Consider the following 144,179-nt stretch of genomic DNA (forward strand, 5'->3'; position numbering starts at 1 on the left):
AGATGGTGCAGTGAAGATTCCAAGATGGTGTGAGATTAAAATGAAGTGCTAAATAAAGCCTTATTCACCATGTTTATTTCTGCCCTTCCTCCTTTTTCCTACATGACATCATTGAAAATCGAGGGCGACATTTCAAAGGCCTAGTATTCGGAAGACAGTATGTTCAAGATGAAATAGCAAACAATGGGAATGTTGATTTTACAAGGATTTATTGTGGCCTTTGCATAACACTCAGAGACAGAGGTGGTTCTCCTGAGGGTCATCTTCTGTCTCCTGCTTCCTTCCCTAAATACGGTGCCTGTTTGAAATGATCCTCTGTTTCCCTCCCACTTCCCTGCACAGCATAGCCTACTCTTACGTCTCTGACTGCTCTAGTAGTGTCAAATGGGACGGAGAGACATTTCTCTCCTGTCTTCATTCTAGTGCAGCACACCAGTCACAAGACATCTTGGGGCAATAGAGATCACTTTGCATCATGAGTTTATTCTGATTTTGATGCTGCTGTATTTGCTGCATTATTTATCTTGGCTGTGAGTCCTGGTAGACCGACAACTTGCCTTGCAGGCCTCTTCCCACCTAGCCTGGGAGGGCAAGGCCCTGACTGACTCCAGCTGCAAATTGGGTCCTCCCTCTAGAGAGGGCACGCGTTGCGGTGGGTCCCGGCAACCAGGTCTAGGTGTTGGGGCAGGGACAATTGGAGCAGCCACAACACCCTATTGGGTGGCCCATCGGATGGGTGCAATTGGGCTGTGGGCATGCCAATCAAAAGAGTCAGATGGCCACCACTATTTAAGCGCTGCACGTTCCATAGAGAGCCTTCTTCTCCGGCACAGTGCACCAGAACAGACCTGTCGGTACCGTCCGCTGCCAGCCTGAGAGGACTCTGCAATCCTTTTTGGAAAGCCTTGGAATCGTTTTAAGTTTTATTCTTATTACTTTATTTAAGTTTTATTTGTTACCCTTTGTCCAATGTCCATTTTTTAGCTGTTTTATTCCTTAATCCTCCCTCCCCTTCTTCCCCTGCCCCCCTTTACCTTCACACACACACCCCAATTTACTACCTATTAGGGTTTAAAGGGGGAGGAAAGCTTACTCACCGCTACTTGGCTACTGAAAGGCTTTTTGTTGGCATAGCTCTTGGCATGTTCCCCTTACTTTATAGTGGGGGGTGCGGGGGCATTACTTTTTAGCGTTGCGATCCAGCCCCCCCCTTCCTGGATTTTGCTTTGAAGCAAAGTGACTTCATAGCTTTAGCGGTTTTGCATAATATCCATTGCACTCCCCGTTTTATTTACCAGCTTTGCATATTGAGCTCTGGGAGCAGCGTCGCTAATCCAGGCGCGTGCTGTTCTTCCCCTGTTTTGTTTCTGAGGGTTTTTAACCCAAGGGGAGTGAGGAGGCTAATAGCCCAGTCACTATTGGGGGATTGGGAAGTAGGGGTAGGTTTACAAACTTATTTAGATAAGCTTTTTTTAAAAAAAACACCACCACCTTTTTAAACAAATAACAGAGAAGTGCAGCTATCAATAATGTGGAACGTTTGGTTTTCCTATGCTTGGTCACTGTAACCTTGATGGTTTGTTGCAACTGAGTAATTGAATTTAACTCCATTGGAAAGCATTGGGCTTGAGGTGATATAGTTCTGCCTGTGGTTTTCATACCTGTGGCCCATTCACATTTGCAGATCTTCAAGTGATGGACATGCATCACTTGAACACAACGGATGTGCTCATTTATCTCCATCAAGCCTGTACATGTTTGTCAATGAGGAGAATGTGGCTTGCTCCTTTTTGACTCTTCAGATAATGCATGTTTTACAGTACTCCAAATGTCTGCACTCAATAAAACATTGGACAAAACCGAAACAAAAAAACCCTGATGTGACCTTTAAAAAGGTAAAGGTAAAGGGACCCCTGACCATTAGGTCCAGTCGTGACCGACTCTGGGGTTGCGCGCTCATCTCGCGTTATTGGCCGAGGGAGCCAGCGTACAGCTTCCAGGTCATGTGGCCGGCATGACAAAGCCGCTTCTGGCGAACCAGAGCAGCACACGGAAACGCCGTTTACCTTCCCGCTGTAGCGGTTCCTATTTATCTACTTGCATTTTGACGTGCTTTTGAACTGCTAGGTTGGCAGGAACTGGGACCGAGCAATGGGAGCTCACCCCGTCACAGGGATTCGAACCGCCGACCTTCTGATCAGCAAGCCCTAGGCTCAGTGGTTTAACCCACAGCACCACCTGGGTCCCTTACTAGCCTTTACTAGTGACCTTCACTAGCCCTAAATTGTGTGCATGTCCATTGAAACTTCTACTTAACCATGTAAGTGCATTTTTCTGACCCTTTTCTAGTTAGATTAGTGATTTCAGTAGTATAAAGGGGGTGGGAGGGATTCTGGTTAACAGGAAGCAGGCATTGGAGGCCTCCTGATGAAGGACGTGCCAAGGAGCCAACAGCTCTGAAGATCACCATGTTGTATTAACCATTGCTTACCCATATAATGAAACTTTATTCAAACTCAAGCAGTGGCTTCCAGCTTGCTTCTGTAAGTGCCCAAAATGGCTGAAAGTCTCTTTTCTTGCTTAGCTACTTTAGCATAAAATAGCTAATTAACATTGTCAGCAGAAGATTAGTTGTTAGGCACTTACAGGATGACAGCCTTAATCCCCATTTTATCGCTAAATGAGAAAGCCTCTGTATCCAAAATGTGTTTATTTCTTGGAAGCAGCCGCACATATATACATACTTGCTGACAAGTACAAAGTGGGAGAAGCAAAGTGCATTCTGGGTAAACGTGTGGTGATGAGGAAACCAAGCACCTCATTAGTATGCACTTGCTTTTTGTGAGCAGCAGCTAGAGAAATGGAATGCTCAACTTTAAGCTAATTTGCCCTGCTCAGTTCAGTGGGACCAAATCAACATAAACCAAAGTGTTCTCCTATAAGAAGAAGGTTGTGGATGGTCAGGTGTCCTATTTTTGCAAAGGACGGTCCTTTATTTGAAGGATACCAGACTTAGCAGGCACATCGGTCACCTGCCCACAACCTTCCCTGCTAAAGTGAGATATACTTCTATCAAAATACATACCGGTGGTTTCTAAATTTGCAGCCATGCATATGCATTAGTACATGCAAATCTGTGTCATCCTTCCTTCTCTTTGGGGGTAATGTGTAAGATTCTATCCACCTACATATTTGAAACATTTCTTCTCCCCCTGCAAGTCAAGGGAAACCTCAGTTCAATTGGATCAGGTCTGCAATATTCCTTCCTCTCCACAAAACCCACCCAGTTAGTGGTGTGGGATTTAAACCAACTGCCACCTTGTTTCCAAGCTCAATTCAAAGTGCTGGTATGAATCCTAGTCGGAGGTTGGGGGACCTGCTAGAGCAGATTTTAGGGGTGGGCAAGGAGAGAGGAGTGAAACCCTCACTCACTTATGTTGGATATACAACCTCTTTGAGTTTTTGATTATTATTTTTAAGGAACTATCTAACTTTTTCTGTGCTTTGGCAGAATTGAAAGGAACCTGTGTGTTTGTTAGCTCTTTCTGGGGGAATGAAGCCTGCCAAAATTGAGAACAATAGCCTCAGTGGTTTTCCAGCTGCCAGGGAGACACCCTCTGCTCCTTACCCTGGCATCTCCAGGTAGATTCCTGCCTCAGATCCCGGAGAGCTGCTGCCAGTCAGTGCAGACAATATTAAGATGGGCCAATGGTCTGATTCATTATAAGACAGCTTCCTATGTTTCTACGTATAGGCAAAACTTGTGTGTCTGAACCTTGTGAGACAATCCTGTCTGAACCCCCCCCCCCAAATTCCTTGGACTAGGTTCGTTTATTTATTATTTATTTTTAAAACCTATTTTCCACCAATATTTTAGGAGAAATTCAAGGCAGTTGACGGTAAATAAATGTCAGTAATTTCTCTCTCTCTCTCTCTCTCTCTCTCTCTCTCTCTCTCTCTCTCTCTCTCTCTCAATGTAAACTGGGCATGTTCCTTCGTCTCCAATGTTCAACAAAACAGCTTGTTCAACATTTGTTCAACCGCTTGTTCAACAATGTTCAACAAAACCGCTTGACCGATAGCATTGAAACAGGTGGTGCTGTGGGTTAAACCAGAGAGCCTAGGGCTTGCTGATCAGAAGGTCGGCAGTTCGAATCCCTGCAACGGGGTGAGCTCCCGTTGCTCGGTCCCAGCTCCTGCCAACCTAGCAGTTCGAAAGCACCTCAAAGTGCAAGTAGATAAATAGGGACCACTACAGCAGGAAGGTAAACAGCGTTTCCGTGTGCTGCTCTGGTTCGCCAGAAGCGGCTTTGTCATGCTGGCCACGTGACCTGGAAGCTATACGCCGGCTCCCTCGGCCAATAATGCGAGATGAGCGCGCAACCCCAGAGTCGGTCACGACTGGACCTAATGGTCAGGGGTCCCTTTACCTTTACCTTTTAAGACCCCAATGCTCAGTGCTATTCAGTATGGCAAATGTTCCTTTAACTGGAAAAGCTTTAAGGTCAAATTTTATCCTCCCTCCACAAAAACTCCTATTAAGGGTGGTATGTGGCTTTGAAACTGTTGGAGCGAGCAATGGTACTGCCATTTCCTTGAAAACTTAAGCGTCTGCAAAATGCCATTAAGAGAGAAATTTTAAATTGGACACTCAATTAGTTAGTGATGTGGTGTAAGCACTTTTGGTGCTGGGAAGGGAAGGGAAAATAGGCTGCCATTTGCCTCTCTCTCTTCCACTTTCCCCTTTGCACTTAGGAAGGACAGTCTAATTACAATGGTCAGAGTGGGTGCCCTCTGCTCTCCTGTATGGCACAGATTGCCGTAAGTCTCACTGCAAAGGAAATACCTGGCAGCTTAAAAAGCAGAGCTTTTCCAACTGGAACTTTTAACAGTATGGCTTATCTTCCCTTTCAAATTCTTGCTCTGGCATTGCTTCATTTAAGATTGTGCTTGTAACTGGGAAGTAAAGGCTTCTTGCTGTCTGAGAGATAGTGCAGAAGAAAGACTCCCTGGACACCAAACGCTACATATCAAGTTGCCTCATCCTGAGTCAGTCTAGTTCCATTTGTTGTGAATGGCAACTGCACTCCAAGGTCTTTCGCAGCCCAAAGAGCCCAGACTCCTTCAGATGGAGATGCAGAGACGGTGCGCAGAACTTTCTGCAAGCAAAGGATGTGCTACACTGGGGGTGCCAAGAGGATTTTCTGGGCCCAGTGCCATGTATATAGACTGGACCCTTCAGCCTACATGCAAAAGGGGATACAGTTTTGCATTAAATGGGCATATGTTGTGCCCCCTTGTACACATGGTTTGGAGGGCCAAAAAATAAATCGGTGGCTGTAATAAAATATACAGTGGTACCTCTGGTTACGAACTTAATTCATTCTGGAGGTCCGTTCTTAACCTGAGGTACCACTTTAGCTAATGGGGCCTCCTACTGCCGCCACACTGCCAGCACACGATTTCTGTTCACATCCTGAGGTAAAGTTCTTAACTCAAGGTACTACTTCCGGGTTAGCGGAGTCCGTAACCCGAAGTGTTTGTAACCCGAGGTGTTTGTAACCTGAGGTACCACTGTATGGCAGACAGAATGTGAACAGATGAAGCTTTCCCCATAAATGTATGCTATACTAGGAAATGTTTACCCTGTTGAATTTCTGCCTCACACACAGCTGCTAAAGGCACAAGAACTCTATTTTGCCCGATGCCAAAGCTAAATCAAAACAACCCTGTGGCTGCTTACCTGGGACTGGAGTAATAAGCTCCATTGAGCACAAGAAGAATTACTTTTAAGCTGACATTACATTACACTGCACTGTAACTGAACTATACAGTTACGTCTTAATGAGTGGCCCAATATCTTATTCAAGTTGGCACCCCTGCAGCCAGGGTGCAGAATGCAGAGAGAATGTAATTTGCAACTTGCAGAAGTCTATCACTAAATGCCAATTGATTCTAATACCTTGGGATCATGTTGTATGTAGGCTTTTCCCTGATGCCTACCCCAGAGCATCAAAATTTATCTATGGAAAATGCTAACCCCCATTGGACTATTGCACCGCAGCTTCTGTTACAGGCGTGGACTGCTAATCTTTGCTTATTCAGGGAAAGTCCCATCCTGTTTGGTACACTTGACTAGACTCCCATGAAATATTATTTCCTCTTTCTCTCATAACTTGATTGTAAACACACACACACACACACACACACACACACACACACGGAAAATCTTGGGCAGCTGCCTTTTCTGCTTTTTAAAAAGAATACTATTAACAATAGCTTAAAACAATAAGGAGCTGGTAAGAAGGGCTTTTGCAAATATCATATTAAAGGGAGAAATGCACTCAGTGGGGTCTGTAATGAAAACAAACACAATCAGGAACCTTTGCAAGGAACAAGGCGTCGTTTTCCAGCTTTGCTACAATAATTGCATGTATGCCTCTTAAAATGTGATGAGGTTTTTCTTTTTAAAAAATTTCAGAACTTTCCAGTGCAAAACTGCCGAAATCAGGTGGTGAAGAATTATGCCATTCACTTGCTATGATTTCTTTCCAGTACTGTAGTTATTTTAGAAATATTTATTAGCCATGTTTCTCCACATTCTCATCATTAGAAATGTACGTCTCCAGAAAACAAGAACAGTTGGATTCTGGAAATATTTCAAAAACCTCCCAACACCAACAGCTGCCAACCAGCCTTGTAGAAAACTCTAAAGCACTTGGAAAACATGGACAACAGGATGAACGAAAACTCTGCTGAAGGCAAGATAGTTTTGACATTAAGCTTCAGTGGGTATGCGTTCCTTTAAATCCTGTTGCTTTTCATTATGCACTTTGAAAGCATCGTTAATTCTGAAGATCTAATCTGAGGTCGATTAGCTCACCTATTGTGCATCTTACTCATCGGAGAGAGAGAAGAAATCACTTTCAGACCTACAGAAGTTTCACCGATGTGCAGCTGTTTGTGAAGCTCTTAGAGAGTTTCCTGGGTCAGTGGCAAACCTTTGACTTGCTGGATCATTCTGCTTCTGGGACTTCAAATGCTACAGGCTATTTGTCAGGCATCCCCAAACTGCGGCCCTCCAGATGTTTTGGCCTACAACTCCCATGATCCCTAGCTAACAGGACCAGTGGTTGGGGAAGATGGGAATTGTAGTCCAAAACATCTGGAGGGCCGAAGTTTGGGGATGCCTGTTCTTTGTAATACAGTGGTACCTCAGGTTAAGAACTTAATTCATTCTGGAGGTCCATTCTTAACCTGAAACTGTTCTTAACCTGAGGTACCACTTTAGCTAATGGGGGCCTCCCGCTGCCGCTGCGCCGCCGCCGAGCGATTTCTGTTCTCATCCTGAAGCAAAGTTCTTAACCCGAGGTACTATTTCTGGGTTAGCGGAGTCTGTAACCTGAAGCGTTTGTAACCTGAAGCATCTGTAACTCGAGTTACCACTGTAGTATCTTACTTCAGCTTGGCACCTTCACATCCTGCATGATAATGCCAGGAGTCTGAAGCGCTGTGGGAGGAGGATATGACAGTGTGGCCCAGAAATAACTCACTGTGCAGCCGCTCCCACACTCCTAAAGAAGCCTTTCATTTGAGCACAGGGTATATGAGGGGAAAGGCTGTCTCGAGGCAAATCTTTAAAAATGTAATATAAACACTGACAACTGGGAAACACTGGCCTGCGAGCGCTCCAGTTGGAGAACAGCCTTTACCAAAGGTGTCATGGGCTTTGAAGAAACTCAAACTCAGGACGCAAGGGAGAAACATGATAAGAAGAAGGCACGCCTGGAAAATCCACACCGTGATCAACTCCCGCCTGGAAACCAATGTCCCCACTGTCAGCGCCGTCTTAAGCGCTCCTGGCGCTGTGGTGTGCCGGATCCCTCCGGCACCCGCCGGATCCCTCCGGCCCCCACCCGCCCCGTTCTGGCGCCCTACCACCCCGTTTCCCAGCACCAAAAGGCGCAGCTGTGCGGCGGACCGGTCGGCCAGCGGGTGGGCGCAGCTCGCGGCGCCCTCCTGGCGGGCCGGCACCATGGTGTCCTGCGCCACCCAGCCTGCACGTTGGGCCAGCCCTGCCCACTGTGGAAAGACATGTGGATCCAGAATTGGCCTCCACAGTCACTTACGGACCCATTGTTAAAACCGTGTTTATGGAAGACAATCTTACTCGGCTACGAGTGATCGCCGAAGAAGAAGAAGAAGAAGAGGGGACTGGCAAGGTTAGGTCAGTCCACAGTAATTGTGTTTAAACACACTGTTGGAGATATTTGCATCACTTACCTCTTATACTCTCCAACATTTCTCCAATGAAAATAGGAACATCCTATTATTATTATTATTATTATTATTATTATTATTATTATTATTATACCCTGACCATCTGTCTGGGTTGCCCCAGCCACTCTGGACGGCTTCCAACAGTTATAAAAGCATAATGAAACATTAAACATTAAAAAAGCCTTCCCTTTACAGGGTTGCCTTCAGATGTCTTCTGAAGGTTGTATAGCTACTTATCTCCTTTGCTCGGGGGTCGCGTAACTCCATGGCTTCCAATATTTCTCCACTGAAAAAGGGATGTTGTAAGGAAAAGCAGGACCTTGCAAGATCAAATCAGAAACTGGGACGGCTTCTGTAAATCCGGGACTGTCCCTGCAAAATAGGGACACTTGGACGGTCTGACCTCTTGGCCTAGATAAATTTTTGCTTCAGCATTTGGTAGCTTAAAATTGTGGGCAGGAGCCAAAGATTTCTTTATGACTTCAAGCATGGATCCAGAGGCTCCGTGTGACGAGAGGAAGGCCCCATGAATATGCCTGCAACCCATAGTGTCTGTGTTTAGCCATCTGTGCTAACCTTCTGCTGACCTACTTAGCTGTTTAGGTGAAGAATGCTGGCCTGGCCAAATGGATGCTTGCCACCAGAGGAGGTTCTGTCATACGTTCCACCCAAATTCTTGAGGAGGAAATGTTTCTTCTTTAAAGCACTAACACTGGTGCCATTCAGTCTGATAACAGAACACATAGTAAAATATAGCCAAAACAATAGAGCAAAATCTACACCCAGAAAATATTAAATTTGGGTAGAGGGCATAGCTGCCAAGTCTCCCGTTTTCCCCAGGAAATCCCCATTTTTCCAGCTGTTCCTAGCTGAAAAAACAGGTTTTTTTGTTTTTCCCCGGTTTATTCTGGCGCGACGGCCATTTTGGAACTGGGCGGAGCATGCTCAGAAGCGACTTTTGATGCTGCTCTGCCCAGTTCCAAAATGGCTGCAGTGCGACTTCTGGCACAGCGGCCATTTTGGAACTGAGCAAAGCAGCATCAAAAGTCACTTCTGAGCATGCTCCGCCCAGTTCCAAAATGGCGGCAGCGCTACTTCCGGTCTGCTATTTCCACCCAGTCCCTTATTTCTCTGACAGCAACTTGGCAGGTATGGTAGAGGGGGAGAAATTATAGCACTGGTTAGTCATGGGATGATATGCTGATCTGAATTTGATGTCACTAGAAAAACAGAAATAGAAAAATATATATAGTGTTGTAACTACAGGTGCAGAGTTCAAGCACCACCTTTGGCAGCTGTTCTGGGGTCTCTGTGGGCATATATGAGAATTGCCATCTGTCTCCTAGTTGTCAGACACACTGCACCCCAGAGATGGGGGAGAAGTAGCTGGAGGAGGAGGAGGAGGAATAGGAGGAGGAGGGGGGGGGCTCCATGACCTGGAAATGTTGGTGGTTGGACAGCTTGGGGGCCCCTGTCCCAGAAGCTCCATCAGTGTTAGGATTGAGCTGTAAGCAGCAGTCAGAGATGAACTGGATGCCAGGAGCCAGGAGCTGCAATAAGGGATCAAAGTTGAGGGATGGAGCTGGAAGTTGGGGACCAAAGCTCAAGGCAGGAGGCAGAAGTCAGGACCAAAGAACAACCAAAGGATACATGAAGACAGCAAAGCTCATCCATATTTAACTTTACCTTGCATTTCTAGGCACAGGTCAGGGCTTTCCAGGTCTGTGTCTAAACACTTTTTCTTAGCCCCAGCACTTTCCTCGCAAAAGCTCGCTCTTTACCCCTGAAAACAATTCCACTGTGAACTGACCTTTGCTCCGATTCAGCGTGAAAGCAACAAAAAAAGTGCTCAGAGACCAGGAAAGTGAGGACCTGTGGGGCAAAAGGTAGGTGTGGATAAGCCCCTGTTGCCAAGTGAGGATTGGCTGGAATAGGAAGTCCTAGCTCAGTTGGTTAGAGCTTGGTGCTGATAATGCCAAGGTTGCAGGTTTGATCCGCATATGGGACAGCTGCAGATTCCTGCATTGTGGGGGGGGGTTGGACTAGATGATCCTCAGGGTCCCTTCAGACTCTATGATTTTTCTACTCCTTTTTTACAGGATGATTCAATGGCCAGCCTCTGTGGCCACTAGCCAGTGTTAGTAAGTGGGCAGAGAGTATGTCATCACCCAGCTGGATACTGCAGTTTGGTGGCTCAGTACATGGGGATGCTGCACACAGAATCTGAGGCCATCAGTTCACGTACCAGCAGCTCCTGACTTTCATTCTGCTGCTCTGCTTCATTGGGACAGGATCCTCTGTGTTGTGGTACAGGATCCCCCTTAGATTCTGCATGCTGCACCTCCCTTGGGCCCTATGGCTGACTAAGTCCCCCTAGTCAGCCATCTCCCACCCCAGTCCAGGGCACAGGTTGCAGCCTTGAAGGGATCCTGTCACCTTGATTCCTAACTATGCACAAGGATCAGTGGGAACACCCCCCGCCCCCCGGGTTAAGGCTAATTTCTTGGCCTTCGCTTTGGCTTGTTCATGGGCTATAATTTGTTCTCTCAGGGTCCTCCTGACTCCTTCTCAGGCCTCCACGTAGGGGACCTGATAGCTTGCCATGTGGGCATCAACCAGGTGGCGCCACAAAAGCTGGAGCACACAGAAGCTGCAGGGAACCTCCCACCGTCACTTTGGAATGAATGGTCCCCAAAGTGATCTAGCTGATGACCCTGTGGCACTGCCCCAATGCAAAAGGATATGTTGTCCAGCCAGTTCTACAGTTGAGCCAGGGCCATGGTGACCATCGATGGTACAGACCATTGCCTGGTCCTAATGCAAATTCAGAAGTCTACCTGAATCAAGCAAAGGAAGGGTGGCTGCCATGATCCCACCACGAGTGTGTGCATAATGGAGATCTCCAGTTCAAGGACAGAGGCGAGGCTTTAATACAAATGTTCCAGATTGTTGTTGTTTATCACCAACTCACCTGCATCTTTCATGTAATGTTTTTAAAGACAATTATAACATTGAGATGGAGGACTAAAAACAACAACAACCAAATTAGCTTTAAAGGGGGAGGGGTACCCCAACTTGTCAAGCAGTTTCAGTCTGGCCAGATGGCAACACTGCTTGTGGCTGCTGTGTTTGAGTCACTGCAAATGTTACAAATCCGCAGATGAAAAATACTTCCAGTCGGAAAATCAGCATGCAGATTGCATGTAGACAGCTGCACATGACCCTCATGTGTGCACTGCTATGCACATCATTCTGCTGTGTGCACGCTTTGTAGGAATGCATGCATCCCAGATGCTTGCTTGTTTGTTTAGTGCATTTTTATCCTAGTTTTATGCCAAGGCATCCAAGACAGTTTACAGTTCAAAACTGTGCAAATTATTCTCGAGGTGGCTTCTGGAGTTGAAGACATGTTTCTGTGGCCTGAGCTTTCTGGCCTCTGCCTTCCCACATGGGTCTCAAGTGGTCCCAGGTAAGGTGGAGAGGGGCCATTGATCTGTTTTCTCAGGAGCCTTTGCACACAGGTTGCTGTCCTGTAGCCCTAGAGAAGGAGTGGGACTGCTCCAATAGTTCTCTTGAGCTTTTTATGTTCCCTTCCAGAGGTGATGAGTTCATAGAATCATTGAATTGTAGAGTTAGAAGGGAGCGCAAGGGTCATCTCATCCAGCCATCTGCATGCAGGAATCCATTGTCCACAACCCATGAGTCTCATGCTCTGCTGACTAAACTATCCCAGCTTAGCTATTATATGATCCTTGAGTTGTCCTTCTTTTCTCAACCAGCTTTGGAAAACAGGCTTTGCACATTAGGCACTATCTCAAGCACTAATGTTATGTCGGATGTTTGAATGTTTAAAGTAGCGACAAGGGTGCTCTGTTCAAGTAATCTGCGTCTTCCTACAAAAGATTATAGGAATTGTCTTCTTGAACAGTGAAGCCTGGGGTGTTGGGTTTGTTTGTTTGTTGTTTTTGGCTGTCTTTGAAGCAGCCCAGACTATCTGAAACTGCAAACTGAGACAATCTTTTGCCAGCTGTTACCAAGACAGCATGCTGTTTGACAGGCAACTCCTTGGAAAATTTGATAAAATAGGCCAAACCTTTTCCCCCAACTAAAAAGGGAGGTGGTTGGAACACTTCTGTATGCTTGGCAAATCATTTGTGTGGGATCAGGTGGGACATGAATTTGAAGGAAATGCTGCTGGGATATGCCTTGGAAACTGCTCTGTGCTTTGAAAGGATTCTTGACTTCAATTGGGAACCTTACAAGGTTCTCTTTGCTGTCCATTCTGACTGGTCATCTTTGGGATAATGAGGTGGCTTCCCTGTAGTTTTTTTTGTGTGTGTGTGGAGAAAAAAGGACAACCAAAGATAGTCCTCTTGTCCATATCACTTTCAGAAATGCTCACTCATAGATCCATCTCACGAAAGCTAGGAGATAAATAAGCTTCAATCCCCACATTAGTCTGGGAGGTATGGATCAGTTCAGTACATATTTTAATTTACAAAGATTAGATTTCTCAGGCATCCCCAGTGGCAGTTGACTGAGCAGACTGTGGTTAGTTTGCTGCTTCTAACTTTTGCAAATACAGCAGTATAAACAGTGCCTTACAATGGATTATGAAGGTTGCACGGCCCCCCCCCCATCTCTGCTGAGTGGTAGCAAAATTCCAGGGGGTTCCAAGTATTCACCCAGGGTTGTGTTTCTGTTGGGAAACCAATGTACTGTGGAGACTAGTGTCTTTAAGAAATATGGTTTATAGTACACATATTTACACCTAGGTCTACTTTGGAGAGAGTTCACAGCATTCACATATCAGGAGGAGTCTTGTCCTTCATAGTAGACCAGCATTGCATTCCCAGACATCTCCCTGCTTGATGTCAACCAGTCTGCCAAGATGGTTCTGACCTTCACAGCAGCTCATGGTATCCTTCATCTTCTTCCCCAAACTCTAAAGTTCAAAAGGACACACTTTCCCACATCTTGTCCCCCCACCCCAAGCAGCACCTTGGCAATCTCCCCCCCCCCCCCGCTGGCGGAACAAAATATGCAGTTGAAAATGGATGTGGTTGCTGAGAGACATGTAACAGCTGTTGGACACCCACAGCTGACTTCCCAGTGAACATTTGCATCTGTGGTCTTTCGATATGATGGGTGCTCTCTGCTATACTCCTGGCATATCAGAAACCCTCCGTGCAGATTCATGAAGAGGGCAGCCATGTTTGAATCATGTTCTGTGGTCCCTGGATGCCACAGTAGATTGTGATTAATCCTCTGAGCTGATAATATAGCAATGTGACATGTCCGCAGAGGGTTTGGGTAACACCCAAAGTTTCCCTGCAGCACTTCCATTACAAAAATAAAAATGCAAGCAGCACAGATACTTGCAGAATAACTATTTTACAAATTAGTTATAAAATAACTATTTTGGAATATGTGCCAGGAAGCAAATGCCCCCCTCTCAATGTGTGCTTGGCACCCAAACACTGTGGTTTGGTATTTTAAGGTTGTAACCCTATGCAGTGACAATGGGTACAAGTAATTAATTTTTTTACGTAAGTGGCAGAATTTGACTTAAGATTCCTGAAATAGATATCGCAGAGAGAAAATATAGCTGCTGCAAAAGCTGTGCAAAGATGATTCAGTGGAAATGCTGTTTATATCATTGCCTCTGATGTTTCCTGCTGAATAACAGGCAATAAATTATCAAATGACAAACACAAGCGATATATCTCTTTTCAGATTATGCTAGCTAGGCAAGGTGTATTCCTCTCCTCCCCTTAAAGAACAAAAGAAGTGTGTATGCAGTTTTAGAAAAATGATCTCACACTATAACATATATATGTTGAAAAACAGCAATTATGTTTCATGATTCTTTTAAATTGCACAGTAATTTTCAAATACAATTACCATTTAAAACGAGCAGTTGAAAGGATAATTGCATCTCATTATGTAAGTGGGGCTATTCAGATGAACGTTGTGTATGTTGAGACAGACACAATGAGGTGAAGTTCTGGTGATGATGTGATACGGCACACAAAACCATGATTACCAGTCTCTTGTGGAAAGGAAAAAGGTTCTAAAAATGAAGGTCTATTGACAATAGAATGGGAGCTACTGAACCTGAAGGATATAAAAAGATGAAACAATGGCACAAGAGGGAAAGTTTCAGAAGAGTACTTCTCAGACTCCTTTTCTCTTTGCAGCATCCAAGCAATTTTCTGATGTGCGGCTCTACAGGTCTGAAGGACCAAATGTGAGAATGTCCCTCAGCCCTTTGGGTGGTGAGCTTGACTGAGAGATGCTGCTGCAATTTGACATTTCCAGTTGAAGTCAGTAACTCGAGTGCCTCCTAATACTCGTCTTCAAGGTTATTTTAATAAGACTCGGAGAGGAAATCAACTCACACCCACTCATGAGCCCCCAAACCACTTCCCTTCTTTAGCCTAACTTACTTGGTTGCTATTGCCTGGTGACAGCCAGCAGAAAGGACAGAGGTCTCTCTCTCTCTCTCTCTCTCTCTCTCTCTCTCTCTCTCTCTCTCTCTCTCTCTCTCTCTCTCTCTCTCTCCCTCTTTCTTCTCTCATGTCTTGAAGCACTGCTGTGGCAGCTACTCAAGTGCCTGTAATTCTGGGTAACATGGATGAAGACTTGCAGGGAAGTTGGACTAAGGAATTGGACCCGATCTTACTCCCCATGACTTGAGTCACGACAAGGTTTGGCTCAACCACGGTATCGGGCTATTTCATGAAATAGCTCTGTTTTGCCAGATCCATTTCCAAAGTCAACTGGGGGGGGGTGAGTTCTCAGTATCTCTAGTTCTTCAAATGAAAACAACATTTTAAAACCATGCAGAAAAGCATCTTGGAAATGTAACATGAAGTTTACGGCGTCATATACAATCAAAGAAAATACGCTCAAAATGATGTACCGGTGGTACCTCACGCCTTCCAAATTATCTAAAATGTATCAAAGTATAGCAGGTGTATGTTGGAGGTGTGGGGACGCAAGAGGAGACATGATACATATGTGGTGGGGCTGCCGTAAGATAAAAGATTTTTGGAACAAAATTTACGAGGAAATGAAAAAGATGTTTAAAATCACTTTTGTAAAAACAAAACAAAAACCAGAGGCATTTCTCCTCGGAATTTTGGGAAAAGATCTTCCAGTAAATTATAGAGAGATCTTCCTATATGCTACGGCAGCAGCCCGCTTGCTAATAGCCGCCAACTGGAAAGGGGATAAAACCCCCACAGTTGGAGAATGGCAAATTAAGCTGTTAGAATTTCTGGAAATGGCTCAACTAACAGATAATCGAAGGGGAAAATCGAAACAGTCTTTTGTGGAAAAGTGGGGAAAATTCAGGAAATACTTGCAAGAAAATGACAAAACGACGGAATCTTCATGACAGACTTGGAATGATTGGTTTACAACAAAGAATTAGATAATTGGGCATGATTGGCTTTAATATGTACAAAAGAAATAATAGGAATTTGGTGAGTAAGGTTAGTACATAGGAAATTTTAAGGAGACACACGGCGGAGGGTGATGGGAAGTCAACGGTATTGATGCGATTAGTCATATACAGTGGAACCTCGGTTTATGAACACCTCGGTTTATGAATTTTCGGTTTACGAACGCTGCGGACCCATCTGGAACGGATTAATTCACTTTCCATTACTTTCAATGGGAAAGCTTGCTTCAGTTTATGAACGCTTCAGTTTATGAACAGACTTCCGGAAGCAATTACACCCATGCTTCGGGTTACGTACGCTTCAGGTTGAGTACTCCGCGGACCCGTCTGGAATGGATTAATCCACTTTCCATTACTTTCAATAGGAAAGTTCACTTCAGTTTATGAATGCTTCAGTTTAAGTACTCCGCGGACCGTCTGGAACAGATTAATCCACTTTCCATTACTTTCAATGGGAAAGTTCGCTTCAGTTTATGAATGCTTCAGTTTATGAATGCTTCAGTTTATGAACAGACTTCCAGAACAAATTGTGTTCATAAACCGAGGTACCACTGTATCATATATGGTACAGATTTATGTGGGTTTTTTTGTAGAGTATGAAGAGGTCAAAACGACCTTTTTTCCAATGGATTTAGGGTCAACAACAAATGAAGAAGGAAATAAGAGACAAGAACTTGTTAAATCTGCAAAGTATAATGATTTTATTTTGTAACTGTGATGGAATAACTGTATAATTGTAGAATTTCACAATGACTCAATAAAGTATAAAAAGAAAAGAAAAGAAAAGCATCTTGTTTAAAAGTTCTTTCCTGTGCCTAGAAAGCATTGGGTCCGAGCAGTTTTCCTCTCGCCTATACTTTCTAGGCACAGGCCCAAGTGGTTTTCCCTTTGCCCCACTCCTTTTCCAGGGACAACCCGCTCTTTAGTGCTCAGTTGGAGCAAATGTCAATCCAGAAAAATCCTGGATTGCCATTAGCTCCAACTGAGCGCTAAAGAGCGGTTTTCCCTGGGGGGAGGAAGTGTGGATGAACCCTTAGAGCCCTCTGTGACAGGTCAACCCAATGCCATATCTCTCTCTCTCTCTCTCTCTCTCTCTCTCTCTCTCTCTCTCTCTCTCTCTCTCTGACTCCCCAGAGGGGTGTGTGTGGATTGGGGCCTGCATCCTCCTTTGCCTTTTCCCCGTGGTCTTAGATATAGAGGAGGGAGAGTTTGAGCACTGGTGTTTTCCACCCTGTCTCTGGTTATTTCTGGGCACCTGAAGAGAAGCAGGGAATCCTCCTCAGCCTCTGACTGGCTGACTTTAAATGCCCCTCTACACGCTTGGCAAGTGCTTCACCCTCCTCCTTGGCCTGCATGACACCTAGGGCTCAAACCATGGGAGGTGGTGCCCTTGTGGTCGGGCAGGGGAGAAGCCCCTCCCAGAGCCAGCTCAGCTCAGCCACCTCCAGCTGAGGCATAACAGGGGTCGACTTGGCTCTTTCAGATTTCAGCGGTGCCCTGTGTGAGGCCAAAATTTGGGGTGAGTGGCAATCTACATCAGAAACAAGGGGAGAATAAGGATCTGCATTGCTTCCTATATGCCAAGAGGCTGCTGCAGAGGCAGCAGATCCAGCCTCCAAGGAGCTTGGCAATGCATTTCTTGGAGGCTAGATCTGCTGTCCTGTGGATCCTGCCACCCAAGGCGGTCGCCTCACCTTGTTTCATAGCTAGGCTGACCCTGCTTAGCAGCTTCATGACTGAGGTCAGTTTGCGGTGGACTTGCAACTTATTCGATTAAATTACTTCCCTTACTATACAGAACAGGCCTGTGATTCTGAGGCTAAAGTACCGTATTTTTCGCTCCATAAGATGCTCCTTTTCCCTCCTAAAAAGTAAGGGGAAATGTCTGTGAGTCTTATGGAGCGAATGCGTGGTCCCTGGAGCTGAATTGCCCTGGGGCTAAAAGCAGATCGTGCTTTTTTTTTTTTTAAAGAAAGAGTTAAAGGCTAACAAGAGGGAAAGAGAGTATTGAAAGGACCCACTCAGCAGCTGATTGCAAGAGATCGGGGAAGGAGATAAGGGAGTTAGCTCCCTTCCTGGCCCCACCCAGACCCCTTGCCCAGGCCTAAATTGTTATTGCAGAGAGAGGCTGCTTGTCTCCCCAGCGACATGTGACTGGCTGATTAGCTTATCTGTCTGGAAACTGTAGAAATGGGTCCCTTTCCTTTCCTAGAGAAGCTGCAGAACAGGATTTTTTCCCTTTGCAAGGTAAGCTCAACAACTTTGAGCTGATCCTCAAAAATGGAGCATCCCCCCTTTGCACAATTGTGAGCTGACCCCCATGGGGCTTTTACCATTTGCAAAAAAAAGCTGCACAACTTTGAGCCGATCCTCAAAAAAATGGAGCTTTCCCCCTTTGCAAAAGAAGCTTCCTCAAATATTTTATTGGGGGGGGGGCAAAGGCACCTAGGCCTCTAGGAGCTGGCTGCTATGCCTAGGACAATTCAACAAAGCAAAAAAAAAATTCTTGTTTTCCTACTCTAAAAACTAGGTGTGTCCTATGGTCAGGTACGTCCAATGGAGTGAAAAATACGGTAGTAAAAACCATGAACAAATATCTTGCAGTTTAAATAGTCTTGTTGTTGCTGTTCACTTCCAATTCAATCAAGCAGTAGAGTGAAGTGCTTTGAAACACTGGAATTAACCCGCCTGACTGTTTTGACTTAGAAGCGCTCTCCACAATCCTGCTTTTTCAGATCGAGTTACAGCCGAGGGCATTTCTTCTGAAATTGTTACATCCCAAACAATGCTTGAAGTCAACTCAGCACAACTGTGGAAGCAATGCCATAAAATGATTATATTGAGCAGTTGGTGAAAGTGTCTGAAAACATCGTTCATACCATTCAGGTTCTCAAATGTGGAATGCTGGGCAGTTGTTCTAAGATGGCTGTCACTGCATCTCTACATGCCCTAGAAGTTGCTATTCCCTATCTTTGCACCATTAACAACAACAAAACACAGCAACTACATGAAAATATAGCTTCATGCAACAACCACAATAGCATCAACCGCCATTACGTAGGCCTTCCACTAGTCATGGCATAGTGACTCAGTAACTGCTCGGGGAAAGCACTTGTCCCCCTGTGATTATGGCTGCATACTTGTTTTAATTTTTTTTTAGCGTGTAACATATCTGGCTCTAATTATCCTTAATACAGGGAATCCCTGTCAGAGAACCACTGTATCCACAATGAAGAGAAAGATAGGCAGTACAGTAGCTGTATCTCTTTGTGATATGTCTTATTTGCCTTCATTGCTGTTTAGTAGCATTGGCTGTGGCAAGTCACATGGTTTTGCCAACAGGGTCATAGTGTGTGTTGGGATGATGTCCATGTCTGAACAAAGAACTAGAGAACAGAAGGTTGGCTAATTGCCAAATTGCACCAAAACAACGCAAACACTTGACAATGATTTTCAATAATCACTTCAGCAGTGTTGAATCTTGATGCAGTTTTGATGTTCTGAGAAAATATTTTCTAAAATATGTGTAATAGAAACTTTTTCAGAAATTCAAACTTTGGAGAATATGACAACTCTGCTTAAAGCTATTGCTTTTTTATCTGTCATTGCAGTTTGAAAAAACAACCAGTCCACTTGTAATGTTATGTTATAACATGAAGTGCAGTATTTATGGTGATTCCAAAGCTAGATTGCTGCTGGAAAATTTCCTCTTTTTTTACCCAGCCCCCTAGAAAAGGCCACTTTACACAATTTTCTTTGAATATTCTCCATCATCTTGTTGTTGATGATGGCTGCCATTGTAGCAGCGGGTGCTACAATAGCAATAATGACGCAACCATGATGACAAGATGAAATTGCGGGAGGCGACTTCCAAATGAGGCGGGAGCTCCCTTTTATTAAGAATTTGTCACAAAGTTAATGATTAACAGGCAGCACAACCTTCATCCAATGACAGCTGGACAACTCCAAGAGAGGTGGTGTTCCTGGGTATGTCACATCCTGCCAACACCCTAAAACTCCGCCATAGAGGAAGTGCCTGGTCCTCACATACTCCTCAGACCTCTCCCTGTCACATGCCTACTCCTTAAACATCCCCCTCCTCTCCATCTTGTGACTTTTTGTGTTTTTCCAGAACGTTACCACCTTTCCATTGTTCTCTCTCTGACTTGGGCATGACCCCTCTGGTTCTGTCCTGCTTCCCTTGCTCAAACCCATTTCTTCCAGTTCTGACAAGTCCCACTCAGCTATCCCTGGATCTGTCATGACCTCCTGCCCTGCTATGTCCCTTCAACCTCTTTCCAGAAACCTGTACTTTTATATTAATGTATTGCATGGCCTGCCAGTGCAATACTATTAATTATGCTTTTGTGTGGTTTGCCAACACGATCCTAAAATCATTCCTACATGCCATGCCATGCCATGCCTCCCCACCCCCAACACACACACTCACACCCCCCACCCCCCAACACACACACTCACACTGCCCTGGAACAAAGCTGGGGGCATTGTAAATGATAGCTGAGATACCCAAACCGTGCAATATCCAATGTGCTTGTTCCATTAGTGCAAGGATTTCTGCTTCCACAGTGGAACTTTAGAAATCTGCTCTCGGGGGTTAGGGGAACCTCTGGAACAGATTTAGAGGATACACAGTGTAGGAAGGAGAGAAGTTCCTTTGTGGAAGCAGAAACTTTTATAACAAGGGGACAGCACAACAACCATTTATATAAAGTATCCCATCACAGTCCACATACTGTTATCCATTGTGGCGCCCAAATTATTCATCTTGCTTAGCTTATATGTGTTTAACACTGTAACACTAGTATGTTGTTTCAGTAAAAATTGATTCACATTCATGATATTCAATGAATTGCTCAAGTTCTCATGCAGTGAAGAGAGCTGAATCTCAGGCTTCTGAATCTGTGCTAATTAGCCAAATTGAATCCATAAGATGTTGTTTGTCTATACTACGAAGCAATTTTTTTGCATGGTAGAGGAGAGGCAGGTGGTTATAACTGTGTGTAAGAGTAGTGACAGGAGAAAGACTGGAGCAGGCTTTGGAGTGAGGGGTTCAGAATTTTGGCTGTGCTGTGCTCCATAAGGGGCACTTCCCTTTGCCCATAAGGGGAGCTTCCCTTCTAAAATGAGTGTGTCCTGTGATGACAAAATCTCAACAGGCTCCCTCTCTAGAATGCCAACAACAGTCTTCTTCTATCTAAATGGGTTCCAACCCGTTTAGTTGTTGTGAAGTCTATCTTGCCGAGATTGAGGTGAAAACAAGCTCAGCACACAGCTATTTTAAGAAGCATGTCAGAATCCTGAATTGTTTTCCAAATGTTCTCAAAACACCATCAGTATGGTTTGCAAAAGAAAAAGAAAAAAAGATTCAAAGACGTAAATCCACAAGATAAAGACTTTTGCCAAACCGCCATTAATTAGTCTGTGGTCCTTGATGACTGCTCCTGAAGAGTTTGTTTTAGAATTGCCGACGTCAAAACTGTTCCATGGCAAGGCTGCCCAGTGTACTTTGAAGTAATTATGATGGTGTCCTTCACACTGTTGACGTGACTCCTTTTCCTTGGCAACTGATTGAATATATTATAACTTTGGGGGAGATTATATGATGCCGTTTTCTGAAAGAAGTCTCTGGGACACATCTTGGATTCCAAAGCCAGAAGGAAGGTACATTCTGTGTCAACAGTTAACTTCAGGGGAAATTGTAATGTTTGAGGTAGATTGAAGCAGAATTACTGCAACAAAGTTAAAAGTGGAAAACAGATGCCATAAGCTACAGACTAACACAGGGATAAACACATTGTAGGTCCAGGCACAATCAAGCCATGGGCAGTGGGAGCAAGGCATGCTGAAATTGCAATAAACACAGGACACCCACTTGGGATTTTAATAGGTCAAAACCTTTTTGATTACAGATGTCAGAAGACATGGTATTGAACTACCCCAGTGCATGATACTGTGGCCACAGACCCACACTTTCATGTGTGACACACCTGAAAATGAGACTACCCTAAAAAGCTTGGTCTCATATTTTAACCTGAAGATGGTGCCCAGAACTTTCTTTATGCCTTTGAGGAGATCATACGTAATTGGCATCCTGGCATCTGGGGCTAGATGGGGATGCGTAGACCAGCTCTCCAGTAGCCTGCGCACGTCAAAGTAATCGCAGGAGTTGGGGAAGCAGAGGAATTTACTAAAGAAGGTGATTGCTGAGCTGCAGGCCAGGACATGGTATTGGCAGCTCACCCCCTTTCCTTAAGAGACATGAGGTACTGCAGAGAATTCTCCTCCCATGCATGAAGGGAGTATGGGCTCACCCCAGCCCGAGACCTAAAGGCTTCAAAACGCTAACCCGGAAGTAGTTGGGTTAAGAACTTTGCCCCAGGATGAGAACAGAAATCGTGCGTTGACAGCGCAGCGGCAGCAGGAGGCCCTGTTAGCTAAAGTGGTACCTCAGGTTAAGAACGGTTTCAGGTTAAGAACGGACCTCCGGAACAAATTAAGTTCGTAACCAGAGGTACCCCTGTACCCCCAGCATCAAAGTGTGCTTTTGAGTGCCCACAGGAAAGGGCTCTGGCCCCCCAGGTGTCAGAGCTCAAGAGCGATCTTCCTGCAATTGAGACAGCATCTACTATGCTGCTATCAAACCCTGAAACAAAACTGGCTGAAAAGGAGTGTTAACCAGCGACACTGGAGCACAGATGCCCTCAAGCACAGGACCCAATTGGACTGGGTCAACTGCTTGGCAAGAACCCTCACCACCACTTGACGGATTCACTGGCCTGGGGTGATTTATTGTTTTGTTGCTGACCTATACCTGACTCCAGGCCTGACAGTGGTTGAAAGATAACTCTGGCAGGATGGAAGTGTCCCCACCCCATCCCAGCCACACCCTGGCTGGAAGACCACCCCACACCACTGTAGCCATGCCAGACCACAACTGCCACTCCCCTCCATCAGTGTGATGCAGCAGCAGCAGCAAATAGAAAAAAGCAAAAAGCTAACACTATTCTAGGCTGCATCAACAGAAGTATAGCATCCAGATCAAGGGATGTAATAGTCCCACTCTATTCTGCCTTGATCAGACCACACCTAGAATACTGTGTCTAGTTCTGTGCGCCACAATTGAAGGATGTTGAAAAGCTGGAACGTGTGCAGAGGAGGGTGACCAAGATGGTCAATGATCTGGAAACCATGCCTTATGAGGAGTCGGTAAAGGAACTGGGTATATTTAGCCTGGAAAAGAGGAGACTGAGAGGAGATATGATAGCCATCTTCAAATATGTGTCCTGCTGTTGAGGAAAGGACACAAACCAGTGACTTCAAGTTACAAGAAAGGTGATTTCAACTAAGAATCAGGAAAAACTTTCTGGCAGTAAGAGCTGTTTGACAGTGGAATGGACTCTCTTGAGAGGTTGGGCACTCTCCTTCCTTGGAGGTTTTTAAGCAGACGTTGGATGGCCATCTGTCATGGATGCTTCAGTTGAGATTCCTGTATTTGTAGGGGGTTGAACTAGATGGACTTTGGGGGTCCCTTCCAACCCTTCTATGATTCCAGCTGGTGATAAGCAACCATACTTTTTTACTCTTTTTGGCAAGGTTATCTGAAAAACAATAAAAGCATCTCAAAAAGGAAGAATTCTGCATTGTGTTAAAAACAAAAAAATCCCTGAAAATAGAAAATTGGAACATCACATAGAAGACTAGAACACACCATCATACATACATAAGATCTTTCAAAAAATGAGATTCCCTCTCCTGGTCTACAGTGGTCCCACTCTGCCATGTTGGGACTTGTTCTGCCATGTGGAGATCCAGCCTTTGCTGGACTGTGGTGAGAGTGAATTAATTCAGGTCATCCAACTAAGCCTGAAGTGCAGTTTAGCAATTAGCTTATGATGATGGTCCTGAACACAGCAGTTGAAATGCAGGCCAGATGTGTTCCTGTGAGAGAGTGCCTTGTCTCCCCACCCCTCACAGTGCTTCAGAACAAGAACTAGGTCAATATCCATTGCTATTCAACACAAGTAAGAAAAGGCATTCAGCTTGTAATTGTCTTTGCAAGTAAGATTGCCAACAGTTCCACAGCAAAGTGCAATAGGATCAAAAATTAAATACGAAAAGAGAATACACTAAAAAAGCTTTTATATAACATTTATCCCAAGGCTAAGTGGCAATTTTTGTATACCAAAGTGAACAATGGAAACCAACATTCAATAGAAGTTACTGAAAACGGAACAAAATGTTTTTCAGCCCAGAAAGAAGCTAGACTCCATTCAAAATAGGAAGTAGGAAGTACAAAACCTGGGAGGACAAACGTGGGAGGAAGCAATTTATCCCGTAAGATCTTTTTTAGTTAGTTTAGTCCAATGAGCAGACAACTGGCAGTCCTGGGCTCAAGTCCCAACTTTTTCATGTATTCATGTGTGCATACTGTAACCACATGAAATATGGTGTTGGGCAACTCCCTCTTGAACAAAAGCTGAGCTTTTGCCCTGTAAAGCATGAAATGCAATTGTCTGATCCACCAGGGAAAATATCAGCATGGCTTCCATACCCATTTTTGCTTTATGAACCAGGCACATAGCTTGGACATTTCCATTGCAGGGTGTTGATGGAGTTTCATAGAATATCATAGAATTGGAAAAGGGCCACCAACACAGTCATGAGGGAGGCTCAGGGGCATAGGAAGGGAGGGGTGATGGGGGCGCTCTGCCCCGGGCAGCGCAATCCCGAGGGCGCCATGGCGGCTGCCCCCCATCCGTGCTGGGCACCCTGCCCTCGCAGGCAGTGGTCCCCGCCCCCAGAACATGGTCCCCGCCCCTAAGGCTGGCGCACCATGCCCCCAGAACGCGTGCCAGCCACGCCCCCGCCTGCTCTCTGCCCCCGGTGCCGGAGCATGAAGCTCCGCCACTGGGGAGGCTATCCTTCCCTGCTTTCAGAACCAATAGAAGCCATATCTTAACATGAAGAGCAGGTTTCATACTTCTAGGCTAGACATTGGAGATACTGTGCTCTGATAGTTTTGATCCTGCCTGGTGTGTTTATTTCAGAAAGTGGAACTGGGGGGCTCCTGTTCCATCTCATGAAATTTATGGGGAAAAGCAAATTTTCTGCTTAGTGTCAGTCAAAGGGATGGAATTGTAGACACAGAAGTAGATATAGATAGATGATAGATAGATAGATAGATGATAGATAGATAGATAGATGATAGATAGATGATAGATAGATAGATGATAGATAGATGATAGGTAGATAGGTACAATGTGCTAGTTTTGATGGCCTAAATTCACATTCACCAGAAATTCAGTTTCTCATTACCCTATTCTAAAGGCAGATCGCCATATTTGTTGGTGTTTTTCAAAAAATAAAATAAAATTGGACTTTCAATTGCAATGAGAACAGAGAATATATGGTTAACGCGTGTTGCTGATGATGCCAAGGTTGCAGGTTTGATCCTCACGTGGGACAGCTGCGTATTCCTGCATTGCCGGGGGTTGGGCTTGATGATCCTCAAGGTCCCTTCCAGCTCCACAATTCTATGATAAGGTCAACATCACCCTCCTCCTGTAACAAAACATGGGAGCCCGAGCATTAGCACTGTGTACAAGGAACTCTTACATCAAGGAGAGGCAAAATTAAGTACAAATACAAGAATATGAGCAGGATCTTGATAGAAGACCAGGAGAAGATTGAAGCCAAATTGCCCTGGCAGTTTCCGACACATGTTCTTATCTGTGTGATTCAGAGGTGTGCACTGTGCCGGATTTACGTACAGTGGTACCTCGACTTATGAATGACTCGACTTACAAATGTTTTGAGTTACGAACAGAGTTCCGTCCGCCATTTTGGATGCGGTTTAGATAGGAATTTTTCGACTTATGATTTTTTAAATAAAAAATTCCCCATTGGCTTCAACTTATGAATTTTTCGACTTACGAAGGTCCGTTCGGAACGGATTAAATTCGTAAGTTGAGGTACCACTGTTTAAGCTAAACAAGCTATAGCTTAGGGCCCCACTCTCTTGGGGGCCCTCAAAAAAATTAAAGGAAAAAAACCTGGATATACATTTCCAAAATATAAGATAAAAAACAAATAAAATGAGACCTACATACAGCAACAGTGTTTTGTGTTGTGTAGGCTCCTATGATGTAAGTCATGGGCCCCGCCTGCTAGCCTGCTCCCTAAAATATCACTATCATTATTAATATACTTCTTAATTGTATGTTCTTATTGAGGGTCACTACAATGGACCCTCGGGTTACGTTACCTTCGGGTAACGTAACTTTTGGGTTGTGAACATGGCAAACCCGGAAGTGTATACTTCTGGGTTTCGCCACGTGCACATGTGCAGAAGCGCTCTATCACACCGCGCGCATACACAGAGGCGGCACCTCTAGATGCAGACTTTGGGGGGTATGTACGGACCCCTGGAATGAATTAAGTTCATATTCAGAGGGTCCACTGTATTAATATACTTCTTCTTCATTGTATTTCAGTTCAAAATTACTTTCATAACTACATATTTTGTTATGTGCAAATGGCTTTAGATACCTGTTAGGTCCATAAATTACCATATAGCATATATTCAACACAAAAAAACAGCGACAATTTGTTGTTGACAAAGGACAGCTGGACATATAAAGGGTCCCATTATTGAGGCTTAGGGCCTCATCAAACCTAAATCCGGCCCTGGGTATGCAAAATTAAATCCCACCATATCACACTAAAAGACTGTGGCTGCTCTTTACTCTGCAGCAACGTAAGTTGTGACAAGCCTTCAAATCTAGATGGGACTGTTCACTTTTCTAGTATTTGCAATCTGCAAGAGTATCTACACATTTTATAGGAGAAAATGTTTTCTGTAGATTTCACATGGACATTCAGCATCTAAGAATGCCAGTTTTGTTAATTATTCTTTACTGAGTCTCCTGACTAATTACACAGAATGGAACCAGTTTCATTGGTCCCACAGAATGATGAGACTAGTGTTAACATCCTGACATCATTTTTATTTATTGTGAATACTGATGAAATACGATTGACTTCAGAATAAACAAAATTTGCTGGCACCATGGTAGAAAAACAGCACATCCCGAGTTCCAGACACAATGGTCTCTCTTTTTAGATCACATGTGATTTTAGGTGCCTTTGCATGGCTACCAAAGAAAACAGTGTAGTAAAAACAACAACACAAAAAACACAACTCTAATGACATCTGACAAGTTGTTAGCCTAGTTGCTTTGGATAATCACTCAACTAAACAAATATGCATTATGAAGCTGCACAGACATAGGATTTCTTATTAGTGGGGAAATTTCCTTCCATATTTTCTGTTATGAGATGTCTTTGACGTCAGTTTTAGCTATAAAGAGATTTTGGTGCTTTTTTAAAAGGCATTGCTTTGAATAAACATGTGCAAAAACAATTAGAAGCTACTGCGGCAGTTATGGTACTTTAGCTACACACACACACACACACACACACACACTCAGAGAGAGTGAGAGAAATGATTTCTTTTAGTGGCTGTTATTTGTCTGTCTTTTTTTTCAGATTCGCCAGGGGCACAATATAATACAAAGCCCCCCAGGTTTTCCAATTACCAATCACCATATGACATCAGGTATGGGCGAGTAAAAATGAAGCTCAGTCAGGCCAAAAGGAGCATTTGAAGTACCAGTAATTTGGTCAGGGGGACTTCACAAGCTTCCGAAGAACCTGTGATCAGCTGCTGGTTGGGACTTGAAAGCAGAGCACAAGGCTTGCAAAGAGCCCGGCACTGCGCTTTGAAGCCTTGCTGATTAGGTGATAGTGAGCACTTCAGAGCACCACATCACCTGATGTTACTGGGACATCAGTTGCTTGGCAAGTGGTCATGCCCCCCACAGTTGGGCCCATGTAGGGATAGGGGAGATACGGATCTGGTCCACCACTCAGATCCAGTTCCTCACCTCTTGATCTACCAGGAAGTGAGCACCAATTGCAGCAGTTGAAAAGGCAGCATGCTTTAAAAGTGCCAGTGATTACAAAAACAAAACAAAACAACTTTCAGCTGAGCTATATCTTTACTTGCACCATCTTCTCAAGATGATTGGGGGGGGGCAACCTGTTTCTGATTTGCTCTTTGATCTCTAATTGAAGTTCCAAGCCATTCTGTATTAAATGAAGCTCTGTGTTTCCATTCACATTATAGGGAGTTTTAAGCTTAAAAACAGCTATATTTTCCCCCCTGTTGGCAGAAGCAGATAAAATTTGCAGGCATATGGCTTCATCCGGAGTAGATTAAATCTGCCACATTGCAGGTCCAGGAGCTTTTGTGGGGTAAGTAAAAAACAACAACAACACTTTCCTCTGCATTGCATATTGACAATATCTTTATTAGGCCAGCTAACACTTTCCTGTTCCTATTAGTTTCATATTTTCAGGGTGAGGGGGTAGGGGTTTATCTCTTGCTCTTTCTTCCCTTAAAATAATTTGGAAGTGGCCAAGTGTTGTGTGTATTTTTTCTGGAACATCTTTGAAAAACATTTGCAGCTCCAGCCCAGATTTCAGTCCTTGCTGTGCCAGGAGGGGACATAAACCAATAGGCATTACAAAATGAAGCTGTGATTACCCTGTTTCTCATATTTTAAGACATACCCATAAAATAAGCCATAGCAGGATTTTAAGCATTCAAGGAATATAAGCCATACCCCGAAAATAAGACATAGTGATAGGCGCAGCAGCAATGCCGGCCGCGGCAGGAGGAAAAAAATAATACATCCCTTGAAAATAAGCCATAGTGTGTTTTTTGAGGAAAAAATAAATATAAGACGTGTCTTATAATATGAGAAACACGGTAATACAGCCAGCAGAGTACCGGGACATTTATTTTTTCAAGCAGAACAGCAAACAATTTTTTTTAAAAAAGGTTGAGTAAGGCTTTTAACTTTTTTTTTAACTTCACTGCTCTGGTTGAACAAAATCATCCCAAGCTTTTCAGTGCCCCGCAAGCAGCATTTAGACAGCCTCACTTCATACAAAGCCCAGGGGCTTAGAACAGAGTAACACAGAGACATAGGGGAGAGAAGGATGTTTATTCGGCTTTACGCCCATCATAAAACACAACAAAATAAATCAAATAAAACAGCGGACTCGTTCAAGCCACAATAATATAACACAATTCACAGCTCACAAGGACAAATATTAACAATTAAAAAGAAAAGTTTAAGAATATGATTAAAAATTTAGGCACTACGCTAAAATCAATATCTGATGTCATTATAGAAAATTCTTATAACTATAAATTATCTGCTAACATTCCATTCCGTCTCTTGTACGAGAGGACAGCTGTTAGGAATTTAGCAACCTGTAGAGTAATATAAGGATCCACATCTTGAAGAACCCAGGCAAGCTGTAGGTCAACTGGTCTGTCAGCCATAGGCTGGATTATGGAATTTAGTATACTAGCACGAGCCGAACTGTACATAAGGCAGATAAACATAACATGATGTAGAGATTCAGATGTTTTAATTTCACAAGCACACATTGAAGAGACTTGGCCCTTAGTAAATCTATGTCTCAGCACGTTTGTTGGAAAAACATTAAACCTTTAATGAAGGCATATCGGTGAGACGCGGCCGTAAGGGATGTTAAATAGGACAGAGCACGGTAGATAGGGGTTATGCCGAAATTTAATGGCGAGCATACTCCACCACCAGCTAAGAAATTTTGGTATAGCTCCGCATCATCCAGCCTTTGATTTATACACCTTTTTGCCGCATTTAGATCCAGTTTGAGCAATTCAGTGGGCGAGATCTCATAGGACAGCAATTTGGCATGGATTTTTCCTGACCACAAATTTGCGAAGTCATCCCGCCACATGCATTGAATGAGATAGTGGTTCGGGAGTTTATGCCATAGGGATATCCAATAAATCAAAACTCGCCTCCATAAAACTAACTCCACTGAGGGGATCTTCATTTCTAAGCGAATAGCCGCATAGGGGAAAAAACAACCTGAGATAATAGTGAACAGAAAACTGGGGAGTTCGGAAAAAACAGTGACAGAGCAGCACAAGGCTTTGTGGAGCTCTTGAACTTTTGCAGGATGCTTTGCTGACATCATGGTTTGACTCTGAAGGGATAAAAACCAACCTGATTTGCCTTATATTTTTTTGCCCCAGCACAGAGCAGCTACACACCCCTTGCATTTACAATCACTTCCAGTCTGAAGCACATTGGCTGCAGAAGCAGCCTAATCAATCTCTTGTAGAACAGCTTTGGTTTCACATACAAGAGGTCCCAGAATCAGATTAAAAGGTAAAGGGACCCCTGACCATTAGGTCCAGTCGTGACCGACTCTGGGGTTGCGGCGCTCATCTCGCTTTATTGGCTGAGGGAGCCGGCATACAACTTCCAGGTCATTTGGCCAGCATGGCAAAGCCGCTTCTGGCAAACCAGAGCAGCACACGGAAACACTGTTTACCTTCCCGCCGGAGCAGTACTTATTTATCTACTTGCACTTTGACGTGCTTTCGAACTGCTAGTTTGGCAGGAGCTGGGACCAAGCAAAGGGCAAAAAGGAATGTTCACTTTTGTTTTGCTTGATTGGAGAAGTTGGGTTGTTTTGCCTTGTTTACATCTCCACAGCTTTAACTCCCAGCAACTATAACTGTGACCTCCTAGTTTTCTTACATCACTACCTTTGGGACAATTGCACATTGCTTTTGGTAAGTTGGGTTTATCTCACAAAACAACAGAGCACACTACTGTTTTCTTGTTGCTATAGACTTCTGAAAGGAGGGGTGCACATGTAAGAGAACATAGAGAGAGCCCCCCCCCCGAAAAAGTGTCCTCGTGTGTTGAAACTGATATTATAATAACTGGCTTTCTCCAGAAAGTTATGGAGCCCCTCACACTAAATAGCATAGTCTCTCCAACCCCACCCCACCTCTCTCACTGCAAAGGAAGAATCCAAAGGAAGAATGCATTTTCCATGGGTAATAATACAGAAAGCTTTAGCAACCATTCTAGCTTATTCACCAGCAGCAATTAGCACAACAAAGAAATGGTTGGTGACTTGCCAGCAGCAAAACAATATGCTCAGGGAAAAGAAAAGAACCTCACCACCAAAAAATAAAATAGAATAGAATCTTAATCAAGAAGGGAAGCAGGAAGTTCTCCAGTTTCAAATACACTTCAAAACCAGTTGCATGTCAAAAGGCAATGTCACTGCCACAAAGTCCTGCCACACAGGATAGATAGACCCTTGGCCTGTTAGGCTAGTCACGAGGGTAACCAGGTACATTATCGTTATGGCAATTAGATCAGAGATGCTAAATGCAGGTGTCTCTTTTTAGACCCAAAATGTTTTTAACTGAGCCAGAGCCAAGGTGCCTCAGAAGACACTTATCTGTGAAAAAGATCTGATCCGCACCAGCACCACTCTTTGGATTCTGGAGATTCAGGTTGATAATTTTCAAAATCTTTTACTCATCCTCATTGTTTTTCAGGTCAGGGCAGAGTGGTGTCACAGGTGTTAATCATGTTTTCCAGAAAGATAGAAAAGTGGTTTTCATATGAGACTTCCCATTGTGTGTGAGATTATGCATCAATTATCTTGAAAGGCCTTCCTCTTATGACAGCAACACACCTCATGACAAGTCATTTCTAAATGATTTTCAGTCATGTGATTAATTTCCTGGATTCCGACAATCATTTTTTTCAGCACAACCCTATGCATCTATACTCAGAAGTAAGTGTTCAATGGGACTTACTTCAAGGTAACTGGGCATAGGATTGCAACCTTGAAAGTGTGGTTCTGTACCTGTCAACTCAAAAATTAACACTGCAGAGTTTAATGACACCTTCTCTCAGGTAAGTGTGCATAGGAATGCAGTTTTAATCTTGCAGTCATTGTGGGATACCCTCACTGGTGGGCACGGAGATTTACAATATTTGGGACTCAGTTAGAAACAAAAGAAAAAGTGTTTTATATGCGTTTTATATGTGACACCAGATAGTGCTGTGGAGTTCGGTTTTGGCAAACTCGATTTCTCATTATAAAGGTTACAATGCATTTTTCTGAAGTGCTCTTTTGATGTGTCTAGATGCACCATTCCATACTGCTTTGGTTTGCAAGCCGTGTTTAGGCATTCAGAAGTGGGAAAGTCCTGGAGTCATCTTTACATCTTTCACTGTACAAGTGGGAGCTCAACCTACCAGCACATTCTGACACGCAGCCTTCACACCTTCAAAATATGCCGTGTTTCTATGAAAATAAGCCATACCCTGAAAATAAGCCATAGTGATAGGCATACTTAATATAAAAAAAGAAGACATCCCCTGAAAATAAGCCACCGTGTTTTTTTTTGAGGAAAAATAAATATAAGACAGTGTCTTATTTTTGGAGAAACACGGTACACATCCTGAATGCCTGAAAAGGGTTTTATTCTTTGTGACAAGTATCAGATCTCATAGTCCAAAAAGTGGGCTGCACCAGTCAACGAGCAAAAATGAATGGCAAACAACATACCCTCTTGCATTTATCCGATGAAAATAGGGACATCCTCAGGAAAAGCAGGACATTCTGGGATCAAATCAGAAACCGGGACACCTTCTGTAAATCTGGGACTGTCAGCATCAACTCTGTGTGTGGGCAAAATAATAAGATACCCTATTTTTCGCTCCATAAGACGCACTTTTTTTCCTCCTAAAAAGTAAGAGGGCTTGTCTGTGTGTCTTATGGAGTGAATGCATGGTCCCGGGAGCCAGATTGCCCAGGGGCAAAAAGCAGATTGTGCTTTTTTTTTTAAGGAAGAACTAAAGGCTAACAAGAGGGAAACAGGGAGTTGAAAGGAACCCGCTCAGCAGCTGATTGCAAGAGATGGGGAGGGAGATAAGGGGTGCTAGCTCCCTTCCAGGCCCCGCCCCCTTGCCCAGGCCTCCATTGTCGAATGTTCTGCAGAGAGAGGCTGCAGCGACATGTGACTGGCTGATTAGATTATCTGTTTGGAAACTGTAGAAATAGCTCCCTTTCCTTTCCTAAAGAAAATGCAGAACTGTGAGTTGAACCCCACAAAACAGGGTTTTTTTTTCCTTTGCAAGGTAAGCTCAGCAACTTTGAGCTGATCCTCAAAAAATGGAGCTTTCCCCCTTTGCAAAAAAGCTGCACAACTGTGAGCTGATCCCCCCCAAACGGGGCTTTTCCCATTTGCAAAAGAAGCTGCAAGAAGCTGCACAACTTTGAGCTGATCCCAAAAAAACAGGGCTTTCCCCCATTCCTCCTCTAAAAATTAGGTGCATCTTTTGGTCAGGTGCGTCTTATGGAGTGAAAAATATGGTAATCAGGCTCGTTTTGGCGTCTTTTTCTCACCCCAAATGGAAACACGCCTCCCAGTGTCAGCTAAGAGCTACCCAGGGTAGACCCATTGAAATTAATGGACATGTCAGTCATGTTTATTAATTGTAATAGGTCTGCTCTGAGTAGGACTCAGAACCCATAATTTCCAAATCATAGTATGGCCCATTCATGTATATTGGCTTAAGTTTAACACAGTAGGAGAAATAAGGACACCGCTTCCATTTATCCATGTCTAAATGGCATGGATAAATAAATGACCAACTGAAAGAATTATAAGGGGAATTTTACTCCCTGGATTTGAGAAAGAATAAATGGAAAAGTTACCCAGTAACAAGGATTTAAAAGGAAATATATAATTCTGTCACTTATTAATCTAAATGTTATTTAATAACATTACAATGAAAAAGACAACTCATTGATGGGTGTGGTGACTGGGGCTGCCTTAGAGGTAATGGATGTGAATAACTCCCAAAGTCATTGTAATCCTCATTTCAACAAAAGCGTCATTCTACGCAAGCCTTAAACCATATCTATGACTCATTTTTTGAAAGCTGAATATCCACTGTGTTAGTAACTGATTTACCCTGAAATGCACCCAAGTAGTGAGCACTGAGCAAGGCTTTTCTCCAGAATTTGTCTTTGAGCTGGATGTTAAACAGACCAAAGAGATGCAGGGGGAGCAGGGGGGGGGAGCAATCTTGAACCTGCAGTTTATAACAGTTCCAAAGTGGAATGGCTTAGCATGCAATCCTGTGCACATTTATTTTAAAAAGGATCCAGGGTTTTTTGAAAGCAGCAGTGCTGAAGTCATCTGCTGGAAGACCAGAGTAATTGATGGATCCTGCTCGCTCTGACAAACAAATATGGTAATACTGAGGCTTCCATGACAATTTAGCACTGAGGAGGTCAGAGAACTGGGGGGGGGAGAGATGTTTGGAAGCATCTTTTCCTGGATGTGGGTTCCTACTGCACACTAGCATTTTAAATGGAAGACTGGCAAGATTATTGCATTTCTAATTAAAAATGAAACACTGCATTTTAGTGGCCGGATCTTTAATTTAAACTCGAAGGTTTTTCAAATTAAACCCATGCAGTCAGAAGCAAGTACCACTCAACTCAATAAAGCTTACTGCCAGGAAACTGTTCAAACAAAGAATTTCAGTCATGGCACATGGCAAACCAGGGATATGAACTCAGGTTTCCCCAGCTCAAGTCTAACATGTTTGCCACTACATCATCCTTTGCCATCTGCCCAGCTCACTATTCCACAGCTGTCCACAGATGCCAATTAACTGGGCATTGTGCTTTGTAATGCTGCTCTTTGGACTCACTTGGAAGTGTGGCTATGGGGACACTTCCGTCTCCAATTACACTATGGCTTAAATCTGTTACAACCTGCAATTCAGCGGGCTTTTACATCATGTCAGACTCTCCACCACAGAGAGCCAGTGTGGTGTAGTGGTTAAGAGTGGTAGACTCCTAATCTGGGGAACCGGGTTCGTGTCTCCGCTCCTCCACACGCAGCTCTTGGGTGACCTTGGGCTAGTCACACTTCTTTGAAGTCTCTCAGCCCCACTCACCTCACAGAGTGTTTGTTGTGGGTGAGGAAGGGAAAGGAGAATGTTAGCTGCTTGGAGACTCCTTCGGGTAGTGATAAAGCGGGATATCAAATCCAAACTCTTCTTCTTCTTCTTCTTCTTCTTCTCCCTCACACACATTTTGCTTCCACCAACCAAATGCGGACATGGAAAGGACACAAGATGTTGGGCAAGAGACTGGCAAATAGAGCTCTGCCCACTTCTCCATCCATGGTGTAAACACCTGGAGAAAAATGCCTGCTTGGAGCTTCTGTCTCACTGTTCCAAAAACTGCTAACCTACTGTTTCTTCACATAAACACACAAACACATTAGGGAACAGTCTCTCTCTGTGTGTCCTCCTTCAGATATCAAGAGAACTTATTCTAATGTACGCAATTGTATCACTGGGGAAACACCAGCCAAACATCAAGGGGCTATTACAAGCAATTTCCTGGCAAACAAGCCAACAAGCAGCCCATATATTTTCAAATTTCAAGTTTATCGCTACCAGTAAGCAATTTAATTTAGCTTTAAAGAAGTCTTCCTCTCATGGATCTGAGAAAAAAAGTAAGTCGGGGTAAAGGGTTCGATGTATTGGGAGCCCCCAAGAGCTGCTGAAAATGGCTTTTGCCTTTTCCTCCTCCATCAAAATGCATGCTAATGCTCTATGTTGTGATGTCATGACTCATGACATCGTGCATTTCCCTGCTTCTGCCAGCCAGCAGCAGCAAACATTGATGCAGAGCAGATATGAAGGAATGTGCACCCTGTTGTCTCGGGGCAACTTGACGTATGGTGTGTGTGGCAATGAGTCCTGCGATGTTGTGCCATTGTGGGAGGGAAGGAATCCTGTGTGGAGGCAGGTTCCTGCATGTTATGAAGAAGACACTTGCTGGTGCAACCATGAGGCATTCTAATTCCAACAAGGAGGGCCAGGCAGGGCGGCCCATGTGCTATGACAATGGGTAAGCCATCCCTATTCTTGATGGAAGGGGAAATCTCAGAGGGTTTGGAAGTGGGGCCGAGGTGCAGAGACTAGGCTTTGTTCTCCCTGTCTCTCCTGGTCTGAGGTCATAGCTGTCATCTTTTGGGGCAATGTCTCTTCTCTCCTTTATCCTATTATATAGGGTAATATGAGAATTCAAGAAAGGGATGCTATTTTTGGTCACAATCTCCCTATCTCCTGCAAAATCTCTTGTTCTGCCTCAGTTTAGTGGAAAGAGAGCAGGACGATAAGTAGAACAAAGAAGCCACTTTGCACAAGGTATCTGTCTGATTGCAGATGCAGATCAAACCACAATCATTGCATATTTATAGGAATATAATACAGAAAATGTGTAGCAGCAGACTAAAGAAAATTAGCAGATAAGAACATACTTCTCAGATGAGTCCACGGGTTGTTGTTTTTTTTTTACAGCTGCATTGTTCCTTGTGATGAGGAATAATTTGGCAGTGAAGTGGGAGCTTAATTGAAGGATATTTTTACCTGTTCTATATATATTTGTATGAGCCAGAAGGAAAAGACTGGTGGACGAGAACAAAACAGAGAACATTAAATGAAATGTTCTCTTGTATCAGTGTCTTCAGAAATAGGCAATTTCCGAGAATGCATCTATTACAACTGCAGATTACTTTGTAAAAATAGCCCCCAGACCCACAGATAACATCTAACAAAAATACTCTCAGATGGCCCTGCAAGACACTCCATTCTTTGCAAAATGCCATTTGGTGCGAAATGGAAAACTTGTGCACATGCCACCACACTTTCTAAATTACAGCATACAGTATTGCCAAAGCTATATCTACTTTCCAGGTTGGTTTAAACTGGAATTCTTGCAAGTAGGGTTGGAGCAGGAATCCGCTGGTGGGGGGAGCATTTGTGTGTGTGACCTTTTAATGTAAAGAACTGCAGAGATGTGTATTTGGAATATTTAAGTACCAAGGTGAGAATCGGTAGCTCCTTCTTGTGCTTGGCTGAAAACTTACGAGCACTAATTCTTCCAGGTCTGATTTCAATTTAGAGATGCGTCAGTGGCCTAAGGCTGCAATTACAGCCCATCCGTGGGTTATTGTTCTGAGGGAGAGAGGCAAGGCACGGCGAGTCGTATCAGGGCCGGGATTTCTTTACTCCTTGCCCAGCAATTTCAGCTGCAGCCACAGCTGTGCTTTTCGAAAAGCAAATCTGCCACTGCCATGGTGGGAGGGAGGAGAGGGTGCCCACCATTCCAATTTCATGCCTCGCTGGTTAGACATGGCAGGAATAAATGAGCAGAGGCATTACCTTTCCTCCTGGCCTCTCCAGTAGCCAGTAACTTGAGTCAATCTGTGAAATTCAGCTCCCACCTCAGCCCTTGGGATGGCTGCCTCTAAGGATTCCAAGGTCTAAGACCCAAAAAGAATCTGGTAGTAGAACCTCACTAAGCACTTCAATTATGGGAATCAGCAATAGGTACAGGAGCACCTCAGATTGGCAGGTGGCAGTATACCATAGCTGCCAAGTCTCCCGTTTCCCCCGGGAAATCCCCGTTTTTCCAGCTGTTCCTAGCTGAAAAAACGGATTTTTTTTGTTTTTCCCCGGTTTATTCTGGCGCGGCGGCCATTGTGGAACTGGGCAGAGCATGCTCAGAAGCGACATTTGATGCTGCTCTGCCCAGTTCCAAAATGGCTGCAGTGCGACTTCTGGCACGACGGCCATTTTGGAACTGGGCAAAGCAGCATCAAAAGTCACTTCTGAGCATGCTCCGCCCAGTTCCAAAATGGCGGCAGCGCTACTTCCGGTCTGCTATTTCCGGCCGGTCCCTTATTTCTCTGACAGCAACTTGGCAGGTATGCAGTATACCCCTTTGTACAGCTGCTGGTCGTTTGAAAGGCACTTGCATAGCAGCGAGTCCTGATTCACTGCAGCCCTTGTCCTTCACAATGCATAACCAAACATTTAGAAGGAAAAAAGCTTATCTTTTCAGTGGCTGACAGCATCAAAATTCAAAACATGAAGCATTTTCTGATCTTTGGTATTTGAGCAATTAAGGGTATTTCCCAAACTCAGCAGCTAACAATAAATAAATAGACACAAAACATGCTGAGGTGAAAATGTCGATCCTTGATATGATAGCCATGTTCAAATATATAAAAGGATGTCATATGGAAGAGAGTGAAAGGTTGCTTTCTGCTGCTCCAGAGAAGCAGACACGGAGCAATGGATTCAAGCTACAAGAAAGAAGATTCCACCTAAACATTAGGAAGAACTTCCTGACAGTAAGAGCTCTTCGGCAGTGGAATTCGCTACCAAGGAGTGTGGTGGAGTCTCCTTTGGAGGTCTTTAAGCAGAGGCTTTACAGGCATATGTCAAGAATGCTTTGATGGTGTTTCCTGCTTGGCAGGGGGTTGGACTGGATGGCCCTTGTGGTCTCTTCCAACTCTATGATTCTATGATTCTATGATATCAGCATCATACTGGAGCATTACATAACAAATGACATATTGCCGCGCACAGTTCAGTGGAAGAAACATCAGTATCAGTTCAGGGTCTGAAACCAACAGGTTTCAGAGCATAATGAGATCCCTGTTGGATCTTGCCCAAAGGTTCATCTAGACTGGTTATGGTTGGCAGTCTAGATAAAAATAGCAGCATTAAATAGACCTTTAAAAAGGGAGTGTGACTAACATAACAATGTAGTGGGTGTCTGAGCTAATCATCGTGATCCCAATATCTCTTTCTGGTCAGTCACTGCCAATTCAGACACAGTGGTTGTATATATGAAGTCAAGAGTTTTGCCACGGTGTGAATCACTGTACAAAGTGAAAATCACTCCTTTAAATTCATCACCTCATTTGTAAATAGCAAACTGTGGGTAACCTTTGGGGATATTTCAGAGGATACTAATAATCCATTAAGCCTGGTTTATTTTTTATTTTTTTTAAAGACAATTTATTTAATTTTCCAATTAAACACATTAAACAAAAACAAAACATTCAACCACACACACAACAACACATAATAAACACAAAATTTCCTCTTTTTAGCATCTAATCAATTATTACAATTTACTTTGCTCTTCCGAGCTTTGACTTCCCTCCTTCCCCCCATTCGGTTTTCTTATCCACTCCTATCTCGCAGTTCCTGTATTCCTTCTACTTAAAGTCAATTCGTAGGATTTATTTCAGTCCTGCAAGTGTCTTTAAACTTCTACAGTTCTCCTCCATATAGTCCACAAATTTACTCCAGTCCTTTTGGAACCTTGATTCTCCCTGGTTTCGGATCCTGCTAGTCAGTCTTGCTAATTCCTCATAGTCCATCATTTTCGTCTGCCACTCTTCAATCGTCGGTAACTCCTGAGTTTTCCATTTTGGGGCTAACAAAGTCCTAGCCGCGGTTGTCGCATTAAGCCTGATTTAAATGGAGCAGGTTAATAGTCATGGGGTTGCTCCTGGATCAAGTTTTAAATGTTTCTGCAATAGGTAGTGGTGGCAGAGCTCTCCTTGGCAGCACCATTTTTTACCCTGAATGCCCTGAATGTCGCATCATTCTGGGGGATTCTAGGAGAAAACAGATCAGCCACAAAAAAAAGACCACTGCTGCGACTATCTGTGGCAGTGGAGCTAAAATGACCTAAAAACCACAAAACAACATACTACCACCACCAGAAGCAGCTACAAGGCACAGGCAGTTGAATAATTCCATGCTACCTTAAATCCCCCCCCCCCCCGGAAAAATTATCACATGAAAATTTTCAGCTCAGAACCATGTGCAACAAACCTTTAGGGTAGCCATGTGTCATACTTTACAGAGGACATTCCTCTGTTTGAATGATTTGTCGATTTGAAGGCATCTCCTACTGAAAGAGCGCCGTCCAGTCCATGTGCCCTTTAAAGATGAAGAACCATAAGAAGGGAGAGGAGAGGGCTTGTACTTGGCGAGGAGACAGCAGTGAGGAGGCACCCAGCTCACCTGCTCACAGCACCCTCCCTCTTCAAATTTACATTGTTACACATACAATATAAATAAGTGCATGCAGATTTTATGCAAGCCTGCATCCTTTTGACTTTTATTTGATTGCTGGACTTGATTTGCCACTTTACTGTCCTTTCACCTATTGCTGAAAGAGCCTTCTTCTGGATCACCCCAAAGACTGATGTATCCTTCCTACCACGGCCAAACGTTGCCTAGAGGATGCCCCAAACTGGTACCCGAGTGCCACAGCCCTCTCCTGCCTGTTCTTTGCAAGCTATGCATATTCAGAGGTATGACTAGCAGCCACAGACAACCTTATCCTCTGTGAATTAGTCCAAACTACTGTTAAAACACTAAGAAGCCAGTGATTCAAAGGGACTGGATCTATGAGCCAAGAGCTTGTCCCCAGGGGCATCTGTGACAGACCTGCTTTCATTCGCTTTGAATTGGGAGGAAGAGGCGCCTGCTTGCCAAAGCCCTGCTCCTCCCACCCCTTGCAAAATGAGTGCAATGCTCCTCAGGGCCAGATAAAACTCCGTTGGAGGCTGCATCTGGTCTAATAGTTGCCCATCTCTAAAGCAGGGAACCTTAAGAGTTTTGAACTTTCAACTTCTGTACACACCAGTGAGTAATTCAACTTACCGCTTGCAGCTTCGTAAGAGCAAAGCCAACAGACGAACCTTTCATAACTATGTTCAGATTGTAGGCTTATTGCTCTGAAAGCCTTATGCTCAGTGCAACTTCATTGAAAGGAAAGGTGATGGTATCATCATCATCATCATCAAAAGTGATTTTGTTTTTGTAAAATTCCATGCTCTGACCAAGCAGAAGTGTATTGGAGTACGCCCCAGGCACAGGGATAGGCCAGCAGATTCATAAAAGGCATGGGTGTGTTGGCCAATGACTAATTTGGCTTTACTGATCCATGGCAATTTCTAGGCCAACTGTGCGGAAAGACTGGTCTCTCCAATGCTGTCATGCAGTAGCTTCGCTGAAGACACATCTAGAGTCCTAGGTTACAAATGCCCCCAACCCATTTGGGTTGCGACAGTCACTTCACTACATGCTTCACCACACACCTGCTGCTGACGTGTGGAAACATGGTGGCCAGGCATGGTTAATCGGACAGGCAGGGCAGCGTCAGGGATTGATGTGGTTGGTAACAACGGAAGCCTCTCCTCCCTAGCCAAGAGCCCCCTTGTCCCCGTTCCATGTTCACTTGCTCAAGCTTTCTCGCTGGCTCATAGGGGGTAAGCAAGTGGGTGATGGTGGCGAGAGCAAAGAGGAACAGCTGCCACCACCTTCTGGCTTGCTCACTCACCTGTCAGCTTTCTTCCCAGCAACAATGGTCATGCGAAGAAGCAGCAAGAGCTGCTGGCAACAAAGTCTGTGGGCAAAGCATCAGCCTGGGCAAATGACAGCTCAACCTCCTACACCTGTGCTATGCCAAGGCTGATTTCTGTAAATACATAGACTCTGCAGAGTCTATGCAGAGGAATGATTAGTACAAAAAAAAGTCCATGCAGAGAATAGTCTTGGGGTGGCTGAGCCATGCTGTTGTCGCAATCAATGAGGCAACGCCACCCTAGGCGTAAGGAAATAGTGGCTCTCTGAGCTTCTGGATATTTGCAGGAACCTGCTGTACAATGGCTCAATTGTTCATACTTACTCATTAGTGTTTGAATTTTAACTAGTGCTGTGAGAGTTTAAAGGTGACCTAACAATAAGTTGAAAATCAATGAAGAATCCTCTAGCAACTTTGCTTAAAGACCTTACAGCATACACATTTCTAGTATATTCAAGTTACAGAGAGTGTCAGTAACATGACCTTAGTCCTCAATGACGTGGTAAACCTCTGCCTGGACTGTAGCTTTTAAGACTTCCGGTGTGGGCTAGGTTCAGTGGATGTTCTTTCACCTATATGCATTTAGCTAGTAAGGCAGAGCTAGAATTGAACCCTTCTGCATGACATGTTATTTTTCTGTGTGGATAGATTTGTTTTTATTTTTATATTGTATGGAGAAGCATTCATTCATGTGCATAGCACATGGTACAGACAGTTACAGTTCTCCCACCATCCGTGAGACCCACAACAAAGTATATGCTTACCATATCAGAAATTATAGAGATTTTACTTTCTTGGGTTCCATGATCACTGCAGATGGTGACAGCAGTCACAAAATTAAAAGATGCCTGCTTCTTGGGAGAAAAGCAATGACAAACCTAGACAGCATCTTAAAAAGCAGAGACATCACCTTGCCGACAAAGGTCCGTATAGTTAAAACTATGGTTTTCCCAGTAGTGATGTATGGAAGTGAGAGCTAGTCGTCGAAGAATTGATGCTTTTGAATTGTGGTGCTGAAGAAGACTCTTGAGCAGGCATCCCCAAACTGCGGCCCTCCAGATGTTTTGGTCTATAACTCCCATGATCCTTAGCTAACAGGACCAGTGGTGGATGAGCTCTCAACTGGATAATGACAGTATGTGATATTTACTAGAGCAATTTCAAGAGCTGACGAAGGATGTACAGGAATATAGAAGACAGACACAGAGGTTTTCAATCAGGCAAAGACAAAAGACTCAAACAAGATTTGGCTTTGGGGGGGGGGGTAAGAAGAAGAAAAATGGAAAAAGAAATTGGGGACAGAGATGGGAACAACTGAAGGAGAGGTGGAGAGTGTGGGGTGTTTTGGAGTGGGCAAGAGATGGAGTGGGGTGAAAGATAAAGGACGTTTCTAACAAGGGATGGATTAAATGGTTTGAAAATGGATTGTTATAAGGAGCTGGTCGGGGTTTACAGGGGATTGCCAACCAGGGGAGGGAGGGGGGTAATAATAAAAAATTCTATGGGCAAGAGATAAAGCTTGAGGTTACTAGATTCAATAATTGGGAGTATTTTTTAGGGAACTTATAAGCTAAGGGGTTTTTATAGATAGAATATTTTTCTTTTTGGTTTTAAAGGAATTTTATAAGATATAAAATTAGATGATTATGTGAAGGTCAAGATAGTAATAAATAGAAGATTTTGTTAATTGGAGAAGATTGCTGAAGCTGGGATTAAAATGGACTCGGGAAGGGATGGACGGGGAAGTCGATGATGTGTGATGAATATCTAGATAAGATTGAAATTCTTTTCTTTTTTTCTTTTTTTCCTTTGTTTTTTGTCTTTTGTCTTCGTCTTTTTTCTTGTTTGCTGTGTTGCTTTTTCAAGCAATGTTTTTTTCGTTTTTTTCCCTTTTTTGTGCTGTATGTAAGAAAAAAATTGTGTTATGAGGGTATGATGAATGTATTAAATTGGAATCATAGAATCATAGAGTTGGAAGAGACCACAAGGGCCATCCAGTCCAACCCCCTGCTGAGCAGGAAACACCATCAAAGCATTCTTGACATATGCCTGTCAAGCCTCTGCTTAAAGACCTCCAAAGAAAGAGACTCCACCACACTCCTTGGTAGCAAATTCCACTGCCAAACAGCTCTTACTGTCAGGAAGTTCTTCCTAATGTTTAGGTGGAATCTTCTTTCTTGTAGCTTGAATCCATTGCTCCGTGTCCTCTTCTCTGGAGCAGCAGAAAACAACCTTTCACCCTCTTCCATATGACATCCTTTTTGTATATTTGAACATGGCTATCATGCCAAGGATCGACATTTTCACCTCAGCATGTTTTGTGTCTATTTATTTATTGTTAGCTGCTGAGTTTGGGAAATACCCTTAATTGCTCAAATACCAACGATCAGAAAATGCTTCATGTTTTGAATTTTGAAAACAACCTTTCTCCCTCCTCTATATGACATCCTTTTATATATTTGAACATGGCTATCATATCACCCCTTAACCTTCTCTTCTCCAGGCTAAACATACCCAGCTCCCTAAGCCGTTCCTCATAAGGCATCGTTTCCAGGCCTTTGACCATTTTGGTTGCCCTCTTCTGGACACGTTCCAGCTTGTCAGTATCCTTCTTGAACTGTGGTGCCCAGAACTGGACACAGTACTCCAGGTGAGGTCTGACCAGAGGGTCAGTGCTACTATTATTTCCCTTGATCTAGATGCTATACTCCTATTGATGCAGCCCAGAATTGCATTGGCTTTGTTAGCTGCTGCATCACACTGCTGACTCATGTCAAGTTTGTGGTCTACCAAGACTCCTAGATCCTTTTCACATGTACTGCTCTCAAGCCAGGTGTCTCCCATCCTGTATTTGTGCCTTTCATTTTTTTTGCCCAAGTGTAGTACTTTACATTTCTCCTTGTTAAAATTCATCTTGTTTGCTTTGGCCCAGTTGTCTAATCTGTTAACGTCATTTTGATGTGTGATCCTGTCCTCTGGGGTATTAGCCACCCCTCCCAATTTGGTGTCATCTGCAAACTTGCTCAGGATGCCCTCAAGCCCATCATCCAAGTCATTGATAAAGATGTTGAATAAGACTGGGCCCAAGACAGAACCCTGTGGCACCCCACTAGTCACTACTCTCCAGGATGAGGAGGAGCCATTGATGAGCACCCTTTGGGTTCGGTCAGTCAGCCAGTTACAAATCCACTGAATGGTAGCATTGTCTAGCCCACATTTTACCAGCTTCTTTACAAGAATATCATGGGGCACCTTGTCAAAGGCCTTGCTGAAATCAAGATAGGCTACATCCACAGTGTTCCCTTCATCTACCAGGCTTGTAATTCTGTCAACAAATGAGATCAGATTAGTCTGACATGACTTATTTTTCAGAAACCCATGCTGACTTTTAGTGATCACAGCGTTTCTTTCTAGGTGCTCACAGACCGTTTGCTTAATGATCTGCTCTAGAATCTTTCCTGGTATTGATGTCAGGCTGACTGGGCGGTAATTGTTTGGGTCCTCTCTTTCCCCCTTTTTGAAAATAGGGACAACATTTGCCCTCCTCCAGTCTGCTGGAACTTCGCCTGTTCTCCAGGAATTCTCAAAGATTATTGCCAGTGGTTCTGAAATCACCTCTGCCAGTTCTTTTAATACTCTTGGATTTAGTTCATCTGGCCCTGGAGACTTGAATACATCTCAACTAGCCAAGTATTCTTTTACTACCTCCTTACTTATTCTGGGCTGTGTTTCCCCTGCTGAATCATCTGCTCCATATTCTTCAGGTCGGGCATTGTTTTCTTTTTTGGAGAAGACTGAGGCAAAGAAGGCATTGAGGAGTTCTGCCCTTTCTCTATCCCCTGTTCGCATTTCACCATCTTCTCCTCTAAGTGACCCCACTGTTTCCTTGTTCTTCCTTTTGCTACGGACATACCCATAAAAAGCCCTTTTTGTTGCTTTTAACCTCTCTAGCAACCCTGAGTTCATTCTGTGCTTTAGCTTTTCTGACTTTGTCTCTACACGTGCTGGCTATTTGTTTGAATTCCTCTCTGGTGATTTCCCCATTTTCCCATGTTTTGTACATATCCCTTTTAAATCTTAATTCAGTTAAAAGTGCTTTAGATAGCCACCCTGGCTTCTTTAGGTACCTTCCATGTTTCCATCTCATTGGTATTGCCTGAAGTTGTGCTTTTAATATCTCCCTTTTAACAAACTCCCAACCATCATGAACTCCCTTCCCTTTTAGTATTTCTGTCCATGGGATCTCAACCAGCATTTCCCTAAGTTTTCTGAAGTCGGCTTTCTTAAAGTCTAGGATTTGAGTCTTGGTATGCTTGATTGGTCCTTTCCACTGTATAATAAACTCCAGAAGAGCATGGTCACTCCCACCTCATGATCCTGCCACTTCTACCCCACTAACTAGGTCATCACTATTGGTTAAGACCAGATCTAAAATGGCTGATCCTCTTGTTGCTTCTCCCACTTTCTGGACAATGAAGGGGAATTGACCTCCTCCTAAGGGATGTCCCCTGTCTCCTGCTTGGTGCAGACAGTGCGCTCTGCTGCATCCAAGGAAGGCTCCAGCTCTTTAATTCCCTGGAGCGTAGATACATGGGCCTGAAGCTGCTGGACCTCGCCTTCCAGTAGGGCAACCTTGTCTTCTAGTAGGGCAACTAACTTGCAATTGCTGCAGGTGTAGCTGCCTACATCCTTTGGCAAGAACACAAACATTGCACAGGAATTGCAGGTGACTACAGTTGTTCCCTCGCCCTCCATCTTGAAAAGCTTGAAGTCAGGGGGGAATGAAGATGAGGCCTAGCCCCCCCAATAAATGTGTGAGACTTGCTACCCTAAATCTAAAAGATGGGTCAAACTGCGCACGGCTAACGGCGCGCACTGCTGCACTCGAAACACTGACTAGCTCCGTCCACAGCTAGTCAACTGACTCACCAGAAGCCCCACCCCTCACTTCCAAGGTCACCTACAGGTCACCAGCCAGAAACATACACACACACACAAAATAATCCAAGAGGCAGAAGCTAGAGTGTCTCCCAAGCTCAGCTCCCCTCGTGGTCCCTCCTCAGTCGCTGCACTCCAAACACTGCAATAAAAATTATTTTATTTTTTTTAAAAAGGAACCTCAGAGCTCGAGGATTCCTCGCCGAACAGTGCTGGCGGTAGACCGGAAGTGACATGGACCACTTATAAATGCCATCTCCAACTCCTCGAAAGATTCCATCAACTGTGTGTCTGAAAATTTTTACACATCACTTGGGAAGACAGGCAAACTAATATCAGTGTACTGGAAGAAGCAAAGATCACCAGTGTTGAAGCAATGATTCTTCAACATCAACTTTGTTGGACTGGTCACATTGTGCGGATGCCTGATTACCGTCTTCCAAAGCAACTACTCTATTCCGAACTTAAAAATGGAAAGCGTCATGCTGGTGGTCCAACAAAAGAGGTTTAAAGACTGTCTCAAGGCAAATCTTAAAAAAATTGTAGTATAAACACTGACAACTGGGAAACACTGGCCCGTGAGTGCCTTAACCAAAGGTGTCATGGGCTTTGAAGACACTCGAACTCAGGATGCAAGGGAGAAACGTGCTAAGAGGAAGGCATGCTTAGCAAATCTGCACTGTGATCAACTCCCACCTGGAAACCAATGTCCCTACTGTGGAAGGATGTGTGGATCCAGAATTGGCCTCCACAGTCACTTACATTGTTAAAATCGTGTTTATGGAAGACAATCTTACTCGGCTACGAGTGATCGCCAAAGAAGAAGAAGAATGTATTTATTCTGCCCATACATCAGGAAGAACTTTCTGACAGTAAAAGCTATTTGACAATAGAACAGACTCTCTTGGAAGGTGGTGGACTCTCCATCCTTGGGGGGTTTTAAGCAGAGGGTGGATGGCCATCTGTCCTAGATGCTTTAGTTGAGATTCCTGCATTGCAGGGGGCTGGACTAGACGACCCTCAGGTTCCCTTCCAACTCTACAATTCTATAATGTGGGAACTTTCAAGAGTACAGAAATTCAATCCGAGAGTCACACCTCTTTCATACATTATGGTATCTTTTACAAATCATCTGTGTTTTGCAATTCAAATGCAAGCTTTACTGTTCTTGAGTCTGAGCTTTATTGTTCAATTCTTCATGCCCTCAAGTTTGCCAGAATGATAAAGCTTTTCACATTTGTTAGCACTGTTCTTAGTATTATCTGCTTACATTGTTTCCATAGCAGGTTCATCTATAAGATAAACAGAGAAAGATGTTTGCTCCTGTGATCATTATACAGTATATGCTCTACGTGGGCCAGTGATTAATGCAGAGTATGATATCTCTACTTCCTAATCAACCCTAAGTCAGGAGAAATATTCAGATAGAGACAACTTAACCTTGTTTCTGAGGTCATCCTGTTCCTTTCTCTAGTGGAAAGACAGAATACAGCTGTTAAGTATGGAAGGCTTGGAGGCACAGTTTCCTACAGAAAACAAAGTATGTTAACACAAACTCAGAAGACAGCAACTGAAATTAACAACAAGACATGTCTCAGTGTCTCCAGCCTCTAGCACAGGGGTTCCCAACAAAATTTTCTCGAGGACCCCTCATCGAGTCGCTATTGTGACAAGGACCCCCATTAATTCCTAATCCTAAATCTAATTCCTAATCTAATTTTTCCAGTAAGCTTAACACTGATCTTGGAAGGGTTAGGTTGAAGGGACGCCGACGATTTAGGTTCAATGGACACTGACAAGATCGGTTCGAGAGTCACTGACTTACTTGCTTGAACATCAAATGCATTATCTTCCTCTTCATCTGTAGGCCTTTGTCGTTTTAACAAACCACTTTTTAACCAACGGTCCATTTTTAACTACGCGAACTGTAGCTTCCACGAAAAACAACGCTTTGTTTACAAACACTACTGTTTTTCAAAGAGGCAGCGCGCGCCAGGGAGGAGGGAGGGGAATGGAGAAGACAGGGTACCTGCGCAGTAGCACACAAATGAAGCCGACGCACGCAAAGCATCTTGGGGAGGTGAGCATTAGTAGAATGCGCGCGCTGCCTCTTTGCAAAACAGTAGTGTTTGTAAAGCGCCACCTAACGGCATACAGCAGAACTACTGCCTCTATCTAATTCTAGTTTTGCGCTAGACTCTGCTCATGCAGGAAGCGGCCAAAACAAAAAATCTGTTATCATACGAAATATATTTAATATATTTTTTATTCTAATAGCATCTTGCGGACCCCTCTGGCATAGCTCGCAGACCCCTGGGGGTCCCCGGACCACCTGTTGGGAACCACTGCTCTAGCACCAGCCCAACTCACAAATACAACTTTCAGATGCAGAGCCCTCCTTGCCCTATTCCTCTTAGGATGATGTGATATTCAGCCAGGTGAGGTGGGAAAAGGCTGGCCCATTTGTCTCTATGGCAACCTCCTTGGACTTACAATTCGCAGTACTTAACTGGTTAGCCAAAGCCATTACCTTAACAAAGGAACTGGTTTTGCTCTCTGACCTTCTGGATATTGTTTCTCACTCCCCAGACTCATAACAATATAATTTAAAACATTAGTTTTGCATTATGCGTATGAGCCTTGACCCCATTATCTCCCCACTTCTCTCTGCTTTGGCTACAAATCATTTGCTTCTATTTTTGCTAGTCACTGGGTGTCACTGCTAGTCACAGGACAAACTGTGGTCAGTTAACTAAGGATTTGCCCAAACCAACGGAGTTTGAACCATGGTTAATTGTCTTGGCTTGTTTGTAAAGATCAACTATGGTGAATGCTGTTATAGAAAATTATAAGGGGGTTGCAGAACACCATTACTAATGAACAGAGAGGGGTGACTGAACCTGACAGCTGCAGTTACCCAGAATCCCTCGCAACACCACCTTCTTCGCCTCTGCTCCACTCCAGAGACCCGCACCCACTCCAGACTCAACCCTGCCTTAAGGAAGGCTTAAGGATCAGCATATGCACACATTTCCACATGACTAGCAACTTGGGAGCCATAATTCCCTGTCAATGGTATCTCATTCACAATGGAAGACTCCTCTGAACAAAAGACAGTGATCAACTTATGAAAATGTTAATTTCTCTTTGTGTTTAGGAATTCACACCTGGGAGGGGTGATAGGAGGACTAGGAGAGGTGTCAAAAGTGCTCAGATTTCTACCTTGAACCCTCCTTTTTTGTGAGGTATTGATTACATAGCTGTGATGTAGGAATGATGTATTGGGGGTGTTTCTGGGTGATGGGAAAACTGATAAAAGTGGAGGTTCTCTTTTGTTCTGGGTTCCTTCCTTGTTCTCCTGCGTGAGGGGAAGGACCCTGTTGCAACAGTAAATAAAGGCTTTGCTTCTCAAACTTGTCTGGTTGGCCTCTGTTATATATTCTCCGACCGATGGAGAACCCAATAAGGCTCTTGTGTACCCCATAAGGGAATAAGAGCAGATTTTTGCTGAGAACAATGCTAACCACAGTTTCTGATTCAGAAGTAATGACAAACTGTAGTTAGTTGAAAACAGAAGCACACGCTTCCATCTCTTCCTTGTGACTGCACTGGTTATACTGCTCTGCTTATTGGTTTCAGTTGTGTTCTCTATCTATGCAGCAAATATAGAAGCCAGTTTGTTTGCCTGCATTTATTCTGCACTTACTACATTGAGTTGAGCAGGGTTAGGTGCTTCTTGCTGATGATATAGAAAAAATAGGCGTGGTTGGCTTTTGCTGCCCCAAGGGACCAAGTTCTCTAAATCCATGATCAGTCAGAGATGAATGGATGGAGGCAGGATGCAGTGAAAGCAATACAGATCTTTCTTTTTCTGTTGCAACAGAGTTCCCTCTCCTCCTAGCAAGGAGGCGAGAGAGACCCGGAACCAAGAAGAAACATATCTTTTAAGGGTTTGCATTTTGGCATAGAGATGGACATCCCCTCTACAAGCAGTCAGAAATTACATTACACATAAGGTGGGGTTACTGTGGCTCAGGCAGGCCAAAGTGTGATGTTCCTGAGGATTTAGCAAGTTTTACATAGTTCCAGGCACAGTTTACACAAAACATTAATGTTTAATAAGACAACTGGGATGTTCGTAAGACATCCCTCAATGCAGAGCCTCTGGGCAAACAATGACAATTAATACAAAGGAGGTTCATATATATATGGAAGAGGAATTCCTTCAGGAACTTCTCCTGATTGCTATCTGCCTACCTGTTCTCAGGCAAAGGAGATTAAGGAGGCAGAGGAAATATTTAGAGCCTTTGGGAGAATCAAGATGGCTTTGGACTGCTCTCCTGTAATATTTTAGACATGCGGTTTATATACTGTACTTATGGTATGTGTGTTTACCCTGTGCGATTATCGACATTTATTCTATATTTGAGACCTTAGAATTCCTATGAAAAGGTGCATTATGAACTTACCATTCAGAAAGTTTTCCTGCAAGTTTATCAAGCAGTTTTGCACATTCACAAAATGAAGTCTTTTATGCAATAAATTACAAAATTTTCTTTGACTTGAACAACAAAGTTGCAGGTAGGTAACCATGGTGGTCTGACGCAGTCAAAACAAAATAAGAAAATCCTTCCAGTAGCACATTAGAGACCAACTAAGTTTGTCACTGGTATGAGCTTTCTTTATCTGAAGAAGTGTGCATGCACACGAAAGCTCATACCTATGACAAACTTAGTTGGTCTCTAAGGTGCTACTGGAAGGATTTTTTTATTTTGTTTTTAACAAGAAAGTTATGCAGAGTTTTCTCAGCCCCACTCACTCTCCCTGGTTGCACTGTAATGTGCTTTCTAAACCTGGCTGTTGTTGCTTTGGCATTGGTTATCATGATACAATATTAAAGCTGTTTTTTTGTTTTGTTTTTTTAAGAAAACAAGGTTCACCCCAGTTTTTAACAGTTACAGCATGAACTCTTTTTGTTTTACACCTTTTGGTATCCCCTTGTTCACTCTATCATTAACATCCTGTTTTCTTGTGAAACAAAATATATGTCACTCATAGTTCGTACAATGTTTTCGGTTAACTTGACCTTGACGTACCCCATTGTGTAAGTTAACACTCTCTCTGCATGGAGGAGGAACCCACGATGGGGAAAGTAACTGCCTTTCACTTCCCCTGGCCTGGTCCCCACATGCTCTCCACCAGTGACCGGGAGGTGGTGATGGTGGGACTGAATGCACCACCCCTCATCCCAAATATGCCCCATTTTTAAATATGGCAGCTACAGGGGTGGATTGGAGGGGTCAGAAGCAGGTGGAAGGTCAAAAGCAAGCATGGGTCTCAATCCAAGGCAGCAGCCAGGTAAAGAAAGCAGAGATAGACAGATAAAAGGAGAGATAAGGAGAGATAGACAGATAAAACTGGTTTGGCTGCAAGAGCTGTCAAGCAGCTGCTGTGCCCCAATGAGCTTGGAGAGTCAGCAAATATTATTCAGACTAGTGTCATTCAGCCCGTTCAGTAAACGGGCGCTAGCCGGGCGGGAACGGAGGGGAAGCCCTGGGACCGTGCAGGCATCGCCTCCGCCGAGCGCCTGAGGCCCACCGGCCCCTCCTTTGCCTCCTCCCGCTGTCCCGAGTGGTGACGGCCTCCTCCACCTCCCTTCTCCTCCTCACCTGAGGAGAAGGAAGAGGCCTCTGCTGCCGCCTCCCGCAGGTAAGCACGCCGCCCCTCGCTCTCCCACCTCGCCGCCCCCGCCCCCGCGTCACTCCGCCGCAGCTCCCACTCTCGCCCCACTCGCCGGCGAGCGCCTGAGGCCAGGGCAGTCTCGAGCAAGTCGGCCGCCCTGGCGCTGAGGGGCGGAGATCGCTCTGGTGCCCCCGCCCTCGCAGGGCGCAGCACGGTTTTCGCCTACCAGCCCGGCACCCTGGCTCACCGTGCCACTGGGGGTCTACCTAGAGCTGGCCCTGCCTGAGGCCCACCGGCCCCTCCTTCGCCTCCTCTCGCTGTCCCGAGTGACAACGGCCTCCTCCACCTCCCTGCTGCGGCAGAGTGACGTGGGGCGGCGAGGCGGGAAAGCGAGGGGCGGCGCACTTACCTAAGGCGCGCTGCGGGAGGCGGCAGCAGAGGCTTCTTCCTTCTCCTCAGGAGAAGGGAGGTGGAGGAGGCCGTCGCCACTCGGGACAGGGGAGGAGGCGGAGGAGGGGCCGGTCTCTGTGCTCCAAGTCTCTGCGTCCAATCCCTGTGTCTGTGGGGCACATGCGCAGTAGCGCGGACACAGGGACACAGGGACTGGATGCAGAGACACAGGGACTTTATTATATAGGATTGTAAGGTCATCTGATAAAAACTTTGCAAACAGTTTTGATTGTTTTTAACAAAATAAGTCGCTTAAGCAAACACGAGTGTGAACGGCTATTGTAGAGTAGCGTGAATGCCTTACCAAGGAAATTAAAATTGCAGAGCTTCTTGGCACATCTCAGTTTAGGTATATACCTGCAACTCTCTGTTAAAGAGTATTCTGCATGACAAATCCAGCTTTACCCCACATAATATGCATATCAGCCTTCCACAGCACTTTAGGGCTTGCTAGTCAAAGCCAACCGAAAGAAATATTCACTTGAATACTTCTGTTTGAAACCAGTGGTTTTTGAAGTAAATACAATAAATCATATATCAAGTCATTATGCCCATTCCTAACCATTTAATAAATGGCAGTGAGGTAAATGACGTGTGTGTGTGTGTGTTTAACATTTCCGCAGCCACTTTTCTATCAAAAAAGACGCTCAAAGACAAAATAGATTTTTAAAACAGAAAGAAACTGTTACAACCAATTACTAACCGTAACATAAAGCATTATACTAAAATAGGTATAATCAGCAATTAAAAGCAAGACTCAAATAATCTGTGCTTGATGAAATCATAAATAGAAAAAACTTTACCTACCAATTGGAAACAGGAAAGGGAAGTTTCTTTTCAGGTCTCTTGGCAGGAAATTCCAAAATATAAGCACTCCTTCCCCCAACTTTCCTGTACTACTTAAGATATGGCATTAATTATGAGTTCTGTGTTCCCTTTTGGTAACCAAAGTTCAAATCAGAGCTCAATCAGTAAGCCTAAAAAGAAACTTAAGTTTATATGCCCATTACTATATTTTCCCCTCCCTCCCAATCTTAGTTGTTTTTTAGAGTATTGATTGATTGATTTTTCAAGTATACAAATTATTCAGCAAACCAATAGAAACCTCTAAAACAGTTTTAATTATGGCATGAAAAAATTATAAAGAAAGAGACTTCCAAAGTCCCTAAATGTTTTATTATGTCCAATGCATCACAGAATTAAATTCTTTGGAAGGAAAGTTTTGGGTTTTTTTTTTTAAGGAAAAGTAGGATAAACTGAAGAAGGGTTAGATGAATTCAGAAAAATGAAATGTGGATTTGATTGATTAAGTCCCATTTGTTTTGATTATAAGCTATAGAAAACAATGGACTACAGTACTTGTTTTAGAGAAAAGGAATGGGATAATTATGCTTATATTTACTTCTGCAATACAGTTTGGGATATATATAATATATTGGAAAGCAGCTTGAAATAAAATAAACTGCGGGTCCTTGTTCCCAGATCTGTGGCTCTAGGATGGCTTGTGAAGTAGACCAGGGCTCTAGAAATACCCTGCTTTTAACAGAACAACCTGGCTGCCCATTATTGGGGTGGAGGGGTGGTATAGTGTTATATTTTCTTTGCTTAATCCAGCAAGTCTCCTGTGCTATTAAAGATTGCTAGCATTTGTCCTATGAGATCGTGCTTAATAAATAAAAAGTGGCTGCTAGCAGGAAACGACGAGGAGGGAGGAACAGAAAACAGAGAAGGAAAGTATCAATTACCAGTGTCCCTAGCGTGACATTTAAACAATAAAAGGGGTGGAGTGGTTGGCCCAAATTTTCATCCTCTGCATACCATGCCAGACATCATTTGTGGTATTCAATCCACTGCTTTCTTTATGCTTGATCCGTTTTGCATTGTTTCTGAGTTACAGTCTCTGTATAACACCCTCCCTGGAACTTTTTTCGTGCTATAAAAGCTCTGTTTGTTTCCCTTGGAATGTTAGTGCTTTGCAAGAACCTTCAAATCCCCATCAAAATAGGTGAAATTTACCTTGTGTTATTATCTTTGCCCATGCCATGGACCATTCCAGACTCCTAACAGCACATCCGTGCTAGTAATATGCTGTCTCTGATGGGGTTCTCTGTGGGCTCTAGGGAGGGACATGCAGAACTCCTTGAGAAATCCCACTGGCTGAGAAATCTCTGGGAAGTTTCCTTCAAGCATGAACCTCCAAATGCCCTTTGAAATTTCACTTCAGGAAATGATTCAGTGGCATTCCTTGTAGGTAAGAGGACTAGACATCCTTCCTGCAAATCCATGATCAACATGTCTTACTCCAGAAATGTTTAACTCTTATTAGGAAGCCAAGGCAAAGTTTCTTTCAGCACTTGCCCAATTGGAAAATCGCTGCAGCTGTGCCCCCACTCTCACCCAGCCATCCTTTCTTACTGGAAAACTCAGAACTACTCTTATCCTGCTTGCTTCTGCTCAGCAAACTGGTTGTTTTCTTTAAATGCCTAGCTTGTGTGCACGTGTAGCTGTCTGACGTTGGCTTTATATTGGTCTTTCTTGTAGTGCCATAATTTCTTCACTCTAACCAGCACAAAAATGAGGGCTACCTGTTTTATTTCTTTTTCTTTTGGAGTCTGACTGGCACTTGCTTGGGAAATGCTAGAGTTCTCCTGTGATGACTTTATGGAGAACCATTTTCTTGGTAGAATCTTGGTAGACCACAAACTTGACATGAGTCAACAGTGTGATGCAGCAGCTAAAAAGGCCAATGCAATTCTGGGCTGCATCAATAGGAGTATAGCATCTAGATCAAGGGAACTAGTTACAGGTAGGTAGCCATGTTGGTCTGACGTAGTCAAAACAAAAATTAAAAAAATCCTTCCAGTAGCACCTTAGAGACCAACTAAGTTTGTCATACGTATGAGCTTTTGTGTGTCACACGAAAGCTCATACCTATGACAAACTTAGTTGGTCTCTAAGGTGCTACTGGAAGGATTTTTTTTATTTTTGTTTAGATCAAGGGAAGTAATAGTACCACTGTATTCTGCTCTGGTCAGACCTCACCTGGAGTACTGTGTCCAGTTCTGGGCACCACAGTTCAAAAAGGATACTGACAAGCTGGAACGTGTCCAGAGGAGGGCAAACAAAATGGTCAAAGGCCTGGAAACAATGCCTTATGAGGAACGGCTTAGGGAGCTGGGTATGTTTAGCCTGGAGAAGAGAAGGTTAAGGGGTGATATGATAGCCATGTTCAAATATATAAAAGGATGTCATATGGAAGAGGGTGAAAGGTTGTTTTCTGCTGCTCTAGAGAAGCTGACACGGAGCAATGGATTCAAACTACAAGAAAGAAGATTCCACCTAAACATTAGGAAGAACTTCCTGACAGTAAGAGCTCTTTGGCAGTGGAATTTGCTGCCAAGGAGTGTGGTGGAGTCTCCTTCTTTGGAGGTCTTTAAGCAGAGGCTTGACAGGCATATGTCAAGAATGCTTTGATGGTGTTTCCTGCTTGGCAGGGGGTTGGACTGGATGGCCCTTGTGGTCTCTTCCAACTCTATGATTCTATGATTTTCACAAAAAGCTCGGGAAAGGTGCCATAATAGAAGGAACAGTTCAAAACCAACTTTAGGTCACTCTTTGTAAAGAGTGCTCCTGTTTATATAAACACTAGGTTGCTCACAATGATCAAGGGTTCAACAACCCATATTTTGGCTGGTAGAGCACCTCAATCTTATGTGCATGTATTTAATTACTCCCATGTAACTGTGCATAAGGTTGCTTTTCTTTGTTGTCGTCTTATACTCTGTCTAGGTTGGAAATGAAAAAGCAACTCTTGTGTCCCCCTCCACACCTCTCTGTCTGGACCTCAGCACGAACTGCGGCTGCCTCTGCAAGGACGTATCTCCCTATTTGCTCTGGCGGCACAAATGGCCTCTTTGTGAAGACAGCCACAAATGCTGGAGACCAGGGGGACTGGTGGCAGGGAGACAGCTTTGTGGCATCTGCTCTTTCTTTCCCCCTAGAAAAAAAGTGCATGGCAGGTAGAGATTGTGATATGATGCCCTGATGCACCAGTCCCATTGAATTCTGTGGGATTTACTTCCAAGTAAACCTGCATAGGACCAGACTTCAACCAAGTCTCTGCCTCCATCTCCTCTTCCTAGGCTGGAATATGCTCTTTTCATAGTGTGGTTTCACACCCATAAGCACAATGCAACGTAAGAATGCTGCTTTCCCAGTCATGTGTTTCAAAGGACGTCACATAATGCAAATCAAGAATCATCTGGGTCACCGTGCATGACTACACTTCAGCATTAAGCAACTGTTTCCCAGTTAGCAACGCCCAGACTGAAATGCAGGTATGCTAATGTCATTTAATGAATCACTGAAGAGTTGATCCGTACAACATATATTTATTTACCTTAGCAGTGAGCCACTGGCTGACGACTGGATTGACGGAAGGATGCAATAAATTCCCACATAATACTAAAATGTGTGTGATAACACATGAGTGACACATTCCTGCTATGACAAACATCCATGACAAGCCTAGAAGGAGCTGAAAGCAGAGGAAAGTTTTCTGAAAGTCGCTTTGATCTTTCACCCTCAAGCGACCATCTTGCAATTCTTTTGGCGTTTTGCCTGGATCATACAGCTAGCAATGTGAAGTCACTAATGCAAGCAGAAATGAGCAAGCTGGGCTTGGCAAGCTTACAAGAGCCTGGTGCCCTGGTATCTGTGAACTGAGAGAAGAGGTGCAGTTTAGCAGGAGGGAAAACAGGCCAGGCATTATACCGCATTCGTTACGAATGTTTGCATGGAAATGTGCTCCAAGGAAATTGAAAATAAAACATTAAGACGGAAAGGAAATAGTTCTCATCAGAATATTTCACTGGAAAATGAGGAGGGAGGGAGGGAGCACTATCTTTCTAACCTATCTGTTTGGAAATATCTCAAGAACTTGTACATAGGATGCCATGAATTTCTGGGTGTATTCTTTGTTCTGGCAGCTTAAGGATGTTGTTGACAAGGAGCGTATGAGGAAAGCCAACCTGGTTCTGTCCAGATATTACAGACTACAATTCCCATCATGCTTGACCATTGGCCCTGCTGGCAAAACAGCTTGTACCCTAAAACATCTGGAAGCCACCTGTGTTTGTTACCTCTGGGGAATACAAATATAATGAATAAATAAATGATGTGCTAATCAGTATGTGCAGGAATTGGGCAAAGCCGACGCCTCCCCCTCCTCCTTTCAATACTCGTTGTACTATTGGTACCAAGGCCCAGCCGATTCTCTACATCCTCAAGCCTGCAATATAGGCTGGCAGGGACCAACGTGGAACTGAGCCTCGAGAGAGTATTGGTTTAAGATTAGTTGCAAAGTGAAGCCATTTCTGCATCAATTAAATTGTTGTACTGTCTTTGAGAGCAGCTTTGGCGGGGCTTCTCTGCGCCGAGCACAGCAGGGAGATGGGTGTTCCCTGCCGTCTGCTCCTGCGCATTAAGTGACTGGTGCCATTCATTTGCTTCAGAGTCAAACCAGAACCTGCCTATATTTATTAGCGTGGGACGGAAGTTAGCTTCCTAGGCTAAAAGGAGCATATATTGGAGTGGCCCCTCTCCTGCCTGCTCCTGTTAGCATGAGAAGTTCACCATCACTCTCACTACAGCTAAACATTTACTTGCATGAGAATAATCACATGAAGATCTGGTTGGACCACAGTGGGGATTTGGTTACGGTTAGAAGCACAGGCCACATTCTCTCTGTGTGTGTTCTGTCCCTGCCGCCCCTGCCCAATCTAATTTTGAAAATTGGAATGCACACCATTACATTTAAAGCACCATGGTTGGCATGGATATATGTTTTACGGAAAAATTCAAATGCATAAAAGATTCACAAACCATCTGGTAAGGAAAGCATTGCTGGAAGTCTGGGACCGTACCAAAGATAAAATTATAGATAAGATACCGGGCTGGGTATCCCCAATAGAAGCCAACGCCACGCTGAAAGTTAACAAGAAAGAAAAATGGCCAACCTATAGAGAGGTGATAGATGGTGATGCTAGGTTAAAGGAATATGAAGTACTCAAAACATTAGGAATAAGCTGGCTAGAATTTTTTCAATTAAAAGCGACGTATGAGAAGGATATTAAATGTAAAGGAGTTGTAACTGCAATAACCAAATTTGAAAGAGAAATACTTCTAAATGATGAAAAAACAATAGCAAAAATGTATAGATTATTGGGAGATACAGAGGCAGAAGAAAATGTGAAAGGAAAATGGATGTTAAAATGGGAAAAAGATTTGGGATACGAAATTACATTTGATAAATGGAAAAAAATTATGACTAAAAATATAAAATTCACCGCCAGTCTTATATTAAGGGAGAACTATATGAAGATGCATCACAGATGGTACATGGTACCCAGCAAATTGGCGATAATCAATAACTCCTGCAGCAATAAATGCTGAAGATGCAGCAATGCAGTGGGCAGCTTTTTTCATGTATGGTGGACCTGCCCTATAATCAAGAATTTTGGGGAATTAATTCACGAAGAGGTTAAAAAATTATTAAAAACATCTTTCCCCAAAAAGGCAGAAATGTACCTACTAGGTATTCAGAACAACGAGATTGCCAATGAAAAGGTGAATATATTTATGTATGCCTCATCAGCAGCCAGAATATTAATTGCGGGTAAATGGAAAAGTACAAACATCCCATCAAAGGGAGAATGGATTAACAAATTGTGTGAGTATTTGGAGCTAGCTAAATTGACAGATGTAATACACCACAAATCAAAAAATTTAGTGAGAAATCAGTGGAAATACCTAAACGATTATTTGGGGAAACAAGGTTTGGGATCAAAAACCTGGCTATGTTTGGATTAACCTTGCCGAAAAAGAAAAACGAAAGAAAATAAAGAAAGATATAGGGAAAAATTGTTCCAAAACAAGAGTATAATAGAAAAAGACAGACAAGCTGGAAAAATGGTAAATTATTTACTGTACGATGAAGCGGTGGGAGTCATGTTTTTTTTTTCTTGTAGAATTCTCTGTTTTCTTCACTTTTCTTTTTTTTTGTTCTCTCTTTTCTTCTTTACTTCTTTTTTCTTTTCTTTTTTCTTAATTTTTGTCTTTTCTTTCATTATCTTCTGCGTTTTAGTTTATGTTCTGTGATATATATTTCTGTATATATGATCTGTTAGCTTTTTTTATATGTGATGTATGGGCAAACTGTTCATATGTACTTTTAATCGTAACATTCAATAAAGATTTAAAAAAAAATAAAGCACCACACAAATAATCCTGAGAACTATAGTTTGCCCCCCACAGAGCTACAGTTCCCAGCATCCATAACTGCATTTCCCATGGTTCTTTGGGGGTGGGGCAGCAGAAACATGCTTTAGATATATGCTGTGTTTGCAGCCTTTCTTGCTGTGCTTTGGTGAGTATTTGCAGTATTTCATTGCACTATTTAATGTTGTTAGTACTTCCTTGTATTTGTTATTACAGAATCACACTCTTCCCAAAGTGTAAGACATGTGAGAACATGTGTCAGCTTGCAGCATTGCAATGATGACAAGTAGCAGAAGGAGAGGTGGAGTTTCTGGGTCATGTAAAAGGCAAAGAGAAATCTGAAGTTGGGGGCGCCCTGTGAAGTCCAGTTAGCACCAGTTTTCCCACTAAGGTTCAGTTCCCACCATCTTTCTTGATCCAGTACCAGCAACTGAGCAGATGTCAGTCAGGGAAGAGCGTTCATGGGCTGGCAGTAGCAATGCTCCTGGAGTGTGTGGACAGGCACATTGCTGGGTGCTTAAAAGATTCAGGTCATGGTCCAGTCCCATAAGAAACAAATCTGCATAACATTTGAATGTACTAATTTATATGTAGGGACCCAGGTGGCGCTGTGGGCTAAACCACTGAGCCTAGGGCTTGCTGATCAGAAGGTCGGCGGTTCGAATCCCTGTGATGGGGTGAGCTCCCGTTGCTTGGCCCCAGCTCCTGCCAACCTAGCAGTTCGAAAGCACATCAAAATGCAAGTAGATAAATAGGAACCGCTATAGCGAGCGGGAAGGTAAACAGTGTTTCCATGTGCTGCTCTGGTTTGCCAGAAGCGGTTTTGTCATGCTGGCCACATGACCTGGAAGCTATACGCCGGCTCCCTTGGCCAATAATGCGAGATGAGCGTGCAACCCCAGAGTCGGTCACGACTGGACCTAATGGTCAGGGGTCCCTTTACCTTTAATTTATATGTGTCGGTGCATGTGTTGCTATTCCCCCACCTACTAGAACAGAAGAGTCTCTAAAACCAAAAGAACAACCATAATATTCAGACCACAAAACGACTGAAACATCTCCCTACCTCCCCCCTCCCACTTCAGGTGGTTATGTATATTAGCTCACTTACTCCAAAGCACAGTAACCCAGCCCTGCTCTGTTAGGTGGGCCTCCTGTTCATTCTGCAGAATGAGGCGTCGTCTTGTAGCCTTGCGCTGGTGGCACCATGAGATAGAGGTGCAATCACACTAAAGATGAAATTGTGTGCATAGGGATGGGCTTTGTCCAAATTTCTCATTTTTCAATTTTTTCAATGAGTTCTTCACATTTCTGCAACCATTTGCATTTTTTAAATAAAAAAACCCCAGACGTTGTGACTATTAATCAGTATTTTCCTGTGATTTTCTCCCAATAAACAATTTTTTGCATAGCAATTTCCCTGGCTAATACAATGCATTTTGCATGTTATTTTCACCAATTTATGCATTTTTATGGAGATTTTAATATATGCATTTTTGAGTGAAAAACTGTAAAGTGTGAGGGTTTTTTCATTTTTATTTGAAAATAAAAAGCTTATAGCCACAATCAATCAACATGTTTCCAATTACATATATCATTTTGCTTTTATATCACGTTCTTAAAGGTTCTTAATAATTCTTCAAATACCACCTTCTACTTCCCTCCCTCCCAACTTCCCCCCACCCATGTGCGATCTTATTGGGATTTATATTATTGTTTCTTGTTGTGTTAACAATTGTTTGTACTTAATGATTCTATCCTTTGTAATATTATCTTGTATCTTTGTGAGTATTTCCTTTTATGTTTATATTAAAATTTATTTCCATTTCCATATTTTTCCATATATGTCTCTACACACTCCCACTCTCTCTTAACCTTTTGCTTGGAGCTGCCTCTGACTGAAGCCGTTAATTTTGCCATTGCCATTGGTCAGAGGAAACGCCCCCTTGCTGTACAGAGAGGACATCTCTTGGCATTGATGCAGAGCCATCTATTCCATAGGGCTTAGTGGCGCGTCGCGACAGGGCGCCAGCCTCTCAGGGGCGCCCTAACGAGTGGAGGAGCTGCGCGGCTTTGCCGATGGCCTCCCCTTTCCCTGCACACCCGCCAGCTGCTCCCTGCCAACCATATGGCTGGTGGGAGTGCAGCTTGCCTCCCAAGCCTCTGCGGGGATTGCTCTCCCACAGCGGCATGGGGGAGAGTTCCCCCCCCCCGATGGCTGGCAGTGCACAGCTTCGTCCCCCCCCCCCAACTATCTGTGGTAATTTGGATACTGGGCGGATATTTGCACCCTGGCGTTGCATCTGCATTGATGTTAAGAAGGAGCTTCAAGTGCCATGTAAGTTCAAGTCCAGCCCCACCTACATATTAAAAGAACAACAGAAGGTTTTTGGAATCTGAGAATCATTTCACACATTATACAGCACCAAACTTGAGTTTGCCAACAAATGTACCCTCAACTGGAAGCCATGCTGTTTTCAAAGACCTGTCTACATTTGCAGGTGTACACCTTATTAAATAAATAAATAAAATAAATAAATAAATGTGTGCCTAAATGCCTACACACAATGCATTCTGATAAGTATCTACATGTTGACAAAAAAACCTTCAGTCATATAATCTTATGAGAAACTGTGTATATGTATATATATGCATGTGTTTAGTGTGTCTGTGTCTGTGTATACACAGAGAGAAAACAATCACTGGACTTGTGCTGGCCAAGAGGTTTGTAAAAATGCAACATATCTTAGAGGGGATGAAATCAAGCCTTGCTAGATTACTTTGTTGTTGCTTCAGCTTGCTGTTTAAAAGTGCTGCTTTATCAGCGCTAAAACAAAGGCTGCCTCAAGCCATTACCCAAAAGCGTGACAAGCCAGATTTGACAACTAAAATTACAGCTTAAGTGGATAACACCACAACTCCTGATTCTCAAAAAAGGAAACAAACTTCCAGAAGCCCATTTATTCCCCTGTGCCTTGGAAGAGCTCCCTTCTCTTCTTCAGAGTCAATTCCCTTTCTTCAATTAGCTTGCGGGGCAGTCCTAGGCATGTCTGTTCCGAAGTCCAATGGGACGTACTCCTAGGTATGCTTATATAGGATTGCAGCCTTAGATGAAGCCTCACCTAAACTCCTTCTTCCCATCACCACCGCCAAGAAAGACCTCCCTCAATTTCAAGGCTTGACAGTAACCACATAGTTCTTTCAGATTTACAGTCAGCTCTCTTTCCTCTTTTCTGCACATAACATAGAGCTGCTGCCCCCCCCCCAAAAAAACCACATTGAGCAGTCATCACCACCTTTTCTAACTGACAAAGAGGCAGTGGAGAAAGAGGGGAGTTTGTTGCCCTTGCTTTCCTGCCACACCCCATGTAGGGAAAAGCTGCACCCCCCCAGATGCCTCTCGAATAAATTGCTCAGCATCTCAGAGAAGAAAAGGGTCTGAGGCGTCTTGAGGCAAAACGGGAAGGTGCTGCCCCCTCCTTCGTGAAATATCTTGCCGGAGCCACTTCTGCTTCTCCTCGCTTCTCCAGCAGCGGCAGGAGCAGGCAGGGGATTCTGCCACCTGAGGCGGCTGCTTCAGTCCCCCCTAGTGGAAGGGGGGGCAGGAAAAGCCTTCCCTCTACCTGCGAATGCCCACTTGCTGTGCTGAGCCACTGAGGAGGTCCTCCAGGCCAGTGGTCTTCAACCCCCGGGCCACGGACCGGGAGCGGTCCGTGGATCAATTGGTACCGGGCCACCTAAGGATCATTAAATACAATTAAATTAAAACAAAACAATCTAAATAAAATATAAACAATAAACGCCCCCCCCCTCAGCGGGCCACAGTAAAATTATCAAACGTTGACTGGTCCGCGGTGCTAAAAAGGTTGGGGAGCACTGCTCCAGGCCATGAAGTTGAATAGCAAAGTGTGAGGCCCACCCCACCAGACATTCAGGGCATTGCTCCAAACACCTGAGGCCATTAGACCAGCTTTATCTCTGAGCGTGTGAATGTGCAAGGGGCGAGGGAGGAGACTGACTGAGAGCAGCGGCACGCTGCGGTATGCATGCAGCAGCCCCGCTAAGCACACATGACTTTTTCAGGCAGAGGACGGAATGGGTGTTAGCCACTACCACCTGTCGCTCTCTCTCCTCCCATCCTTTCACATGACAGAAGATATTCCACAGGGGACTTTGTTCAGGAACAGGCCACAGAGGGGGGGGGGGTTCATTTGGCATTTGTATGACTTCATCCATATGACTGAGTTCCAAAATACACTACCATTATTTGGGCACACAATATGGTATGCAAGCATGTGAGTTCTCTAGAACTCTTATGAAGGCTGGATGGTAGGAGAAAAGAAAACATGAAGGCAGGAGGAGGGAGAAAGGGGCTTTTGTTCAAGCCACCTGAGTCTACATCTGGGAAGAGTCTTAAGAGGAAGTGTGGGAGAGAGTAGCAGACTTTCAAAGGCTTTTTCAGGTGTTTTCAGGTGTTTTCAGGTTACATCCAGGCTTTCTGGGAAGAAGACACACAATGATTGATCCCTCAGCTCTACAAATGCAACCACAAGCTGTTACGCAGTTCTGTCTCTGTTCTTAGACAAGACACACAGGTTCCCTGGGTGGGTGCAGAAAGGAAAGAAAGAAAATACTATGCAGTCATTACATAAGTTTCATTTTGGGCAGTACACTAGGTTTAAAACAAAATCAATAGGAACCCAATTGGCAGCTTTATTTATCAACTCAAGACATGTTCCCTCAGAGAATAAAGTCCTTTCTTCAGGTAGTATAAGATCCCCCTCCTCCATCTTAGGATCCCACTGTTGTGCATCTAAATTCTGTTATTTTCCAAGCCATGCAAAAAGCAAGGTAGCTGTGTTGACTCCAAGCTCCATATTAAGGCGATACCTGGATTAGGCCCACCAAAGTGAGACAAAATAGTGTGTAAACTTTCAAGTTGCCTAGAACTCTTCATCAGAGTAGATGACAGCAAGAGAAGGGGAGCAGCTGTCCACTACCAGTCACAAAGCTGCACGATTTGTGGGAGAGGAGTTGGTCACACTGAGGAGATGCCAAACACTTCTGTAAGAAGTCGAACTCCCCACCTATTGATATTAGACAGGTACCTTGGCTGTATTCTTTTCAGTGCCTGCTGAAGAAATTCTTTAGGCAAGCCTACCCAGATGTTTAGAATGTCTGTGTTTTAAGTTGTTTGGCCTATTTTATTGTGGTTTTAACCTCCTGTATGTCTTAAATTGGCTGGGACGCAGGTGGCGCTGTGGGTTAAACCACAGAGCCTAGAGCTTGCCGATCAGAAGGTCAGCGGTTCGAATCCCTGCGATGGGGTGAGCTCCCGTTGCTCAGTCCCTGCTCCTGCCAACCTAGCAGTTCGAAAGCACGTCAAAGTGCAAGTAGATAAATAGGTATCACTCCAAACGGGAAGGTAAACGGCGTTTCCGTGTGCTGCTCTGGTTTGCCAGAAGCGGCTTTGTCATGCTGGCCACATGACCTGGAAGCTGTACGCCGGCTCCCTCGGCCAATAATGCGAGATGAGTGCCGCAACCCCAGAATCGGTCATGACTGGACCTAATGGTCAGGGGTCCCTTTACCTTTACCTTATGTCTTAAATCATGGCTCAAATTTTTTTTGGCGGGGTATTGTTTTATCTTTTTTAGTTGCAAGGGCCGTACTCTGTTTTGCATGTAGTTACCTGAGAAAGGTGTGGATGAAATTCACAGAGCAATCCTACTTGTATATGTCTGCTTAGAAGCAAGTCTCACTGAGTTCAATGAGCCTCACTCCCAGGTAAGGTTTGTATGCAGTGTGTTGTGTCATTTACTGTTACCCTTGGTTGTCTGCTTACCACTACCTGCCTTGGCCGTTGTCCCATCAGCCACTTCTGCATTTGACTGTAAACTGGCTGCATCCCTCCATTTCCTGTGCAGTATTGTGTGCCTTCATTACCTAACCCCCCCATCATTTGCTGAAGTCATTTCCATAATTTCTCAGGTGGTCTCTAATCTCTAATAAAAGCAGGGAGGCACAATACATTTCTCAAAGCACTCACCCTGATATTTATAAACCTATAAAGCAGTGTGTGTGTGTGTGTGTGTGTGTGTGTGTGTGGTGCATTGCCATTTGGGCTTTGCTTATAGTTGTGAGTGTTCTAGGGTTATAAAAAGCATGACCATTTTTATTTGTGAAAGCTTAAAGAGCTCCCCTTTTTATACCTCTTTCAGTCCCACCAGGGCAGAAATATCAGAAACATTCAATTAAAAACAACAACTGCAAAGTACATGCATCTCTTTCCCACCCACAGATCAACTCCCCACTAACCTCTCAAGAGAGAGAGAGAGAGAGAGAGAGAGAGAGAGAGAGAGAGAGAGAGAGAGAGAGAGAGAGAGAGATTAGTGAACTGAAAAATACAATTTAAGTTGCTGAGAGTGGGGAGATTTTTACACTTCTTCCACAATCTTTTATCTCCATATTTTATCTGCTTCCAAAACAGAGCTGGCATATATATAGCAGTGGCTACCGCTGCAGTCCTAACCTTGCTTAGCTGGGGTTAAGCCCCATTGAATTTAGTAGGACCTACATCTGAGTAGATGTGGCTAGCATGCTCTGTAATGGAGACTGAGCTGTAAACCAGAAATCTCTGTATTTATTTTTATTTATTTTAAAATAGTTGTAAGGTAAAGGTAAAGGAACCCCTGACCATTAGGTCCAGTCGTGACAGACTCTGGGGTTGCGCGCTCATCTCGCATTATTGGCCATTATGTGGCCAGCATGACAAAGCCACCTCTGGCAAACCAGAGCAGCACATGGAAACACTGTTTACCTTCCCGCTGTAGCGGTTCCTATTTATCTACTTGCACTTTGACGTGCTTTGGAACTGCTAGGTTGGCAGGAGCTGGGACCAAGCAACGGGAGCTCACCCCGTCACAGGGATTCGAACCGCCAACCTTCTGATCAGCAAGCCCTAGGCTCAGTGGTTTAACCCACAGCGCCACACCACCTTTATACTGCCTCAATGCATACATAAAGCAATAACATACAATGTAATGCCATGGCAATTATTAATAAACCAATGATAGCAATATCTCATGAGCACCCCTGGCCTTCCAGTGCAAAAAAGGGGGGGAGAGAAAGAGCTTTTCAGCTCTCCACCTTGCCTGGGGGACAAGGCTTGCTTGGCTCATGGGTTCTAGGAGTACTAGAATTTTCTCTATCTCCCACTAGCTGTGGGGCGGCTCCAGGTAGAACCCTTGAAACTGAACCCCTGTGTAAGATGAGACTGTACTGTATGAAGAAATGCTGTTGCTTGTTCTCCGACTATTGAACCCTGAAGCAAAAGGATCATAAGAGAGACTCAGAGGAGAGACCGTAGAGTCTTCTGATCTTGAGGACAGGCTGGCATGGTTGCAGACAGTCCTTCAAATAAATATGTCACAAACCATTTAAAGATTTAAAGAGCCATAAACATTAATATGGGGTTGGAAATGCACCAGCAACCCAGAAGGAAGAGTGCAAAGGAAAGCTGGTAAAACTACTTCTGGCACCAGGAACGCTAACTGGGATGTAGTTGCTTCAGGCATATGGCTCCAGCCCAGCTCATGAAATGGCTCATGACCCTAGAAATATACTGGGGGGTGGTGGTTTCCCCCCACACACACTTGCAGATGTTTACCCATACTCTGTGGTCCTACTGACATTTGATCCCCCACAGCCAGCCACAAGTAGATGAGACAGTTGAGATAGCAACAGTGATATTTATTTTTACATTTCTATATCGTTTGATGCCAAACTATGCTTCTAAGCCGTTTACGAGGATGACTACCAACAACACAAACATTAAACTATAAACATCCAGAATTAAAATACAAAATAAACCAATTGCATTAAAGCAAGACAACAATTAAAAAAGGAGATCTATTAACTGTAGTAGTATAGTAACTATTTGTTTGCATGTTCTAAGCACTGCATTATGAGATAGAGAGGTGGACATGCCCCTTCTGAAAAAGAAACCCAGGTTGAGGGGGACCACTGAACTAGCCATTTGTGAAAAGCACCTTCTCCCTCATCAATTTAGTTGCATCAGTTGTTGGCCCAAATATAATCATATACCATATTTTTCTGTATATAAGGCAACATATTTTCTTTTGAAATAATAGGCAAAACTTTTGTTGTGGTCCAAAAAATAGGGGTCATCTTATACATGGGGGCGTGTTATACACGGAAAAATACGGTAGTTTCCACTAATGGCTGCTCTTATTTCTCAGACTTTGGAATGAAGCAGAGAACTAATTCATGGTGACAGTTTGCTAACATGCAGGTCAAGTTTTGGACAGAGTAAAGAAGAAAGCAAGCTGCTGTTTCTCTTCTCTTTATTAATTATATTACTATTACTATTACTATTACTATTATCATCATCATCATCATCATCTTTAACATCACAATTTCTTAGCATAGATGATATAAATAAATACTCTTCAGAGCACTCATTCTATAATAGACAGCTGCAAGACAATTTTCTCTGACACATGCCCTGAGCAAAGATGTTCAGGAAATGAAGGTAGGGCTGCTGCCCTGATGTATAACATCATTGTTTTGGCCTCAAGATAAAGAGAGGAGAGATAACAAAGGCTTGCCACTCAACAGGATACACAAACGCAGAGAGCCACAGCATTCTGGATTTTATGCAAGAAGCTTTGAGAAAGAAAGACAAAATTCTTTTGTCAATATCACTTTATACTTCAATATGTCCCATTCAACAACTCAGGATATTAAAATCAGTCATTTTAATGGGAAAACAAACACACTATTTCTCAAGTGCATGCACTTCTGAGTCACTACCAACATGAATGCTTTGGAAGATGCCCTATTCGTTATTGTGGGAGGATGAGTTGATTTTTGAAATATACTCGGAGTCCTGTAGTGACTTCATACTCCTTATTGCAGCTTGTAAAACAGTGAATGAAATGTCCCCCAAACCTCAGGCTTTTATATACATTATAGTCCCGTCTGATTGGCTGATTCTGCTTCCCTCCTGGAACCTGATTGGTCTTTTCCTGCAGGCCAATCAGTTGTTGCATTCTAGGATCCTACTTGCCTATTGTTCTAGGATCCAAGCTTAGTACATAACACCATCAATGTCAAATCTTTCTAAAGCCTCTTTACATTTAGGACAATTCATCCTGTATTATATAAAATTCCACCTGGGATGTCTGCTAGGTTGCCACCCATTTAAAACTGGGTTCCCTTCTAAAACAAAAGTTCTAAGAATTCCCTGGCTAGATAACTGAGGATCAGCAACTGAGCACCCCAGTAGGTTGTGGTTTCCTTTTACAATCAAGCAGTATATAAATTTTATAAAATAAATAAAATAAACAGCAGACACCTAAATACTTGCAGAACATCACGATCTAGTCCCACGCCCATGGAGGAGACATAGCAGACTTCAATTGGGACAGAACGTGGCGTCAGTCTGTGGATTAGAAATGGAAGGTTAAGAATCCCTGCTTGAAACAGGCAAAGTAAACAGCATATAAGAAGCAACCGTTTTCCTCAAAGCTCTACACTGTTGCAAACTGATATGAGGTTTGCTTTTCATTCTTTGCAACAAGCAAAATAAGGATATAAAATTATAGATAATTGTAGATAACAAATATGAAGCAAGTCTGCTTGAAGCAGCTATTGTTTGAATTTACACAACTGCTGCTCTTTGGAGCTCATAAAAATACATCATTTGTAGATAATTTACAATGGGCTTTTTTGTGGTAGTGATAAAAGGGAGCTCATAAAAATACATCATTTGTAGATAATTTACAATGGGCTTTTTTGTGGTAGTGATAAAAGGCCTGTGAATTCTTTTACAAAGGTTTTGAAATCCCTCGGTCCTTGGGCTGAGGGGACCCAGTGTTGCCAATGATATACTTACAGCACATGGGATGTTCACAGACTCTTATTATCCTATTATTATATTACATTATTAAGCTGGCTTTGTGACCTTTGCAAGTGCCTCAGTAAATTACATCCTATATTTCCCCACAAGTAACTACAGTGCTTTATCCCATTTTATCTTTGCAACAAGCCTGGGAGGCCAATTAAACTGAATTACTGGCTCAGGTTTTATGGTTTAAGTGAAGATTTTGAATGCAGGTAACTCCAGTCCAAGTGTGGATTCACTGCAACCCACTAACTTTCTGACAACCGTATTAACTGCAATACAACTTGTTATCTTAACTTAGTGCTGGTATTAGACGTGTAAAAGGCATGAATAACGTATGACCCATCAGAATGATCACAGCCACATATGTCACCTTCCAGAGCATTCATAGGCCTCCAGTTTCGCTGCCTGCCTGAAAACTGCAACATTAAAGGACCAGGCAGATTGAAAATACAGTGGTACCTTGGCATTCAAACACCAAAAATCCGGAAGTAAGGGTTCTGGTTTCCGAACGTTTTTCAGAAGCTGAATGTCTGATGTTGTTAGCTATTGTTTCCAGGGCGCCTCTGCCAATCAGAAGCTGCACCTTGGTTTTCAAACATTTCAGAAGTCAAACGGACTTCCGGAATGAATTAAGTTTGGCTCTTTTGTTTTTGCTATTGATTTTGCATTTTTGTTTTTGAGACGTTTTCAGTTAATTTGTTTTTGTGACTATGTGGAACCCAGTTCAGCTACTGGTGGATTGATTGTCTGACTGCGGAAATGGATAAAAGCCCCCCCATCCAAACAGTGACTATTACAATACCATCTTATTTATTTTATAGTACAGTACATTGATTATTGCTTTCATTTTAGGGACCAGTGGTCTCATGTTAAATTGCTGTTTTGGGGGTTGGTTTTATAAGTCTGGAACAGATTAATCCATTTTAAATTCCTTTCTATGGGAAAGCATGCCTTGTTTTTGGAACGGATTTCTGGAATGGATAATATTTGAGAACCAAGGTACCACTGTACATATCTGATTGGTTGGGCTGTGTAAATTTTTGTGGGTCAAACGTGTGCAGGTATTTGTAAAAGCCATCAGTTTATAGTTTGAGTACTGGTAGAGAAGAGATGTTATTAAGTTCACAGTAAAACATGGATGTACCTAACCTGAAACCATCTGAATTTTCCAATGCTGTTCTCCAACAAAGTAATGTGCACAAAAATGTATATATTAGTGTGCATTGTTGATATAAATGCATATGTTAGTGAGAATAGCATACAGGAACACGTTGTACTGTATTAGGGAAAATGGCCTGGAAAATGTGTAAATTAGTCAAAGCTGTATACAAAAATGTGTTTCTTGTGAGAAATTCTCACTAAAATGCTGATAATTTTCATGAGACCTTTTTTATTCATAAATTGCTACAGAAATATGGAAAACTGAATTTAAGACTGGAAAAATGAGAAACTGAGAGGACCAAATTGGACAGATTCAGCCATCCAGGGACAGGAAAGTGCACATTTTTTTTTTTAAAAAAAGCTGGACATTCTTTATTCAATTCTCTAATATAAGTCAAAATTAAGAACCAGCTATACAACAACAACAACAACAACAACAACAACAACAACAACAACAACAAAGTCCCTTCCGGCATAAGCAGGAGGGGAGGTTGTGGGCACCCACGAGCCCTTCACGCACTGGGGGGATGGTTGCTATCCCCCAGCCATTGGCTGTGCTCTGGGTGTGATGCTCCCCAGTGCATCCAATCTGGACGTCCGGGGGGGGGGCGCAGGGCTTTCCGTTTGACATTGCTATGGACTTCTGTTGGTCGCCGTTGAGGAGCCTGGTAGGAATTGTCCCACTTGGCAAATTGGCTCTGGCTTGGTGGTTTTCGCCTACCTCGTAGCAACTCGTCACATCTTTGGTTCTGGCGGTTAGGCATTGGATTATCTTTGGAAGGTTACAGGTGGGGGGAGGTTGCTGCCATCACCTCCCCCAAAATGTGGAGGGGTACTCCCTTAAGGAGTCCAGGGGTGTGGCCATGTCCGAAGCCGTGCAAAGTGAGGGCCTAAGGCACACACTTATCGGTGGTCCCAGGGTGAGTTCCTAGTTGAGCTGCATCGCAGGGCTCACCCAACGGTGGTCAACCCTTCCCAGACTGCCAGCACAGCGGGCTGGAGTCGGATATAGTCGTTTAGATCCAATGCCTAAGCCAATGCCTCTCTCTACATCCATAACCAATAAAGCTGTGGCCTTTTTATGCCCATTAACTTTATTCAACGTGTCCTGTGTTTTTATTTACTCCGGGAGGGATCTGGGTATTGCCACGCAACAACTTCTTACAGATGGAAAAACAGATTCCTGACCATTGTTAAATACTTTGTTCTACAAAATGAGCAGCATATTAAGTCACAGGTGTCCTGCCCCTCTTGCATCCCACTTCCTTTTTGTGTGATATAGGGTATCCCCTATATATGTATTTGGTCTGCCCCTTCAGTAATTGTCTTGCTAAATGGACCTACAGTAATGTGTTGTGATGTCATGCCATTGCCAGCCGTATGGAGCTTGGGAAGGGAAGAACACACAACCCCATGTTATTACAACATAGAAGCAGCAGGGCTGAGGTCCCTTCAGCCCCCCCCCTTAAAATATTTTGATTATATGGGACAGACATAGCTCAGAAAAATAATCAATTTCCTTTTTAAAATCCCAGCTGCAATAAGCTCAGAAAAATAATCAATTTCATTTTTAAAATCCCAGCTGCAATAAGGCTGGGCAGATCTCTCCCATGTCTTAATAAGCAGGAATTTTGTTAGTGTAGACCAGGCATCCCCAAACTGCGGCCCTCCAGATGTTTTGGCCTACAACTCCCATGATCCCTAACTAACAGGACCAGTGGTCAGGGATGATGGGAATTGTAGTCCAAAACATCTGGAGGGCCGAGGTTTGGGGGTGCCTGGTGTAGACACTGGATACAGAAGTTGAGGAAGAGATGGACAGCCTCAGATTACTCTTTTAGAGCACTTCCCGAAAAGGCCATTTCTGCAACAGTGGATTGAACAAAGAAGTGGCAGCCTCAGACTACAGGCCCAGTTAGAACAAATCGTAGTTAAACACCAATGTAGTCCCAGATCTATTATATTTTATTGAACTTTAAGGATACATCACAAAATGAAAGAGAAATTTTCACACAGATACATAAACAGAAATGTGGCAATATATGAGGAAACAGATAAACATGTATACAGCCACTACATCTTTAAAATAAAACTGTTAATATGACTCCAGGCAAACTGTTAAAAACCACTTAAATGGGAGGGGGATGTGATGAATGCTGGTGAAAATGTAAGAAAGCTAAGAGGTATTGAAAACAAATTCTAACTTCAGTAGAATGCTTTATGAGAAATTACGGTATCTATTGAGTCCAATATGCTTTTGTAAATGTAGTTCAAACAGCAAGTGACTTAGGATAAAGAGATACTTCTCAGCTAACTGTGGAAGCTTGAACTGCTTGTGTCAAATACTTTAAAAAAAACCCAACAACAAATCAGATACCAGCCCTGTTCAGATGTTCAAAGAGCATGTGAGGACATGAAGACATGGGACGCTCATCTACAGCACTGCTCTACTTTGGACCTTGTTGCATTGAGGAGGAAAACCTAAGGGGTGCTGGTTAGCACATGCAGCTGAATGAATTTACAAGCCTTCAAACAATCAGGAACCTCGATAATGCAAGGGTTTGCAACTGCAGGGAAGCGTCCAAGGACATTCAACTGAGTGCACTTACAAGACCACTTCATACCTTTCTTTCCAATGAAGGATACAGTGTGGAGTCAACACGCACAGCCGTCTACCTTTCTTTTAATGCCTGAGCACAGCTACAGAGACTCAGATAAGCTGGGATATGACAAATCTGAAAAATTAACCTGAGCTATTTGAACATGTCAGAGAATGTGCACTTGTACTAAGTCTGAATTAGGTTAGAAATGGTTCAAACGATTTTGGGATGACAGGCAAATCACAATCCCTTTCTCCTTATAAAAGGAGGTTCTCCACAACACATAGGATGAAGTTCTACTAACTAAAACAATCAATGTTGGCATTGATTGGGTTAATTATGCAAATTATTATGAGGCTAGTAATTTTTGCCTTTGCAATTATTTTATTTTTTTGCAAAATGAAATGGTGCTGTATTGGCTGTATAGCTTTCTCTCATCCTTTTAAAATTTTAAATGAGAAGGAATAAAACAAATTCAAGGGCAATCCTATTTGCAATTGACATTTTCTCATATTCCAGTTTTTTGGTTACTAATATAAAGCAGTGGGAGTATTGTTAAACTTGCAGAAATTGTTTGTTTTCTCTTGAGTAATACTAATGCCTGCATTAGATAAAATTGCTGCAAACTGCTGCAAAAAATTAGAGATTTAAGATGAATTAAAGCTTTTCCTTATTATGTATCCTAGTACTCCTGTTATCACAGAGGGGTAAACTTTTTAGACTTTTGTATTATTGCACTGATCTATTTCTCATGACCTTTGTCTGCAATGTAATTTATTGACTACTTATAAATCATTTTACTTATGCTGCAAATATAGGAACAACACTACATTCCTGTGCTATAACAACTACAACTACAATAATTCATTTCTTGTTCACTTGATTCAGTCCAGCAACTCTGCACATCTGTTTCCCTTAAACTACCTCAAATGATTACTGAATTGAAAGTATCAGGATAATTTCTAGTTAATATTTTATTTATATAATTAATTGTGATACAGGGGGTTGTTTATGTGTCACTATGTGTCACTATGGTAAGTACCTAAAGAGCTGTTTCAGGCTTTTCCTAGAAGAATGTTTTATTAAAAAAATTAACAGTGGACCACTTTGATGCCACATTTTAATCTGCTGTTAAAATTCCTGTCAGAATTAGTTTTCCATGTGGAATGGGGTGGTGTCAGTGGCTGTTTAATAAAAACCTGTTTTCCAGAGTTTTCAGCTGATGTCTTGTGTAATCGATGAGTAAATGTGTGAGTGGAATTTGGGTGGGGCGTGAAAGAAGAGAGAGCCATGATGAACCCAGTGTGTGCCGACAGTAGAACTCATGAAGGCTTCTACATTTGATCTGATTTCACAAAACTAAAAAGGTACCTATGTAACAGCACATATGTGCATTGTATAAAGCAGTGCAAAATGAAATATTGATGTGATGGCCTGAGGCTGCCATTTTACCCTGTGATTTACTCAATGTACACATCTTTGGGGCAGAGGGGCAAAGGAATGCAAGCTGAAAAAAATGCAGGTGGCAAACAGCATAAGAGCAGCAGGTTAGATGAAAACCAGAAATAAAAATCAGAAATGTGCAGTGTTGAACAATATCAAGTAATTTGGAACCCAAAGAAGAAATTCCAAAGGGTACTGTTTTATAAAAAAATCCTTCATATTGTTCAAAAGTTGATGTTCATTCATTATTAACATTAACACCATGAAGAATACATGATATGATGCAGATTGAATCTAGTCAGAATCTTTATTTCTTTAGATGTGTTCCTACTTCACTTAATATTTTAAAGCTTTATTAAGCAGTATGGTGCTTCAGAGTGACACACAGGGCTCTTTGCAAGCCCTACATAGTGCCCAATGTCCCAAGGATCATCACCTAACATCAAAGTGATGCCAGGTGATTGACAGGTGCGAGGCCTCATCTATCAAATCTGGACCACAGGCATAGGAGAGATAAAGATCTGGGCTCCTGGCTAGATGAGGGTACCCTTCCCTAAGATCTAAGTGATCTTAAAAGATCTGTGAGGATAGGCATACAATATGGATCTACACTTACTGAAACTGCTTTTTCAAACCGATAGGGTAAACAAGCCAGAGGTCTTTTCTTCTCTGTTATAATATTTTTACTCTAGTTGTAATCAGCAATTTTTTTATTCAGCATGAAGGGGAGAATTTCCCCATTTGTTTTGTTTCTATTAAGCTTGACTTTTTAAAATTTTGCACAAAAATGTATGTGTGGCATGTTTTCAATAACTTGAATTTGGGTAAAATATTATATATTTTTTGTTATAAAGTTGTTGACCCAAATCTCTTCTCTAAAGCCACAAAGTTTGCCCTTCTTTTCAAGACAACTCAAGATTCACATCAGGGAGTTATATCATGAAAACACACTTGGGAGACATAAATTCCAGTCAGTTTCAATACAACAGTTGAAGAGAAATCGTGAATATGACACTTTCCTCAGTTGTACCTAAAACTAAATTGTCAGGAAACGGAACAAATATAGTTCAGGAACATGCCATTTTTAAATGGTATATAATTGAAGCAAACCCAGATTTGGAAAAATAACCGTCTCTGGATATTTGTTGATGCTACCACCCTTAACTGCTTGCCAGGTTTTATTCATCATACTTTCCTCATTTGCACCTCAATCCTAAACACATTTGCTATAAAAAGGAGAACTTTTTAACTGAAATCTTTTCCAGATAAGCATGTTTAGGACTGCAACTTTACAACAGTTGCTATGGACAGAAAATATTAACAATGTATTGAGTCTCAATAGGCACAGAAGCAACTTTTAAAATATACCCTACTTTAACTGAGCACAATCACTCTTGCCTTAATTGTTGGCCACCTGGATTCAGTAGGAATAAGAGCTGCTGATATTCCTGATGGCAGAGAGCATAGCTTCCAAAAATGGATCTGAGCCTAAACAGATGCTAGTAAGTGGCTTTCACATGATGGCTTAACTGACAATGAATGCTATTCAACAGACATGGTAAGTCAAACTATGGCTTATTGGGACCATGCAAATACACAAGCTCCAGGGAGATCAGCTTGTAACTCCTTTGCTTTCCTCCACCACTGTGTCATTTTTACCCCTGCGCTGTGCTGAGCTAAGCCAAGGATTGGCTTAGTGTGTCACCTGAATTCAGGCTCCTGGTTAAGCTCTCTCCTTAAGGTTTGTTCTTGCCTACAGCTCATGGCTCCGCACATCCTATGCCAAACCTACTTGCAATGAAAAGGAGAGAGTTGTATGTTCTCAGCATATTGATTACAACACACTTCAAAGCTGTAGGTGCCCCCACTCAGTGGTTTCATGTGGATGTTAAATAGCTTGGCATATCAAAATGAACTCTGCAGAACTCAAGGCTCCATAAGGCTCACCAACGGGCCCCCAGCACCACCGTTTGTAGGCAGGTCTGAATCCTGATCCAGAGAATCAGTTTCAGCCAAGAGCATTTGGATCAGATTGGCTCCTCCAGAACCTTGCCCAGAGAGGAGGCATGTGGCAACCAGCCTAGAATTTTAAAGATCGTCGCAACCCAAAGAGGGCTTATTTTAAGGAAAATAGTGTCACCGCCACCCCTTTCATGTGGCTGGGGATCATTCGATCTGTTCAAGAGGTACTAATAGTCTCCTTGATCCAGCTAGTCCTCTTCTCTTTGCTAGATCTTACAAACCAGGAGGACACGGATACAAGTGACTGAAGCAGTCAAAGCAGCAACAACAAAGGCGCTGAGGATGCCCTGAGAGAAAACATGGCATGGGGTCTGAACTAAGGTGAGCTGAGATAGCACAGCTGCCATGGAATAGCAGAAGCAGCACCTAAGCCAGGCTTCCTCAACCTCAGCCCTCCAGGTGTTTTTGGCCTGCGACTCCCATGATCCCTAGCTCGCAGGACCAGTGGTCAGGGATGATGGGAATTGTGGTCTCAAAACATCTGGAGGGCCGAGGTTGAGGAAGCCTGCCCTAAGCTAAAGGATCCTTTAACTGCTTCTCAGTTCCTGCCCAAGGCTCCTTCTGGGATTCTTGTCACACACCTGTTGACCTGGCGGCAAAGGCCTAGGACTGGGAGGACTCGGTTCTGAGGGGGAGAGAAGGAGCCGTGCAGTACTGTACACATGGGTTTACCATGAAGCTGGCCTGGCTGAATGATGCTTCTCTAGACCGAACAAGGACCTGGAAGGGGGAACCAGCCTTGTGGTTTCTGCCGAGAAGGAGGAGAGGCTTCACCTCAGCCCGTGAGAGCGGATGGTCGGGAGAGGCCGCTCGAGATCTCCGTAGGCCCCTCCCGCGACTCTGCGGCCTCTTCCGGAAGCGGCTCCCCACACCGCGCGGCGAAGGCGAGGAGCAGCCGGCGGCGCCTGGAGCCGAACGAGGCGGGCAGTCCGAGCGCCCTCCTCCGTCTCCTCCCCTGCCGCCTCGACGCGTCGTGCGCCGCGCCAGCCCAGCCTGCCTGGTCCCGCCCCTCCGGGATGAGCTCGCTCGCTCTGCCTGCCTGGCACTGGGGCTCTCGCTGCCGACGCTGCTGCGTCCGTCTTGCTTTCGCCTACCTGGTCAGTTGCGCTCTCTCTCGCGCGCGAGCGCCACACAGAAGCCACCGCAGCCGCGCGGCCACTCACCTCGCCAGAGCGCGACACGCGGAACGGGACGCGGCTCTTGCTTCCTGCCCCAGGTGAGCGCTTTCCAGGCAGGTAACTCGGCGAAGTTGGGGCGTCCGCGCCATAGCTGCCAAGTTATCCCTTTTTTACAGGGATTTTCCCTTATGCTGAATAGGCTTCCTCGCGAGAAAAGCGAAAACTTGGCAGCTATGGTCCGCGCGCGCGCACCCGGCCCAGGTAGCGGGTTCCGGACCGGAGCATTCCGTGAGGTAATACCTCGGGCGAGACGAGAGGCGAGCGGGGAACTAGGTTGGTTTCGGTGTGCCCGATACACACGGCGACAGGGAGGTGAAGGCTGGCGGTTAGGGATGCGTTAGGGATACATTAACAACTCCCTTCACCTCTCTCTCTCTCTCTCTCTCACACACACACACACACACACACACACAAAAAAAAAAAACCCCACAAAGAGCAGAATGAAGCGGAACAGGAGTGCTGGACTGCGTGGTGTGAGGGAATCAGATACGACTGTGGGGGGAAGCAAATGGGGCGGCGAAAAGCGGGCTTTGGTTTTTGCCGAACACGAGCCGCGGGGAGTGCGAGCTTGACCGAGAGCTCTGAGGAGAACCCGCTGGCGGCGACTCTGCGGAGATCACTTTTAGCAAGAGCACCTGCGCGAGCGGCTGGGCGCGCGCCAGACTGGGCTGCTGCTGCTGCTGCTGCTGGGCGCGCGCTCGCGGCTTTCTCTCAGCAGCTGGGGGTTTTCACCGGCCTCGATCTCTCCGACACTTGACCCCCCTGCCCCGCTCCCGCTGTAAGGGGTATAAGGGAGCCCAATGCAAGAGGGGAGAGCGAGACTCGATCCGAAACAGGTTCACAAGAGAAAGTTGATTTCATTGGACAGGTGTATGAAACTGAAATTGCCACCAAACCGCCTTCTCCGGAACTATTAAAAATCCCTGGCATTTGCACAGCAGTTTTAGAACATTCGGAATGTCCCGCAGAAACGCTCTAATTGCAGTCCCTACCGGGTAAATCAATATTGCTGAAACGAGGGTGGTTTGCCTGATGGTGAGTTTTTGGCAGAGATAAGGTTAGAATTGGAGAACTTTCTGATTCGGAGCTAGCAGCACAATCCTAACCATTTGTGCTCGGAAATAAGTCCTATAAATATCCGGGGTGTGTGTGTGTTTCTCCCAGGTAAATAGGGTTAGGATTGCAGCCATTGTCCCTTAGCAGCAAAATTACGGAGTCCTTTGGCTTTCTTAGATGTTCAAGTGGTGTGTAGTCGCAGCGGACAGCCACTTAGATATTTCTTTGTGTCAAAGAGGAAACTCTGTCCTTTATCCCCTGTGAAGAGAAACAGCCCATGAGTATCAGCATACTGTATTTGAAAAATAGCTGAGTTGGACTGTAGTTGCAAGAAAAGGAGGAGAGTGTGGTGCCAGCTTAGCGAGCAACTATCAATTTAATGAATTATAGTTGTGTAATTAAGAGCCACAGGTATGAAGAGATACATTCACATTCCCGCACACTGGAAGGTGGTAATCCATGTGAGTGATGATAAATTAAGAAATGCTATACTTTGGGTGTTTTTCAAATGTATGTCTCAGATCTATGACCCAGCCAGGGCGCTTTTAAGGTGGCTCTTCCTTAGTCCATGAACTTCCTTGGTGATACTGCTATCTTAGTTCTGTTATGTTTGGCAGTCTCCATACTGCAAATCCATCCTAAGCATATGCTGGTGGTTTTCTTCATGGCCTGTATGAGAGAACACAGTATTCTGAAGATGACAGAAGGTGAATTTCACACTCATCTTTTCACAAGCAGATGGATACAGCACCAAAAATTGTTACACAGAAATGAAACATGGCAAACCTGTTGTCTCAGTTGCCAAAGATTGAGTCTTTCAGTGTATCTTTTCTTAAATTCTGTTTGGCTTAGCTTTAGCTACCGGTATGTCCCCATGTTATGTATCCACATATGAGAGTTTGTTCAGATCTGAATTTAAGCTCTATGGCGCAACTGTGTAACATGATATAATTTCATCCTAATGTCAACTTGCTTTAAATCCAGTTAAGGCATTACTGTATTGCAATGGCAGAGAAACAGTAAAAATCCTGGCCTCCAGCTCCATTTTAACATCTATAATAAATAGAATGTCAGATAATCTGGGATCACCCTAACTATTATGTTACCACCATCTCTAGTATCAGTCTCCTGATGATGATATGCGATGTTAACAACAGTATTTGCATAATATCATCTCTTCTAGCCTTTCAAACAAAACGAAGTCTGAGAAGCATTTTTATGTATTATTTTGTCAGCCACCATACTGCTGATACTGGGCATTGGATAGTGCCGAAGTCCCCTTTGTCTGGTCCTCAGTCTGGGTGACATTTTTTGCACATTATTCTTGCGTTACGTTCTCTTAACCACAACCAGGTGTTCATGAATTCTCCTCTGCAGTGGTGCCCACATTGCCACTAAGAGACAGAGTTAGGAACCCTGTGTTTCTCTTATGTGTAAATCCACCCACTATAGCAGAGTGTTGTTGTACACATAGAAGATGTGTAAACTTATGCTTAAAGGATTTTGGGTTTGGGTGCTAGGAATTTGAGAGTCACTGCAGTAGTGCAAGTTTCGATGGGTCAGTAGTCTGACTCTGTAACAGGCACCCTTATTATATGTCAGTGTGTGCAATATTTGTGAGGTCCTTGTTCTAATATAGCTGGTGTGTTTTTTTTCTCTATGAAGAAGAAATACTTCTGTTTGTTTGTTTGTTTTTTAAAGAAACAACATTATTTGCTGACATTTAAAAATAGCTCCATGGATGAGCATCACTTTTTTGTCTTTTTCATTTTATTTATTACATTTCTATCCTCCCTCCAATGACCTCAGGTTAGTGTACATAGTTCTTTCAGTTTACCTTTACAACAACCCTGTGGGGTAGGCTAAGAGATGGTGACTGGCCCAAGTGAGCTTCATGATCCAGTTTGGCACACTAACCACAGCATTACACCAACTCTTTTAAACTAATAATCTCTGTGTCTTTCCTCACAGAGGTAGTAAAAGCAGGTGTAGTGAAATTATATGGGGAGGAAAGGAGGAGCACTGATAATCTCAGAACACTTCCCTGGTTTCCAAAGTAGCTGTGTGGAGCTGATAATACATTTCAAACAAACTTTAGATGAAAGCTCTTCTGCCCTTAGTCTGCCCCGCAGACATGATATTCATTTGTCAGTTTGCCTTCACTAAGTTCCATTTAATTCAGGGAGATGCTTTTCACACATATATTTAAGATTGAAATGTTAATGTTGTACTTCACAACTTGGTTCTCATTCACAAATACGATTGGATCTTTCTGCAAAAAATAAAATAAAAGAACACTTAGGATAAAATGTATAGATTGAGTGGAGGGGGAAAGCCATTTTTCGGAAAAATGTTGTTGAGATGAGAAGCTAAGGAAAGCCTGTATTTTGGGACTTTTGCAGTACTGATGTCAAGAGCATACTGCAATATCCCAGAGTTATTCTTAATGGGCTAAAAAGTGTAAACTGTATACAATGTAAAAGATGGCATGATTGGAATCTTGCCTATAATAGCATTTAATAAATGTAGGCTCTTAATTGTACTTCTGCATAGGATATGTCTTATGTACCATAGCAGAAGGGACCATAGCTGTTGGGAGGCTATGCTAAAACAACATAGGGACATTCTGATCTTAAGTGTGTTTTTCCTTAGGGCAGCCATAAAATGTCAGTGCTGGAACTTGTGAAACTCCTCAAATAGTAAATAGCCCAAGGCTGTTCCAGACTTTAGCAGCAGCAAATCTGGATTTGCAATCATATAGAAAGTTGACAATATGTGGCTAATCCTGGCTTTCGTTCCTTTATTGTACACTGAGGTGACTCAAATGCAAAATCAAAACTTAATTTTACGTGAACCTGGCTGTGCCCATTTCCCTTTGAGTACAGTCATTCCCTACTTCCTTTCTTTATTTGAGGCAAACCACAATTTGCTGAATTCACAAGCAATGGATTGTCCTGCTCTACAACCAGCAGTGGAAATCAGGCTCGTGCACATGTCCCTAACCCATGATTTGGTGTTACATCTGAACCAGCTCATGGTTGGTCATGTTCACACTAGGATGTTGTGAAGTTCCAGGCCGTTGGCACACTACACTAATTTTACACTGCCTTCATTCATTACTAATTTGTTTCCAGGTTCGATTTTAAGTGCAAAAAGCAACCTAGTCCTAGGTCACCAACTTTTTTGGACCCAAAGGAACATCTGGAATTTTGAGGGAAGTGCCATGACCACCAATCTCCTGGTTACTCCTCTCTCCTCAACTGCCCTCCCCACACCCCAAAAAGGACAGAAAGTTCACACACACACTCCTTTTCTATGGGGACTAGGTAGAAGCCAGATCTAGTAGAATTAAAATGGATCCCTTTGAATTCACAGGTTTTTTACAAATTCACCATCATATTAAAGCTCTCGTTGGTGACTGCAAAATTCACTGTAAAAATGGAAGATCCTGTGCTTGACAATACTGTACTGATCCTCAGTCTCTGAAAGAGGTTGACTTCTTTCATTTACTGTTTTCCTTAGCAGCTGAAATGGAGGGGAGGCAAGTATCCAATCAAAATAGAATGGGAAAAGTGGAATATGAATAATAAACATGCTAACTTTTCTGCATTTTATCCTGCCTTGATAGTTTGTTGTATTACACTATTTTATGGTTTTCTGTAAGCTGCCTTGTAAAAAGAATGCATTGCATAAATGATGTTATAAAATAAATATGTCAAACATCTTATGCACCTATAATGTAATATGTGCAGCAGTCCTTAGTTGCAAAGACAGATTTGCCACTGCAGAACTTCTGAAGTGACCCTTAGAAATAAGTCTAATCGTTTATCGTGGAGACTGTGAAATCCTAGCTAATTAGCCTTCTCATGGGTACAACTGAAAAAAACTGTCGGACAAAATACTCTTGATTCTCAAAATGATTGGGTTGTATCCAACATTGCATAAGTGGAGTTTGGCTCATGCAATACAACTTCCCCTTCTTGTGTTTCCCCAATGCACACACCCCAAATCTCTTCCAGAGAGTCTCCAATGCTGTGAAACACATTTGAAGGTGCATGGCAGGAGGAGAGGAAGGGGAAATTCCATTGTGCAAGTGGAAGTGTGTTGTATGAGTGGAACAGCATTGTTGGATGCGACCCAATGTCTCCCACTGTTCATTTCAAGAGCAGTTCTCTCTGAAAGTACTTTTTGTGTTGGTTGTACTGCGAGTTCTATTTTTCTGCTGGCAGGGTTTTGAAACCACAAATAGTCCAATTCTGAAGTGTTCTCTTGAATGTTTTAAATATAGAAATAATGGATTTCTGAATAAAACATATCATACCAAACAAAATCTGCTAGTTGTTTGTTCTATTTTATTCCTTGAGGATATAATAATTTACAAGAATCTGCATTTCTAAATGGGTCCCGATAAAAATACCATAATTTACAGTAACTTGTAATTATATAGGAAACAAATAAGCTATATTTTGCATATATCTTGTTAATCATGTCCTAGCAGTTGCACAAACAGTTGGCATTTTGTATATATTTCCTTGAGTAGGAAGAAAGTTAATATTTGAATTAAATAGAACGAACTAGTTTGGCACACATACCAATAACCCAGTTAAGCCAAATTGTCGTTAAGCCAAATGTCTGTTCAGGATCGGACAGCGCTTTCTGAGGCACCAGGACAATCTTGCTACTACTGCTTTCCTACATTATTCAGGCAATCAACAACTACTACTACTACTACTACTACTACTGTACCCTGTCCATATGACTGGGTTGCCCCAGCCCACTCGGGGCAACTTCCAATGGATATAAAAACTTAATAAAACATCAAACATTAAAAACCTCCCTATATAGGGCTGCCTTCAGATGTCTTTTAAAAGGCAAATAGTATATTTCCTTCATCTCTGATGGGAGGGTTTTTTACAGGGACCACTACCAAGAAGGCCCTATGCCTAGTTCCCTGTGTAACCACTTCTCACGGAGCATTGATCTGCATTCCTGATGATGTCACTGGGGTTTAATATACAGTACAATGAGCAATACTCAGTTCTGTGATCAGGGGAAGCATTTACTCAAAAATCCTAAAAGAAAATACGCCTGACTTGCATCGTTCAGTTTTCCCAGAAGAGTGACTGCTCTTCATTCTCATGAGGAAAAAGGAAACGGCTGTGTCCTAAGAAGACCCCTGCAGGATCTAGCCTCCTGCTTCCTGGATGCCTGTTGGAAACCTAGAAGAGGGCCAGGATTGAAGGCATTTGCTCTTGTCCTGCTTTTGCTTCCCAGCAGCTGGTATTCCTAGCTAGCATTGCTGCCACTGAACCTGGGGGGTTTCATATAGATATCATGGCCATGAATTTGTGTAATGAATTCTTGAGTCTTGCCACCCCAAAGGGTGATGCAGTTTTGTGTATAATCACAGTTTTTGCCATGATCCCCCTTTTATTTTGTCAAGATTTCTGTATGTGAAATGCTTGTTGATATGATGCAAAGCTGAGGAAGCAAATTTCTGTTAGATGTGTAAGGAAGATGTGCACAATTGTCTCTGCAATGGGGAAAAAATGAGAGAATGAGAGTTTGAGAAAAAGTGTGCCAAAGGTTAAAGGAGTATTTGAGCTCTTAAAAACTGAATACATATTTAAAATGTTAATGGACTTTTCTGTGTACCTGTATGCTTTTTCTAAACATCCCAATCAACATCATATGCAAGCACATATCAGTGGTATTTTCAATAGTATTTTACAGGAAACCTTTATAGCTTAATTATGTGCTTATCTAGCCTGACTTGTCCAGCATTCACCAGAGTACCAATTGCTGGGGAACATGAGTGGAGTGAATCCTGTTGTGCTCATGTTCTGCTGATGGACTTCCCTTAAGAATCTGGTTATCCACTGCAGTAAGGCTAGACCAGATAGGCCTCTAGTCTGATCCAGCATGGCCTTTCTTATTTTCTTAACATTTGTTTCGCCAGAGTTTGTGTTTCTTTTTTGAACTCCACATTTGGGGAAAGGTTTCACGTTCTCAGGGAAGTCTTAGTGCCTTTTTTTTTAGCCTTGTTGACTCTGATTGTTAACCATGCTTGCATTCTCTTCAGGTTGATAGTACCTGTAAGGGTGCTGTTGCCGCTATTCTTGAGTAACAACGCCCGAGTCTGCGCTGTCTTTAAAAGTTTTATTGTGCATAGTATTTACAGCGCAAAGATGGTAAAGAACATGACCTCTCAATCACTCACAGAATCCGGGAGTGGATGCCTCCTGTTACGCGTCCAGCATAAGAGCTTGGGAACCCCAAAACGCCGCCCCCAACCTTACGTTTAGGCGCACGCCTTAAATCAGGTGACAGAAGCGGCTGCCTGCTCCCCTCCACCTGTTGGTGGAGCAAGGGCTCTCCTACATCGCTGAGCCTTAACTGCTCCATCCCGCTAACTTCCTTTCCCCCACCTGACCAGCTGCTGCTCCTCTCACTGGTTGAGGTGCTGGTGTGGAGGATGGGCGGAGGCTCCCTGTACTGAGGTCCCCTGAAAGTACCTTTCCTACATCTCTGTGTTATGTGTTCTAGCCGAGGTTCATTTTTGTGATTTTTAACTAACTTGCAAGCATTTTGGAGCAACTTGACCCCCTTGACTTTCCCTTTCAGCTACGTATTTACTTCATTGTTGTTCTTCTTAGAAGTTTCATCTTTTGAAGTCAAATGTGATTGTGCTGGGCTTTCTTAGGAATTTTCCATTTACATAAATGCTCATTTCCACTGCTCTGACACTTTACTGTGTGGAATCCCTTAAGGGAGTGCATTGAAGAATGCACAAAAATATATTCCAAGCTGCCTTAATGAAGAGAGTTATGTTAATCTTGATTTCTTAAATGCTTGTTAAGAACCTTTATATAGAGACTTACATATACTGTAGATTCATATATCATTTCTGAAACAGCAGAATTACTGCCCTAGATGTTAACATCTAGTAAAACTACCAGTGGCTTTTGAACTGAATATGAAGATGGCCACAAGCGGTGTGTTAACAATGCAGTAGTTATTTAAAGATGCATTGTATTGAGAAGTGGTGACCTCTAGCACTTGGCACATGGTGTTCTCAGTATTACCAGTGTTTCTCCAGTCATTTGAAAATCCATGGAAGTGAGTACAGTATCTGGTAGTGCTGGGTTTCAGCAGTGCTGTTGCCACCAAGAGATTGTGTTGCCTTGTAGTTATGGCCACCACAACATAAGCTTTCAAGTGACTTCTTTCCCCAAAAAATTCATTTTTCCCCCCATGAAAGTTGGCAGGGAACCATTTTTCCCACGTCCAACACTTCTGGAAATGTTTTACTCCTAAATATATAACAATACTCTTAGTTGTATTTGGTGCAGCAGATTAACATGGCTATCCCTCTGCATGTTATATTTTCCATTTGGGTTCCCAAAGACCCAGAGATACAATAGACAAGCTACTTGTGTTCACCTTATTATTATATTAAATGTTTGTGAGAATACGGGCACAGAGCAGATTTGCTTCTTGTAGCTGTGATCCTCACGAAATACCTGAAATGGAAATTATGATATTCTAAATGTGTAGTAAATACCATATATTTCTCCCAGGGGTGGTTGAATATTCCTAAGTGCAAGAAAGTTAGAGAAAACCTCTTAGCTCTAATGGTCAAGTAAAAATAATACTGAGCACAGGTGCAGTATTTGAACTGACATTTATAACCTGCTTTTTTTCTTTTCTTTTATGTTCCTAGTGAATCATCTGCTTAAGAAATACATTTTTGCACAAAAAGCTTCCTAGTGATGTTCTCTTCATGTCCTGTTTGCTGGTAGTGCAAGAGAAGACTGGACCTTTGTCATGGCTGTTTTTCTGCTGGGAGCAGCATTGCTTTTTGTTCAACCTCGGGCAGTTCCTTCTGGGCCTGTTGCCAGTTTTAAAGCTGAGGCTGCTACTCAGAAAGAGCCCTTTAGGAAAAGTGACCTCAAAGAAAGCATCCACCTCAATGGGACACTCCAGCGGCTTCCACAAACTATCATCATTGGTGTACGGAAAGGTGGAACAAGAGCCTTACTAGAGATGCTAAGCCTCCATCCGGATATGGCTGCAGCAGAAAGCGAAGTCCATTTCTTTGACTGGGAAGAGCATTATTCAAATGGATTGCAATGGTATGTGAGCCAAATGCCATTCTCGTACCCATACCAGATAACAGTGGAGAAAACTCCAGCATATTTCACTTCACTAAAAGTGCCTGAAAGAGTTTATAGAATGAACAAACTTATCCGATTGCTCCTTATCTTACGAGACCCAACAGAGAGAGTGCTATCAGACTATACGCAAGTGTTCTTTAATCACATGCAAAAACATAAGCTATATCCCTCCATCGAAGAATTCCTGGTTAAGGATGGTGAACTCAACATCAACTACAAAGCAATAAACAGGAGCTTGTATTATTTTCACATGCAAAACTGGCTGAAATATTTTCCTCTGGATCACATTCACATTGTTGATGGGGATAAGTTAATCAAAGATCCTTTCCCAGAGGTAGTCAAAGTGGAAAGGTTTCTGAATCTCTCACCTCAGATAAATGCTTCAAACTTTTACTTCAATAAAACAAAAGGGTTTTACTGCTTAAGGGACAGTGGCAGGGATAGGTGTTTACATGAGTCAAAAGGAAGAGCACACCCCAAAGTAGATCCAATTTTACTTGAAAAGCTACGCGGATATTTTCGTGAACCTAATCAGAAATTCTTTGAGCTTGTTGGCAGAACATTTGACTGGCACTGAATGTGGTCCTAAGTTATAGAGACAAGCATCTGGTGTGCCTAAATGCTCCAGGGCACATTTAGCAAAGGAGGGCATTTACGATATAATTTATTTGTAAAATCTATGAATTACTTCTGTACAATATTAGAGTCATAATTGCCATGTAAGCTAGTAATATTTTTCTACTTGTTAAATTAAACAGAAACACTTTTTGTAATGTTTTTCATAGTTAACACTGTATTTATGTCTATATGAGGGGGGAAAACTATTTCATGAAAGAAAGTATCTTGAGATTATGTGGATATAAAATACATTTAAAAATGCAATATCTGCTTCCCCTTTCCCCAACTCCAAGGTCTCAGTGATACTTCATATGATCTTCATTTGGGTGGTATCACAGTAATTTAGAGAATTCTTAACCAATCTTACAAAAAAATCATGTTACTGTAGTAGTATCATGTTGACAATGGTTGTCAAAAGCTTTTCATCATGAGATTCCCAGGCCTAAGAAGCAAATGGTTGACTCTATGGGCAAGGCACATTTAAATGCAAAGAAGTCACTGGCAGGACTTGGTCTCTCAGTGGTCTGTTGTATCCTGAAGCAAAGTGATCAGAGGAAACACAACCATCTGCAAAAATGGAAGTTTTGTGGTTGGCAATAAGAAGATGGACGGCACTCTCAGAGCATAATGGCCACAGCTTTATTTATCATTACGGTCATATCAAATCAAAGCATAAGATGGAATAAAATGGTCAGTTAACTAAGCTCTTAGCTAGCATTGGTATGGGAGTGGCTTTCCATGTCAAAATTTTCACAGCCGAGCACTCTGCCTAAGGGAAGGTTTGTGCCCACAATTCAATGAAGAAATGTCCTGACCTCACAGTTCCCTAAAGATTTTGTGATGGCAACCTAGTTTCATCCAGCCTAGTGACCCTGTTTACAGGTGAGTCCCTTGTCCTGTATCTTAACACCCTAACACAGCCACAACTGTGGATGACAGTCTACACACACATATGTTCACCTGCATCCTACGTCTCTCCCTTTATCACTCCCTTATGTCTGTGACTAGCTTCTGCAGGTACACATCACATCCTTTGGAACAAAGGTAAATGCTGCCGCCACACACACACACACACACCCCCAACACCAACCTGGCAGAGATGAATGCTGTATCCGAGCTGTCTCAGGGACATGTGCCAGTCCACCACAAAACTGCGGGCATTGCTACAGGTTTGAATGAGGGCTTACTGGCACAAGGTCAATTATTCAACCTTGAATGGGGAGGCAGAATGGTCTGCTACTCATGCTACCCCAGTTAAGAAATGGCCAGGTTGGCTCAGCTATGATCAATCCCAGCAGGGTGAATAATCAAGGAGGAACTAGTTTTTCCTATAGCAATTATGTATGACTTGTGCGGAGATCTGCCTCAGGTTTTGAGAAGAGTGGCTTTATATAAAATGGTCTAAACCTGCAGATTTCCTTTCATAGCCATGTGGAATCTTTGACAGGCTATCTATTTTTTGGAACATAACCTGCAATTAATGGCTTATAATGCATGCATTTCATTTTAATATTTACTTCATCCATATGTATATAAATATGAACAGCCATTATTATTCATAAGTTGGTACATTTCTTCAATCCTGTGGTTGTTTGGGTTAGATGCTGCAGTTTATTCCAGCATACTTTTCCTTTATCTGAAAGATACCAGTCCATACATTGCTGAATCTCAGTCATTACAAATAATCTACAGTATATTATGCTGAAGGAAGCTAATAAGAGAGATCTGCGTGTGCACAGAAAAAGACGTGAGTAAAGCTCTGTTGAAGCACTATAATTAGTAGTGATAGTATTTAGTTTTATTATTATGGTTCTAATTCATGCACCGGGCAGGATATGACGGTGTTGGCCCTTCATATATACTGTGATGTCATCAGTGACATCACATATCACCAGGAAACAGTTACCAGAAAGCTCATATTTTCTGTTGGCTACTTCCTTTCAAATAACACTGTGTGAGTAAAATATTTACCATATTTTCATTAAATTTGAGGAACATAAACTGGTTTTTGGATCAAATCTGGCCCATGAGCTCCCAACTGGCAACCTCTGTTCTAAGTTATTATGTACATGTTTCTTGTTAAAAGGACTAGACTTTCCCAAAGAAATCTAAAGCAAATAGAATGGAGGAGAAAAAAAGAAATAAGTCATATAAGGATTGTGCAAATTAAAATGTACAGGTGCCCCTGCTCAGCTGCAACACACCAGGTAAGATTTGCATGGCTGTAACATGAACATCTGTATAGGAAAGAACAAGTTCTGGAGTTCCTGTTTTCTCTAATGCCACAATGCATATTTCTTCTGCACCATCCTCCATTTGCATGGGGTCCTTGCCACCTCCTTTGCTTAAGATTGATGCTGGGGATGATGATCAGGGCCCACAAATTTCCTGGAGTAACTTCAGGAAATACGGAACTATAAGCAGGTATATTGTCTCGATCAACAGTATCTATGAACCAGAAATGGATAATGAACAAAAAGAGGAGATGAAACAATTGTATAGAGTAGAAGGTAACTCAACCATGTTGGGCGAAATGGCAGCCATGGCTCTCGATTGTTGACACCACTGACTTCTAGGGAGCTTTTGAAGTGATCACAATTGTTGGGTGACTAAATTATTTTTTTAGAAAACTGGTATTTGTAAAGTATCCAGAATTTGGGGGCTGCCCCAGTGGATAATTCAACAGGGGGCTATCTGGTCACTACATATACATATCAGTAAATTCTTAATCTTCTGTCCTTTTCAGCACAGCACGACTAAGAAATGGAACTCATGTGAACAAGACTGTAGATGAAGGACTGGGGCCAATGTAGACAAAGGCAAGCTTGGTTTCTAATGACTCCTACTGAGTTTAGAATCAGCTCCAGTCTTCTGAGACAGGGAATCGTGTCCTACATGATGTCCATGAATACACCCTTTTATTTTCTCCCATATGAGTGAGCAGCTACCATTTGCTGTCGAGTAACAGGCTGCAGTCACTTTTAGGGTGGGCACAAAACTTTTCCACCTCGGTCCTTGACACTGATATATGAACTTCTATTCAGCATAAAGGTTCTTGTAGCAGAGGAGTCTGTCTCCACCCCATGGGTGATAATGGCAAGTATTTTGGAAGAACATCAGTAAATAAAAGCAGTCGGGAACCATTTACTTGTGACTGAATTGTTCTTCAAATTCTTTTTCACAAGCATTCTTTTCTTAAAATGTCTGAATGCTGGGGTGACGCAATGGCCACACTTGTATCTTTTCAGTTGCTTTCCCTTGAAAGATACTTTGTTAGTAATTGATTTCATTGTACATGTAAGCAGATAACCTTGACATTTTTAGAGTATTTGCTGAGGGAATAAACCTCTTTCTAGCCTTAGATAGTATATTTAAAAAGGTAAAGGGACCCCTGACCATTAGGTCCAGTCGTGACCGACTCTGGGGTTGCGCGCTCATCTTGCATTATTGGCCGAGGGAGCCGGCGTACAGCTTCCAGGTCATGTGGCCAGCATGACAAAGCCGCTTCTGGCAAACCAGAGCAGCACATGGAAACGCCGTTTACCTTCCCGCTGTAGCGGTTCCTATTTATCTACTTGCATTTTGACGTGCTTTCGAACTGCTGGGTTGGCAGGAACTGCTAGATTGGCAGGATAGTATATTTATATACTTTTAAATATAAAATATTTATATCCCACCTTTCCAGAAAGTTCAAGACAGCTAACAAAATAAATTACAATATATAAAACAGCAATCAAAATACAAAAACACTAAATATTATTACCATATTTAAGAGAGCAGCAAAAACAAAACACCCCCCCCGTAAGAACAGCAGTAAAAGCCCATCAACCAAAGTTCTCTAAAATCACTAGATATGCTGAAGCTTTTGAAAGCATTCTGGGATGCATAAGTTACATGAATCATAGCAGTGAACAGTAGCTTTATGTCTGGTAGCAGCTGGTCTTAATCAGATGTTTTATACAGAGCAGGGCCGGCTCTAGGTAGAGTCCTGGTGGTGCGGTGTGCCAGGGTGCCGGGCTGGTAGAAACCATGCTGCGCCCTGCAAGGGCAGGGGCGGCGGAGCGATCTCCGCCGCTCAGCGCCAGGGCGCCTGACCTGCTCGAGATTGCCCTGATACAGAGCAAGCAGAATGTGACTTGGCTGGTACTTTAATACCACCTAGTGTTGCATATATGAGACCCAGGTGGCTCTGTGGGTTAAACCACAGAATCTAGGGCTTGCTGATCAGGCGGTTCGAATCCCTGCAACAGGATGAGCTCCTGTTGCTCGGTCCCAGCTCCTGCCCACCTAGCAGTTCAAAAGCACATCAAAGTGCAAGTAGATAAATAGGGACCGCTCCGGCGGGAAGGAAAACGGCGTTTCCGTGCGCTGCTCTGGTTCGCCAGAAGCAGCTTTATCATGCTGGCCACATGACCCGGAAGCTGTCTGCGAACAAACGCCGGCTCCCTCGGCCTTTAGAGCAAGATGAGCGCCGCAACCCCAGAGTCGGACATGACTGGACCTGATGGTCAGGGGTCCTTTTACCTTTACCTTTAGTGTTGCATATAATTGTTTGTTAGCTACTGCTGCATTCTGAATGATCACCCAAGGCAATCCTAGTTACTTAGGAGTAAATCTTATTACCGGTGGGACTTACTTCCAAGTGAACAAGCAGAGAATTCCAAACATTGCTTGAATGTTAGCACTGTGCAAAATACAAATACCTTTGCCTTGTTCCTGAGTTCCCCAAACTGAGTTGGTTGTAGTGTCCCTCAGGGTGCCCATTCTTGTAAGGCAAAATAATATAAGTGTAATAAAAAATAATATTTGGTCAGATAATCCACAAAACAAAAAGACAACATAAAACGGAGTCCAATAGGATTGTTTCTCATGTTGACTAGTGGCAATATCTGGCTAGGTAGACTTCACATATCTCTATTGTGCCCCATCCACCATTCTTTAATGGTGCTTCTTGCCTCGTTCTATCTTGCACTTGACTTTGATCACCTCACCCCTCTATAGCAATCCTTGGCTAGGCTTTCTGTATCTTGTCATGTCCGGTTCAATTTTCTTCTACTTATCATGAAGAATCTCCATTCCCACATTCTTTTCTACCTGTCCTCCCTCCCTTCACATTCTCTATCTCTTCGTGCTTTTCCTTTGTCTACTACTGATCTTTCTAAGGCAGGGATTTCCAACACACATACCCCAACTCTGCACATCTGCTTCGTACGGTATATGTGTGCTCACATAACAGTAATGTCCATTGGCCTCTGTTCCGATGGCATGAACAGGGCCGGTGCTAGGGCTTTTTGTGCCCTAGGCAAAAACAGCTTCTGGAGCTCCCCAGGTGCATGCGTCATGACGCATGCGTAACACCGCTGATGCCCCTGCGTCCCCTCCATTGGCGGGAGGAGCGCGGGCCAAGGGGGAGCTGGGCACCCTCCCGCCTGTGGAGGGGACGCTTTGAGCTCCTCAGCGGCGGCTGCAGTAAGTGAGCGGAGGCAGCAGCAGTGCCCATAGCTGAAGCCTTCAGCTGCGGGCGCTGCCGCCGCTTGCTTGCCTCCTGCAGCCGCTCGGGAGCTCACAGCGTCCCCTCCGTGGGCGGGAGGGCGCTAAGCTCTCCTTTTGGCTCGCGCTCCACCTGCCTATGGGGGGGACGGGGACGCTGTGCGCTCCTCAGCGAACGAGCGAGCGGGCGGCGGCAGCACCCATAGCTGAAGGCTTCAGCTGTGGGCGCTTGCCACCGCTACCGCCACCGCTCGCTCGCTGCAGCCACCGCTGGGGGGCTCTTGGCGTCCCCTCCATAGGCGGGAGGGCGCTGAGCTCTCCTTTTGGCTTGCGCTCAATCCCGCCTATGGAGGGGATGCTGTGAGCTCCTCGGCGGGCGGGCGAGCGGGCGGCGGCAGTGCCCATAGCTGAAGGCTTCGGCTGCAGGCGCTTGCCGCCACTACCGCCACCGCTCGCTCGCCCGCCTCCGCTGAATAGCTGAGAGGAGAGGCGCGGCGAGGTCGCCCCAGGCTCACACTCCCTGCATGCCTCCGGGAGGCGGCCCCAGGCAGCACCGGGCAGCGGGGGTCCAGCTGACGAGCGGGGGTCGAGCTGTTCAGTGCCCCCTCCATTCTGACGCTCTAGGCAGTGGCCTAGTTTGCCTTAATGGGTGCACCGGCCCTGGGCATGAAGTAGTCACGACAAACTGGTAGATTCCTATCTGCTGCAGCCTTCATCTGCTTTCACAGCCATTGTAACATACCGCTTGTTATCATCCGCCTGCTCTGCCGTTGAGGACTTCTTGAATCATTCTTTGTCTAGCTCCTTCCCTTTGACCTTACAGTAACCTTACTTTTGCTTTCAGCCTGCTCAGATTGAAGAGCTTTCAATCTGTTCAAGACAGTATATGATTTCTACTCCGGTGAGGAGTTTCCTGTTGATAAAGTGTAGGATCATGGCAATGAAAATAATGAATATAGTTGGGGCAATAACACAACACTGTTTAACACCAGATCCCACTGTGAATGGTTCACTTTGAGAGCCATTGTTATCTGCGATTGTTGCTGTTATATTATCATGGAGGAACCAAATGATGTTTACAAATTTATCTGGGCAGCCAACTTTCAGAAGCACAGTCCACAGGGCATTACGATTTACAGTGTCGAAAGCCTTAGTCAGGTCAATAAACCCCATATACAGGGGGTGGTTTTGCTCTCTGCATTTTTCTTGAAGCTGTTGAGCGGTGGAAATCATGTCTACTGTTCCCCTAGAAGGCCAAAAACCCTGGCGTGCTATGGTCCATGGGGTCACGAAGAGTCGGACACAACTAAACGACTAAACAACAACAAAAGCGTTGGCATAGGTTTTTTTTCTTAGTGGCACAGTTTCTGTCTCTTTGCCAGATCTGAATGCGTCAATAATGCGTTCAATCTCACTGTGGAAGGACGTGTGGATCCAGAATTGGCCTCCACAGTCACTTACGGACCCATTGTTAAAACCGTGTTCATGGAAGACAATCCATAAACAATCCAAGGGTGCTCATCAATGGCTCCTCCTCAAAGGCCTGGAAACAATGCTCCCTTTCAACCAAGAGATAATTAGAAATCTGTGTAAGGTGTGTGTGTGTCTGTCTGTCTGTCTGTCTGTCTGTCTGTCTGTCTGTCTGTCTGTCTGTCTCTGTGTCTGTGTGTCTTCTGTCTAGATCAGGGGTGTCAAACTCAAATTCATCGGGGGCCGCATCAGCAGTTTGGTCACCCTCAAAGGGCCGGTTGTGTCTGTAGGACTATGTGTCCACTCTTTATTATCATAAATTATTGTCACTGCATTCAATTATTACTGTTTTTTGTAATAATGTAAGCTCATTCCCGCCCCCACGCGGATCACATTCCTGCGTCGTGGCGCGTGTGTGGGAGGGGATGTAAACGAGGGAAATTTGAACAAAAGGTGGGGATCGACGGCTTCCGGGGGGGGGGGGCTCAACTAAACCTTCGGCAGGAAGGAGAAAGCCACTGCTGGGATTAAAAACCTGCATATGGAAAGAGGGCTTCCCTCTCCCGCCCTGCACACACCCAAACCCCGCTAGGCAGGATGCCACACGCTGCAACCCACCCCATGCTTTGGAGAGGGGCAGGAACATGCGGTGCAGCGCCAACTCCCTGCTTTGCTTTTGCATCCTCCCTCCTCAGCGCCAGAGTCCCTTCCCCTCGCGCTGAGGGAGGGCAGCGGATTTCCCGAGGAGGAAGGTGGCGGCAGCCCCAGCGGACGTGCATCTTCGCCTCAGAGCTGCTCTTCCCCCCACCCGCGCTGTTGTCGTCTTTGCCGCCGCCTCTCCATACCGGGACTGCAGGCAGAGGAGGCTTGAAAACCTCCCCCCCCCAAATCCCCTCCCACCTACTCAAACCGCGAGGCGACTCCATCTGGAGCCCTACATCACGAGGGGCTGAGAGGAGGCGGCGGCAGAGCGGGAAGAGCAGGAACCCGTGCCGTCGTTGCCGCCTCCCTCCCGGCCGCCCCCCGGGGAGCAGCTCCACCGGAACTGAGAAGCCAAAGGGCGGCTCGGGGTGGGGGGCAGAGCAAAAGCCAGGCACCCTCCCGAGTGTCTATGAGGAGAAAACGGGGGAAGAGGGAAGAGAAACCCGGCTCCATCAAGAGAGCGACTGTTGCGCTTCGCCTACTTCCCCCTCAGGCTCACTCCGCGTCCCTTTCGCCCGCTCACTCGCCCACCTCCCGGATGCAGCCAAGGAGAGGAAGGGAAGCGGCGGGCAGCAGCTCCCCAGTGCCGCCTCACTCGCTCTCGGAGACAACAGCAAAGCCCGCCCCCCCAAAAATCCAGCGCTGCTCCGTCCTGGCACCAACTTTGCCGGTGGCGCCTGTAGGGCTTTCTTACCTCCTCGGTGGGCTTCCTCCTCCTCCTCCTGCATCTCACTTCCCCGTCTGGCCGCTGTGCCACCGCCTCCCTCAGCCTCATTCGAAATTGAAATTCCCTGGCCAAGGCCGTCAGCGCGGCTCCAGCGCCCCGGCCTCCGCCTGCAGCTCCGCCCCCGGTTTTGACCCTCGGCCAATTGCAGGCTCCAGAACTACTGTCAGCGGCTATTGTCGGTGGCGGCTACGCGGGCCACATGACGAGGTCTGGCGGGCCGGATTAGGCCCCCGGGCCTTGTGTTTGACACCCGTGGTCTAGATGATGTGTTGCTGATTCAGCCAACTGAACACAGCACAAGTTTTGACAGCTTTATTGAGGGCTTCTGTTCTATGGCACCCAGAAGGTATTTATTATTGAATATGGCTGTAGGAGGCCTTTTCATATATTTTCATGTCATATCGTGCTGGTGTCTGTTTGATAATTTAATTATTCAAGTGGTGCAAACATCCTAGGAGAACCTTTTCAAATGTAATCTGCTTCATTCATTTGTATCAACTGAACGAGTAAGAGAAAGTAAGTCTGAAGGAAATGTCACAATGGGCAGGCGGGACAGTTTCTTATTTTCACAATAATTTCTTTCGGTACAGTTGCCTTTATGGATTTTCTCAGTAGATATTCATATAAATATAGGTATTATTATTATTAATCTGGTACTACCATGCAGTGGTAACAATAGCTGCAGCACACTCCTTGGGGGCCAGATCTGCTGCCTACACAATTGCCCCCCCCCATTCCTCCCGCATAGTGGCCTCTTGGCAAATAGGAGGCACTGCTGGTCTCCTCCTATTTCTAGGGAGGAAATGGCAGGAGTTGCCCTCTGGATTCTCCTGGGCTCTGCACCCTTCCATCGTGGGCACCTCCCACCCCCACCCCTGTGACAGCCTTTGCAGGGGCGGACCCAGGATCAAAACTAGGGGGGGCAAGGGGTGGGGCCACAAAGTGGGAAGATGGGCGGGCTCAAGCCCATGCATGTGTGTTCCTCCTCAGTGGTTGCCATGGGAGGACTGCACAGCTGCAGGATGGGTGTCTAACTCCTCTCCAAGCCCCCACCCCCAGGTCACAGCAGACCACTAAGTTAAGGGTCATGGAAACAGTACACAGCTGCTCTCGATTTCAGCTGGTGCAGGAGGGGCCGGACCCACTTTCTCCCAAAAGCACCCCCCCTCCCAAAAGCCCACTCACGCCGCTGCCGCCGCCTCATCTTCGGCAGCGCTGGCGTCCTCTGTCTTGGCGGGGCGCAGAGCCCATGCTGCTGGTCTGGGCAGTGGAGGCAGTCTCCATGCCGTTGTTGCTTCCTTCCCGCTCTCGCCCACTTCCTCCCGCTCGGCCACCTCAGCGGGAAGGAAGGGGCGGCTCCCAGAGGCGCCCGCAGCTTCCTGCATGACTCCAGGAAGACACGCGCAGCAGCAGCGGCCTCACAGGAGGATCGCCTCCAGCGTCCTCCTCCCCACAGCGGCCCTAGTAGCCAGGTGCCCTGGTGCCACCCAGCCCAGGCGGCGGCGGGCAGCGGCGGCGGGGCAGGCTGGCCAGCAGCCCTGCTTCTAGGGGGGCCAACTGCCCCCCTGCCCCCCTGCCTACGCCCATGAGCCTTTGATTCCCACTTCAACCATTGGGTAAGGTTGATTTGATTCTCCCCCTTGTTCCTGATGTAGATCTTCACTCCTGCCTCCTACCCTGGTGGGGAGGGTCCACCATTCTGTGGCTTGCCTCAGGTGCCAAAATGTATTGGGCTGGCCCTGCTGCTAGCCAATCAGAACCTGGCAGTGAGGGGAGCTGAGGACGTGGAGTACTTATGGTTGGACCGGGGGCTACTTCTATTAGAGCTGCCTGTGACTGCAGTCAACATTTGCTCACACTGCCATGACAAAAGAGCTTGTTCGCTATATCTTTCTGGCACCCTCAAATTAATTACTCCCCTTTCCTTATATGCCCTGCCTGATGAATACATTGACTAGAGGAAGCAACAACGGAAGCCACAATTACTACCCTAAGAGAAGCACCAAAATCCATAAGGCTCGGCTACCTGGATGTATATCTATCGACAGTTAACTCACTTCAGAGTATGCTTGACATTACCCATACATTTCACACATGACAAGTAAAGATGGGGGAGAAATGTGGTTTAGTTTGCATCTGTAGGCAAACCTGACTCATTTTTTTTTAAAACATAATTTTTATTGATTTTACAAATTACAAAAGATGGTACATACATATACACCTTTTCCACCTTCTTCCCACCCCCCTCCATGGGTCCTCCCCTGCCACAGAAGTATCCCACGCAGGTGAACAGTCAGAAGTGGTCCATTTTATGATTGGGTTTCTGTCCTCCTCCCCCTCCCCTGCCCCCGAAGCCCCCCCCTGCCACCAGGGAGCTCCAGTGAACCAGGGCAGTACGCAGGAGTTCATCCATCCAACCATCTATTGTCATACCAAAAAAAAAGAAAATACAAAAAGAGAAAAAGAGAAAAAAGAGAAGAAAAAAAAAGACAAAAAGGAAAAAAGACAAAAAAAATTCATCATAATTGTTAAATTCATAATTGTTAAACCATATTTTGTGGGCTTCCCCACCCTCCCCCCTTCCCCGGTTTTCCTCCCTTATTTATCATCTTCAACAGTTTCATAGTTCATATTTTATAACATACACCTTTATATCTTGTACCACTTTTAAACTAACTATTATCATTTTCGCCTATTGTCCAATCACTGAGAAATCAAACTCCCATTTTTTCTTCCCGTGCCTAATTTTTACCCCTCTATAGGCCTCCATATTTTCACCTTTTTCCAGAATCAATTCACTTTTTAAACCTATAATTATTCCCAAACTAACCTTACACCCCCCCCGAGTACTGGCTCCACCCCACCAATCCAGCAAGTTCCATAGTCAGCAGTCCAGTTATAGTCCTATTAACCCATCCTTACAATCACAACTTCACTTTCCCTTCACCCCACCCCCTGTTTACAGTCTTTTGCCATCCAGGCCTCCATATCAGACCCCTGAGCTTCTTCTCTTCTCTGCTTAATTTTTCCTTCTTCCCTGTGGTCATTCTGGAGTTCCAGTAAGTCCAATCGTGCCCCCCTCGAAGGGGAGGCACTCCATCCAACTTTTTGTAGAGTAAAATCATCATTTTTTTCGTGATGGGCTTCATTTTGTGTTAAGTCATCACAGTCCTCATCATTGTCATTCTCACATTCGTCTTCTTCAGTTTCAAAAGCTTCATCTTCTAAGAAATCATATTCTGCCATCATCATCTGGAATTGTTGCTGTAACACTTGCCGTTGTGTCTCCTCTTGACATAGTTCTATTCTTGCTTCCCACATTAAGGTCAAAACAGTCCGCTGAAACTCAGGCGGGTACCTTTTTGTTGACATAGTTCAGTCCTGTCAAGGTCAAAACTTGTCACATGGGGTGGAATATAATCGCAGTCTATTTTCTCGACTCCATTTTAACAAGCTGGCTGCATTCTTAAAAATAAAGTTCGAACTCACATTTCAAAAGTATATAAACCAAAAAAGAATTTCCAAAAAGTCCAGAGATAAAGATAGAAATAGAATTTAACTATAAATCCTGATCAACTCACTGGATTGTCTGGGCTGCCGGCTCCCGAGGAACAGAAAGGTCTTTCTTAGTCTTAACTTCTTTCTGCAGGGCAATCACAACCACAGTCTCTCTCCCCTTTTACCCTGCATTTAGGGGAGATTCTCTTTGATGCCTTTGAGGAATCCTTTTAAGTTGAAATCTTCTGTTTACGGCTTCGGGTTTCTGTTTACTGTCTCTTATGTTACCGTAGGGGGGGGTGGCTTCCTCTTTTCCCCTCTCTCCCAGGTCCAAATTGTTGCCTTAATTTACATTCCAAAGAATCCAAATTACTCACAGTCTATTCATTTGCTGAATGTTCTTTGAAGAATTGGCCACCTCCACTTCCCAGACTCGCAGCTTCGCACTCTCAGAGCAGCAATGTCAGCCTGTCCGCCGCGGTTCACCTCCTCGCTCTCGGGGGCTTAAACAAAGCCGATCCGGGGAGGAGAGAGCCCGCTTTTGGCGCCACCAGGCAAAATCTGTCCCCAAAAAGCTCGATTTGGGGCTTTTAAGGAGGTTTCGCTTCGCTGGAACGATTCCCTCCACCTCTGAAGCGCCGAGGTCCGCTCCGCTGTGCGGACCCCCGTCTGAGCAAGATGGCGTGGTCAACCGGAAGCCTCCAAACCTGACTCATTTTCACCTTTCCAAACAAGAGGCAGACTTAAATGCAGCTGTCTTCTGAAAATCACATTTCTCCAAATTTTGCAGTCCAATTTTACACCAGCCAAGTAACAAGGAGAAAAATGCACTTGTTGGTGGAAACAGCCTGCAAAAAATGTGTAGATTAGGCAAAGGGACAGACAAAAAATGTGTACATTAAGAGAAAATTGCACTAAGATGTTGCTGAATTTTCCTTAGAATGTTTTCTAAAATCAATCAAATCAATCACAAATTCATGCAGACATGTGATGAACGGAGATTAAGGACAGAAAAATGAGGAAGAGAAACCAAAACTGACAAATTCACCCAAAATAAAAATAAAAACTTAGTTGGTCTTTAAGGTGCTACTGAAGGAATTTTTTTATTTTGCTTCAACTCAGACCAACATGGCTACCTACCTGTAACTAAAATTCACCCATCGCCAGTGACAAGACGCCTCTTTGTAAAGCAGTAGAAAACCAACTCCCAGGAATTGTTAATATGGCAGCAGCATAAAACTCAAACTCTGGGGCTGGTTTGTTTCTTCTGGTAGGTTCTCTCCACTCTCTCCACAAAAGTTAATAGGGATGCATCACAAATAGCTGCTCTGACAGCAAATCCCTGCTTCCCCTTCCCCTCTTCCTGATTTCTTTTAAACACGTACATTGCGATGTCAAACTATGTAAAGCAGGGATGGGCAGCCTGGGGCCCTCCAGGTGGCATTGGATTCCAGCTCCTATCAGCTTCAGTCATCGTGGTCAAAGGTCAGGAGTGATGGGGGTTGGAGTCCAGCAACACCTGAAGGACCACAGGATCTCCAGCCCTGGTCGAAAAGCTGTTAAGTGTGGCTCCTCATCTCCTGCAAGTGGTAACCTGCTTAACCTGTTGAAGATTTTATGCATGAAAAATGATGCTTTGGGGGTTTTGTATTTTGGCTGTACAGGGCATATAAAATATGGGGAAGGGTTCTGTAGGATCTCTTGGTAGCATCCCAAAAGTCTGGGGGTGACTTCTTGCAGACAGAAGCCCTTGCCAAATTCAACGAGTAGTGGGCAGTTGTTGCAAGTGAATAACAATCCTCTGATTCTACGAATATGGCCAAGCTGAAAACCCTTCCTTCAATTGCTATATTTATTATAATGAAAGAATTTTATTGCATTTTAACATATGAATCATAGACATTCAAATGTTCATGGAAATGCCAAGTGGAATTTTAAAAACAACAAGTGCTGCAAACGGTCTCACCCCTTAGTTGTAAACATTCCTCATTTGTAAAGGCATTCAGAAAATAGATTTTCCTTTAATACCTGCTATTTTAATATCTATTAATAATGAAATCTGGCAGGGCAAATGTACCATTAAGTAGCAGCAAGGGAAGTGTAAAGGGAGCATAGTATAAAAATGGTTTTCCAGTTCTCCTTTTTTAAAAGGTGATGACTAGTCATAGCTGCCAAGTTCTCCCTTTTTTTAAGGGAAATTCCCTTATGCTGAATAGGCTTCCTCGCGAGAAAAGGGAAAACTTGGCAGCTATGTGACTAGTAACTACTGTGGTTTACTATGTTGCAGCTTCTTCTACGGTACTGTATTTGTATTCACATTTTTATTTGGATCTGAGGTGCTCCTTGTGAGGAAAAACTGTATTATACCAGTATATACTGAGCTCAAAATTTTGGCTTTCAAGAAATCCATACACTCAATTTAGACATTGGCTGAACAAACAAAAGACCAGCAGTTGCTACAATTGCTGAGGGCAGCAAAAGCAGCAACAAATAGCCTGAGCAAACCCTAAAGGACAGAATGAATACAGAAATATCTTTTGCAGAGCAGTATAAGAGCTAAACAATGGATTTATAAGCCACAGAGAGAGATGCATCAGACTTCTAACCCTAAAGCTTCTCTGTTGGCATTTAGAGAGCACAGCCTTTATTTGATTATTTTGCCACTTTTTGTGCAGCTGCACATGTTCTTTGCTAACTAGAAATGCCGAAAACAGCTCCCAAAATACTAGTTCTTCAAAATCTGAGGGAGTAATGGAGGTTAGTAATGGAGGTTTCCAAACAAGCTGACTCTCTAGCATTTAGTTCAGTTAATTCATCATATACTCAAGGAACAAAGGTAGGTACCAGAAATATATTCTACCTGATCTAAAAGTAGAACAATTATCCTATATAATAATGTCCATGTTGTCCCTGCGTCCAGATGTCCCGTGTGTCCCTGGGTCACTGCGCATGTGCCCCAGGGATACAGGGATTGGACAGCAGAGACTGCGCGCGCGCACTCTCCCCCCACTCTGCCTCCTCCAACCGCCGCTCCCGCCGGGGTGGAGGCCGGCGAAGGCCTCCTCACAACCCTCCCTGGCCGTGAGGAGCGGCGGTTGGAGGAGGCGGGGGGGGGGGAGAGTGCGCGCGTCCTTCCTGTCGGCGGCTGGGGGAGAGGAAGGAAGGAGGAGAAAGCGCCGCTTTCTCCTCCTCCGTTCCTGTCCCCCTGCCGCCGACAGCAAGGACGGGTCCCAGGGTTCGGAGAAGCGCTGCGCAAGCGCTTCTCCGAACCCTGGGATGTCTGCTTCCTGTCGGCGGCTGCGGGAGAGGAACGGAGAAGGAGAAAGCAGCGCTTTCTCCTCCTCCGTTCCTGTCCCCCTGCCGCCGACAGCAAGGACGGGTCCCAGGGTTCGGAGAAGCGCTGCGCAAGCGCTTCTCCGAACCCTGGGATGTCTGCTTCCTGTCGGCGGCTGCGGGAGAGGAACGGAGAAGGAGAAAGCAGCGCTTTCTCCTCCTCCGTTCCTGTCCCCCTGCCGCCGACAGCAAGGACGGGTCCCAGGGTTCGGAGAAGCGCTGCGCAAGCGCTTCTCCGAACCATGGGATGTCTGCTTCCTGTCGGCGGCTGCGGGAGAGGAACGGAGGAGGAGAAAGCAGCGCTTTCTCCTCCTCCGTTCCTGTCCCCCTGCCGCCGACAGCAAGGACGGGTCCCAGGGTTCGGAGAAGCGCTGCGCAAGCGCTTCTCCGAACCATGGGATGTCTGCTTCCTGTCGGCGGCTGCGGGAGAGGAACGGAGGAGGAGAAAGCAGCGCTTTCTCCTCCTTCGTTCCTGTCCCCCTGCCGCCGATAGCAAGGACAGGTCCCAGGGTTCAGAGAAGCGCTGTGCAAGCGCTTCTCCGAACTCTGGGATGTCTGCTTCCTGTCGGTGGCTGCAGGAGAGGAACGGAGGAGGAGAAAGCAGCGCTTTCTCCTCCTTCGTTCCTGTCCCCCTGCCGCTGACAGCAAGGACAGGTCCCAGGGTTCGAAGAAGCGCTGCGCAAGCGCTTCTCCGAACCCTGGGAGTTCTGCTTCCTGTCGGCGGCTGCGGGAGAGGAACGGAGGAGGAGAAAGCAGCGCTTTCTCCTCCTCCGTTCCTGTCCCCCTGCCGCCGACAACAATGACAGGTCCCAGGGTTCGGAGAAGCGCTGTGCAAGCGCTTCTCCGAACCCTGGGAGGTGTCCTTGCTGTCGGCGGCTGCGGGAGAGGAACGGAGGAGGAGAAAGCAGCGCTTTCTCCTCCTCCGTTCCTGTCCCCTTGCCGCCGACAGCAATGACAGGTCCCAGGGTTCGGAGAAGCGCTGCGCAAGCGCTTCTCCGAACCCCAGGATGTTCTAGAGCCCGTTATTGAACGGGCTGAAATACACTAGTTGTTTATAAAGCACTGTTGACGTGCCTGGTGCTTTACATAGTGACACGAGCAAAACTGACCAGTCCCTGCTCCCAAAGAACACAGTCTAAATTACAAGAGAGGGGAAAACATCAAAGGGAGGGGTGGGGAAGACTAATGCGAAGAATGTGAGCATGTAGATTTAGATAGCATTTGGGTTGTTTCACATAAAAATGGTCTTCACTTGATTATTGGCAGCTGAAGACATGAACTATTGTTTGGGTTGATGTGGGTTGATATTGAAATTCGATCTATACTGTCACACTTGCTAGGGGTACTATGCACAAGCTATAAGATTCGGTTTAGAGGCCATTTTGGTGCTTCAGAAAACAGCCCAGTTTTCTGAAGTGGGATTGGAAGATGCATGGTTTCGTTCCAGATCTGACTCCTGATTTAGAAAAACCAAGCTTTGTGTTTTCTCCTTTCCTTATTATGGGGAAATCAAATAATGGCAATAACTCTCCCCCCTCCCTTTGATATAAAATATATGGTTCCAAAGTATGATCTGAAGGCACATGAAACCACCATCTTCCTGAAACTAAAGCAGGTCTGAGTCACATCAGTACCTGAACCAGTGACATCCTGACAAGTCTGTTCACCTTCAAGGTACAGTGGCATCGCGGGATGACGGAGGCTTCCAGGACCCAACAAGGAAATCCCAAGCATAGGGAATCCTATCTGAGCAGGGGAAGGGAGGGTGTGATGCATTCTCTGCCTATCAGGTGCTTGATCCAAGCCTACCTGCCTGATTGGCCAATGGCAGGCAGGCTTGGACGCGGGGCTGACCTTGGGAGTGCGACTGACAGAGCAGGTAGGCTCCCCTCAGGTCTTCTCCCGGGGCATTTAATTAGCCCTCACCTGGACTCTTTACTCTTTACCTGGTCTATCCTTGATATTTTGACCTTGCTATCCCATTCTGGTCACCATATTCATGGTTAGGTAGGAATTTGTCCACCAAGCAAATTGGCACCAGCCTGGTGGTTTTGCCTACCACATGGCAGTTGTCACAACTTGGTTAGGCATTGGGACAATCTTAGTCTTGGATACAGGTAGGTAGCCGTGTTGGTCTGGGTCGAAGTAAAATAAAAAAATTCTTTCAGTAGCACCTTAAAGACCAACTAAGTTTTTATTTTGGTATGAGCTTTCGTGTGCATGCACACGAAAGCTCATACCAAAATAAAAACTTAGTTGGTCTTTAAGGTGCTACTGAAAGAATTTTTTTATTTTAGTCTTGGATGGAGAGGAGGTTGTAGTCTATTCCCGCCCCTTTAATTCTTGGATATCCTCTTAAAGGGATCTCGGCAGAGTTGTCTATGCCCTTATGCCCAGTCAGGGGCCAGGGTCTATAGCATTCCCCAGGCAGCAATCCCTGGAGGGGTCCCCCTATTTGATGTAAGTCTTAGGAACTCCCACTGCTGGATTGACGCATGGTATCACTTCTGGCAGGCGGGTCGAAAGTTAATGCCTATGCTAAACCTCTTTCATCTGGATTCAATAAAGTTGTGGCCTTTTTCAATCCAAAGTAAGTGTGTGGTGCCCTTATTCTACTTGTTGGGGATGGCAGAAACACGAAGCCTTGGTCTGCAACCACATGCATGCAGTCTTGAGTTCCATGATGGAAAAATGCCACCAACCTGTCAGATATGGTCCGTGAAGCTGACTCTGATAAGGATTTGGCCAAGGGAGATAAAAAGTTTCCCCACCCCTCCTTAGATGAAATACCCAAAATGTGGGTGAGAATAGGAATAGATTTCATAGATGTATTAATAGTAAAGAGTAAAGTTGTGGTCCTGTTTCCTTCCATATCTCCACTTACGTCTTCATCAGTGGTGAGGGCAATGTATACCACACTTTTTCTGATAAATTGATACAGATGGCGCAGCATTGAAAGAATGGAAGTAATTGACTTTTAATAAAAGAATTTATGGAAGTTGTAAAGCAGCTGGATAGCTCCTGAGGCACCATGCTCTCCTTCCTTGGAGGTTTTTAAGCAGAGGTTGGGTAGCTATCTGTCATGGATGCTTTAATTGAGATTCCTGCATTGCAGGGGTTTGGACTGTATAACCCTTGAGGTCCCTCTCAGCTCTAGGATACTATGATTCTAAGTAAATTGGATTTAATCAGGAAGATATGGGAGCAATTGTGTGTGATAAAAATTAAAATTGTGGTAAAACGTAATGGGGGGGGGGAATGCAGAAGTACTGAATAAATGGGACCCAGTAATACATTATATTAAAAGAGCAGTGGGGAAGTGAGGAAATGGGATATGCTGCTTTGGAGAAACATTGATATTGAACAAACACAGCTCCATGTGGGGTGGTAGTGAAGATCTTTTTAAAGTGTTTAGAAGGAAAAATGACCAAGATGTAAGGAAACATAGTTAAGCTACATATTTTTTGTACGGTTCTTTTCTGTATGATATTTATGCTAAATAAAAAGTTTTGTTTCTAAGGAATCAAATCTCAGGGTTTTGTTTTTTGTTTTTGCAGTTTTTGAAAAAGCAGACAAGAAACCTTCAGTTCCTTTGAAACAGTCGATCCGTCTGCATTTTATTTCCGATAGTGGCTTTGTCATGGGTTTTAAGGTTAATAAAATACTGTATTTGAATATATTTGTTATAGACGGTCTGTTTGTTTTTTTCTTCCTTTTCTTTGTTGGTTGATGTGAAATCACTTGAGATGCCGCGCGATTTTTCCTCCTTCAGGCTTGACTTCATTCTTGACATTTTCATATGCTGTTGCTTGCAAAATAAAATAAAAAAGCAGCCGTTAGGACTTATCAGGATCTTTTCTCTTATTGCAGAAGTGAAGGAGAATGCACTTCCTTTGGGGATATCTCTAATTAGAGGAGCATATAAATGCTTCGTAAAATTTATCTCAAGGGGGCTGTTTTTAGCCCCCATACTGTCCACTTCCTCTCCAGTTCCCTTACCCCTCCCATTCAAATCGTATAGATCATAGTCTCTACATAGTTATATTCCTTCACCATGCATTTGGATTTCTCTGTGTATTTAGGTGTAAAACTTGCTACGTTGCACACTAAAGCAGTAGGGATGCTATACCACAAATATATTTGAAGTCTTTTAAACCTAAGCTCAATGAAAGGTTGAACACTTACAAGGGTATACACATCATAAACACTCTTCAGATCTATCCAGTGCGAGTCATGGAAATGGGCTGTAAAAGGTAACTTTTCTCATGCTTCCCACAGCAGCAACATTGGGGGTTTCAAGACCAGGGTAAGGTGGCTTAGACCTTTCCCTTTCCACCTCATGCCACTGCTACTGAGACGTCTTCTCCTCTTTATTTGCCCCATTTCTATACCGCTTAATATAATAACAACATCTCCAAGCAGTGTACAGAAAACTGAAGCAACAACAGACAATTCAACAAAAATACAGTGGTTTTCCAACGTCTCGGAAGTAGAACATTTTGGTTTTTGAGAAATTTGCATAACAATGAGACAGGGAGGGGCAGGTTACGTCAGCAACTGCCCAAATTTGGAGAAGTAATTCCGTTAAAGGATTCCGGGGGCGGGGCTTGGTCCTGAGCCTGGAGATGCCAGGGCCGTAGGGCACGCCCCTTCGGTGGCCACAGGAGGAGTTCCGGTAGATGTACATCATTGGGCTCCTTACTGGTGGTTAACTTCTCACGGGCTCCAACACACGGGTTGGAGTCGGATATAGTCTGATAGGTTCCAACGCCTAAGCCAATTCCGCTCAACGTTCGTAATCAATAAAGTTGTGGCCTTAACCACCCAATTAAACTCATTTACAGCATCTTGTGTCTTTATTACATGGGAAGGAGGGACATTGCCACACAATGTTCCAGAACTCGAACAGTCTTCCAGAACGGATTACGTTCGAAAACTGAAAATGTGAAAATGTTACATTAATACAAATGTACATTAATACAAAGTTACACACACACACACACACACACACACACACACACACTTGGGCACACCCTCCCTCTCAGCCTCCAGGTTCTCACACAGGGTCCAAACAATGGGCAGGCCCAGTCAGGGCTGTCTTAAGCACCTCTGGTGCCCTGGCGCCGTGGTACAACGGATCCCTCCGGCGCCCCCCACCCCGTTTCCCAGCGCGGCGGGCGGGTGTGCAGGCGCAGCGCGGCTGCTGAGGGCGCTGCTGCGCGGCGGGCGAGCGAGCTCAGCCCACAGCGCTACTGCCAAGGGCGCTGCTGCACGGAAGAGCAGCCAGCGGGCGGGCGGGCACAGCTGCGATGTGCCCCCCCTGGCGGGCCGGCATCGTGGCGCCCTGCGCCGTGGCGCCCTGTGCCACCCAGCCTGACCATAGGGCCGGCCCTGGGCCCAGTGCTTGTTCAGGCTGCCCAAAGCTATGTCCCATTCAGCTGCACTCTCACACCAAGTGGGTTTGTTGAGTTTCCCAGGGGGTCCAGAGGATGGGATAAGGGCTCCCCTCCACTCTCAGCTCTTTCTTAATCCTCTGTCCACTCCTCCTCCTTCAGCTCCTTTATGGCCTCAACGGGTTCAAGGCCATCTGTGGGGGATAGAGGCAGCCATTAGCGGCACTGGTCAGCCTTGAGATCGAGATCTCAGGTGCAGCAACGCCAAGGCTGATACATGGAAGAGGCAGTGGAGCTGGGGGGGGGGGCTGCTGCAGTCTGCTTTGGCTGCCCACCCACCGTCTGTCATCATGCTGTAGTTCACAGTGCCACTGGCCCCTAGCCTAGCAAACTGCAGTGTGGTGACATTCTTTCATTTATATAATAAATAAATAAATAAATAAATAAAATATATAAATAAATAAATTTTTATTTATACCCCACCCTTCCCGGTTTAAAACCGGGCTCAGGGCGGCTAACGGCAAATATAAAACATTGATTAAAATGTGACTTTAAAAACAGCATAAAACAACATAAAGTACAACATAAAATGCAGCATCAATATCAATAAAATTCAAAAATTCAGGGGTCATTTTTTTGGGGGGGACCCAGTCAGTAGACATCATATTATCACCAGGGCTAACTGGCCAAATTGATCCTACTAGGGCCAGTGAAGAGACCAGGGAAGAATTTAAATGTGGGGTCCCAGAAGGGTGTCTTCATAGAAGAGGAAAGGGGAAAGGGAACAGAGGATCAGGCTAATTCAAATTGAAGGCCAGGCAGAATAGCTCTGTCTTACAGGCCCTGCGGAAGGAGATCAGAGCATTCCACCAGGTCAGAGCCATCACTGAAAAGGCCCTGGCCCTGGTGGAGGATAGTCTGGCTTCCTTAGTACCTGAGACCCTTAAGCTATTATTATTCATGGACCTTAGGGGTCCTCTGCAAGGCATACCAGGAGAGGTGGTCCTGTAGGTACGAGGGTCCTAGGCCACATAGGGCTTTAAAGGTCAAAACCAGCACCTTAAACCTGACCCGATACTCCACCGGGAGTCAGTGCAGCTGGTAGAGCACTGGGTGAATATGCTCCCATGGCAAGGACCCCGTGAGGAGCCTCGCTGCATCATTCTGCACCCGCTGGAGTTTCTGGGACAGTTTCAAGGGCAGCCCAGCGTAGAGCGAGTTACAATAGTCAAGCCTGGGAGTGACTGTCACATGGATCACTGTGGCCAGGTCGGGGTGGGAAAGGTAAGGGACCAACTGCTTGATATGGCAAAGATGGAAAAATGTCGCCTATACTGTTGCTGCAACCTGCACCTCCATGGAAAGGGAGGCATCAAGGATTACACCCATACTCTTAACGGAAGGCACTGGCACTAACTGAGCCCCCGCAAGAGAAGGGAGTTGTGCCCCTAACCCCATGCCATTCCGACCCAGCCAGAGGACCTCTGTCTTCAAAGGATTTAATTTCAGTTGGCTCCCACGAAAGCATCCAGCCACAGCTTCCAAGCATCTGGTCAGTGTGTCCAGGGTCGAGTTGGGGTGGCCATCCATCAACAGATAGAGCTGAGTGTCATCAGCATATTGGTGACAACCCAGCCCAAAGCTCCAGACCAGGGGTTCCCAACAAAATTTTCTCGAGGACCCCTCATCGAGCCGCTATTGTGACAAGGACCCCCATTAATTCCTAATCCTAAAATTAAAAAGTGAGAGCCAAATTAAGAGTCTTTTTATATTTTATATTTAGTATACGTTTTTTACAGTTCTTCCTCTTCATCTGTAGGCCTTTGTCGTTTTAACAAGCCACTTTTTAAGCAACGGTCCATTTTTAACTACGCAAACTGTAGCTTCCGCGAAAAACAACGCTTTGTTTACAAACACTACTGTTTTGCAAAGAGGCAGTGCGTGCCAGGGAGGAGGGAGGGGAATGGAGAAGACAGGGTACCTGCGCAGTAGCGCACAAATGAAGCCGATGCGCGCAAAGCACCTTGGGGAGGTGAGCGTTAGTAGAATGCGCGCGCTGCCTCTTTGCAAAACAGTAGTGTTTGTAGAGCGCCACCTAACGGCATACAGCAGAACTACTGCCTCTATCTAATTCTAGTTTTGCGCTAGACTCTGCTCATGCAGGAAGCGGCCAAAACAAAAAATCTGTTATCATACAAAATATATTTAATATATTTTTTATTCTAATAGCATCTTGCGGACCCCTCTGGCATAGCTCGCGGACCACCTGTTGGGAACCACTGCTCCAGACAATCTGGGCAAGGGGACGCATAAAGATGTTAAAAAGCATCGGGGAAAGAATTGCGCCCTGCGGGACTCCACACATCAAGGAGTGACGCAAAGGCATCTCCCTCCCTAGCGCCACCCTCTGCCAGAGATGAAGGAGTGCAGCCATTGTTGGGCTGTGCCCTGAATTCCAACATCGGCAAGGCGGTGGTCCAGAGGATCGTAATCGACCATGTCGAAGGCTGCTGACAAATCTAAAAGAATCAGCAGTCCTGACCCAACTCAATCCAGTTGTCTACGGAGATCATCTGTTAGGGCGACCAAAGCCGTCTCAGTCCTGAAACCAGGATGGAAACCAGATGGAAATGGATCTAAAACCTACCAAGCTGTTCAGCAACCGCTCTCTCAATGTAAGCCCAATGCTTCTTAAATATGCAGGTGTGCATAGAACAGGCTGCCCCAGATGATACAGAAAAGTCATTTTTAAAAAACACAAAAATCTTGTGGAACTACATTTGTTTAATGTGCATTAGTTCATTGAGTTTTCCTGGGAAGCAAATATCTCTCTGATGTTTTAAAGGCCATAAACCATTTGTTGCTGTGATGGTCTCCACAGTAACATACTTACGTGAACCTCTTAATAACACAACACCTTGCCTCAGCCAGAATGTGGTCATACAAAACCTGTGTTTCCATGCAGTTGCTGCACCAGGTCAAATGGAAATGATTCTCCAGAAAATATAGTATATTTTATAGCTTGCACAAGCAGTTGGCTGGGAAAATTATAAGTAATCTACAATTACATATAATGGCACACCGTATGAGAGTGTGTGTGTTTTTTTTAAAAAAGAAATTGTTAAATTTATATCCCACCTTTATTCTGTCATGGAACCCAAGGCAGCATGCATGTGGTTTCTACGATTAATTCAGAATGCAGCAGCTAGACTGGTGACTGGGAGTGGCTGCCAGGACCATATAGCACTGGTCCTAAAGGATCTTCATTGGCTTCCAGTACCTTTCCAGCACAATTCAAAGTGTTGGTGCTGACCTTTAAAGCCCTGAAGGAGCTTCTCCACCTCCATTGTTCAACCTGGACACCGAGGTCCTACTCTGAGGGTCTTCTGGTGGTTCCCTCACTGCGAGAAGCAAAGTTACAGGGAACCAGGCAGAGGGTCTTCTCAGCAGTGGCACCCTTTCAGATGTGAAGGAGAGAAAGAACTATACAGCTTTTAGAAGACACCTGAAGGCAACCCTGTATCGGGAAGTTTTTAAGGTTTTATGCTTTATTATGTTTTATATATTCTGCAAGCTGCCCAGAGTGGCTGGGGAAACCCAGCCAAATGGGAGGGGTATAAATATTATCGTCATTGTCATTATCACTATCACTATCCTTATCATCTCACTGGATGAGCTTCAGGAAGGTAGTGGCTTGATATACTTTCAGACCACCCCCTGATTCCAACCATTACTTTTCTTCTTCTTACGTTCCTCTTAAATGTTGTCTTGTAGATTGGAAGGCATTTGGCTTGCTTCCCATGGCCAGAAAGTCAAAAGGAAAGTTGTGGTATCACAAGCCAAACACATTGCTACAAAGCTTCCTTGAAACATGTGTCTCTATAGATGTTTGAAACATGCTTTTCTATGTTCCATGCACAAGTCCTTCAGGAAGTATACCACAGCCACTCAGTAAGACACACTCCATCTTTGATGTTAGGTCTCTATTTGGCCAAACAGAAATTTACTTAGAGGGTCGTTCCACTACCCTAACCTCTCTGAACTTTACAAAAGAACTCGCCAATTTGGGCCAGTTAGCCTTTGTGGGAAGGATTAATTTGAAGGTGTATATTCAGAAACAAAACATTGGATAGCTGCCTATTCAGAATAATCCCAGACACTGTAGGTAGCATGCCCCCAAATTTCATTGCCCTTCAAATTTGAGCCAAAAATAAAAAGAAACAAATGGCCATAGCTTTCAACGCTACTTAAATATAGATAATTTTCAATTAGTGGTGGCATGGAGATCTATAATGTGCCTTCTGATTTAATGTTATTTGTTCTAATTTATCAAACTCTTTTTAAATTGTCCTCAAATTTCTCAGCTTTTTAACTGAAACAGAAACATTCATGTTTGCTTCAAAAATTACTCGAGATGGCATTCAAAGGCACATCTAGTACTAACAGAAAATCAGAGCATAAGGAGGAGCAAAAGATCGGGCACATCAATTGAATTTTCTTAGGATGATAAAATGGCTGTTGGTAGATAGTGCACCAACTTCTCTGAGAGGGAAAGGGAACTGGAGGAATCCAAAAACTAATAGCCTGCAGAGTCTGTCATTCCTTTTGATCCTGAGCCAACCACATCTTACATATGAACTCATTTTTGCTGGGGGAAATCTTTTGTAGGATTTTCTCCTTTTATTGTTCTCCCTTGATGCAGCTCTCATCTCACAGAGCTGGCAGCCAAATAAAATTGACTAAAATGCTGGCTGCCGAGGTGCCCATGTGCAACCATCAGGGCTTTTACAAATTTTCCTGACAGTGCTCAGAGCCTAGCATTGCAGAAGACAACAACAACACTACTGCAAAGCACCACATAGTTCTGTATGGGGGGAAATAGAGAGCTGGAGGCGATGTGAAAACTTAGGGTAAGGAGTACAGAGGAGAGCCCAGGCACTTAAAGTAAGTGCTGAGAAGGGAGTCTGGGAAAGAGACCAAAAGGAAAAAAAATGAAAGTCGAATGCTGATGAGTTTCTTCCTGGATTTTGTGGCATTTCAGTCTTGCTTCCAAAATGAAATCAATGCAACATTGGGTTTGTTTGTTTTTTCCTGCCAAAGTTTTGTACAGAGAACTGTGCAGTTTGCCACATATTTCAGTTTCTTTTTAGCCCTGTTCAATTGTTCCTCAGACTCCCATGTATGCCATCACACAAAAGAGAGCAGCAGCCCTACTCTCTCTCTGGCACATCATCTTTATTCTGTCCAGTTCCTGGAAAAAGTTTGGGGTGAAGATCTACTTCCCTGCCATGGAGTCTCTGGCACGATTTAAAGTCCTGCAGGGTCAATATCATCATCTTAAATTATTTTTCATCGTGACTGATTATATTTTCCGGTTTGTCAATCCAGTAAGGTTATTTCAGACATAACCAGATTTTAGCTCCCAGACCTTGTTTTCCTAGATATTCATTCAGACACTCCCATTGTTTCTGGATTGTAGATTTATATTTATGATGAATTATATCTGTCAATTTTGCGAATTCTAGATATTGAGAAAAAGACAGATATCTTATATTTCATCAGCTTAATTACTGTACGAAGTCGTGGTGGAAGTCAAGAAAATTGTATATAAGCTTTTCTTTATTGTTCTCTATTTAAAGGTAAAGGGACCCCTGACCATTAGGTCCAGTCGTGACCGACTCTGGGGTTGCACGCTCATCTCGCATTATTGGCCGAGGGAGCCGGCGTATAGCTTCCAGGTCATGTGGCCAGCATGACAAAGCCGCTTCTGGCAAACCAGAGCAGCACATGGAAACGCCGTTTACCTTCCCGCTGTAGCGGTTCCTATTTATCTACTTGCACTTTGACGTGCTTTCGAACTGCTAGGTTGGCAGGAGCTGGGACCAAGCAACGGGAGCTCACCCCGTCACAGGGATTCGAACCGCCAACCTTCTGATCAGCAAGCCCTAGGCTCAGTGGTTTAACCACAGCGCCACCTGGGTCCCTTGTTCTCTATTTAATCTCCTTCTTACCTTATTTTCTTTCTGTACTCTCTCATTTTTTCTTTCCTCTTCTTTTTTCTTTTGTCCTTTTCTTCTTTTTTCTTTTTCTCTTTCCTCTTTTTCCTTTTCTTTTTCCTTTTCCCATGTTTGCTTATGTGATATGTTATCGATAACGATATATATGTATTTTACATGCCATGTACGAATTATATGTGGACATGTATTTTTATTTGAATATACCAATAAAGGATTCTAAAAAAAAAAAGTCCTGCAGGGTTTTGCATAGATCTGTTACCCAAGTTTTTTTTTGTGTGTGTGTGTGTGTGTGTGTGTGTGTGCATGTGCGCGTGCATCACTGGCCCAACCATGAGGCAACAGCTTCAGGCGACAGGATCCACAGCGCAGTGTGTCCAGATGTAGCTCTTTATTCCCTCCTTGTTCCTGATGTTAGATCTTTACTCACCCCCTTCTTCACTGGCAAGGATTGGGGGAAACCATTCTGTGGTTTGCCTCAGGCACAAAATGTATTGGACCAGCCCTGGTTTTTAGAGATAGGGAACCAGTTTGAAGGACAAGCAGTTCTGAAATGGGGAATCAGCCATTGTTATGCTTCTTTCTCCAGGCAGACCCAGGTGCAACCTGGAACTGCCATAGAACTCAAAAGCCCTATGAGGAACAGTTGAAGGAGCTGGCTTCCGTTTTGCCTGGAAAAGAGGAGACCGAGAGGAGATATGATAGCCATCTTCAAATATCTCAAGGGCTGTCACATGGAAGATGGAGCCAGCTTGTTTTCTCCTGCTCTGGAGGATAGGGCTTGAACCAATGGCTTCAAGTTACAAGAAAAGAGATTCCAACTAAACTTCAGCAAAAACTTTCTGATAGGTAGTAAGAGCTGTTTGACTGTGGAACGGTCTCTTTCAGGAGGTTGTGGACTCTCCTTCCTTAGAGGTTTTTAAGCAGGTGTTGGATAGCCATCTGTCATGGATGCTTTACTGTCTAGCTCAGAGTTACTGCTGGGGTAATATCAGTATCATCTATTGAAAGGGACAGATGCAAACTGACTGCGCCAGGTTTCCCAGCTGTGCAAGAGGCCATGAAATCAGAAAATCCACAACAGTAAGGGACAAACAAGGAGGTCTGTAGTTAGATATTTATTTATTTATTTATTTGATATTCTGCCTTATACCGGGGGTCTCAGGGTAATTCACAGAATAAAATCAAGATATAAAGCTACAAAATACATAATAAAAATAAAACAACAACACAATAGCCCCCCCTTTTATATAAGCAACGAGTCACCATCAAACTGGCCCTCAGAATGCTGCCCCCTGGTTTGAGGGATATGACTGGGCCCAGTCCAGGTACTAGAATTCCATTCTAAAGTGTGTTTTTTTCCAAACTGTAGGGAATTTATATAAACTATGCAGTGGGTCCACAGCTGAGTGGGGATGTAAATCCATGCTTTCCTAGTCCAAGTCCAATATCCTAGCCAGTAGCCTGCCCAACTCCCTTTCTTAAAAGGCATTTTACAGCACCCTTTGTCTCTTTATGCATCTCAACAAGTGCATCCATGCTCCAAAACTGATCAGCAATGAAAAGAACAGAGTTCTACTCCACAGAGAGCTGTCGCTATATGTGACCTTCAAAACATCTTCCTTTGGGGCTACGTTTGTTTGGCTTAATTCTCTTCTTAATATTACCCACAATGTACACCTGCACAGGCTGAAATCACGCAGTAACAGAAGTAATAATGGGCAATTCATGGATTTATAGCCATGTCATGTGAATGAAATTAAGGTCTGTTTTTGGCATAGAAAGTGTTGTCGATAATTCAAATGCTGTGTGTGCACCCCTACATTTTTAATCTACATTGTTATCCCTGCACACTGTGCATGGATTTGCTCCATCCATAGCTGGCTGCAATGGGGGTGTCATGGGCATGTTTGGTGGGAGTTGGAAGCATTGTCATGGGTGCTGAGGAAGTGGTTGGCAGGGTGTTGGTACTGTTGTTTTCTCTCTCCACCCCCCCCCCTTAATCTACTGGGAGTATGTCAGGAGTCCAGGTTCCCAGCTTGAGAACACAGTAAGTGTTGGTAATTAAAAAGGAAGATTTATTGCAAAAACAAACAGACTGCTCCAGACGGCTCTAACAAAGCCTCCAGCATCATTATTTAAGATGACCCTTCTGAAGACTCCTTCCTATGTTGACAGAAGATATTGAACTTTCGCCCCTTATGTCTCTTGTTTTTCTTCCAATCTAGCAGCCCTCCTTGGACTGATTGGATTAGCTCCCGCCTCTTCTAGCTCTAATAAACTGTCTCTTTTCCTGTTCACACCTGTCTGAAACTCCTGAAAGCTTTAGTTCCAGGTAGGTAGCCACGTTGGTCTGCCATAGTCGAAACAAAATTAAAAAAAATCCTTCCAGTAGCACCTTAGAGACCAACTAAGTTTGCTATTGGTACAAGCTTTTGTGTGCATGCATACTTCTTCAAGAAGTGTGCATGCACACAAAAGCTCATACCAATAGCAAACTTAGTTGGTCTCTATGGTGCTACTGGAAGGATTTTTTTTGTTTTGTTCCTGAGAGCTTTGGCAGGGTTCCAGACCGCTCTCAGTCGTTCCGTCCGCAACCAACATTCCAAGGGGTGGGGGATTTGCACTATGCACTGACCGCTGTTCAGTCTGTGTCAGATCTAACTCACTCTCTCTCTGTTCTGCTGCAGGCTGTGGAGTTACACTAGGAGTTGGCACGTTCCTGACAGAGTATAAAAGCTCCTGACTAAGTCACACTAATGCTATGCCTCATAAGCCAGACTTTGCCATGAAAAGCCTGGCCCAATTTGTATGGCAGCAGTTTTACCACATGCACTCAAAATAATTAAATAATACCTGAAGCAATTTAGGAAACAGAGGCTATTAAAAATGAGGGAAATCTTGGCAGCCATCAACAGCAACTTATCACGATTGCATCAGTTTCGACACAAACATATACAAATGTTACAAATGAGATTCTGCAGACAGATACACTCCCAGATTTTTGGTTACAATGCCAAAATCCTAGTTATTGCAAAATCCTGTAAAGACTCAGACCTATTTTATTAAATTATGATGGCATTTTTTTATTTTTTATTTACAATTTGGGTGTGTTGCATAATTATATGCGTAATGATTAATCAAGTTTCCTGCCAATAGATGGGTGTGTGTGAACTATCATGCCAGAAAGTAGCCACCCAGATGTGGGATTTTAACTCCCACCAGGCCAGTCAGCATGGACAATGATAACAAATCATGGGAGTTGTGGTCCAACAATATCTGGATGGCACCTGCCTGGATACCCCTGAATTAGAAACATGGCTTTTGTGGGGATTAAATGAGAAGAAGAAGGAGACCCATGTATGCTGCCTGGAGCTCCTTGGAGATTGTATAATCTTGGAAAACTGTATAAAATACAATTATTATTATTATTATTATTATTATTATTATTATTATTATTAAAAGATTATTGCTGAAATGGTCTTTGATAACCATTTATTTCTTAAGCACAGAAATCTTTTAAGTTTGGTAAGCATTTTCAATCAGCAACAGAAGGCAGGGTGGGGCTCACCTAAGCCTCCTTTATTTCTCTGATGACCATAGGGACATCATTTTCCATATTAATAATAATAAAAATATTATTTATACTCCACCCATCTGACTGTGTGGCCCCAGAAACTCTGGGCGGCTTCCAACAGATCTAGAAGCATTACAAAGTATTAAACATTAAAAGATGTCCCTAGACAGGGCTGCCCTCAGATGTCTTCCAAAGGTTGTCTAGTTACTTCTCTCCTTGGTTTGGGGGGTCACATAACTCCATACCCTCCAACATTTCTCTGATGATAATAGGAACATCCTAAGGAAAAGTGGGACATTCCGAGATCAAATCAGAAACCAGGGCGGCTTCTGGCAATCCATGACTGTCCCTGGAAGACAGGGACACTTGGAGGGTCTGCCTAACCTGCCTCCAGCTGAGTCACTGCATCACACCTGGATGAAGAGGAGGAAGGAAGGGTACAGCAGTGACAAAGTGAGTGTCCGGGAAATGCACCTGACAGAAGAGGACGCATGTGATTACAGTGGTACCTCGACTTACGAAGACGATCCGTTCCGCTGCCATCTTCGTAAGCCGAAGTTTTCGGATGTCGAAGCGCTGCTTGTGTGCATGCACGAAGCACGATTTTGCACTTTTGCGCATGCACCAACCGCAAGAGCCGTTCAGCGCAGGTGTAGACCGCGCGCGCCGGGCGCACATGGCAAAAAGACTTCCGAGGTTGTCGACGTCGGAAGTCGAAACCTTCGGAAGTCGAAACCTTCGGATGTTGAGGTATGACTGTATATGGTCCACACATGAGAACTTTCCACATGAGGGAAGAAAGGTACGTTCCTGTTTGTGCGCATGGATGCGCTCTTTATGGAACCATGAAGTAGCTCATGAGCGTATGAGTTTTTATCCAGTTGGCGTCCCTGTGCAAGCAAAAGCACTTTGGATCCAGCTAGAAGCTGCCCTGTTCTAAGGAAGGACAAAGTAGGGGTGGACTTTTTCACCAGTTCTCCCCTCCCTCCAGCTCTCATCCCCAACCCAAAACACTTCCAGAGGTTTTCAGATTTTGCAATTTGGGGAGGGGGGGCAGGTAGAGGGAGGAAAGTCAACCAGCATAAAAGGCCTCTCCTCTTCCTTTGTAACTGTGGGTCTTCCACAGTGCTAGGATTTTGCCCATATACTTCTTAGCTGGGATGGTCAGTACTTGGTATCACACACACACACACACACAGAGAGAGAGAGAGAGAGAGAGAGAGAGAGAGAGAGAGAGAGAGAGAGAGAGAGAGATTGTAAATGCTTCAGTGACATTTTGACACTTTGACAGTAACATCATAAAGCTATTTGTGTTTGTGCTGTTTCAAAGCCAAATAATGTCAACTTTGGTTTATGAAGATTGTGTAACCCACATTTGTATTAATCATAAAATGATGGCAGTTCTGGAAGCGTTACTTTGCAAGGTGTTGAGCTGAGATTCTGAAGGAGACAAATGATGTCAATTAAGATCAATTTAAAATAGAAAGCAAGGAAGAAGGAAAATATAAGCAGCAATGATAATAAAAGCTTAGATCTAAAGGAAAACTAGTTCTGATTTCAAGACAGCTTTCTTCAAAGAAACAAAAATCTTCAAAACAGAATGGAAGACTTCAGTTGTTTCCTGAAACAGATTTTAAAATGAGGAAGGAAAAGAAAGATATGTGCATTATTAATCAGAAAAACATCCTATGAATTTTAAATCTCTCTCTGTTATTTCCTACTGGACATAGTGTACCTCAAAGCTTGACAAGGTGATGATCCCAGCCCCCAAACAGATGGTTTTTTGAAAGTTTCCACAGATCTTCTCTCCTAAGGAATCTTTAGAACCCTGCAGGACTTGTAACAAATCTCTTCATACATATGAAAAGGAAGATGTTCATTCTGAATTCTTCTTAGCTCTGGCACATAAACAACTCTTTGCTACATCTTGCCTTGTGATGTGTTATCAGAGATACATCTGGTGCTGTAAGATTGTCATTAAAGTTGAACTTAGCCCTACTTGGGGAAGTTTACAAAATTCCCCATGCCCATTTCTCCCCAGAGAACAGGGCTTCTAAATTACCTGAGCTGATTCAGAGCAGCATCAATGTGTTCGCAATCTGCCCTTCTTCCATTTCTTTTTTATTTCTCTGGATTTTGTTCAAGCTGCTGCAGGTGGACTTGTTTGCTGTACTTCCAAGTTTATGCCTTTTCCCCTCTAGCCAGTGTGCATGTGTGTTGCTTTTAAAAAATGGCAGATAATGGATTTTAATGAGATTGTGCTTCCTTTTTGCACTGTGACTTAAAGAGGGGAGGGGCCAAGGGAACAGAAACATGCAGCAAACTTTGCACATTCCAATACCGAAGCTGATTTTAGAAAATGTTCACATTAAACCCGAAAGCATGTGGAGCAGAGCACATTGTGAGGTCAACTCAGAGAACAACAAAACAAGAGAAGGTAAAATTCAGTGCAACTACTCTATTCCGAACTTAAAAATGGAAAGCGTAATGCTGGTGGTCAGCAAAAGAGGTTTAAAGACTGTCTCAAGGCAAACCTAAAAAAAATGTAGTATAAACACTGAAAACTGGGAAACACTGGCCTGTGAGTGCTCCAGTTGGAGAACAGCCTTTAGCAAAGGTGTCATGGGCTTTGAAAACACTCGAACTCTGGACGCAAGGGAGAAACGTGCTAAGAGGAAGGCACGCTTGGCAAATCCACACTGTGATCAACTCCCACCCAGAAACCAATGTCCCCACTGTGGAAGGACGTGTGGATCCAACAAGGATGTGATATTATTTACATTGTTCAAGGCCATGGGAGGGGGGAGGGGACTTTAAGCTTTTGTCCTTGCTGCAGCCTGAATCATAGGCAGGGCACACCCAACTATTTGCAATGGAAGGAAAGCTTTTATTGTGGATGGAGTTTACTTTTCTGTGTGCCGATATTTGGGTAATAGACTGTGTTCCCCAAACCTCACTCCACAATAGGAATGTGTCCTAGACAGACAGTTCAGGTTCCAACCATGTAGCCCCAGTGATGGTGACATTTGCCAGGCCCAAGTGCACCCTGTGCTGTTTCTTCTGCTTCTGATGAAAGCTGCAAAGTACAAGAAGGTCTTCCAGTAAGTCCAGGTCACAAGAAAAGGAAAAGGGAACGTGGATGCTTTGCTTCTAGTTCATGCCCTTCCAACTGCTCTCCTTCCCCAAGGGTAGGGAGGGAGACACCTGGCTGATCGCGCTGCAAACATGCACAGGCTATCTGCTGCCAGTGGCTTCAGTCACTTCTGCTCTTCTTATTGCTGCTGTCTAGAAATAGGTAAAGGTAAAGGGACCCCTGACCATTAGGTCCAGTCGTGACCGACTCTGGGGTTGCAGCGCTCATCTCACATTATTGGCCGAGGGAGCCAGCGTACAGCTTCCAGGTCATGTGGCCAGCATGACAAAGCCACTTCTGGTGAAGCCAGAACAGCACGGAAACGCCATTTACCTTCCCGCCGGAGCGGTTCCTATTTATCTACAGTGGTACCTCGGTTTATGAACACAATTGGTTCCGGAAGTCTGTTCATAAACTGAAGCGTTCATAAACTGAAACAAACTTTCCCATTGAAAGTAATGGAAAGTGGATTAATCCGTTTCAGACGGTCCGCGGAGTAACCGTTCATAAACTGAAGCGAACTTTCCCATTGAAAGTAATGGAAAGTGGATTAATCCGTTCCAGACGGGTCCGCAGAGTACTTAAACTGAACCGTTCATAAACTGAAACATGGGTGTAATTGGTTCCGGAAGTCTGTTCATAAACTGAAGCGTTCATAAACTGAAGCGAACTTTCCCATTAAAAGTAATGGAAAGTGAATTAATCCGTTCCAGATGGGTCCGGGGCGTTCATAAACCGAAAATTCATAAACCGAGGTGTTCATAAACCGAGGTTCCACTGTACTTGCATTTTGATGTGCTTTCAAACTGCTAGGTTGGCAGGAGCTGGGACTGAGCAACGGGAGCTCACCCCGTCACAGGGATTCGAACCGCCGACCCTCCGATCGGCAAGCCCCAGGCTCAATGGTTTAACCCATAGCGCCACCTGGGTTCTTGTCTAGAAATAAGAGGGATTTAATTCCAGTGGGACAGAACTCTTGTCTCCTATCCCTTTCTCTGTTCAACCCAGTGGTGAAGGACCTCCAGCCAACAGGCCTCTCCATTTGGCCCACAAGTGTATTTGGACAAACCACACCCACCTGTCAATCACCTGCCATTGTATGATATGAGGTGCAGGACAATTAAAAGGATTACTTATCACCAGTCTAAACAACACAGCAGTAAGATGGGAGATTAGCCCCCTTTGAGAGTAAACCACAGCTGAGGGATCTCCTATCATTGGAATTTCCTGGACATAGCCAGTATTCAGCCCTCAATTGCTGAAATGTCCAGGAAAATCTCAACAACTTTGGCAAAGAAAAGAAAAGCTCAACAACTTTTTGAAATATGGCAATGCTATGCTAAGTGCCACAGAACTAACATCAGCTACAACCCCTCTGCCTGCACTTTAATAGCAAAAGGGCTGCCTTCTTCCCCACTCCTACTCCAGCACTGGTTTGAGGGTGAGTGTAAATGCTTACTTTTACTCTCAGAGCTTAGTATTGAGCACCACAGCACTAAGATCTTTGAGCAGGCAGAGAGTTCATCTTAGTGCTGTGGCACGTAGTACTAAAATGAGGAGATAAAACCCTCTTCCTGTTCTTCAGTTCTTTCCAGCCACTTCCATTTCACCACTGGAATAGATATGCTAGAAATGTTGCTTGTGTGCGCGCGCATGCACGTCCGCCAAACTGGTGCAAGAGGGCATGTGTATGTGTGTGTAACTGGATGTATATATGCATGAGAGAAAAAGGGCAAGCGGCCCTGGCGTCTGGTGGATGTGTCTGTCACAATGAGAAAGATTTTTTTTTCAATGAGAAGGATTTTTTTCCCCTTCAGGTGGCACTGTGGGTTAAACCACAGAGTCTAGGGCTTGCTGATCAGAAGGTCGGCGGTTCGAATCCCTGCAATGGGGTGTTGCTCGGTCCCAGCTCCTGCCCACCTAGCAGTTCAATAGCACATCAAAGTGCAAGTAGATAAATAGGGACCACTCCAGCGGGAAGGTAAACGGTGTTTCTGTGCGCTGCTCTGGTTCGCCAAAAGCAGCTTTGTCATGCTGGCCACATGACCGGAAGCTGTCTGCGGATAAACGCTGGCTCCCTCGGCCTATTGAGCGAGATGAGCGCCACAACCCCAGAGTCGGACATGACTGGACCTGATGATCAGGGGCCCCTTTACCTTTACCTTTACCTATTGTTGTTGCTTTTGCCCCAGACACCATTGGGATCCAGCCTCCAAATGGTTGGGCAAGTTCTAAATGCTAGCTTTGGGCTGAAATAGTCTCCTCACTCCTACAGATGACAGGTTACGGGCTGAAGGGGCAAATATTAATAAACTGAAAGTTTAAATCTTCCACCTTACATGTATATGGGCCATGTTGGTCTTTATGGCTCTAGTCTACTCATTAATCTTGATTTGGAGCCTTGTGTTTCTGCAAGTTATATTTTGTTTTCTTTACTTCCATCATTAAAAGATAACCAGAAAAAAAATTCCTCCAATTTTAAAAATATTAAGCTATTTTCAAGATCGTTTCAATTCAATAATGTACGTAAGTATATTTGCATACCTTTTCTGATATATGTGTTATAGCATACATCTTATAACAAAAAGCACCAGGAAAAAATGGAGTTCAAAATTCATACATGGTGTAATTCTGCTAAAGCGAAAGGGAGTTAAATAAGGGCTTAATTTGGTTTTTGTTTTGTGCCAAGACAAATGCTAAATGAGCTTACAAAAATCCTTTTCGTCTCTGAAGTGGAATCTTTTCCCCACTGTGTCTGAATCCAATGAGTTTGCTTTCTGAGGCCCACAGAACCAATTTTATGTTCGTGCCTGAAAACCTCTGTCTCAACCAGATTAGCAGAATAAAAAGAAAATCCTCTGTGGGCTGAAGGCCAATTGCCAAACACTTGTTACCATGAAAGCTATAGCTGTAAAGTTTAAAAAAGCTCACTTCCTATTCCAGAGAGGAGGATTTCAGTTGTTGTTATCACAACTATTATTATTATTATTATTATTATTATTTAAATTTATATACTTCCCTCCATACAAAGATCACAGAGCAGTTTACAGGTTTTATAAAATTATAGGTTTATTACATTTATTGCTTTGCAGTTAAAAAAAGTATTCAAGAAATTTACAACCAAAGTAAAAAAATGCAATAATAAAATCACATAAACAGTATTAAAACAGATTTAACATTATAATATAGTGCACTGAGGAACAATGACAATGTTGGTGTCCCTGGAGAGAGCGTTCCTGTGCTTGCCACACTCTGAACTTCTCTTGAAGCGCCATCAGATGATCTCAGGGTTCGTGGGCAGATTCATGGGGAAGGCATTCTTAAGTACTGTACAGTAGTTCTGAGGCATCCAAGAGTTTTGTCTCTTTGGAGTTTGTGAAAGGAGGGTAGCCATCTTTGTCCTCATAAATATTCACCGATTATTTCAGATCTCTGTGTAAAACCCAGCTCAGAGAGTGTGCTGGCATGGAATTAAGTAGACTTAGAGATGTCTAGCCAATGTACACACAGTTCTGCACACATTGTTTAATTCACTGCACACACATTTGTTTAACTCAGTCACTTCCTTCATAAGAAAGACCTACCATCAGCACATTATCTTTTGGTATACGCCGGCATCCCTGAAAGAGCACAATCCACTTTTTCTGTTATCATACAGTGACTAAAAATGTGAGTAGTAAGTTGGGAAGTAGCCACCAGTTCAAATCTCACTTCAGCCACATCTACAAAGAAAGTGGTGAAGACAAAGTGTTTCAGCTAGATTCCTGCCTGTCCCCGGGATTGGAATAACAACACACTTTATTATTCAAACACACAAACACATCTTCCCATATACATACAAATGCAAGACAGACACCCGTCAGCCCCTGTTATAGAATATTTAGTGAATTCATCATGCGAAAGGCTGGACTAGATGAATCCCAAGCCAGAATTAAGATTGCCGGAAGAAATATCAACAACCTCAGATATGCAGATGACACAACCTTGATGGCAGAAAGTGGGGAGGAATTAAAGAACCTTTTAATGAGGGTGAAAGAGGAGAGCGCAAAATATGGTCTGAAGCTCAACATAAAAAAAAAAACCAAGATCATGGCCACTGGTCCCATCACCTCCTGGCAAATAGAAGGGGAAGAAATGGAGGCAGTGAGAGATTTCACCTTCTTGGGCTCCTTGATCACTGCAGATGGTGACAGCAGTCACGAAATTAAAAGACGCCTGCTTCTTGGGAGAAAAGCAATGACAAACCTAGACAGCATCTTAAAAAGCAGAGACATCACCTTGCCTACAAAGGTCCGTATAGTTAAAGCTATGGTTTTCCCGGTAGTGATGTATGGAAGTGAGAGCTGGACCATAAAGAAGGCTGATCGCCAAAGAATTGATGCTTTTTAATTATGGTGCTGGAGGAGACTCTTGAGAGTCCCATGGACTGCAAGAAGATCAAACCTATCCATTCTTAAGGAAATCAGCCCTGAGTGCTCACTGGAAGGACAGATCCTGAAGCTGAGGCTCCAATATTTTGGCCACCTCATGAGAAGAGAAGACTCCCTGGAAAAGACCCTGAATTGGGAAAGATGGAGGGCACTAGGAGAAGGGGACGACAGAGGACGAGATGGTTGGACAGTGTTATTGAAGCTACGAACATGAGTTTGACCCAACTGCGGGAGGCAGTGGAAGACAGGAGTGCCTGGAGTGCTATGGTCCATGGGGTCACAAAGAGTCGGACATGACTAAATGACTAAACAACAACAACAACAAGTGCTGCATCACAGTCCTGGGTTTGCACGAAGTCTGGGGGTGGTAGGGGAGCAAAAGCGAAGGCAAGCTGCGCAACACCAGTATCTGTGGCATGGGAGTAAGAGGGGGGGAAGTGGAGGTTTAAAACAACAGAAGTTTGTGTAAAGCAGAGATAGAGGGAATCAAGAGGGAAATGGCATTTTTAATCAATGATAAAGGTTTCATAGAATTGTAGAGTTGGAAGGAAACCCAAGGGTCATCCCATCCAACACCCTGAAATGCAGGAATCCTTCCACCCCTGGCTCAAGCCACCAACCTTCTGGTTAACAGCCACATGCACTGACCCACTGCACCATAGCCCAGACTTCACCACTGCCTTAACTGTCAGGATACTGTCAGCATCTCCCAGCTAGTTGCCCAGGAAACTATATAGACAAGGAAAAGTTTCTTACCGTCCTTTTTTATTTCAGTCTTTACAGAGAGAGGCTATAGATCCCAGCCTCTTAGATAATGGTGTTGTCCAGAGTAAATCTCTACCCTCCATCTCCCCCACTTCCTCATTTGTCTCATCTACGGGTGCTGCTACATGCCCTCTGTCTTTGAGCTCTTTGCTCTCCTACTTTTAAGGCTTGTTGGGATTCTGGAAAATGGAGGGTCTGGAATGCTTTCTAAAGACACTGTGTCAACCGGGTGTTGTTCTGGCTCTCCCATGATTTCCCAATTTTCCCCCTCATCTGCCTCTGAGCTGCGACGTCCCCCAATAATAATAAGCGCCACAACCCCAGAGTCGGACATGACTGGACCTGATGATCAGGGGCCCCTTTACCTTTACCTTTACCTATTGTTGTTGCTTTTGCCCCAGACACCATTGGGATCCAGCCTCCAAATGGTTGGGCAAGTTCTAAATGCTGGCTTTGGGCTGAAATAGTCTCCTCACTCCTACAGATGACAGGTTACGGGCTGAAGGGGCAAATATTAATAAACTGAAAGTTTAAATCTTCCACCTTACATGTATATGGGCCAAGTTGGTCTTTATGGCTCTAGTCTACTCATTAATCTTGATTTGGAGCCTTGTGTTTCTGCAAGTTATATTTTGTTTTCTTTACTTCCATCATTAAAAGGTAACCAGAAAAAAAATTCCTCCAATTTTAAAAATATTAAGCTATTTTCAAGATCGTTTCAATTCAATAATGTACGTAAGTATATTTGCATACCTTTTCTGATATATGTGTTATAGCATACATCTTATAACAAAAAGCACCAGGAAAAAATGGAGTTCAAAATTCATACATGGTGTAATTCTGCTAAAGCGAAAGGGAGTTAAATAAGGGCTTAATTTGGTTTTTGTTTTGTGCCAAGACAAATGCTAAATGAGCTTACAAAAATCCTTTTCGTCTCTGAAGTGGAATCTTTTCCCCACTGTGTCTGAATCCAATGAGTTTGCTTTCTGAGGCCCACAGAACCAATTTTATGTTCGTGCCTGAAAACCTCTGTCTCAACCAGATTAGCAGAATAAAAAGAAAATCCTCTGTGGGCTGAAGGCCAATTGCCAAACACTTGTTACCATGAAAGCTATAGCTGTAAAGTTTAAAAAAGCTCACTTCCTATTCCAGAGAGGAGGATTTCAGTTGTTGTTATCACAACTATTATTATTATTATTATTTAAATTTATATACTTCCCTCCATACAAAGATCACAGAGCAGTTTACAGGTTTTATAAAATTATAGGTTTATTACATTTATTGCTTTGCAGTTAAAAAAAAGTATTCAAGAAATTTACAACCAAAGTAAAAAAATGCAATAATAAAATCACATAAACAGTATTAAAACAGATTTAACATTATAATATAGTGCACTGAGGAACAATGACAATGTTGGTGTCCCTGGAGAGAGCGTTCCTGTGCTTGCCACACTCTGAACTTCTCTTGAAGCGCCATCAGATGATCTCAGGGTTCGTGGGCAGATTCATGGGGAAGGCATTCTTAAGTACTGTACAGTAGTTCTGAGGCATCCAAGAGTTTTGTCTCTTTGGAGTTTGTGAAAGGAGGGTAGCCATCTTTGTCCTCATAAATATTCACCGATTATTTCAGATCTCTGTGTAAAACCCAGCTCAGAGAGTGTGCTGGCATGGAATTAAGTAGACTTAGAGATGTCTAGCCAATGTACACACAGTTCTGCACACATTGTTTAATTCACTGCACACACATTTGTTTAACTCAGTCACTTCCTTCATAAGAAAGACCTACCATCAGCACATTATCTTTTGGTATACGCCGGCATCCCTGAAAGAGCACAATCCACTTTTTCTGTTATCATACAGTGACTAAAAATGTGAGTAGTAAGTTGGGAAGTAGCCACCAGTTCAAATCTCACTTCAGCCACATCTACAAAGAAAGTGGTGAAGACAAAGTGTTTCAGCTAGATTCCTGCCTGTCCCTGGGATTGGAATAACAACACACTTTATTATTCAAACACACAAACACATCTTCCCATATACATACAAATGCAAGACAGACACCCGTCAGCCCCTGTTATAGAATATTTAGTGAATTCATCATGCGAAAGGCTGGACTAGATGAATCCCAAGCCAGAATTAAGATTGCCGGAAGAAATATCAACAACCTCAGATATGCAGATGACACAACCTTGATGGCAGAAAGTGGGGAGGAATTAAAGAACCTTTTAATGAGGGTGAAAGAGGAGAGCGCAAAATATGGTCTGAAGCTCAACATAAAAAAAAAAACCAAGATCATGGCCACTGGTCCCATCACCTCCTGGCAAATAGAAGGGGAAGAAATGGAGGCAGTGAGAGATTTCACCTTCTTGGGCTCCTTGATCACTGCAGATGGTGACAGCAGTCACGAAATTAAAAGACGCCTGCTTCTTGGGAGAAAAGCAATGACAAACCTAGACAGCATCTTAAAAAGCAGAGACATCACCTTGCCTACAAAGGTCCGTATAGTTAAAGCTATGGTTTTCCCGGTAGTGATGTATGGAAGTGAGAGCTGGACCATAAAGAAGGCTGATCGCCAAAGAATTGATGCTTTTTAATTATGGTGCTGGAGGAGACTCTTGAGAGTCCCATGGACTGCAAGAAGATCAAACCTATCCATTCTTAAGGAAATCAGCCCTGAGTGCTCACTGGAAGGACAGATCCTGAAGCTGAGGCTCCAATATTTTGGCCACCTCATGAGAAGAGAAGACTCCCTGGAAAAGACCCTGAATTGGGAAAGATGGAGGGCACTAGGAGAAGGGGACGACAGAGGACGAGATGGTTGGACAGTGTTATTGAAGCTATGAACATGAGTTTGACCCAACTGCGGGAGGCAGTGGAAGACAGGAGTGCCTGGAGTGCTATGGTCCATGGGGTCACAAAGAGTCGGACATGACTAAATGACTAAACAACAACAACAACAAGTGCTGCATCACAGTCCTGGGTTTGCACGAAGTCTGGGGGTGGTAGGGGAGCAAAAGCGAAGGCAAGCTGCGCAACACCAGTATCTGTGGCATGGGAGTAAGAGGGGGGGAAGTGGAGGTTTAAAACAACAGAAGTTTGTGTAAAGCAGAGATAGAGGGAATCAAGAGGGAAATGGCATTTTTAATCAATGATAAAGGTTTCATAGAATTGTAGAGTTGGAAGGAAACCCAAGGGTCATCCCATCCAACACCCTGAAATGCAGGAATCCTTCCACCCCTGGCTCAAGCCACCAACCTTCTGGTTAACAGCCACATGCACTGACCCACTGCACCATAGCCCAGACTTCACCACTGCCTTAACTGTCAGGATACTGTCAGCATCTCCCAGCTAGTTGCCCAGGAAACTATATAGACAAGGAAAAGTTTCTTACCGTCCTTTTTTATTTCAGTCTTTACAGAGAGAGGCTATAGATCCCAGCCTCTTAGATAATGGTGTTGTCCAGAGTAAATCTCTACCCTCCATCTCCCCCACTTCCTCATTTGTCTCATCTACGGGTGCTGCTACATGCCCTCTGTCTTTGAGCTCTTTGCTCTCCTACTTTTAAGGCTTGTTGGGATTCTGGAAAATGGAGGGTCTGGAATGCTTTCTAAAGACACTGTGTCAACCGGGTGTTGTTCTGGCTCTCCCATGATTTCCCAATTTTCCCCCTCATCTGCCTCTGAGCTGCGACGTCCCCCAATAATAATAATAATATAATAATAATAATTTACTATTTATACCCCGCCCATCTGGCCGGGTTCCCCCAGCCACTCTGGGCGGCTTCCGACAAAACAGTAAAATACAGAAATCCATCAAACATTAAAAGCTTCCCTAAACAGGGCTGCCTTAAGATGCCTTCTAAAGGTCTGGTAATTGTTGTTCTCTTTGACCTCTGGTGGGAGGGCATTCCACAGGGTGGGTGCCACTACCGAGAAGGCCCTCTGCCTGGTTCCCTGTAACTTGGCTTCTCGTAGCGAGGGAACCACCAGAAGGCCCTCGGCGCTGGACCTCAGTGTCCGGGCAGAACGATGGGGGAGGAGACGCTCCTACAGGTATACATTGTATACCTGTTGTAAATCTATACTGTTGTAAATCTGTTGTACAACCCCCTGTTGTAAATCTATACTGTCTTCCTCTTCCTCCTCCCTGGAAGGGTCAGGCTGGGGAGGTGGTCTCCACCATTCCTCCTCTGCCCAGTCCCTGGCATCAACCCAGCCTGCTCCAGCAGTAGCAAGACTGTTGTCGAGAGGGCGGGCTCTGCCCATGCACCACTGCTAGAAACCTGATGAGCTGTTGATGGGATAAAGAGTTTTAGTCCTCCATGCTGAGCAGTGGGAGTGAAGGCCACACTGGGGAGGAGTCACAAAAATGGGGCTGGCAAGGGAGTGGGCAGGGCTTTGGAAAAGAGGCTGGTGGGTTGGCTAGAGGGGCCCTGCTGGCTGCCTCAAGCCCATAGGCTGAAGGTTCCCCACCCAACTGATAAGGAAGAGCATGTTGCTAACACTTGTCTTCTCAGATCCTTCACATGTACAGGACTCCAGAAACAATCAATGGACAACAATCCTCTTTCCACTCCTGCAACTGGGGATAGAAGGAAAAGCACCATGTGCATGTAAGGAAACAGAATATCAATACTGTAGTATCCCTGCTAAATGGATGTCCTTTCCTTCATCATTATGTTACAACTACGCCATAGCTGAATGACAGTAGCGAAAAGATCATTTCTCCATACAACCGCTAGGCTTGCTACAAGGGCTTTTTTTTCAGCCAGAACTCACTGGAACTTAGTTCTGGCATCTCTCGGGTGGGCGCCATGGCCATTATAAGAGAACAAGGGAGGCGTTCATGATGAGTTCTGGCACCTCTTTTTCTGGAGAAATAGCACTGTTGACATCCAGCCTCTTTGCACCTTCTTCTGTGCTAACTATTAACAGCTGACATAGTTGAAATCCTGTCCCATGGTGGGTTTTATGGAAGGAGTGACAATCTAACCTAGGTTAGTAGGAAGTCAGTGGAGGGAATATCTTGGGGATGTTTGATTGGTGAAGACATAACACTGTGACTTCTTCAAACAACTACTAGCCAAGTGCAGGAGCTGGTACAAGGCCTTCTGCTAGAAGAAGCTCAGGAGTCTGGAGCAAGCAGTGGCAAAGGAGACCAAAATAGTAAGATTTGGCTTGTACAATATGCGGATCAGCAAGACACTATTTCTTTTTTGTTTACATAGGGTTTCACTATGGAGGTAGTACAATAAATTGCCCTGTCTAGTTAACAGGATATGGTACTCAAGTGTTCGGAAAAAGTGTGTACAAGTCCATTAATACATTGGCATTCATACTAAGATGCCGACAAACATAACATGCTTGAAAGTTTTTTTAGTACTGGGTGGTTTTGATCTATGAACCGCACAAAATAAATGAATTCAGCTGCGACTCTGTCAGTTTTGTAAGGATGAATATTTGCAGTTCCATCTATGCAAGGAATCTGCCATCATGTGGCTTCTGAAAGGGAGAACAAAGCAATTTTGGGGAGCTCTTTTGAGAGAATGTGTGCAAAGAATAGTAATGCGGTGAGCAAGGATTTTTAAAAAATAAGATGGGTAAAGTCAGAGGTGTTCCTGAGGAGAGTGAAGAATAAGGTTATAAAAGGATATGAACTGCACAGCACACCATGTCGAGAGCTAAATGAAATACCAAGTTTTTGTAGATAACAATTCGAATTGCAGACCCCCAGGTGTCATTTCTTTTTTGGGTGTTTGAGTTTAAATTAAATAGCTGGGAATAATAGGATTTGCTATAAGAATACCCCAAGGACATCCTTTTCTCAACAAAGTTTTCAAAATGATGCTTGATCTCTTTGTGACTCCCAGCTTTCATTTTTGACAGTGAATGTTGGAGAGGTGAAATCCTGATTACAGTGGTACCTCGGTTTGCGAACGCAATCTGTTCCGCAGAGGCGCTCGCTCGTCGAAGGCATGCTTCTGCGCGTGTGTGAAGTGCCGATAGAGCACTTCTGTGTGCACGTGCGCGGCACAGATCGCTTCTGGCATCCAACGCCGCGGAACCTGGATGTAAACACTTCCGGGTCCGCGTCGGTCGGAAACAGAGGCGTTCATAAATGGAGGTAGGCGTAAACCGAGGTTCCACTGTATTGTAAGTCATACAACATGAACTGATGTGCAGCACTGGAGAGGAAAACGTTCTCCTGGGATAAGCTGTGTGTTACTGGGTAGGAGTGTGTCAGGAGTATGGGCAGGGGTCAGGCTCTGGGGCCTGTAGTGCTTTGCAGGACTGGGGCCTGCCTCAGCTTGTGCTGGAGAAGCAGGGAGTGGCCACTCAGGTGAGGCCTCAGCTTGTGCTGGAGAGGCAAGGAGTGACCACTCAGGTGAGACCACTTGATATCTCACTGCACCTGGTGGCAGGAGCTGGGAAGGATAAAAGCTCAGCATTTCCCTTCAGCTCTTTGCCACAGCAATGCTATCCCTGCCTGGTTGCATCTGGCCTCCTGCTCCTTGGACGCTTGCCTTGCCAACGCCTTGCTCCTTGGACCCTTGCCTTGCCGACGTCTCGCTCCTTGGACCCTCGCCTTTGCCGACGCCTTGATCCTCGACCCTTGGACCTTTGCCTTGCCGACGCCTTGATCCTCAACCCTTGGACCCTTGCCTTGTCGACGCCTTGCTCCTTGACTCCCAGACCTTCGCCTCTGCCTTGCTCCTTGACCCTGCGACTGCCTGCTGCTGGACCCTCAACCCTGCACCTGTTCCTGCTTCTACACCACCATCTTGCCCCTGGTCCTGACGTCCTCAGCCAGGGCTTCAACCGCCCGCCGACCAGACCGTGACAGAGTGCAATAGTTTTGAAATCCAGTAATACAATTTGCCACTGATCTGCTATAATAATAATAATAATAATAATTAATAATAATGGTTGCTCCAGACTTTTTATAATTGCCAGTGCAGGATTGGGACTGGACCTAGATGAAACACTGAGGCCGAAGGTATATTGCCCATCCTCTCTCCCCCCCTGCCCTGTCAGAGGTGGATTTAGGGCAGTGGACTGGTTCCAAAGGGCATCACAACTATGACGTAGTGAATTGAGCAGAATGGAAGGTGAGAGGCAGAGGAGTGCCAAATTTGGAGCTCACACAGGACACTACTGAAATTTGAAAGACCAAAGTCTGCCCCTGGTCATGTTCGCCAATGGCCTCCCTTCTTCTTCCCTCTGCTCCAGCTAGTCTTCTGGAAAGATAGAGAACGGGATTTATATTAGAATTAGTCTCTGCTTAAAAGTCTGTAGCAAAGGAGATCCCACCAAGTTCTGAGGGAGCCTGTCAGGAAATTCTGCAGTCTACACTGGAGGTGCACAGAGGATTGGGGCAAATCCAAACCAGGCTGCTTCAGATAGATTGAGGGCTTGTTGGAGCTGAAGCAGGATCTCTCCTGAACCAAAGTTGGGGTCTCCAAAGCAATGTGGGATGATTCAAAGATTCAGCTGTGAGTTGTTCAACAACTGTGCAGACAGTGGGTGTGCAAGAATTGAAACACGCATTGTTCCTAGATACATTAACCCTTTAGTCTCCCACCTCTCTTTTATCAGTACAACACATATTAACTGAAGGCTGTTGCTTAAACCCCCTTCCCCTAAACCCCCACAGTCACTTACCCTCCTCCTGGACCTACCGTCTTCCATCCCTCCAATGATTCCTCCTCTTGCTATTCACCAACACTACAAAGGTCCTTTTTACCCCAAGGCACTTCCACTTGCCCTCTTCCCAATTCCTCCTCCTTTCCAGCTCCTCATTCCTCCAGGCACCTTAACCACCGGGCTCTTCCACAGGTCCCTGGCCCAACTCCTGCTCCATCACCCAGAGGACAGAGACTGTCCCACTCAGAAGCTTGGCACCTGATAGCTTTGGTGTTGAATGGCTTATACCTGCACACATGCTTCTTAATCTGGTAGAGTGGCCCCTCTTGCTCCACTGAGGGGAGGGGGAGAGAGATGGTAAGTTTTGATCATCGCTTTGATGTTTCTAACATCATCAGAACTATCCCCTAGCCAAGCCTGGCCCAAGCCAAGCCATTTTTGTGCTTGAGCCAGAAAGTCAAAATGGCAACCCCTCCAACTAATTCATACGGGTCAGAATCTACTGGGAATATCTCTTGCCACATTGAAATTAGTGGGAACTGCCCATGCTCTTACCCAGTAGATTTCAGTGAGGTTACGCTTCACCGGGTTAGTTCTGTCTGTCACTCTCTCATCTTTTAATGGATTCCTAAACCTGCAAAACTTGCCTCAGGGTAGGACTGCTTCTGTCCCAGACTGGGGGGGGGGGGGAGAATGTGCTGGATAAGCTGTTCTTCAAATTGCTAAGTGCCTCTGAAGGAACATGGCCTTTATTCCATTGTTGCCATACCGTACACTGTAAAAAGAAATTGGTTCAAGCTCTTAGGCAAAAGCTTTCAGCCTGAAAGACACTTGGTGTTCATGTGCTGCTTCTTCCCTGGATCTCAGTATTAAAATAACTTATATTTCTCTCTCTTTCTCTCTCTCTCTTTATCTCTCTCTCTCTCTCTTTGCAGAATTGACATATTGGTTGACAGTATTGGTTTGAAGTATTGCAGATCTCTAGGTTTACATTACATGTATCTTTTTAAATTTAAATTGCCATCTGGTCTGCCAATAGGAAAAATAACTAGGTGCCATAGAATGGATGAACAGAAGTGTAATACCAATTAAGACATTTAACTAAGCTGTAATACTGTGCTATGCATGCCAAGAACTGAGGATATTGATACAGATATTAATCAAGGTTAAAAGCTCAGTATCTACTAAATCAAATCTGAACAGATTATGGCCCCTTTGGAGAAATTTATACAGATCTAAACTACTTATTTTATGCAGTTAAAATTCATGAATATAAAGCCTCCACTTTTCTGTTTCATATAAAGCTATTGCAATCGAAGAAATTATTTTATGACCTTCTAGCAACAGTAGTACATTTCAAGCTGATCTCATCTCAGGTTTTACTCTGCATAAAAAGGGAGACATTTGCAGGAGTTTATTATTACAATGCTACTGTGAATTTATAATCCAGTCTTTGCTAATGCACAACTCTATACTTGGAATTATATACTTACAGTGTTGGCTTATAGCTGATAGACATATGTGCCACAGCAGGGACTTAGTCCACAAACGTCAGACATCACCAATTGTAAGCAATTGAAAGTCACAAATTAACTAAGTTCAATTTATTCAATGAGATGTGTGACAATAGCCCTATTTGACGATTCTTAACCCCCCACCCATGTGAGAGAGAATGGGGTCAAGCATAAAAGCTCTTTCCCAGTCACCACCACTGTCTTATAACTTAGAAGGTGAACATCTGTAGCAGGGAGCCCTCTACATTTATAGAAGTTCCATGCACAATTTTGAATGCTGTAGGGTTCTAAATCACACAGAAAACATCCATGAGTACAGGGGGCTCCTTGCTTCAATTCATGGAAGATGATGGCAGGTGGAAGTTAGCACACTCATACCTGCTCACAAAAAAAATCATAGAACCATAGAGTTGGAAGGGACCATAAGGGTCATTTAGTCCAACCCCCTGCAATGCAGGACTCTTTCACCCAATGTGGGGCTCTAACTCACAACCCTCAGGACTCCCGGGGTGACCAGGTTGTTGGAAGGGGAAGATCATGTCCTAAAGAGCAGAGTATCAAGGTTGGCTATGCAGGATCATGATATCAGGACCCTGGACAGTGGTGTTCTGAAACTTCCAGGAGAGAAGTTGTCTCATCTGCATGTTGGCTCTTCTGGACCTGCTGTTATCATCTTAAGAAGCTGTTTCTTAAAGGCTCACTGCCTGGTTCTGCAGCCACTGGGTCCTAAAGTATGGGTGAGGTGAGGGCTGCATCTGGGAGTTGGGTGTCCTCTTCATCTGAGGTACCAGATACAGCTACAACCTTTGACCTGGAAGGTCCTGAAGTCAGGGGCAATGGCTCCCCATGTGACGCTTCCTCCCCATCTGAGTTTTCCTTTGAGTCATGGAGAATGGCTGAGGCCAAAGAACATGACAAGCCCCTGTCAACAACCCTCTTTGGATGTAGTTACAGGTAGGTAGCCGTGTTGGTCTGAGTCGAAACAAAATAAAAAAAAAATCCTTCAGTAGCACCTTAAAGACCAACTAAGTTTTTATTTTGGTATGAGCTTTCGTGTGCATGCACACTTCAACAGATACACTGAAACAGAAGCCACCAGACCCTTATGTATATTCAGAGGGTGGGGGGGGGGTGATGGGAATGGGTGATGGGCTGAAAGGAGTGGTAAACCTGTTGATGTGGGGGGAAAGCAAGGGCTGAGGTGCTAAGGAAAGAATGATCATGTATAATGAGATAAGAATCCTATGTCTTTGTTCATTCCAGGTGTCTCCATGGTTTTAAGCTTGCTAATGAATTGCAATTCAGCAACTTCTCTTTCCAGTCTGTTTCTGAAATTTTTCTGTAATAAAACAGCTGCTTTGAGATCTTGTATAGAATGTCCTGGGAGATTGAAGTGTTCTCCTACTGGTTTCTCTGTCTTGTGGTTCCTGATGTCAGATTTGTGTCCATTTATCCTTTGGCGTAGGGTTTGGCCTGTTTGTCCAATATAGAGAGCTGAAGGGTGAGCATGCTAACTCTGCCCATCATCATTTCTGGCATCTTCAACTCATAGAAGCTGTGGTTGGGAACCTCCTTTATCTATGGAGATTCCCCACACCCTAGCCCAGGAAAGTTTTTGCATTCTGTTTGGCCACAATACCTATAAGATGGAAATATGAAGCTGGCTGATGGAGTGCAGCCTTGCATAGCCCTTTCCAACTTGACTCTCATGGCACTTCCATTGTCATTAATAGCCTAAAGGCAAAATAGTTACCTTTCAGTTCCTCAAATGCATGCGTGCCTACACACATGGCCATGGTCACATTTCACCCCCAATAGTTAATCAACTAATGCTTTAGTTGATTAATCTCCTGCTTACATAATTTAAGTCTTGTGCCCTAGTAATTCACTGAAATCATGATTATTATCCTTAGACGTAGTGGTAGTAGATGCAGTCATATTCCTAACCATCCAAAGACCTCCCCAGTTCAGTCTGGTATTGAGCGGTGGGGCATTGTTGCAACTGGGAGAGAAGGGAGGTGGGACATGCTCTGCACAAAGTATGGGCACATATCATGCCAGGCATGCAGAAGAATTGGTGCTGTGCCATCCCCCCCCTCCCAGTTTGGATTTCTGGCACCTGGAATGTGGTGCTTCAGAAATAGTCGAAGGAGGGGGGAATTTTTCTTAATTTACTGGGTCTACTCAGAAGATATTGGATTTGTATGAGTGGCGTAAGGCAAAGTCTTATGGGTAGCCTTCAACACCTCAATAAGATGGGACAAAAAGAGCCAAACCCACAGCTGCCATTTATAACACTGGCTTAGCCAGTCCAGGGAAACAGAGCTGATAGTGGTCACATCTTGACTAATCCCACAACACATCTACTTCCCATAGACCCATGGGACAGCGGGTTCAAAACTTGTTTTGTTGGGAGCATGGTTTGGGGGGCTTACTGAGCGCTGGTGTCAGTTTTGCCATGAGTGGAAGCCCTTATTAACGAGAATGTGGCAAGGGAAACATTGCTGAAATTTTCTACTCACTGGAAGCATCATGTTCCTTTCAAGCTGAAATTTATCTGTGTGAAAATTTCACTTGTGATTTTCACATTCTGCATCAAGCGCTCTCCAGGGCTACTTTGAGACAATCTTAAATCTGCTATAGGGAGCGGAGCAGGTGGTTAATGACAAATTTGATAAGGACATTTGGGAAGGCAGAGTCCTGGGACTGTTTCTGTCTCATCCTTTGCCAACTTTGTGGGTATATCTGTTGGGCGCTGTGCCCAAAAAAGCACAAGGGCAGTTCTAATTCACCATCTCTCATACCTCCATGGGGACCTTATCAATGATGCTATCCCTTATGCCTCTTTTGACAGCTTCATCCAGATGGTTTGGCCCAATTTCTTATGGGTAAAGGCAACATCAAGTTGGCTCTCTGTTTCCTCCTGATCCATTGAGAAGTCTTTGACCTGTTAGGCTTTGCCTTTCAATGTCATTTTTATATCCCTTGGGGCCCACCCATTTGGTTCATCATTTGAACGTTTTGGTTTTATTCTGGAATGGGCTGCACATTGCCACATTAATTATAAACAGATTTAATTCATGGCACTACCTCGAAGACATCATTCAGTCCTTGTGGGAGACCTTTTTCCTCTGTGTTCTGGCGGATCTGCTCCCTCTTACCTTCCAAGTCCCGGACTGCAGAATCCGGGACCGGCAGCCGTGTGACACCTGAAGTTGTGTCGACGTAACTTCCGGTGTTGCTTTGCCCTTCTATGGGCACCAAAAATGGCCGCCGCCAGCTTCGGAAGTCGCTGCTACACATGTCAGGAAGTGCATCGACGCAACTTCTGGTGTCACTCTGCCCATCTATGGGCACAAAAAATGGCCGCCACCTACAGCGGAAGTCGCGTCTATGCACTTCCGGACATGCGTAGATGCGACTTTTGAAGCCACCAGCGGCCATTTTTGGTGCCCATAGAAGGGCAAATCAGAAAGGTAAAAAATGGCTGCCGGCAGGAGAAAATAACGGAGAAAAACGGGAGATGAAGTGATACGGGGGACTACCGGGAAAAGGTAAGTAAAAACGGGGGTTTCCCGGGGAAAACGGGGTACTTGGCAGCTATGCTGCTCCCTGCCTTGCAGGCCTTTCCTGCCTAGCCTGGTTGGGCAGGGCCCTGACTGACTCCAGCTACATGAAGCTGAGGAGGCCAAACAGACCCTTGCTTTGGGGTATTGTTTAGAGGGTTTTGTGGGGGGAGTCTGTTGCTGTCTTTATTGCTCTGTCTAAAATGTTTTTAATTGTTTTTCCAGAAGCATTTTTGTTAGGGATTTTAGGACAAGACCCGCCAAGGAAAACAAATAACTTATTCATGTATGCTACAACAGCGGCAAGAGTCTTGTTAGCACAAGGATGGAAGAATGAGGAAGTCCCAATGAAAGAACAATGGCGAGAAAAATTGATGAGCTATACGGAACTGGCAAATGGTATAAACTATGAGAGAAGGGTAACCGTGACTTCAAGGAAGAATGGGAACTTTTTACAAACTATTTAAAAAGACAAAAGGACTTGGACTCCTTGGCAGGTTTTGAATAAACATTCACAATTTATTAGTAGAATATAGGATAGATAAGGCAAGGATAGGTACAATTTCAGAGAACAACATGTGCAAACAAACCAGAGGGGGGGGGGAGCTGAGGGAAGTCCATTGAGGCTGGGAGAGGGAGGGAGGGGAGGGCATAAAAAGGGGGAAAATGTAATGGGTTATATTGATTACTGTGTGTTTTGGTAAATTTGTTCAATAAAAATTATTTTAAAATAAAATGTTTTTTAATTGTTTTTTACTGCTTTTAACTTGTGTCCTTTTAAGTTTGAGTTTTTATTGTTTTTAAAGTAAGGGACGGAGGATGTGCCTGGGAAGAGAGGAGCCGTTGGGAGCCGTTAGTAACTGTGCCGTGTGCCAGACTCTTCTTGAGCCTGTGGTTATCCTATCTGCCAGCCCTTGTTTAATGTCAGATCGGCTCAGAGCAAGACCTCCTCCGTCCATGATCTGATTGTGGGTGAGGCGGCCAATCTGGTCTCTATCACTGAGACCTGTGTGTGTGTGTGTGTGTGTGTGTGTGTGTGTGTGTGTGTGTGAGCAGGGTAGAGTTGGCCTCACCCAGCTGTGCCCACTTGGGTACTTGGTGCAGCATCAGGGCAGACTGAAGGCAGCCCTGTTTAGGGAAGTCTTTTAATGACTGATGTTTTAATGTTTTTTTTAATCTCCTATAGCTCCTATAGCTAGATCTCATCCTATGTGCGAATTGTGTTCCTGGCCACCGTATGTATAAGCAAAATCGCATAAAGCCATAATGACCCCCAGAACAGTCCCATGTGATTATCCCCAGCTCTCTGTAGCTGGTAGGAGCAGCCTCTCCTTGTCAACTGCATTTTATAAATTCGTCCAAATTTCAGTCCTCCATTATATCCAAAGTCTTTGTGACATTGCAAGAGTTCTTTAAAGCATGCCAAAGAGTTCAAGTGTTTACAGTGTTCTTTTAGATGCAGTCTATATTCGTCCCATTCTCTTTTGAAGTTTTGATCCTCCTGATTTCTGATTTTCCCGGTCAAACTTGCCATCTCTGCTAAGTCTAGTAGTTTCATCCGCCAGTCTGCTTTTGTAGGTATCTTATCATCTACCCAACTCTGGGCAAGCAACATCCTTGCAGCTGTAGTAGCATACAGGAACAATCTTTTCCATTCCTTCGGTATCTCTGCACCTACAACAAGGTGGAGAGCTTATAAAATCCCCCCGCCTTGGTTACCCAGCTCTGGGAATGATCCTGCAAGAATTTGGACAGCCCTTCCTGCGTGATTTTCCCACTTTCTGGCCCCTTTTACATATACTGCATATATATATAGTGGTACCTCTACAGTACTTACGAATTTAATGCGTTCCGAACACACATTTGTAAGTAGAAAAAAATTGTAAGTCGAATCCCATAGGAATGCATTGGGAGAAAAAATTCATAAGTCGAAGCAACCCTATCTAAAAATTCGTAAGTAGAAAAAATCCTATCTAAACCGCATCCAAGATGGCGGATGGAGCTCCATTCGTAGGTAGAAACATTCGTAAGTAGAGTTATTTGTAAGCAGAGGTACCACTGTATATAGCAGTCCACATAATGGATTAATGTACAAACATAAATGTACAGACATGATAAGGGAGATGGCAGCCATTCAGTTTTCACTGTTTGTTTCTTCTGCCAGAGGCTAGAATTAAAAGGTGGTTAACAGTTTCATATGAATGCTGTGTATGTTGCGGCAACCTTTGGCTATGTGCAATAAAACTGACTGACTGACATAGGAATGCCAATGACTTTGTTATAGTTCAGTGACCACATAGCTGTGAATGAGCCCTATTCAAACAGGACTTACTTTTGAATAAACATTTATTGGAATGTGCTATAAGTATCATATGATGGAGCAGGGCCACTAGTCCAGCACCTGTCAACCCAACCGTGGCCATGTACATGGTGAGTTTTCCTTTTCCAATAAATACTGTTTCGATGTGCCAATAAAAGCAAAGTGTTTTATCAGTAATTATCAGGAGATAACAAGAAATGAAGAAGTAATAGTACCACTGTATTCTGCTCTGGTCAGACCTCACCTGGAGTACTGTGTCCAGTTCTGGGAACCACAGTTCAAGAAGGATACTGACAAGCTGGAACGTGTCCACAGGAGGGCAACCAAAGTGGTCAAAGGCCTGGAAACGATGCCTTATGAGGAATGGCTTAGGGAGCTGGGTATGTTTAGCCTGGAGAAGAGAAGGTTAAGGGGTGATATGATAGCCATGTTCAAATATATAAAAGGATGTCATATAGAGGACGGAGAAAGGTTGTTTTCTGCTGCTCCAGAGAAGCGGACACGGAGCAATGGATTCAAACTACAAGAAAGAAGATTCCACCTAAACATTAGGAAGAACTTCCTGACAGTAAGAGCTGTTCGGCAGTGGAATTTGCTTCCAAGGAGTGTGGTGGAGTCTCCTTCTTTGGAGGTCTTTAAGCAGAGGCTTGACAGCCATCTGTCAGGAATGCTTTGATGGTGTTTCCTGCTTGGCAGGGGGTTGGACTGGACGGCCCTTGTGGTCTCTTCCAACTCTATGATAGAATGTTAAAACTAGGAGAATCTGATATCATGGGATGGGTGGATGTTCTCATGAGCCTAATCCCTGCTCCTTGTGCTGAAAGCCAAATCTAGGTTCTGCAGATGGGATAATTTATATTTGATTGTAATATACTGTATAATAAAAAGAAAACTCAAACATTTGTGGCATATTAAACTCCTTGACTGCAATGTGATTCACTAATTCACTTATAAACACTCTTATAAAAATTTAATTAATTTCCAAAGGCCAGACCAAAGCACTTGTCTGGTCTCCTTATAAACATTAATCAACACAGGTGATTCTTAAATCTCAGAATAAACACTAATTCCTTTAATCCAATTGTGTACTGTACCTGAATTACACATTCTCTCCTAAAAAACAACTTGGTACAATTAAATCCTGCTACTAATTAAAACTGGTACAATTAAAAATAGAATGAAATGCAATCACTACATCCACAGAACAATGCAAAAAGATGAGAAATGTTTTCAATGAGGGCACTTAACTGGGTTTTTTTTTAATGAAAATACTTCTCTCAGAAGAAATAGGCCTCAAAGGGGGAATGAAAATGATTTATTTGGCAACAGTGTTTGTGGCACATTTCCTTGGCCTCATGTGTACTTTAGCTACTATCAGCATGCTGGAGGGCCAGACAAGAGAGGAAAACTGGGAGGGGGAAATCAAGGTGAGGATTCTCGTGGGAAAGCGCTCTGAAAAACATGTCCGTGGTGGCTGCTGCTGTTTGAAAGGCAGGGGGCAGCAAACACCAAACTTTTGAATCCTTCCTTGGCTCTTTAGGTCTCTAATCAGCTAGAACAATCTGCTTCCCGCATGAGCACACATAACGTGCTCTTAGGAATGAGGTGAAAATTACCACCTTGTGCCAATTTCATTTATACTAGTGCTTGAGCATTATGTATCACTTTTGGAAATCTGCTACCTGAAGGAAATAATTTAAGGGTGGACCGACACTCGTGGTATTAACATTAAGGAAGGGTTAAGGAATAGTTTTTATAATGTATGACGTCCTACTTTTAATGTTCATAGGTAAAGGTAAAGGGACCCCTGACCATTAGGTCCAGTCGTGACTGACTCTGGGGTTGTGCGCTTATCTCGCATTATTGGCCGAGGGAGCCAGCGTACAGCTTCCAGGTCATGTGGCTAGCATGACAAAGCCGCTTCTGGCAAACCAGAGCAGCGCACGGAAACGCCGTTTACCTTCCCACTGTAGCGGTTCCTATTTATCTACTTGCACTTTGATGTGCTTTCAAACTGCTAGGTTGGCAGGAGCTGGGACCAAGCAACGGGAGCTCACCCTGTCACAGGGATTCGAACCGCCGACCTTCTGATCAGCAAGCCCTAGCCTCAGTGGTTTAACCCACAGCGCCACCTGGGTCCTCTTTTAATGTTCATAATGCATTATTAAAATGTGACACCAGAGGGTGCAGGAGAGCAATCAGAGATAGCCTTTTGACGGGGGAGGGGGAAACAAGGAAAAAAACGCTTTAGAAGAGAAGAAGAGGAGTTTGGATTTGATATCCCGCTTTATCACTATCCGAATGAGTCTCAAAGTGGCTAACATTTTCCTTTCCCTTCCTCCCCCACAACAAACACTCTGTGAGGTGAGTGGGGCTGAGAGACTTCAGAGAAGTGTGACTAGCCCAAGGTCACCCAGCAGCTGCATGTGGAGGAGCGGAGACGCAAACCCGGTTCCCCAGATTACGAGTCCACTGCTCTTAACCACTATACCACACTGGCTCTTTAATTAACATACTTTAATTAACAAGAAGGTCCTGTGATGTTTTATCTAATAATGTTAACCAGGTCAGTGTCGATGCAGCCTAAGTCTTTTACTAGCAACTAGAGGAACTGTCAGGGGACGCGGGTGGCGCTGTGGGTTAAAAAAACACTGAGCCTAGGGCTCCCGTTGCTTGGTCCCAGCTCCTGCCAAGCTAGCAGTTCGAAAGCACCTCAAAGTGCAAGTAGATAAATAGGGACCGCTACAGCAGGAAGGTAAACGGCATTTCCATGCGCTGCTCTGGTTTCGCCAGAAGCGGCTTAGTCCTGCTGGCCACATGACCCGGAAAAACTGTCTGCGGACAAACGTCGGCTCCCTTGGCCAGTAAAGCGAGATAAGCGCTGCAACCCCAGAGTTGTCCGTGACTGGACCTAATGGTCAGGGGTACCTTTACCTTTACCTTTAAAAGAACTGTCAGCTACTCAGATTTTATTAAGAAGGGTTTGTGAATATAAAAATATCCAAACACTGACACTGCTTCCAACCATCTAATGTGCAAAGTTCAGAACCAGATTTGTGGTCATGAGCTTCTGTTTTCAAGGCCACACTAATA

General features: G+C 44.2%; 1 protein-coding gene and 1 long non-coding RNA gene across 5 annotated transcripts; one reads left to right on the forward strand and one right to left on the reverse strand.

The window, feature by feature from the left end:
- Nucleotides 1–23,901: 23,901 nt before the first annotated feature.
- Nucleotides 23,902–77,522, reverse strand: LOC148687260 (uncharacterized). Of its 3 annotated transcripts, none has more exons than XR_015946936.1 (3): nt 77,159–77,522; nt 68,709–68,795; nt 23,902–25,330 (listed from the first exon to the last, which is right to left on the reverse strand). It is a non-coding gene; the product is annotated as an uncharacterized LOC148687260 (long non-coding RNA). The 3 variants fall into 3 exon arrangements; XR_015946934.1 differs by lacking the exon at nt 23,902–25,330 and adding an exon at nt 67,067–68,017 and having other exon boundaries at nt 77,159–77,511; XR_015946935.1 differs by lacking the exon at nt 23,902–25,330 and adding an exon at nt 67,067–68,017 and having other exon boundaries at nt 77,261–77,402.
- A 12-nt stretch (nt 77,523–77,534) lies between these two features.
- HS3ST1 (heparan sulfate-glucosamine 3-sulfotransferase 1) lies at nt 77,535–87,674 on the forward strand. Of its 2 annotated transcripts, none has more exons than XM_035102086.3 (2): nt 77,535–77,702; nt 86,444–87,674. In XM_035102086.3, exon 2 carries the CDS (start codon nt 86,548–86,550, stop codon nt 87,472–87,474), a length of 927 nt encoding a protein of 308 aa, XP_034957977.2. In that variant the 5' UTR covers nt 77,535–77,702; nt 86,444–86,547; the 3' UTR covers nt 87,475–87,674. The 2 variants fall into 2 exon arrangements, with proteins under 2 accessions (XP_034957977.2, XP_060135051.2); XM_060279068.2 differs by lacking the exon at nt 77,535–77,702 and adding an exon at nt 77,875–77,897.
- The last annotated feature ends 56,505 nt before the right edge of the window (nt 87,675–144,179 follow it).

Source organism: Zootoca vivipara, chromosome Z1 (genome assembly GCF_965207765.1).
Source record: "Zootoca vivipara chromosome Z1, rZooViv2.hap1.1, whole genome shotgun sequence".
NCBI lineage: Eukaryota > Metazoa > Chordata > Lepidosauria > Squamata > Lacertidae > Zootoca > Zootoca vivipara.

Excerpts from the sequence above, each read along its gene's own strand:
- HS3ST1 (XM_035102086.3), top strand. The coding sequence starts at position 86,548 with ATGGCTGTTTTTCTGCTGGGAGCAGCATTGCTTTTTGTTCAACCTCGG.